General features: G+C 37.6%; 4 protein-coding genes across 5 annotated transcripts; 3 read left to right on the forward strand and 1 right to left on the reverse strand.

Moving 5' to 3' along the window:
• Positions 1-732: 732 nt before the first annotated feature.
• On the reverse strand, positions 733-13295 carry hs2st1a (heparan sulfate 2-O-sulfotransferase 1a). Its single transcript, XM_082172587.1, has 7 exons — positions 12879-13295; positions 6570-6802; positions 6153-6238; positions 4559-4697; positions 3014-3111; positions 2775-2932; positions 733-2692 (listed from the first exon to the last, which is right to left on the reverse strand). The coding sequence occupies exons 1-7, from the start codon at positions 13000-13002 to the stop codon at positions 2466-2468; spliced, it is 1065 nt and encodes a 354-aa protein (XP_082028713.1). The 5' UTR covers positions 13003-13295; the 3' UTR covers positions 733-2465.
• Positions 13296-13835: 540 nt separating this feature from the next.
• selenof (selenoprotein F) lies at positions 13836-19974 on the forward strand. 2 transcript variants are annotated; one of them, XM_082172588.1, is made up of 5 exons: positions 13836-13964; positions 15014-15181; positions 15867-15930; positions 16167-16330; positions 17594-17629. In XM_082172588.1, the coding sequence occupies exons 1-5, from the start codon at positions 13860-13862 to the stop codon at positions 17612-17614; spliced, it is 522 nt and encodes a 173-aa protein (XP_082028714.1). In that variant the 5' UTR covers positions 13836-13859; the 3' UTR covers positions 17615-17629. The 2 variants fall into 2 exon arrangements, with proteins under 2 accessions (XP_082028714.1, XP_082028715.1); XM_082172589.1 differs by lacking the exon at positions 17594-17629 and adding an exon at positions 19308-19974 and having other exon boundaries at positions 13837-13964; positions 16167-16216.
• An 8635-nt stretch (positions 19975-28609) lies between these two features.
• On the forward strand, positions 28610-72781 carry fam110b (family with sequence similarity 110 member B). The gene is made up of 3 exons (XM_082174383.1): positions 28610-28749; positions 58611-58701; positions 70258-72781. Exon 3 carries the CDS (start codon positions 70585-70587, stop codon positions 71776-71778), a length of 1194 nt encoding a protein of 397 aa, XP_082030509.1. The 5' UTR covers positions 28610-28749; positions 58611-58701; positions 70258-70584; the 3' UTR covers positions 71779-72781.
• A 19550-nt stretch (positions 72782-92331) lies between these two features.
• Positions 92332-95357, forward strand: cyp7a1 (cytochrome P450, family 7, subfamily A, polypeptide 1). The gene is made up of 6 exons (XM_082171851.1): positions 92332-92478; positions 92790-93030; positions 93337-93941; positions 94182-94312; positions 94413-94591; positions 94689-95357. Exons 1-6 carry the CDS (start codon positions 92333-92335, stop codon positions 94986-94988), a joined length of 1602 nt encoding a protein of 533 aa, XP_082027977.1. The 5' UTR covers position 92332; the 3' UTR covers positions 94989-95357.
• The last annotated feature ends 12508 nt before the right edge of the window (positions 95358-107865 follow it).

The raw sequence follows: 107865 nt of genomic DNA on the forward strand, positions 1-107865 counted from the left end.
GTGTTAAATAGCGCCACAATGTCATACGCCTTGAGCAGAATGATGGTTATGTCGAGCGCTACCAATCAAAAGTTTGGGGTCAGTAAGATGAGATTTTTTTTTTTTTTATATATTCAAGAGCGATGCATTGAATTGCATCAATAGTGACAGAAAAGACATTTATAATGTTCCAAAAGATTTCTATTTCAAATAAATGCTGTTCTTTTGAACGTTCTATTCATCAAAGAATCCTGCAAAAAAATTTAAGATGGTTTCCACAGAAATATTAAGCAACTGTTTTTAACATTGATAGTAATAAGAAATGTCTCTTCAGCAACAAATCAGCATTTCTGAAGGATCATGTGACACTGAAGACTGGAGTAATGATGCTGAAAATTCAGCTTTGCATCACAAGAATAAATTACATTTACAAATTGTAATATTTCACGATAGTACTTTCACCACATTTTTTATCACATAAATACATGAGACTTCTTAAAAAAAAAAATTTTTTTTAATGGTACCGATCCCAAACTTTTTAACAGTAGTATAGGTTTAATTTGTGTTTTTAGTTACAAAAAAGGCAAAGCATATTAAAAAATAAACAAATTAAGTCTAATATAATTTTCTCATATAATGAATGCACTACTTCTGATGGCCCTCCATATATTTTAGCTTCTCCTTTGTTTTTAATACAAACAGACTGTACCATTTTATCAAAATTATAATGATAACAGAGAAGAAGAAAAAAACTAAACAAATCAAGCTCTTTTTATTAGCTGACATATTCCAAAATCAATCTGTTTTTAAATCTACCTCAACAATGCCAGCAGAAAAGAGCAAAGCTCCTGAAGTCTCATTTATTTAAAATGAAAAAAAGAAAAAAAAAGAAAAAGAAAAAAGAATAGAGCAAATACAGGCTCACATGGTGGCACTGTGAAAGAAAGATAGTAAAACTGATAGCTATAGCTACTCTAATGTTTCATATACAGTACAGATTGGTTTTGATTACCTAAAAACATTCAAAAGATGCTGTAAAACCTTAAAATAAATTTTTTTTTTAAGTAGCAAGTGATCATTTGTCACAAAGACCATATTGTTCTACTCATATTTTGTCTTGGAGATTTTAGAGGGAAATGTGCAATGCAACACCCATTTCATGCACAAACGTGTGGATAGTAAAGATCATGTATATAGAAAAACTGAAATTGTATAATAAACCCGAGAGACAAATTTCCATTTTCAAAAAGACATCAGTTCCACTCTTGAAGTACTATTAACAACGCAAGCAATTTCATATGATGGTTGCCTATTTCCACATTGATGTTGATAATGGCAATCTATGCAACTGTACCAACATTTAACCTTCCAAAACAATTCCTCACCTTTTTACACGCTGATATGTCAAGTCATATTTACACTGGCTGTAATAACAGCTCTGTGTCATAGGGGAAAAAAGGCACAGTCTCAATCAGTTCAATTAACATATTTAAAGTCTATGATCTTTAAATCATAAAGCAGCAAACTAATGGTATTTTGCCATGAGAGGCTTGACAAGTCTTTGAAATAAAGTATGTTTGAACAATATGTATAAAAATAAAAACAAAAAAACAAACAAACAAACAAATTCAGTCATAAAATAATATGTCAAATCAAATCAAATTTAAAGACCCAAATTTGCTGCTTACCACGAACCAGTAACAGTACAATGATCCACACGCAGATCTAGTCATTTTTGTGTTTGTTTTTATCTTCAAATTCTTTATCCTTCCACATTTTAATTTTTGGTCCAACTGTAACTGTAATGACCAGTATTTACATACATATTAGATAAAAATATATTTTCTGAAATTGCTGAAAAACTGCAGGGATGAACCCCAGGCAGAAGGTTCTGATTTGAAAATGGCAAACAGCAATTGTGGATACATTTTGAAACAAAACAAATCTGATCTGCCATATTAAAGGCAAGATATATGCTAACAACGTAAAATACATACATCCACATCACATCGGTGTATTTCCAATACATTCCATAAAACCGTATTTTAAAAGTCCAAGAAAAAGTACTCATTTTACTATGCTGACAAAAATACTATACTTTCTCAGCTTGATAAAGAACTTCAAGAATGTTTAGTAGTCATCTGTACTCTTTTTACACTTTAAAATAAGATGTAAAAAGCACCAAAACAGCATCAATCGGTCAAAAAGTAAAAAACAAATCAAAACAAAACAATAACCATTAATGTATTAAATAAGGATCAAAGAAATGTGACAGCACCTGTATAAAACCCAAATGGCAGAAAGGTGGTGGTTGTCTTGAATAATGAGACGAACAAGACTCCCCAAGACTCTTTCCTGTGGCACATACTAGATTCAGCTGTTTGAAATGTACATATCCAGATGGAGAAGAGTCAGGTAGAATACACATATCAATGTAATGTGTCCTCCTCCAGTGTTTCCGACCACAGCATACAGCGTTTATGGTCTCAGGTAGTCTTTGGGTAGATTTTCTCGTAGAAAAAGTTCTGTGCCAGTAGGTAAAGCTCTCCATCTTTTTCTCTCACTGCGTGAGCCCGAACGTACTGGAATTGCTCTAGTGCAAACTCATAAAACTCATTCTCCATTTTCCAGATGTCTGACTGCTGCAGTCTGGCTATAGACTCTTTAGTGGGTGGCTTCTTCTCACTCGTTTTTCTTAGGTGCGATTTCTTCCCTTTAAAAATAGACAAATAAAAGTTGATCATTTTAGTTTTAATGTTTTACATATTCACTTAAGAACTTACAGTGCATCATACCTGTCCGAAAGAGCTCTGTGGCCCCTTTAAAAAAGCGAGGAAGTGCCGCCTCCAACATCATAACAAAGTCTTCCAACTCCTCTGTCACCCCAACTAGCATATATTCATTCACCAGGTTGTATTTGGCTTGCTCCAAAGCCCATTTGCTGCCAATGTTCCTGTAAAAAAATTATTAAGATGTAACAAGAGTCCTAAAAGTGACATTCCCGAAATACGCATAAAGACACTGAACGGCCTACCAGCACTCAGAGTAATGACCACAGAAGAAGGGAATCTGAAGCCACAGCTTCTCTGGAGCACAGTCAGATCCTCCAGCAGCAACACACTCATCAAACGTCTGAAACACACGCAGATCGTACTGTTTACAAATAGACTTTCTGGGTTCAATATTTGATAAGACCAAAAGTTAAGCTCAACTGACAGCTGTGACAAGCAGGAAGGGACCGAGAGCCGTGGGAACAGAGCGAGTGTTAAAAGGCACACTATGCAGTTTCCGTTTTTATCAAACAGCGACCCCTAGAGTCGCTGTAGAGTACTTGTATTTAACGTTACTGTCGTAAATACCACTCACGCAGAGCCGTCTCTGCACTCTTCCGACCGCGCTTTCTTCGTCGACTCTGCCATGATTCATGTCTGAAATGTGTGCTAGTGTCTTCCATAGAGGCTGCTTCATATGTTGTTGATGCATGTGACATCGTGCCGTAAAGCAAGTCGTGATTCTCGCGAGATTTGTCGGGGCGCCACCTCTCAAACTTGCATTGCTGGTTTTGCCAGCGCCGATGATTCGCCCTACTACGAGTTCGTTTACCATCGAAATGATTTCAAAGCTGTTATATTAAGGTACAAATCTTGCATAGTGTGCCTTTAATGAGTGTCACCTGTGCGCCACACCAGTCTCCAGTCCCACAGAGGAGCTCCAGAAATATAAAAGGAGGAGTGACGACAGTGAAGGATGAGAGAGGACCAGGCCTAGGACTTTTATGTTGTTCTATTGTGTTTATATGCGGCAGTCGTCCATGAGGGGCTGTCGCCTGACTTTCGCTTTGTTGTTTGTTTATTTTTGGGATTTAAGTTTATGTTGAACGTTCGCCGGTTCCCGCCGCCTCCTTTCCTGAACTTGAACATTGCTACACCAACAGCAAAAAAACGAAACAAAAAAACAATTGTGGTAAAAATCATGGTTACAGTAACGCACTTACTATGGTAAATACAAAAAACAGGGCCAGCGTTAAAGAAAGTTTAAAAGCACACATCTGAATATAATTACATTTTTTGTATTCAAAAAATATTTTATAACTTTATATTATTTTAAATGGTATTTATCAATCTTATATAATAATAGATAAATAGATAATACTTATGTAATAAATATAAAAAAGTATGTTTTAAAATATGATTTATTAATACATTAATATTAACTATATCTATTAATAATATATTAATATTATTGTTATTTTATCATATTCTTTAACACCATAGCTTTTGTAAAAAATATCATCATTTATAATAAACTAATTTTGTAATTCAATAATGTTTTAAATAAAATGTATTATTAATAATATTAATAATATCTAAAGGTTAGTAATATTTAATGTATTGATAATATTATTAATATAATTATATTTATAATAATATTACTATTATTTTATTTTTAAAAAATTACTAGCACCATAACACGTTCTGTGATCTTAAACTTCAGTACCTCATAGTCATGAAATTCAGAATAATTAAAAATAGACTAAACTTTAACACTTGAACTCCCAAACCAAAAACACCAGACTCACCTTTTTGTCTCCTTGCTTTCTGCGTCGTAGGCCGGGTCTGTAGTCATCACCAAAGCGCAAGAAATAGTAGTAAGACACTAGACGCTCAATGGGGTCCCGGATAACATTTATGTAAACAGGCTTTTTCTTCACTCCAAATCTGATGAAGGGATGGGAAAGGAACTGTCAAGCACTGTATTTCATGTATCATTCCTAGTAAATACATTGTATTAGTACAGTTGGATTAAAGGTAGGGTAGGTAATCCTGTTCAGAAACACTTTTTTTTATACTGGGTGAAATGGTCCTTCCATCCTGATAGTAGTCAATACATTATGTGTTTAGAAAAAGGAATGAAAAAAATCAGACCTCTGTAGCAGCTGCAGGACAGTAAAAACTCTGACCAATCACTGCCATTCGGTGCGAATGTAAAGAACCAATCAGATGCCTTCATGTCTCGTGCCCGCCCCGAGCCCCACTGCGCGCGCTGCCCTGCGTGCACTCATCACATGTCACCGTTCCCGGAAATATTCAGCTCAAAGCACCTGCATATGCAGTCAGCGAAGGCAAACAAGGCAAAAACTACTTCCTCGGACCCTGCCCGCGCTCTTGAACGACCTCCTCTGCTTCGCCCTCAACCCCGGACCTGTCCTCGAACCGACGATGCGGTACTTGTCTCCGGACTCGGAGTGTACGTTAGTCTTCATTAGAATCAACAATGTTTTCATCATGGAAACTCTTACATGCAAAACACCGTATATGTTATGAATCTTACACGAAATTCATCTTCATCACAGTGTAACTGATGGTAATGGAAAAACGTGTATCAATGCAACCTGTTTTTAGTTTTGCCTTATAAATATAGCTCGTTACCGAATGAAACTTTACCATTATCGATATGCTAGCTTGATAGTGAGTACTAAAAGAAATCTTATTTGTTTATATTCATAGTGAAAAAGTTAGGTATTTTATTACATGTGATTCTGACATGATGTCACTGTATGTACTGCGCTCCTTCCTCTCCACTCGTCTCAGGTAATAAATGCGTCTTGTTCCAGCCTGAGCGTTTGGCGTCGCGCGTTCATGTGTTTTGGGGGCGTGGCTTTGGAAGGAGCTCAGAAGGGAGGGGGTGGAGTGAATGGAAATAATGAGCTGTGTTTATTGCAGATTAAAAGGTCTACAGTCACTCGATTTTTATATTTTCTTTTTCAGAGTACTTACATTTTAATTATGTATTGGTATATAAAGACAGTTTAAACAAATTTGGAATGTTTTTTTTTTTTGAAAAATGATTACCTACCCTACCTTTAACAGATGTTTTTGGCATCAAGGCATGATTAAATATTTACTTTTATGCATGTAGGTGCATAGAAGTATGTGAATTTGAAAATATTTGTAAAAGATACAGGGAGACCTATAAAACAGGAAACTAGTAACAATATGATTGTTTTGTTCAAAACCAGATGCTAGAAGTGTGCTGCAATTCTTTTCAGAGCCACCAGGAGTCAGCAGGATACTTCTTTTTTTTTTTTTTTTCATTGATGTACAATGCAATACAATGACCCCAACAGACTGAGGGAATTTGCACAGGGAACGATGAGAGCACATAATACACACTTGGTGAAATCCAGGAAGGAAACATGTCCGTGGTAGAACGCAGGCTTCATCTCCTTCCATAATGTCACATTCTTTACAAATCGTACCTGGAACATTAATAAATAATGTTAAAAAAATAAAATAAATCACTTAAGAACATGCTCTGAAAAATAAAAATAAAAAGTCAAAAGGTCAACCTTCTTAGAAATTCATGATAGAAATGTACCCATTTTAAGTCCCCTCAAGCCTCATGATACCATAAAGGCACCATACCATAACATCTGCTGTATTGCTCTATTAAGGGAATGCTTTGTGTAATTTAGAAGCTGTTTGGGAGAATTTGAGTAAACATTTGGATCCTTCCAGCATTATAATCTGTTGTTTGGATGGCTGTAAGCGGGAGGCACTAACAGTGAACATGCATGATACAAAACTGACCTGATCCTGAAGGGACATGACAGGATTGTTTTTGGTGGTATTGATGTGCAGCACATGGTAGTGGTTCTTGTTGCACAGGTCATAGGCAATGTTGGTGAAGGAGGTACTGGCTGTTTTGGGCACTCGGTTGTAGATGACCACCAAATCATCCTCCTTTACCATGGCCTCCTTCGCCCCCTCTTGAATGTGCCGTTGCTCAATCTCTCGTACCTCATGTCTGGCAATGGCTCGTTCTGCAAAGTATGGGGAGAGATATTTAAACTAATGTGTTTAGCCTCCAAGATCAAAAGATTATTTTTTTTTTTTGTGGCATAATTCATTTAAAAAAAACTTTCCAACAAAATAATGCAAATAAACCTGCCATATACCAGATTCATACAGGAATACTCCAAGTACTGTATGTTGAGGGAACAGAACTGTAAAGAATACTAAATCAATAATTATATCCTAAAGGAAAATATGTCTTTCATTATATTTCTGCACAATGCATAATAATTATACAATTATATTATAATAATACATTTCTTTTTTTTTGACAAAGGTAAAAGAACACCTAATTTTCCAGAATGGTCTATTTATATACTGTATTATTTTTATATATATATTTTTTTTAATCTTTTTATATATTATACACAGCAACACTTAAAAATGTTAAGCAGCAACAACTGTTTTCAACATTGATAATAATAATCAGAAATGTTTCTTGAGCAGCAAATCAGCATTGAATGATTTCTGAAGGATCATGTGACACTGAAGACTGGAGTAATGAAGCTGAAAATGCAGCTTTGCATCACAGGAATAAAGTACATTTCTAAATATATTCAAATAGACAACATTTATTTTAAATTGTAATAATATTTCACAATATTACGGTTTTTACTGTATTTTTGATCAAATAAATGCAGCCTTGGTGCTATTAGAGTAATGCAAAGTACAGTGAATTCATGAACAAAATGTAGAGGTTGAAACAGAAAGGTCCTATGGCCTTGTAATCCTCGTGAGATCTTGAGATAGAACTTTTGACAGTATTCACGACGCGGTGACAGAAGTGTGTGAATGTGAGCTGGGGAACGGGCAGCTGCTACCCTGAGGTGATGATGTCAAGCCAACCACGGCACATTCCCGCTCCGCTCCGACTGCTCTCGAGTCTCTAACCATCACATGTGGACAACTGGCATCGCCCATGACAACAACTGTTGCTATGCCATATTATGATGTCAGACTCTCCCACGACAACAGAGAATATCTTGTCACTCATGCAAAAAGCATTTTGTTATTTTAAAATTGTGAGAGAAAAAACCTAGATAATAAGAAATTTGCCTCTGACCTACATTTTTTTTTATACTTGTTTTTGTGTGTGCTGAGCTGTAATGGAAAATGTTTGACTCTGAGGTAAAAGAGTCGTCAGGGTTCAAGCATTTATGGGTAGACGTGACTGTTTCACCATCTCATTACGGGTGCAATACCCAGCCTAATGTAATAATTTAATTGCACGTTAATGAGAAAAACACCCTGAACCATTGCCTATTTCATACAAGATGGACACACAACTGCTGCTTTATGCTGAATGAAAGCGCTCATTTAAAAACAGACAGGCGGCAAGAGGGCCCTCAGGCTGACTGTGTGTAACTGATGCTATGACTGTAGACATTCACTTCTATTGGCCTTCACACACCGCCTTCTCTAATAAGCACATCTTCACAAGTAACTTATTAAATCTTACTGTTTTTTCTTGTACCCTGAAAACATTACTTAAAATTCATTTTTGCAGTTGCTTTAGTGTTTTTCGAGCAATTTACATTTAAACTTTCCCTAAGAAAAGTAGCCTAATAAATATACTAACAAAATAAATAACAAACCAATAAATAGCCTAATAAATAACAAACCCAATACTCAAAAACACATGAAAAAAGAATGCAATTCATACATACAATGTCTTGAATACATCTCTACTTAGATGATTATGTTTATAAATTCTAAATGATTTATATTTGGTATTTTATTGGGGACATATTATTGATTCATGATATTTGTGGGGGGGAATTATTATTCATTAAAATGTAAACTTTTGTCAAAAGCTTTAAAAAAAAAATCATAAAAATATGACATGTGTAAGCAACGATATTTAAAACTTTTTTTAAATCAAAAATATTGTTTGCTTTTTTGTCACTGACCCACTTATACATTTAGAGACAATACAAAGATCTAATACAATTCATGATGTGAAATGACAGTGCAAAATCTGAGTGTCTTGTTCCAGTAAAGGTCAAAAATAATAAGATGAGCGAATGAAATTGAATATCTACAAGTGTCAAGCTGTTCAGGAGGGGAGGAGGATTTATGGCAGTCAGCTGCCAAACCTGACGAGTTATACTCTGACTGATGTCTTTTCAATAGGCTACTTCAAATCAGGTTACAGTCTTTCCTTAGATAGAACAAAATAAATCCAGTCAGATTTCCCTCTGAGAGTCTCTACAACATGGAGGTCACTGTGGGGTCATTTTTATGTTCAAGCTTGAAGAAAGTGACATTATCATGCCACAAAAACATTTACAGCCTTGATAGAGTAAAGGCTGATTGAGAGAAATGCAGTGCGTACCAATTCGCATCCTAAATAGTATTCGAAAATAGAATTAGTACATAACAAATCGTAGTATGTTGAACATAGTGTTCCAAAGATACCCGGATGGTCTACTATTTCCGGTCAGAATCCGAAGTGCAGATCGATGCACACTCTAACGGCTAATATTGCCCACATATTGTACCTATTTATGCAGATTCGGGGTACGGTTCATCCGGAATAGTACAGCAGCATTCACAATCACAATCACATCATGCAAATGTACCGAACTCTGACGTCAATCGAACCCGGGTGCATGCGCACTAAAAGTGCTAGTGTGAAAGCACTCTTAAGTACAAAAGAAAAACGGACATGAAGTATGTCCTGTGTACAAAGAGGCCATAAAAATCGACTAAGAAATGCAGGCAGATGTATGCCTCTGGTATTCAAGGGGGCTTTGAAGTTTTAATAAATAGTTAGTAAAGCATTAAGTTTATAATCTGCCCCAAGTTATGTACCATCTGGTTATACTTAGTGAGATTTGCCATGCATAAGTAAGATTAGTATAAAGTGTGAGCACATTACCACTCATTTTTCAGTTTGTTTGACCATAGGTTGAAATGATCATTATCACATGTAGACTAAACGGTATTGATTTGTCTTTCAGTTGACTCATAAAATTAATTTTTACAATTTACATCTAGAGGTATTAGAAAAATGTATGCAACAACTTGTAACCCTGACAAAACTCAATGTCACATATTTGGTTTAGGAAAGATTTTTGTATACTTTTATTCAGGAAGGATGCATTAAATTGATCAAAAGTGACACTAAAGACATGTATCAGAATACAAAAAAAATGTATCACGGTTTCCACAAAAACATTAAGCAGCACAACTGTTTTCAACATTAGTAATGAGAAGATATGTTTCCTGAGCACCAAATCAGAATGATTTCTGAACGATCATGTGACAATGAAGACTGGAGTAATGATGCTGAAAATTCAGCTTAGCATTTTAACATATATTCAAATAGAAAACACATTATTAGTCACATTATTACTGTTTTTACTTAATTTTTGATCAAATACAGAAACTTGATCAGCATAAGAGACTCATTTAAAAAAAAACATCTTACCAACCCCAAACTTTTGAACGGCAGTATATAATATTTATTAGTTTGATAAATAAATGAAACAATTATCATAAACACATACACTTTTAAATTTTACAAACATTTTTAGTATGTATAAAGACTACAATAAGTATTTGTTTAGTTTATGTCATCCACTGGATCTGAAACCTTTTCAACAACTAACGGTGCTTTCAAAGTCTTTAAGCTTCATAAACACATGGCTATTTTGGATCTAAAAATGTACAATAGTCAATGTGTTGGTGCCAAGCTATAAGACATGGGCTTATGTTCTTTCACAGCCTCATCAGGGCTAAAAACAAAACCAATTTGAAGCGTGTTTAAAGGGAATCCCAGAACTTCCATTAGCAAATGGCAAACTACTATCAGGTTAGATATCAAATAACTTTTCCGATGCTGATGAACCGTGAAAGTGTATGTCAGCTGCCATCATTAGAGAAAAACGGAAAGATAATAAATCAACATTTCAAATCGATGTGACACATGAAAAATAGTCCGAAAAGAAAACACTCCTGAAATTGAGGCACATAAAACAGTTTACACTTGATATGTACTAAAGACCCCATTTGTTCACAGTCAAACAAGATAGGATGACGGTTTCAAAAACATCAATTTATGCAGTGCAAAGACTGACAGCTTTCTCCAGGTCTAACCAGATGGAAAACCTTCCTCTCACCTTTCTGCCTGTTAACGGCTCTCTCATATAGCTATTCATACAGCAAAAACCTGTTGGTTGATGTAACTCAGCGTGGATGGTGGGAACCAGCTAACCTAAACAACAGCTTGCCAATTTTTAGTGGAAAGCATTAGCCTATAATAACTTGAGTATAGCACAGATATATCTCTGTGAAAGTGCTGTGAAACAGATATGATGATGCAGAAGTGATGTGTTACAGTCAAACTGGTGTAGCATTCAGAATAGCCTGTACAGGACATGAAATATAGCCCATATCTGATCGCTCTATAGGCATGTGCGTTTGACATGTCTCATTAGTTAGACATGTGACCTGTGTTTGGAATTACAGAAGCACTCAACCAAAATACAAAAGCCCAGTATTGACAAGTGTACTTCACAGATTTTTAAAATAACTGATCTTGTTCTTTTCAATCGATTAGTTGTAATGAGGAGAAAACATTGTAGATAATTACAACATCGTCAAATATTTATAAAAACATTTATTATATCATTTTTAATAAATCTGCCAAAATCAGTCTTCATCCTGAAGATCCTTGTCTATATTTCAAGTGCTTCACCATCTCACTCAGCTCTTGTGAGGTAAAAACGAAATTCTTCTTAAGCGCAAAGGTCTATATTTTCTGTGACACACACAGCCATGCTGCGCAAGCTCTGTCACATACACTACCCTTCAAATTTTTTACATTTATTTTATTTTACACACTTTAAGCATTATCGTATCGCATATCGCATTATTTAATGGGTTAACGCATATCGCATTTTTCTTCAATATCGTGCAGCCCTAGTTTTAATGTTTTTGAAAGAAGTCTCTAATGCTCACCAAGGCTGCATTTCTTTAAAGAATAATATTGTGAAATATGAATACAATTTAAAATATCTGTTTTCTATTTGAATATATTTTAAAATGTAATTTATTCCTGTGATGGCAAAGCTGAATTTTCAGCATCATTACTCCAGTCTTCAGTGTCACATGATCCTTCCAGAAATCATTCTATCTATTTGCAGCTCAAGAAACATTTCTTATTATTAATTTTTAAAAATAGCGGTGCTGTACATTTTTATAAATCTTTAGTAACACATTTTTACTGTCAATTTTGGTTAATTTAATTAATTCTTGTTTAATTAATGTCTTGTTAGAAAAAATATTACTTTTTTAAAATTATATATTTTTTTTTTTTGTTGGAAATTCCACTCATTTTACGTAGGTCCTGTTAATAACAAGACACATCAGAAAAACTAAAGGGCTATTGGATTTAATATGCATTTATGGTGATTTTATGTAATTTCTCCTGGCTTTTGTGACAAGAAGGTGAAATCAGTTTGAAAGCACCATGTAGTCTCAAATCTCAATTCATTAATTCATTGTCAATATTTATAATAATTAGTGCTGTCATGTTGTTATATTGGACAATGTTATATCTGACCCATATTGAGTGAGGGGAAAGGAAAAAACACACAGTAACTCTAGCAGGAGAATCCTGCCAAACATGTTGAATAGATGAATCCCAAAAAATGTTGCTTGTATTTTCTTCAGTTGATTAATAGCCTGTTTTGTCCCAGTCCTTATAATCTGTTCTGATACAATAGTTCGATAGTGCAAGTCAAGAGATACATGCTTAACACTGACGTAGGAAAATATCCATTGCACAACTAGGTGAGTCAAAACTGATATTGGATCTTGCTTGAATGAAAATGCAGCTGCTGCCTGAGACATGATGGACCATGTAGTCCAAACATACCCACGAATGCCCATTACCTCCCTCAAAACAGTACTGAGGACACAAATCACACATTTATAAAGTTGCTTAATGATCATGTTAACAAATTGGAGCAATACGACAGACTACGCTGATTTTTAGTCAAGAAATTATTTCAAAATACTTCATGGAAAGACTCTTACCCAGCTTCCCCCGTGACTCCTCAAGCTTCTGAATTTGGTTTTCCAAAAAGATCATCGCAATGGCGAAGGCCACCAGAGCCAGGAGCTGAAACTTCGGCGGCATCTTTAACCTTAAAAGCCCCATCAAAAAATCCAGCACAGGGAGGACATACCGTGACCGAGAACTTTATGACACAGTTCTATGGATGCAACGAGCAGTGCTGTTATTTTATGATCCCCATAATCAGTCCTCGAACATAAACACAGCGAATTGCACTACAATGGACGCTTACTATCCCAACAAAAACGGTTAGGCTTATATTGTATACTTTGCTGCATGAATCAGAACAGCTCAGACTCTACCGTACTTGAGTAGCAGCTGTAGTGTACGTTCAGTTGTTGTTAAATCCTGGGAAGTAAAGGCACGTGTTAGTGCGCATGCGCAATCGCCGGGTGCGTTTGACGTCAGGCGGTCAGCTGTCGCTCTGGAGAATCTCACTTCACTCCTCTACATTCACTGTCTTTACAACAATACGTTATTTTTACCTATAATATATTGGTATATTTACATATACCTGAACGTGTATACATGCAGATATTTTCAGTTAAATATTTTAATATTTATTGCATATAATTAAGCAAAAGCTCACCTATAAAATAAATCCCCATAAAGCTATATTTCATTAATCGTAATGTAAGTGTTATTTCATACACTTAAGTCTTGTGTGGAGAAACAAAATATGCATATAACACATCTTTCATGCCATAAGGGCTTGTTGAATAATGACAACGTTATGCCGGTGTATCTTATATAAAGAAATTCAGTCACGTTTGTCCAAAAAATGTTCAAGCCATTGTACTTTTAAAGTTCAAAAGTCAAATAAAAAAGAGGTTCTAATCTCCCTTTCTTCCTTAATTAAGGTAACACTTATGATTATTATTAATAAACTGATATTCTTTGGTTATGCTGATACTTTTATTAATAAGCTGTCGGTGTAGCAGATGTGTTTGACGCACTTCCTGTTCCTGCTGAACCCAGCGAGAGGAAAAGAAACACTCATGGCGGGGGAAGTGTTCCTGCTTTGGTTACTGCCGTTATTACAAACGGTAGGTTAATGAAACACATCTGTACACTTTCATCTTTGAAAGTAGATATTCAACAGTGACAAGGAATCCACATGTCTTTGTAAAATCTGGGCTATTTACGTTAAGTCGATGGTTAGCCGGCTCGCTAATGTTAGCTAATGACGTGGCCCAACTGGCCGAATCTGTAAATAATGTGAGGGAAATCTTCATAATATCGCAGATTACATTTCTACCCTTGACATTGACTAACTTGACATTGACAAAAAATGAGACAAAGTTTTTTTTTGCATAAGTTAATCTGTAATGATTCGATTTTAAAGCTGTTAACTAGTAACTTACCTGCAAAAAAAAAAAAAATGAACGAGTAACGTTACATTGCATACATTAGCATGGTTATTTAGCTTTCAAAATTAACATTACAGTAATGTAAAATATGTATTCCTTTATGTTTACACAATTCTTCCCTCTCTTGGGGATTTCCCGAGATCAGCTGGGCTTGCATTCGTAACTAGGAAGCAAGTTCACCAAGTGCTATTCTACATTTGTCCTATGTAGAGAAAAAATGCCTTACGGTCTTGTTGATTATATTAAGAAAGGACAATATTATGGGGTATACAAAATTCAATTCAATCACGTTCCAGGTTCAAGCTATTGTTAAGCCTTTGCAATTCAAATAAAAAGAATTTCAATCCTTGATTGGTTGTGCTTTTTCTTAATATAAACTTAAAGAAATACATTTTTATTTATTTATTGTTCATAACTAGGAAGCAAGTTCACCAAATGTAGAGGTGAGATGTGTCACTCACCAACTATTAACAGTACACTCTTGTTATCATAGCTGTAGTAGCCAAAGGTTGCAAATTCATGCACCTGTCCTTTACCCTCCATTTGCCTTTTTCTTTGCAAATTGCATTTGACGGTCATTAAAATCAAAGTGAACAGCTGAGAATTTCCAACAGGTTTAAGATGTTGACATAAAGGTCAACTGCTGTTAGTGCTTAGAGAATTACATCTACTGCTTGTTTTGAGTGTAAAGTGTCTAAGTTGTGGTGTCATTCCTCTCGGCTCAGCTGTCGTCTTATGGAGCGGAGCTGTCCTCCGAGGCGTGCAGGGAGTTGGGCTTCTCCAGCAATCTCCTGTGTAGCTCCTGTGACCTCCTGGGTCAGTTCAGCCTGAACCAGTTAGACCTTCCATGCGGCCAGTGCTGCCAAGAGGAGGCTCAGCTGGAGTCTAGGAAGGTGAGTTCTGCTTCTGTGCCAAATGACAAGGTCATTTCCAACAGTGAACACAGAGTGCTGGAGCTTGAAAAATGGGTGAAACTTTTTGTCACAGCACAAACATTTATGGCGCTTTTCCACTACACAGTACCAGCTCGGCTCGCCTCGACTCGACTCGCCTTTGTTTGGTTTTCCACTGTGTAAAAGTTGTACCTGTACCTGCTCCCAGGTACTTTTTTTTGTATCACCTCCGGCGAGGTTCTGAGCGAGCTGAGGCGATACTAAAATGTGACGTGAAAACACGGCAGACTACTGATTGGTCAGAGAGAATCATCACTATTCACTGCGTCATCATTGCACGCGCCAGACGGAGTATCCTGAATAAAAAACAGCACAAACAAAAACGGCATACACTCGATTTCCTCCATTGTCCTGTGTGTGTGGGTAGCGGGTGTGTGTCGCGTAGAAGATTAAGTCACAGCAGTTTCCTGCGGCGTCGCTATGACGACCAGGTACTATTGCGGAGGTACTATCTGCAATGGAAAACGGAGCGAAAAGCGAGTCGAATTGAGCTGGTACTGGTAGTGAAAAAGCGCCATTAGATGCAACGAGCTAAAGGCCATGGTTTGCTCTCATATCACTTGACTTTAAGTCATTATATATTCACCCATATTAATGTGCATTTGTCATTTGATTTCTTTGACAGCTCTACCCAGGAGCCATCCTTGAGGTCTGTGGATGAAAATTGGGGAGGTTCCCTCAAGTCCAAGGTAGATTGAGGATTTGGCCTCAAATATGAGTAACTGCTACTTCAAACTTAATATTTCTTGTTGATGATTGTTCAAAAATGGCACAGCGATATAGAAAAATAACCCATGTTTATTTGGGTGTTTTTTTGTAGCAGCTGTTACAACAATTCAGCTGTTGTGTAGCACAGACTTGCAGAGTGTTTGCTTTTGCACACTTGTTACAAAGCAGTGATTTTTGTGACCATATTTCCCTTCAGCTTTTGTCAGGAGTGACAAGCCAAAGATGTTCAGGGGGCTTCAAATCAAGGTAATTATTTTTTGCAAAATATTTAAGTTATTAAACATGGTCATGGACATTATATCTATTAAAAAAGTTATATGTTCAAAACGTTTGGGGTCAGTACGTTTTATTAAAGAAGTGAATGTCCGGGTTGGGGTTAGGAATGGGATTCGCCAGTCAATTGCGTCATATCCGCGTTACCCTCGGTTTCCGCTCGTACTGCGTGGAGTCCTGGACAAATGCGGAAGTTGTAGGCCTAGTTGTAGCGTCTATCAACCAACAAACTTTAGCTTGTTTCGTGCTGTCGTTATGGAACACAATTATTATTTACTGATTGCAGCTGGTTCTGTCGACAAAGCATGCTTAATTTTATATTTTCCAAATGTAGCATTCGGTAATAGTTATGTTTATGCAAGGAAAGTATTATTGCTTTAGGTTTGTGTTTAGTTTATTGACATTGTTTATCACGTCTGGTGTTTATGGCCATGTAAATAAACATAGCATGTGTTATACATAAGGATTAATCAGTATTTTGGCAAATGATGTGGGCATGTTCGAATGTACTTTTACAACAATTGTTTAGAACACGTAAAACTGCGCAGCGTTATCACAACAATGAATTCGACAAATACAGTAACATCTATGATAACCAATTTAGTATTAAACCTTACTTTTCTTGCTGTTAATTTATTTTAATGAAATAAAAGTGTGATGAGGTTCAAGAGTCAGGAAGAAGACGGGTCGGCGTGACTGGGACTCGTACTTTATTAAAACAAAACAAACAAAAGTCGCGTACAACGCGCATTCACCGTGGCGACGGCACAAAACAGTTCAAAAATGAGAGCTCGGATCCACCGGTTTTCTTTCTCTGCGTCCAATTTTCTCTCCAGTCTCTGATTCCAGCACGGTCTCTCCACGCCAATAATACTGCAAAAAGACACAGGTGTTCGTCATTTGCACTTGACCTACTTACGTCCCGCTCGTCTTGTTTCTATCTCTCCCGTTACAGACCGCGCTGAACCACGCCCCCCCTCGCCACAAAAAGCATGTCATTAAACGCAACATTTAAAAAATAGAACATCCATGAACATGATTTTTCGATTCCCGTCTGACTGATTTACATCCACGGTGGAGTTGAAAACAACAGTTCCCATCATTCTACGCTCCTTTACATCGTCATCAAGCTACGCCGTTGTTGTTGTTTGGAATGTAGCGCCCTCTAGCGGCAGAAAATGTTGCATAATATTGTACCTTTAAGTAGAGGGTTGGTTCTTTCTTTTTATACATTGCATGTTCAGATATTCATACAACAAAATATTCTGAGGGCCATGATATTTTTGTGAAAATGGTAAAAACAAAAAAAGGCTGTGGCTGGCAACTTAAATCCGCTGGCAGGAAAGAGTTAATGTATTTAAAAAGAAATGAGTTATTTTAATGTGTAATATTTCACAATATTACTGTTTACTGTATTATAATTTTTTAACAAGTAAATGCAGCCTTGGTGAACATTAGTGTTGTTTTTGGCGGCCTGTTTTACTTTTAGTTTTAGTCTAGTCTTTGTGTCAAGCTGTCGTTTTAGTTTTTATTAGTTTTAGTCACGTTCATACTCTTTTTAGTCTAGTCTAGTTTTAGTCGACGAAAACTGATGACATTTTAGTCTAGTTTTAGTCGACGAAAACTGATGACATTTTAGTCTAGTTTTAGTCAATGAAAATTGTATTTTATTTAGTAATGCAATTCTATTTAACCCAGTCAATATAGTATTTCAAACAAGGTTATCTTATTATATTTAGGGCTGTGTCGGTGGCAGTTTGTTGGTAATGGACCAACTACCAGCGGTGGTTGGGGGGGTTGTTTAAAAAAAAAAAAAAAAAAAACTCGTTTTATATTTCCACACAAAGACGCGTGATATAGCCTACCACAATGCGCTTTGAGAGGGATGTGGGACACGAGCAGGAAAGAGTCCATCGATCTCTTTTCTGATATCTTCATGTTTTCAACTTGATGTAAAATGGTCTGAAGAGCGAATTTTATCCTCCACAAGGGCGAGATATTTAAGCTATGTTTGAGATTGCGCTGCCAGAGAAAGTGAAACAAAAAATCGCCCGCGCGTGTGAAACGCGCTTTACAACTAAACTTGACGCGCCTTACCATGTCTATAACAAGCACAAACTGTAGAATTTGACATGCAAGTACAAATGTAGGCTATCTGTCCTACAGCATTTTCTACTTTACCACAGTAAAGAATACGAATATAATAGGCCTTATTAAAAGCGAACCAATGAAGAAACGTTTATAATCCCCTTAGAAAATGGGTGAGACGTGAGTGAAGATTTGGGAAAAGAAAGAGATTCCATGCAGGGATGAGTCACGTTTTTTGAATATTCGATTAGTTTATTTAATTATAGAATATCGAATAGGTTGTGCGATTATTCTTTAAAATAAACTCCATGTTTTCTGTGCTGATGCGGTGGTGACGCGTTCATGTAACCAGAGGGTGACGATTATGAATGTGTCAAATATATCAATGAGACATTTTAATGGAATAACTAATGGAATAATATTGTTAAATTTGCTGATAATCGGGTGACCAGATCGCAAACCAGAATTTAAAGCCGACAACGCTATGGGTTCACGCCATAGACAGTAGCTATATAAACGGGTTCACGCACAACTCTCTCATTCGTCGTGACGTTATAACATTTCGTCTAGTCTCGTTTTGGTCAACGAAAATGAAGAGACATTTTAGCATAGTTTTTATTTTGTTAAACCACATTTAGTCTCGTTTTTATTCGTCAACGATATTGCATTATACATTTATTTTAGTCATCGTCACATGACCAGCATTTACGTTGCGTCTCGTCTCGTTTTCGTCAGGTGATAAAGGTTCGTTGACGACAATATTTCGTCATAATTTTCGTTGACGAAAGCAACACTAGTGAACATGAGACTTCTTTCAGAAACATAAAAAAAAAATCTTACAGGCCCTAAACTTTTGAACAGTCGTGTGTATATTATTTGGTTTAAAAATAACAATATTTGTCAGAAAATTGTATTAATATTATACGTGGCTTAAACACTGGTTAATTCTAGATGGCTTTTTTTGCATTTCTTCCAGTATGTGAGAGGCTCGGACCCTGTACTAAAGCTGCTGGACGATAACGGGAACATTGCTGAAGAGCTCAGCATCCTCAAGTGGAACACAGACAGCGTTGAAGAATTTCTTAGTGAGAAGTTAGATCGAATTTAGAGTCCCCGTTTCATATTTAAATGCAGATTTTCTGATTTTTTTTATATAAATCTCAAACTGAATCAAAGGACCACTATTAATTTTTGTGCTCAATGATTGACGTTAAAAAACATACATTTGAATTGGTTTTGTTTTAAGTAAAAGCCGTAGCTTCTGGTTTGAGTTTAATTTATCAGGACATACTGTACTTATTTTGAGTTGATGTTTCTGAAACATTTTGTTTTTGAATTGGTTGACGTGCTGAGGCCTTTTATACATCTTGTGTCTGAGTGAAAAGAAGTGAAGCGTGTTGAATGTGCTGGTTTGGTAAAGCTTGTCTGACTCAACGTAGCTCATGCTTTTGTAGATTTGCACATTAGTGAAGGCCTGACAGTAAACCAGTCCCTGGGATGTGAGGCCTGAAGACCCTGTGTAACTCTCTTAGCATGCTGTTATGGTGGAAATCTCCAAGATCTACCCCAGTATGAGAAGGTGGAATCTGTTCATTTAAATGTTAAATTAGTGCACGCACAAATAAACCTGTTTTTCATATGAATGTTTTTGTTTGACTTTTTACATTTCATAAGTAAATGTGTGAATGGTTTAAGTGATATTGCTGTTCATGATAAACAACTAGATTTAATACTTAAATCACTTCAAGTGTTGTTTCAGGGCATTTTGGAGAGGTGTTTAGGTAGTTCTACTGTGCACTGATGAATGTCAAAATGTTAGTTAACTAGATTTTATTACAGTGTTAGTTAATTAGTATAATTCTTTGTCAAACCTTCCTCATATAGGGTGTTCCTCCAATATACAGACATTTGGAGCAGTAACATTTTGTCCTGTGACATTTGTATTTTCACCACTAGATGTCAGCAGACATTTTGGTTGTTTTCTCTTGTTGGACAAGTGTGGATGAGATTCCGATTTCACAGACTAGGCCCAGACTAAAACGTTTTAACTGAAAGCAATTTGCATTGACATATCTTATGCCAGTGCCTTTGCTTTGTCTCAAGATGCACACCAGTAATGTTTTTGTTTCTCTAAGGCACATTTAAAAAAGATACTTAAATGTCCTAATTTGAGAAAAGAACTGAGGCCTATGGCTTAATCTAAACTCTGTCTGTGAAACCAGGCCAAAACATCTAAACTAGTATCTAATTCTAATTTAATAGTAATTTCATTTCACATTCAATGTTACAGAAATGTCAGCCTAATCTAACTGCCAACAAAACACTAATTTAAGGACACAAAATATTAGAACCTGTTCACAGTGGATAAAGTTTCTTTTAGAAAGACTGAAAGGCAATACAATATACATTTTAAAAGATATAGGTCTGGTTTCACAGACAGGGTTTAGATTAAGCCAGGATTAGGACTTAGTTCCATTAGGACACTTAAGTAGCTTTTATAAATGTGCCCTAGAAAACAACAACAACAACTGGTGTGCTTTTTGAGCCAAATCAATGGTAGGCTACTTACATTTTTAAGATATGAGGTGCAAGTTGCTATTAAAACAGCTCCTACATGCATTTTAGTCTGGGACTAGTTTTAAGTCTTGTCCGTGAAACCGGGGGATATAGTTTATTTATAATAAATAGATACATACCCATAGTTCAAATTGAAGTGTTTTGATTTAATAACTTGAATACTTAATAAATCAATACTTATTTCTGACATGACATTCTCACAAATCCAGAAATTATATAATAAGATATCCAGTAGGCCCAGATTAGATGCATATACACTATTATTGGAGGTTGGAACTTTGAAAGCACTGTTGACTGTTGAAAAGGTTTCAGAGCCAGCAGATGACATATAAACGAACAAATCTTTTTTTTTTTCTTTTTTTTTTAAGCATTTCTACATAGTATAAATGTATTTGTAATTTTATAGTGTATGTGTTTATAATAATGGTTCATTCATTTATCAAACTAATAAATATATATACATTCCCATCATATACACTACCATTCAAGAGTTTGGGGTTGGTAAGATGATTTTGAAAGTAGTCTCTTGTGCTCACCAAGGCTGAATTTTTTTTAATAAAAAAATAAGTAAATATGAAATATTATTACACTTAAAATAAATGTTTTCTATTTTAATATGTTTAAAATATAATTTATTCCTGTGATGGCAAAGCTGAATTTTCAGCATCATTACTCCAGTCTTCAGTGTCACATGATCCTTCAGAAATCATTCTAATATACTGATTTGCTGCTGAAGAAAAATGTCATTATTATCAATATTGAAAACAGTTGTGCTTAATATTTTTTGTGGAAACCATGATAATCTTGATAACATTATGTTTTACTCTTACTTTTGCATCCTTGCTGAATAAAATAATTGATTTCTTTCAAAAAAATAAAATCTTACTGACCCTAAACTTTCTACCAGTAGTGTACATTTCTTGTAAATATTTAAAGTAAAATTGTATAGTCTGCAGATGTCAGCAAATGGAAAGCTCTGAATCACTGATTAATGCCGCATGTTTGGCACATCATGCTGCTCACAGATTTACACAATGTGCTTAGAGTCATTCTTTTTTAATGGGTCCTAACAGTGTTAGTCATCAGTTAGTCACCAGTTAGCAATGAAATTACAAGCACATTTTGATAGCCTGGTTTTGGACAATTTGCTGAGCCATTCATCTATTTCCAGAATGTGCCATCTTTGTTTTTCCAAATCTGAACTTTAAAAATGACTCAACATCACAGTTCCCAGTGTAACAGCACACTCTTGTGGAATTTACTGATAGCGAGTGCTTTCTTATCTACTTTTTCCTCATTCCCACTTGCGTTGCTTTGTCCATGCCAACTGTACACACATCTTACTGCACTATGTAAAATGATTAAAAATGTTAAGATAAACAGAGTTTGTTAAACCATCAGGAATCTCATACAAACGTCATTCTAAAACTAACTACTGTAAATGCACAGCATATCTGTAAGGATTAGCCTTTTTGGTACAATAAGGTTTCATTTGTTAACTACTTTAGTTAACAAGAACTAAGAATGAACAATACTTCTACATCATTTATTAATCTTAGTTAATGTTCATTTCAACATTTACTAATAGGCATTAAATCAAACGTTGTAGGTAGGCTATTTGTTAAAGCAGCAGTACTTCACTTTTGGCGCTCTAGCGGTTAATAAACAGAACTGCATGCCTCTTGCGGAAGAACGGAAGAACATTCTAGCCGGAGCTGCTTCTCTCTGTTAATGGTTATGACGAGTCACGCAGGTACTGGGCTACTCCGCAGCAGTACGACCCGAAACAGTCTAAAATAGTCTGAATATAAACATTTATTATAGGTGGACCGTAGTGATTCAGGATAAGACAAAACACGGTTTGGAAAATGGATTCATGATGTACTCGCTCATTTTAGAATTTTTGGCCCTGAGTTCAATATGGGCAACCCCCTTTTTCCTGTGCCAAGGCTTTCGGTCCCAGGCAAGAGCTTCTCATCTATTACAATCTTCTATAATACACAGATAGCATCATAAAGCCAGTTTTTTCCACAGACGATTGCTTTTTTAAAATATTTGGGGTTTAAACCATTTTGCCCAAATAGAAGAAGAAAAAAAACAGAAAAAAAAACAAAACAGGTACAGTAGGCTAACTTTAGGCTAGTTAATGCACCGTGAGGACACAATGAACGACTGTATTTTTATTAACTAACATTAGCAAAGATTAATAAATAGTACAGTAATAAATGTATTGCTCGCTGTTAGTTCATGTTAGTTAATATATTAAGCTAACAAATTAGACTGTATTGTAAACTTTACAATAGCCTATAGTCTAATTAGCTTAATATATTTATCATAGTTTTTAATTAGGGGTAGCTACAAGACTTCTTGTAGCTACCCCTAATTAAAAACATATGAGAAACTTTGGTGTTATCGAGTCCCACAAACAGGTAAGGCATATGTAAACACTGAACGTCATCGAGGGCAGGATGTTACTAAAGTTGCTACAAAAGCATGCACAAAAGCAATACGCTGTCTGTCACGAATTATCAGTGTGCGTGGGAAAATTGAACGTATTCTCACTTTTTTTTTCCCCTCTCAGGATGAGTAAAAACATACTAGCCCTCCCGGGGTCCAGAGGCAGTAGTTGTGGCAGATCAAGCAGCACAGCACTGCAGACTCTCCTCCTCATCTCTGATGAGTTCCATATGCGCTCCGCCTGCAGTTACTGCTTCTCAACATCATAGCATATTTCTTCCAGATTTCACCTCATTATCTACTATGCCCCTTTCATCCAAAATAATATCATATGCAAGCACACACACAAGATGTCGCTCTATCTGTAACCCTCCACAGAACGTTTCGTGGGGTAGGCTATTCCTGTATTTCAGTTATCGTGATCTATCTATAAAAATGTTTTGTTCCAAACTAAATTTTAATAATTTTAAGGATTTTAATGGCATTTCATGATTTTACTCCAAAAACATATTAATACATAGGGTATATTATCAGGTTACGTATATATTTGGCTTTAATATTTGTATTTTGTGTGTAGCCTAATCGTTTTATAAAAGCAATAAGAGAGGTGTGCAGTGGTGACCCTGGACCACAAAACCAGGGTTTGACCTCACATGGGTCAGTTTGTTGAGAATGATTATGCATCATCTGAAAGCTGAATAAATAAGCTTTTCATTGATGTAAGGTTGTTAGAATAGGACAATATTTGGCCGAGAACTATTTGAAAATCTGGAATCTGAGGATGCAAAACATTGAGAAAATCGCCTTTAAAGTTGTCCATTTATGTTTGCGATTTTGCTGCATTCACTCACAAAAAGAACTGTTTTATAGGCTATATGTATGGTAGGAAATTTACAAAATATCTTCATGGAACATGAGCTTTACTTAATATCCTAATGATTTTCGGCATAAAAGAAAAATCGATAGTTTTGACCCATACAATGCATTGTTGGCTATTGCCACAAATATACCCATGTGACTTGTGACTGGTTTTGTGATCCAGGGTCACATATTATTTCTTGTCCACTTTTTTTTATTATTTGGTGAGAATCATGTGCAGTCGATATAATTCTGTCATTATAAATTCTGCGATAATGTTAATGATATTCAGCAGCACTACTGTTTTCAACTGTGACAAGAAAAGTTTCTTGAGATGATTTCTGAAGGATCATGTGACACTGAAGACTGGAGTAATGAAGCTGAAAATTCAACTTTTGCCATCACAGGAATAAATTACATTTTTAAATAGAAAATAGTTATTTTAAATTGTAATAATTTTTCACAACAGGCTATTACTTTTTTTTATCAAATAAATGTAGCCTATAAGAGACTCCTTTCTAAAACATTTTACCAACCAGTTTTGAAATTGTGATACCTGGAAAATGTTTGTGCTTTATATGAACGCTGAATGGAACATTCATACAAGAAAGAGCTCTTCCACCCCCAGTTGCTCATTGCACTTTTGTCCAAAATGTGGAACACGCACATCACAGCCAATACTCGGAGAGGGTTTCTCTCAGAGGAACATATTTTTGGATTAAGCTACACAAAAACAGCAAGTCCCTCCAACTGATATTGGCAAAATATCAACACCCCTTTGACCTCTTTACACTGCGCTGTGAGCATAACCCGAAAACGACCTTTGTTCAAAACATCAAGTAGGGCTGACTATATTCACTGATTCAGATTTTTCCTGACAAAGCCTCGCCTGTCTTGGCCTAGTCCATCGAAGTGATGCAGATGCACAGGATAAAAGCTTTTTTGTGCTCAGTATCGCTGAATAAGAAATTCGGACTCTCTCATCCCTCACTTTTCCTGTTTCTCTATCCATCTCTGTATTTCATTGGGCTGTTTCAGTCTCCTGATGGGCTGTTGTTTCAGATAATGCTTCCTTCCTGCATGAAGGCTTGTCAGTGTTGTCTGATCAGTGCTGTTATGAGAAATGTGAAATGGAGCAAAGCATAAACAGTCAAAATGAGGCTTTCTGTCTCTAGAATGCTCTAGTTCTTCCCATTCCCCGTTTATGGTTCAGTTCAGGTCTTGGTTTCCTTTCCCTCCTGATCTTGACCTCATGCACATTTATTCCTTGTTATGTCCTCAGATTCAAGGTCTTATTTTTTTCATTCCAGTTGTGGGAACGGTTCGACATTGAGCTCTAGCTGCAATCCCTTTGTGTAATGAGAGCAAGAGATTTTGCGGATGTGCCAGTGCTCAACCATTCTTTATGGAGGGTGGTGGGAACTTGACCTACATAGTGTTTTGGATTGGTTGCAGATGCTGCCTGTTAAAAAGGGAACCTGCAATTGATTCAGCAAAATGCTGAAGATCCACCAAGCTTTGTCTGTCAGACCTTTAAATGAATCCCAGAAGTCATTATTGATATTGATTGTTCAACACTGAGGTAGCAAATTAATCCAAAATCATTTCATTGAAGACTGCATATAAACAATTAAGCTGTATCATATTTCATGAGGTTTGGTGGCTTTTCCAGACTAAAATGCATCATTTCACCAATATCATGTAAAGTATTCAGGAATGCAGAGGAGCAGACTGGTGTCAGTCTGCATAGCTCAGGGTCATTCTGTGGCCCAGAAGGTGGAACAAAAATTAAGCAAAGGAAAGCACGGCTCCTTATGGATGAAAACATTGTTCTTTTCTCCAAATGCATGACTCAGTGAGAAACTACACTTTTCCACTTTTGCGGTTTTCCAGCGGATTTGCCACTCAGTCCTTCTTGCATGAATACATTTTCCATGGATTGAAATCACATGAGTATGACTGTTGTTGTGGTATGCACTTAAAAGTAACTTAACTCATCTTAATAATCAGATAAATTGCCTTAAAAATAAGGTTTTATATATTGGACCATTCTTTTTATATATTTTTTTGTGTGCATTAAATCACCCTGATACATCTGATTTTTTAAAATGTTTTTTGTTCTGTTTTCATTTTTTTATTGTAGAAATAAATGTAAATTATTTTATAATTTTTCTCACTCTGTGTTATACGATGTTGATATACAGTATATATAGCAAACTGTTTGTTTTACCTTCATTTGTGGATATCACTCTTTTGTTTTAATTAATAAAATAACTGCTGCATTTAGATCCACTTCACCTGCCTCATCTTCTTCTTCAGCCTGAAACGTTGTAATATTTATTTATTTTGTAATTATATATATTTTGCATCATCATTCCATATCAGTTCTTTTTTATATGTGAAAGTGTTTCTATTTTAGAACATGCATTCAAAATTTCCTAACATTATTTCTGCAATTGTAATTTCTGCTCAAGTGCTTTTATGCCACATAATTGTATATCCTTTTCCTGGTATATTTGCCACTTCAGATGGAGTTTCATTGCCTTGCAGTGTGAAGATAAACTGCAATAAACTAATACTGTGTTAGACCAAATCAGCTTAATCTTAAAAAATCACTCTGATTTTCAGGAGCTTGGAGTCAAGATGTGTGATAGAACTGGCGGCTGGTTCAAGAGTGGGTCATCTAGGGCTTTGCCTCATGGGACTGGAGGCTGAATGTCACTTGTAATCTGCTCTCTCAGTGTCAACACAATGTCTGGCGGCTCCTTCAGCGCAGCGTGTACTTCTCTTGGAACAACAAACACACATACAGAGAGCATATGCTAATGCCTTCACTCAGCATTTCCAATGAGCGTATTGATGATTCAAAGCCTGATAAAGAAAACATTAAGTGAGTAAAATGAAGACACATATGCCATTATTCCATATCAGTTCTGATGTAAACTCATACAGTGGGACTTTTGAGATGAGGTTAATTTAGTTTTTTGTTTAATTAAGCATATGCATTATTTCTTAATAATTTCAGCAAAAGGATTTCACACTGTATATAATTTCAACAATTGTTGATAGGTCTAGTGATGTAAAATGATGTTGAGTCTGCCTCTGCCTGACAACAAGAATTCCAATTTTCAGCTCAGTTTAGCTGTTGCTTGGTAACAGGAAGGTCTGTGAAGTGAAACCCCTCAGAAGCCTGTGCTGCGAACAGTCCCCCTTTGAGAGGGAAATATCACTAATATCTCTTAATGTCAAATGTTTTTCCTCTTTGAACATGATAAGGGAAAGATAAACGATTAATTAGTTCAAGAGATTTGTTTAATGACAGTCATATGTATTGATGATTGAACTGAATGACGAATAACCACAATTTCAAGGACTTTATTGAGCAGTTCTTCAAATTAGCCAGTTAAAGCATGTGATTGGAACAACAGCAGCAAATGTTATATGACAACATTATAGATTCCTATACATTTTTCTTCTTAGTGAAATAGATTTTTTTAGTAGTAGGCTAGGCTATGAAGAGATACGAGATGAAAAAGATGCTCAATCCTCTAAACAAGTTTCATTATTCAGACAAGTGAACAGAAATGTTGCAGTACTTTATATAGTCATTCAAAAATCAAGCTTTACTTGAACTTTTCATATTAAAGAGTTTATCACATCTAAACCTATAGGTGGCGTCGTGAAATGTGTCTTATTAGCTTGATGCCAGACACATTACAGAAATTAATGTTGGCTCTATATAGACTCTATAGTAAAATAATAATAATAATAATAATAATAATAATAATGATAATAATACGTTTTTTTTTCTCCCCATTTGCAATTTCATGTTGAAATTGGCAATTAAACCAGGCGTAAGTTAATTAAAAAAAATGTTTTAATTAAATAAATAAAAGTAGCTATAGGTAACTATAGGTATAAGAATTAAGGAGTAGCCTAGTAGTAATAACTCTCATACAAGTTTTTTTTCTTTTCTTTTTCTTAAAAATATGAAAATACAGTAGACAGAAAACGTAAACACCTGTCCAAAACATTATTAGGTTTAACACGAATATTTTTACCCAGAGGTCAAGTTCATTATTTATGCTTGACATTTCATGTAACGGACCACAAACTGCGCTCATCAGCTGAATGTGGTAAACGTAGCGGTCCCTTTAAGAAAATTGGACAGCAGTATTTTGAAAACAGGGGTGAACTTTTATTTTAAGCCTGAAAAGTCACTGAACAAAGGGTACATTTATTGCATATGTAATCTACGTGTTATTGAATGGATTTATTTTCCCTTTACTGTAAAAATGAGGATCAGCTAATCATGTTAACGAAAAATTATATAGTTTGTTTGACCGCCCACCCCTCTTTCGCACAACGGTCTATTCTGGATCCAAGGCTCATGATGCAGTGGGATTCAATAGGCTGGTACGGTGCTGCCCAACGCAAGGTTTTCAGCTCCAGTCGACTGTGTATGAGCACGGAAATATACTGCAGCATCCTCATTCATTTTAAGTCTTCACGCGCAGATCATAAAGGTAAGTTCTTTGTAGTCAGTATCATTTTATTTCACGCTGTATTTAGGATGCGTCAGTCTCTGTTTAGACCTCAACAGCCCATTCAATAACAGTCTAGCATCCCTCACCTATTGTTCAACTCCAGTCCAGACATCCAAATTCCATGGACATGGACATGGACATGGACACTGCCAATGACATGTTGCATGTGGTTGTACTGAGCTGCGTATATCTTCAGGGAATTTAATATGCAGCATATCTGAATAACCATTCGCTCAATATTGCTAGTGTTTGCATTATAATCTTCCTCCTAACTGCATTTTGCAGTAAATCTCGCTGTTATCATGAGACCGCATGGATTACAGATCAGACAGACAAAACGCTTGAAGTAACAACAGGCTTTCCCCACCATGTATTACTTTATTTTCTCCATTGTAACTGTCTGATAATGTAGGCTATATGTATGAGTCTGGCTTCTTGTAATGTGTTGAGCGGGCTATTGATTATCTACCAGGACTGTTTCTAATGTAGTTCCACTCCAGCATGCCAAACACATAGACACATACATTCCTTGTTTTTTCATCCCCCTCCTTCTGCATCCCTCAAAATTTGTCCTATTTTAAGATGTTGCTTAAATGTCTTGGATCATTCTAAGCTTCTAATGGAGGTTTGAAGGGAATCAGACAAGCCGTAATGACAGTCATTCAGTCAGATATCCAAGTTTTGACAGGGTGCCTGTCGTTGCAGTCTAAAATGTGGCACTGGTGACCTGTTGTGTTTATAAGTATTTGTATAAAATACAGCTGCTCAAACCACCAGATTTAAAGGCTGTTTGACTGGAGTATGCTGTCTGTTTGGATTAGGATAGCCTAGCTGCTTAAGGGGTTGGTCATAAGGTTGGCTTACACTTGCATCTCAAAATTCTTGTTTTGAGCATTAGTTATTAGCCAAAAGCTCACTATTATGTCGTTCAGTTTGAGCAACCACAGACTAATGCTTGTTTTGAGCACAAGAAACTGCCTGTCACTTTTAAATACCATCTCTGTTGGTTCCCTCAGAAAAAATAGTCAGTTTAAACTTTAAACTCAACTGGTGGCGGGTCACAGGTCGTGGAAAGCAGGGAAACAATGCCGGCATAGTTAGGATGAAAACATAAATGCGTGAAATGGAAGTTCACCCTATCTGTTTTCTGAATGCATGTTATTGAGCTTATTATGAATGATTTATCAATATGTATGTTTCATAGAAAAAAACCCCTGGTAATTCTTAATCAAAATGTTGATCTTCTGTTGAAACGACTGACTTCTCTTATGCTAGACTTCTCCAATCATTTAGTTTGCTTAAACCCACCCCTTTCCTACAATCTACTCGAGCTCACATTCAGGTTTGCCTCCATCCAATAAATAACCAAGTCCCAAACCAAGTTTTTTCTTTTGCGACAAGCCGTTTCAATCGTATGTACCTCACAATATGGAAGACACAATCTGTCAATATTTCCATTACATCGCAACTTTAAAAGGGAAGAGAAAACGTTTTTGAATGTGTCTTATCTTAAAGAATGTGTGTCCAATCATCAGACTGTGGTATTTTTTCACAAATATGTCATATTAATATTTTTACATATTGTTGAGCTTATAAAGTTCCTGGTAATATTAAGACATTAGTTTAAGAATAGTTTTGTTATTTTATTTTATATGATAAACAATTTTGAAGTGAGTTGGGTCGCCAAAAGCTAGGCTTTGAAACAAAACCACTTGTTTAGGTAATGTGGGGAGTTTCTTGCACAATTCTTGATTAACTTTATGCTGGTAATTAGGCTATTTGCTCTTTTTACATTTTGATTACAAGCTAATGGCATCAAACCTACAGAATTCGGTAATAACACAACAGAAATGTAGTGCACTGTCCTTCGGCGGTGTAAAGATGGGATGTGGAATGAAAAGCTCAGAGCTGGAACAGTGTCATGGGATTGTAAAGCCATGATTATATGAGGAATGCCATGATGACTTCAGCAGAGATGCGGAAATGAACTGCGTTTAGAGGTAACAGATGAAAATGCAGTTAGAGTTTTTTTGTCTGCACTCCTCTCAGGGCTTGTGGAAATCAAGTTCTTTATTACAGTCTCCTCTTTGGCTGAGGAATTGTCTTAAAAACAGCAGAGCAGTCTATGAATAGCTGACAGATTTTGACATCATATTGGCATCTTGCATTACATGGTCGAGCCAGCTGCGATTGGATCATAATTTAAGCGGATGATCCAGTGGGTCATTCAGGGTGAGTTTTGTTGTTCACATGTGGAAAGTCTTGGGCTTTTTCAGTCTTCTCACAGTATGAACGGTGAGTCACAGGATAAATCATGAGAGTAATTAAATCCAGTAGGTATATCAGCTTTTCAAATGCCTTCCTCTTTTTTGCCATAGCAGAAGCAGAGAGTGAATTCATTCAACCATGTTTTCTTTAAGACTACTACCTTCATTCAGCCCAGTTCATTTGTGTCTGTGCAGTCCCTTTATACCTTTATGTAAGTAGGCCTATTTTGTTAATATAAAATCTAAATAACAGTTTACTATAAATCTGTAACAATCTAAAAAAACTTTTACAAAAGGAAAGCACTTTCAGCCAAAGCTGCTGAAACTCATAGTCAGTCCCTTATAAAGAGTCAAATCTTGCGCACTGAGCCACATCCATGAAGACCCCTGTTTTGATGTTGCGTCTGGTTGATCTGAAGAGCGGAAGATGGGAAGGAAGTGGACATACCCTTGTGGTCATGTCTCAAATCATAATGATGTGTCTCAGATTAGATTAATTTCATGTCATGGAAGAACTTAACAACACTGTGTTATGGATATGGTAAAAGCAGTCAAACTTTCAGCAAGATGTTATGAATTTCATAAGTTTTGAGAAAAATCTAATAATTAGGACTGTCGAGTGGTATTTTTAATAATACCATATTAATTACTTGATATGCCAATTAATTAATCACAATTAATCTGTTGATCGCATACCTTTGTATTAACATTTCCTATAAGAAAAGCAAAAAAATTAAGAAAATCCATTATTGCGGCCACAAAAGCACTGAAAAGACATTACAAAGAGCCAGTATATTGCTCTTTTTTTATTTTTTATTTACACATCATTGAAAATAACACATCAGCAATTAAAGTCAACATCAGTCCATTTTGAAAATGAGTTTCCAATCTGTCCGAGGTAGAATTTAAAACTGAGTAATTTTCAGCAAGTTTGTTTACAACTCTCATATGTTTGTTTATGTCTCAAGTCCTGCTGACCCATTTCCCAGATCTTGATTTCATAATTCTTGTTACCAATTTCAATACCACAAAAAACAAAAGCAAATACTAGCCTACTTTAAAATAAAAACTAATTACAAGCAATAGGACAACAAACTACAATAGAACAAAGCAATAGACCTATGAAACAGTTAAAGCACTAGAAATAAGAAATACTAGCCTACATAAATTGTATAAAGTAATCAAATGTATTAAAAACACTGCATATCTTCACTGTGTAAATTAAATATACATTTATTCTTATTAAAGTGAGACAAAAGTGATTCAGTCACGAGCATTGAGAGATTTTCTCTTTTTTGATTGTTTGATTAACATTGACACTGATGACAGCAGGTTTATTAGGCTGCTGTCACTTTAAGATCGAATGCACTCTTACATGCGTTCTCCTTCTCAACTGTTTATGTTCATTTAAGACATAAATGACTGTGTTTATGAAGTTTCTTGCAAAGACGGGCATTTTGACACATAAGTATTGTGTGAAACTGTTGAAGCCCAATTAGGCGGCAAAAAGAAGTCAGTTCAGTACTCACGTGCTCAATGAGCAGCGGCTTAATGTGCGCGAGTCTTTCAGACAGTGCTCAGAAACCATCTTTTTGTCAGAGCTCGCATATAGCGAAATTAGTTCTCTTTCCCTGCTTATTGCATTGCAATGATTTAGAAAACTTTAAACCGCAGTGCTTAAAAACGCATGCAATCGATAAGCTTTCATGACCACGCAGCACAGCAATGTCACGTGAGCATAACCACGATAGAGACGTTAATCATGTCTACCGGTATATCAACGAACATCCTCACACTTAAATGTGTTTTGATGAGATTTAAGACAAATCAAACATTTTTTTACATGGCCTGTAGCTTGACTGATTTCACAACAAAACTAACTGGTTTGGATGCCCCCTGACCGAGTAGTTATTAGTGGTGATGAAACACTTTTGTGCCCAGGTTGCGTTATTGTGGTTTCATGTTGCCTTTGTATTGTTTATTCTCCAGGGGTGGTTTAGGCCCATCTGTCTGATTCTTCACATCAATAGGAGCCGCAGATGCATAGCCTGACCCCCAGCAGGCCTTTGTAATGTGCCTAGGCGTGGCGTGTGCAAGAGGGTACATAGGCTCCATACTCGCTGTTTTGTTCAGGACATGCCACCGGTCTGTTTTAAAGGGTCCTCAGAGTAGGTTGCGTGTTAGTCACAACTGACAGGCGTCCTGTCAGCAGAACCACCGCTCTTTTGCGTGCATGCATTACTATCTACGCTCTGATTTTTCAGAGCTTGACTATAATATTATTTTTCTGCTGATCCAGGTAGATCAGTAGTTTAGATTAGTACTTGACTTGATGATATTTTCAGTAGCCTCACTGCAATAAATGATACGTTTTATTTTTAGCAAAATATATTTCATGTATTAGAAAGAAATTTATTTAGTTTTTTATTAAATATTAAGGTTTATTTATGAATCAAGTAGGGGTACACAATATATTTGTACTATATTGGTTATTGGCTTGTTTGAATTAAAGGAGTACTATTATGCTCATTTACAGGTTCATCATTTTGTTTATGGGGTCTTCAAGAATATGTTTACATAATTTAATGATAAAAAAACTCCAAATTTTTCTTATAATTTACATTGTTGCAGCATCTATTTTCTCCTTTTGTCTGAACACTGTTTTAGTTTCGATTTCTTTAAAACCCGCCTTCTGGAAATCGCAGTCTGCGCTGATTTGTCAGCCGGTTATGATTGTCTAGCACTTACAGCATGTATCCGAAATGTAACGCCTCTTACCATAAACGGCGAGTATCAGGTCCGTATGCATCCTGAGGTGCTGCAAACCCTACGTTAACTATGGTGTCAGTTTTGCCGTATCAATTCGAGCCTGAGCCCGATAATGACAGTCAAGAAAAACAAGTTGATCAAAATGAAACAACTTTCGCAACCACGACTTGTGCAGGACGTTTCACAGTGGTTGCCTAATTCTTTATTTTATACCTCTCTTATATTTCAGATGGGATATTATAATTGTCATCTGACCTTCAGGGGCACAGGAAGTAGGGGTGCTGTTTTCACAGGTTTATAAACGCACGCAGCACCATTTTTATAAAGAAATCAATACATTTTAAATCAGTAAACCTTCAGTAAGGAATTTAACTATGAATTGTTAGTGGGCTACAAACCTTTTCTCTTATTAAACTGTTTTAATCTTACATAGGCTAGTTGACTTTCTCAAAATGGGAGTAATCTATTATTTCATTCCACCTGGATCTTGATTGACGACCACCAGGGACTGAAATTAACGGCTGCTTGTGGCAAAAATGACATCAAAATGAACAAAAATGCCCCTCAAAATTAAGTTATGGTGGAAAATGCCCCAATAACGAGTTCTTGATTTTTATATTTTTTTAAAGAGAGAGGCTAGTTAAGCACTAAGCTGTCACATGAGCAAGAGTGCTGTTTTCCCCAAATAGCATATTGCAAATATTATATTGCATTTTAGACAGATACATATTGTCTGTTTTTTTGTGCTCCTTCAATGAAAGTATTTCCAAACAAAGCCACATCAGAACCATCTCTGAGCAACATGTTTCGTTCATGAAAGAATCAACGTTTCAGAACGAGTTCATTTGAATGAATGATTCAATGACTCACTCTTTAAAACAGTGACTTGCTGCCACCTACTGGCAGGTTTCCTCTTATTTATTCATTATTGTTTATTTCCTGTTGCTGCGCATTGCCTGCAAAAAAACCTCAATAGCCCTTTTTTGAAATGGCGGATTACAAATATGTTCCTTGATGCATATGAACGCAATCTTCCCGTGCCCCTGCCTGCATCGAACGGCATGATTCAGAATGCAGTCGTTATAAAAATCGTGAGACATGTTAAAAATATATTTTAACTACTGTAATTTCATCTGCCTTAGGAGGGCCGCAAAAAGGAGGTTTTGATTCGGGGTGGAAAAAACAGCATCTCTTGGACACGGTGACAACACACTACTAACGCAACTCAACCAGGCCTCGCGCAAGCTTGCAAAATTGGTTAATAGCAAAACTTGAAAATAACATGGCTACAACCCCAATTCCATTACTCCATTACTATGGTTTATTGCTTTTCTAATGTCCTGTTTTAGGCTGATGGATTTTGCGGCCCTATTCTTACATAACTACTGCAGACATTTTACAGGGCCTGTTACTAAATATTGCTTTGATACAGAATGCATCAACAAATAAAATCCTTTCGCAAGCACAGCAGATCAGGCCTTTATTGAATCTCTCAGCACTTATTCCAGCTCAGGCCTGGGCGGCCTATATCATAGAGAAACGTGATTGCATCTTGTCTACAGGCTCTTGAGAAATATTTTTGCAATTAAAGTGTCCCAACGCTGGGTCAGCTGAAGGAGGATTAAGGCCACACTGCTGCGAGTGTGAATAGCTCAACAGAAGGTGTTGATGAAAGCAGCCCTATGGAGGTGCTCCACAGCAGATGGCACACACACTGGGAACTGATGTTAGGTGCCAGGTCACATTCCTTCTCCCACTTCCGGAGAATTATTAGAAATCATTCAATATGTCTCTGCTGGGTGATTATCTTTATTTGAGTCAGAATTCTAATATCCTGCTTTTATTGGCTAAGAGGTGATGGATATGGAGCAGGGAATAATTGCCACTGTTGTAAAATGCTTCCCTCATAACTCATTTCACAGCAGTTGCTTACATATTGGCATTCTTTCTAATGTATGACAATCACATATAAGGATGTTTCTTCAACTATGGGCATTTTCGGCCTTTGTTGACTTTTAGAAACGACTTTTAGAAATGCTTCTCAAACTAAACTTATTTAAATGTCAACTAACAATGTCTAAAAATTCATTTTTTTTGTTCATTGCAATTCAGGAAAATATTTTTGAAAATGGATTTTCGGAATTAAATGGCTCGTCCTTTTGTCTTCCGAATGATAATTTCATAGCCGACATTTTATGTATCCTAAATACACACAATTAAATCCTATTTCCACACCTTTTGCATAATTTGACAAAAGTGAAGCTTGACTGGAAATGATATGCAATACAAATGTTCAGAGAAATGTAAATATTCAAGTGAAATATACCTTTTTTTTTTTTTTTTTTTTTTTTCATATTTCATTTTAGGCATACATTGTAGTTTCATTGGTGCAGAATTGTCTTTTTGGTACTGTGTTGAACCTTGGGTTAAAAAAATTGTAAATAATAGTTTGTTTAATTCACCCTTTGTTTAGGTTATCATAGTTTTAAAACTATGAATATTTTAATGATGTAAAGATTTAATGTCCAGGTCTGGAGAAAAATAAAATATAAAGCCATTTGAAAAGTAGCAATCAAAACAAAAGTTGTAATATAAATCAACCCCTGGGACCTTTAAGTGTCTGTATAAAAGAAGTGCTTATAAATGTTTAATCATCAGTGAAATATGAAATGTTTAATTTATCATTATACGTTTGAATGTGAATTATGTAAATAAGCAGAGTGCATTATGTTGAGTTAAAGTAATTAACTGCTAGACTCTGTAAGGTTTGTCTGACTGCGGGATTAAAATGTGACCCAAATCCTCTGGACAGGATGAAAAGCATGCATGAACCTGCGATTGTCTTTGTATTTAGGGAATGGGCTCTTAATTACACAGTTAAACATGCCATAGTGGTGTTCTGTTCACGGTATAACGTATAACATCCAAGCAATTTCTGAGATGAAGGAAAACATTTGGTATTGTGAGGATTTTTAACCTGTTATTTCCCATATTCTTTCATGTTTCAGTCTCCATTCAGACATTATCAACAGTAACAATAGGATTAGCCTTACATGTGTTAGAGAAGCACAGTCGCCCTCCATTTTAGGAATACTAAAATTCTCAAGGGTTCATCCTAAAATGAAAAATCTTCCCATCACTCAGTTATTAGTGCTGTATGTCTAGCAGAATGAATAAAATGTCTGCAGTCTACATCATCTGCCATCTTGCATTCACATGACTGCTTTGACAGAGATCAACAATAAAGGAATTTAAAAAAAGAGAAGAGGATAGGCGAATAGTTGGGAGCATTGGCAGAGGGCCAAGCACGACGCTCAAACGGTGACCTATTTCATGTCGTCCAGAGTGTGCTAGACTAGAGAAGAGATGAATTACTGTCTCTGTTGCCATCTCATTTCAGGTGCTTATTTATTTGTTACATTTTGGAATATTTCTCTTTCAGCAATGGTTACATCAACTAGTTGCTAACAGCTGCTGTACATTATGCATCGTACAGTATCCTTTTGATGACCCTCATGCTATGCTATGGGCTGTTATGTGATGGGGTGAGATGTTAAAGTGACTACTACTAGCTTGTCCGCTGGGCATCTAGTATGAAATACATGGTGGTGTGTACTGTGTACAGTTAATATACCCTGGAGTTTGTGTAGATGCTTAAATCATTTAGTTGGCTTGAGCCAATCCTGGCCAGGGTAAAATTGTGCCCAACCCCCAGGGTCGGTTCAAGTGGCAGTGCATTAGCACTCTATCCAAATGCCAATTCTCATGGTGGCACATCCAGTTCTCTCTGGTGGCACAGTATTGGCAGAAATGCATATGTTGCCTGTGAACAAACATCCATTTTTTCTTTCTTCTATAAATTTGGGAACTTGCCGTTTTATTTTGAAATTATTAAATATTCTATCCCCAATCCTTCGAAAAGAACTTGAATAGTTCCCCCCAAAACTAGGATGGTAATAATTTCCTTTCCCCTGATATTGTTTCAAACCAAGTTGCATAAACCTCTAAGAGTACAAAAAATTTATTTAAGACTTAAGATTTAAGCTTTTTTGTTAAATCAGTTATAGATTTTCATAGAGTTGGCCTAATTTGATACTGGAAAGTACTGACTGCCCCTGACTAACTGCTAGTGGGTCATACTAGAACTTAAGACACTGTCTTAACATAATGGCTTTGTTTATGCAACCGGCCCCTGTATGACTTTCTTTCGTGAGTAGAACTCAAAAGGAGATCATTTAAAGGTCATTTTGCGGAAGAACATTGTTTTAGTTGTGATTCGGCTCTGCGTGACTGTGCGGATTAATATGGTTACCCTACTGCTCAAAAAAACATCCACTACTAGGCATAAGATATATAACCAGTTTAGATGGTTTAGGTCTCAAGCTGACTAGCTGAAAACGTTACTGTAGCTATACCCATTAATAGACATGGTACTTCCTTGAAAATGAATTCCAGCACAGCACTACAACAACCCATTATGAAATGACACTTCACAAAAGATAATGCTTTACAATGAACTCCGTTAGAGAGCTACATATGGTAATTTATCTGTTCAAATTCATCAGTTCTTGTCTTCTTCGAAAAGCCAAGAGAATGTTGACTCTCGTTTTATTACGAGCTGTCGTATTCTCTTTTTGCAAGCAGACTCTCTTGTTCGCTGTTGTTTTTTTAAACGGGTGATTCCCCAAAGGGATTTAGCTGCTCCATGTCAACCCTTCTCGCTCGACTGCTCATAAGAAATATTTTTTCAAATATCCGACTTTCTTTTGTTGTTGAGAGTGTTTTGATATTTGCATCAATAAGGTGATCATCTGTAACCATGGGCAGAGTGGTGCACCTCAAGCCATCCGATTCATCTCTGCAGAATAATGGAGCCAAAGCACAACTTTTACTAAAACAGCACAAGCAACTTGTACACTGTAAACCTGAATAAGTTGGCAAAACTCAATCAGTTGCACACATTTTAAGGTAAAGAAGAAATTCAAAGTTTAAGTAAGGAGAACTGGCAGATGTTTAATTGCTCTTAACTTGAAATATTTGAGTAAGCTAACTCATACTTTTCACTTAAAATGATCATGTAATATCAACTAAATAATTTTTTAGTAGTAGAAACTTAGCTAGCTTTAACTATAGCTAATTCTGTAAATGCTAACTTGCTAATTAGTAACACAGGGTTTTGATAGCATTATCATAGTATAGCAATTGCTGAATGAGTACAGCAATAAAGAACATTTAACATACATGTTCTCAACTCATGCTCCACTCATGACCATAATGGTAACCTACATAACAGAAACTCTTAATTAGCATAGCTAAACATTAAACGCTACTAAATCTCTCACTTTACATTGATCTTGCACAAAAAAACATTATTTAACTCAAAATGTTTTGCATTTACTCTCCCTTTCGAGTATCATGACATAGAAGGCAATAGAAATCCCAGCCCAGTTTCAGTAAGTTCATAAAACTCAAAACAATGAAACAATTCAGATTGCTTAAAATGTGTCAGTTTTGTGAACCCAAAAGAAAGTTCTATAAGCTCATAAAAGTTAATTTGATTGAACTAATTTGTTTAATTTAAGTTTACCCTACTCAAACCAATTAATTATTTTGATCATTAGGGTTTACAGTTTTCTGCTTTAACTGCTAGAGGCCCAAAAATTACATAGTGTAGCTTTTAAGCAATTTTAATGATAAAATCATAGCAGATGCCGGTGCTTTCCTGTGCGCCATCATGTATACAGGTTTGAATTGGTGAGTAAATGATGTCAGAAGTTTCATTTTTGGTTGAACTATCCCTTTAAACAAACTATTTTGCATTTCATGCATTAATACATTATTTACAGTATAAGGGTGTGCAAAAAAAAAGTTAAATTAAAATCTGTTAGTCAGTGGCTTGCGCAAGACACTCTAACTTTATAACATGTTTGTTGGATGACTAGTACACCATCATCACCTATCCCTGATTATTTTGTATATTTATGAAGCCATTTTTTCTTGTTGGTTGGTCATTAAGATGTTTGTGATTTGTAGACTTTACTATTCTTGTGTAAACATTTGGCCGGATCTAAGGACATTACAAAGGCTCCAGGGAGTCAGGCTATGCTGAAAAATAAACTATACTGACAGATGTTAGGCTAGGTTTCACTCAATTTTGTTTCACAAACAAGACACTTTACAATATTTGGATTGGTTCACAAAATGGCCAAATTCTCACAGTTTTCAACACAGCTCCAAGTGACTCACTAGATGTTGTTAAACATTGCATGTGAATCACTGTCTTTGGGTGCGTTTACACTTGGCATTAAAGGAGAACTTGGTAACTTTTTTAACTTAATAAAACTGTCTAGAAATCATTTGGATGGTTAAACAACCTGTTCTGGTGATATTGGTGACTTTCCCCGCTCCCCCCAGCGTTCCCAGGCGGAAAACCAACCTTGCAACTTGCGCACTGCCGTCCCGGCAAAGTGAAATTGGAAGTCTCGTGAGAAGCGAGAACTAGAACGAGAACGAGCGCGAAACACAAATTGCTTTACGGCAATTCGACATAAACACACACGCATGTATGATGTATTACCAGATTACTCACCTCGGTAGACATAGCTCCACGCGATACAGTTGGCTTGCTCCGATCAAAACAAACGCACATGAGAAGCGGTAGAGAGGGGGAGGAGGCCGCCGCAAGTGAGTTTTTTACGACTGTGTTGTGAAATATACGCCCCCCCACAGCTGTAGGGGGAGCTCGTGGGGAAAACATGCGACAACAAAAGGGAAAATCAGCGAAGAAGTGACTAGAGTTCGCTAGAGTTACAGAGTTCTCCTTTAACATGCGATCCGTGATCCGATAAAGAAGCGCATTTACACTTGTCTTTTCAATGTCTATGTGGACAACATCCGGATACAGGTCGCATGTTAATGCCAAGTGTAAACGCAGCCTTTGATGCCAATTATTTTTTTTTTTACTCTTAACCAACTTACTCCTTTCAGTGCTTTACCTTATATAACATAATAAACCTAGAGATGAAATTGCTTAACGATTCATCTCAATCTGATGTTAGCGTATCTTTCCTCTCATTGGTCAGTCGTCGTTACCGTTTGTCCAAAGGTCATAAAAAAGTGTCCATGTAAATCTGTGTTTTTTTTTTTTTTTTTTTACTGAACTCTCTGTGGGCAGTGAGAGCGGTGATGACACTGTAATCCCATTGAAATCTGGCCTACAATCGCCACTGATGCGATTAAGATGTTTCTCAGCTCTGTGCGGTATAGGCGCTGCTTCAGAGCTACAAATAGATAATGTTTCTGTGGGTTTAAACATGACCTATACATGGTCCTGCAACAACATATTGCACTTTCATAAAGTCTTCGTTATGACTAGAATGTTTTTGTTTTTTTTAAGTGAAGATTAGGGTCTTCCCACTTAAGGAAAGAGGGTAAGCTGTTCAATGTTGGCCTGTGATTAAGGAAGGCAGTCAGATTGTATTAGACTAATAGCATTTGATTGAGAACTAACTGCCATTCTGGCTGGTCTATCCAGTCAGTTGTAAGATTTCATTAAGTTGGAAGGACAATATCATTCTGCTGCCACTTTTTCGGGACTAAACCCGGCAATGAAGTATGTCAAAAGATGTGTACTGTGATTCTGTGCTTCCTTGTACGCCAACTTTGGAAATGTGTCATCTCTGTGTGGATTTCAAAGGAAACTTCATCACGTGAGTACCTTATGGTAGTTTTTGACGATGGTACTTTAACATACTCAGTTCTATAATAGTATTATTACAAATGAACGCAGAGTTCCCAAAGGTGTATTTAATTTTTTTTTTAATTAAATGGCAAACAAGTGTCTGAGTGAGACTGCTTTCTCTTTGTCATTACCTACATTTGTAGTTCAGCCGTACTAAATATTAAAGACTTTGTGATTCAGGGGTGGGCAGCAGAGATGCCTGTATTATTGTCTGTCTGGATGGATGACTGCCAGAATGAATCTCTTTATAAATGACCATGAAAGGATTATTCAGATTCAGACCCGTTTCATATGGAGAGGAATAAATCACCTCAGCAAGCGATAGGAGTTTAGCATTTAACAGACCCAAATGATGAAATGCAAAGTCCCTTAATGATGTATAGGGGATTTCTTTGATCGAATTAACAGCTTCTGGTTGGGGGAATGAATATCTTTCCAGATTGCCTGATGTAAATTGTTGCTAGGGACAATGACGTTCATTTTTCTTTTGTCCAGATCTATTGTTCATTAAATACATTTTAAAGAATACATTAAAAATGTAATTGAGTGTAATGCAGTGACTTGAATGCACCTCTTGTTTATTGAGCATGTTTTAATCTCCAAAATAAAATTCATTTGGACTTTTTAAAATGATTTTTGTTTATTAATATTTGAAAGACTTTTGTCCCTTTTTTTGCACAAAATATTCTGAATTAATAATTTATATTAAAGTAAAAACTATTTTAAAAATATAATATTTAAAAACTTTTTTTTGAAAATGACAAATGTGTACAATTGTTCATGGTATAAGGAAAATATGTTTTATACACTACACTAAAAGTTTGTGGTCAGTACGATTTTTGAAAGAAGATTTCTTTGAAAGAAATGAATACTTTTATCCAGCAAGGACATGATAGAAAATGTCAGTAAAGACTTATATTTCAAAATATTTATATTTCAATAAATATAAATCTATTTCAAATAAATTTCAAATAAATGTTGTTCTTTATTTTCATCAAATAATCCTGAGGGAAAAAAAATCCATCACAATTTCTTAAAAAATAATAAGCAGCACAACTATTTTCAAAATGGATAAGAAAGAATGTTTCTTGAGCAGCAAATCAGCATATTAGAATGATTTCTGAAGGATCATGTGACTCTGAAGACTGGAGTAATGATGCTGAAAATTCAGCTTTAGGAATAACCATTTTAAATATAATAGAAAAAAATTTAAAAGTTATTTTAAATTGTAATAGATTTCAAAATATGACTGTTTTTACTGTATTTTTTATCAAATAAATGCAGCCATAAGATACTTTTCTCAAAAACAATAAAAAATCTTACTGACCCCAAACTTTTAAATGGTAGTGCATATTAGATTTTCCTTTATCTTGTGCAGTCTGATTTGTCATTGACCCACTATTTCAATGTCAAGCAGTCATACAGTCTTAATGCATTTATCTTGTGAACACACGAACATTTTGAATGAAATTCCAGCCTGATAGCACCGTTTTTCCATGTGCGTTTCAAAACCACACATGAGTACCGTTGAGTTTAGATCGTTTCTTTTAATGATGTAGGTCCTGTGATGTTGTGGAAACTTTGAAACGGCATCAAACACATCAGCAACAAGCTGCATGTTCTTTCTCTGTGGAAAATACATCCCCATGTACAAACGCTTTCTGTACTCTCAGCATGTTCACACAGTGTTCAAGAAACACGACTTGGGAAAAGGTGAAACTGCGCTTATGGAGGGATTAAGAGCTCTGACTCACAGTGGCCTTCCTCTGAGCCAACCTTCCCCCATACTGAGACGATGCGAGAAACTTCCACAGGCCCAGGCACTTTATATATGTTGTTCAGCTCTAGTGCTGGATCGTTTACATCTGAGTCACATTTAGTTTTATGTAGCCAAGTAAGCTACATATAGTAAGCTACAATAGTAATTGATAAACATGCCTTTATGATTTACAATTCACCATTATGAGCTGAAGTTGTAGCTTGAAATGTACTTTTTAGCATGTATGCAGGAGTAATGTCGCATAATGAATTCATGACTAAATTAGCACACACTATAATCCAGTCAACAGACTAATTTAAAGGAGCAATATTAACTATTTTGCTAACCCACACCAGACTTGGACAAAGAGTGGAGGTTTTGGCTGCCTAGCATGGTTGAGTTAGCCCACGCTGGTAGATGCTGTAGCTACACCATCTGGACCCAAAAAACTTTTGTTTTCCACCGACAGCTATTTAAAAGTTGCCATGTGCACTGACGGTTTTCCAAGCACCATCTAAATTGTAAATATTTCATTATATTATAGTAGATGTTTTGAGAGTGACCAAATTGCTACTATTCTTGTTACAGCTTGGGAAAGAAGTGATTCATTGAGATGAATGGCAATGCTAACGGATGGCTGCAAAGGTATTGCTTATACTAGTCGTCTTAGGGGAGCTAAGCTCTCTCATCCAAACACTCTCCTTTTCACTGAAATCACAAAATAAAATATCAAATATGCTACATCTTTTTGTAAGTCGAGCAAGATTTTGGCTCATGATCTCTTGCACTTAAGGCATGAAGTATACATTGGCTCATGCTTAGGTGGCGGGACTGAGTCCCCCTAAGACTGTAGCCTTAAAGTGACCCAAGGATACTTTTATCCAGGTATTACAGACCTCCTTGGACTTACCCACTGAATTAGACCCCCCTCTCTCCAAAATCCCTCCCCGTTAAGACATGTTAGCTAAACCATACAAAACCAAACTACAGCAGTCAGATTGTTTTTGATGTCAGTCTTTGATATGATGCTTTATGTACTGGTGCAATTTATTTATAACCTTTTTCTTTCCAGAATGTTTTTAGCAGCATAAAACATCAGTGTCAACATGGAATTATGTTACCAGGGCAACCAAGAATGCCTTATACCAGTGACTGTTGGTGACTTGCTTACAGGTGTTATGCGCGTCATGACAATAATTAAACCATTTTGAAGGGATAGTTTACCCACAAATGGAAATTCTGTCATTGTACTCACCCTCATGCCTTTCCAAACCTGAATAACTTTCTTTCTTTTTTTAGAAGGTATTTAACAGAAGGTATTTGAGAAATGTCATATTTTTTTGTCTCTCCCGATGCAATGCATATCAATTGTCCCCAATACTGTCTGGTTACCAACATTCTTTAAAACATATTCTTTTGTGCTCTGCAGAAGAAAGAAAGTCATACAGGTTTGTAACAACTTGAGGGTGAGTTTTTTGACAGAATTGTCTTTTTTTGGGCTGAACTGTGCCTTTAAATCATACTGTTGACAAAAATGTGACAAAAAAAAATAACACAGCTAGATTGTTAATAATTCATCATCAGTGTTTTTGAAAATGAATTTTTTTTAAGAAATATGATAGTTTCAAATAATCAAATCATAGTGAATAATGTCAGGCATTGCTGTTTGACGTTAAATAACTCACTCAAATGTACCTTATATGACATTAAACAGATATATGCACAACATAAACATAAACTTGCATCTGCACAAAAAGAAGCAAATGAACAAGTGCTAGTCAAAATGTGCAACTCTTGTCGTGAATGCGCTCCTCCGTTAGCCTGGAAATCCAGACCTAAATCTAAAAGATTAATGGTCTGGCGTCGACTAATGAAAATCGCCCAGCTCGAGGGGCGGCACCAAGCATGCATTTGAAAATCTCACTGCACACAATTGGATAACACTACGACCAATCACAACAATAAACCCCATACGCTTAGCTACCAGCTGAGCTAACTGGTAGATTATGCTCTTACCATATCCGGTCGGCAAAACAGCAAAAACGTCCTTCTTGCAAAGGAACGATTCGGACGGCATCTTCTGTTCCTGTTTTAGATAAAAAGCCAAGTCTAACTCGATCATTGTAGCGGCCAAAGCCGTTTCAAACAACTGGTATTCATCCATAGCCATCTTGCAATGTTTACTAATGACTTTGACGTCGCAGCGCTGTCGTCATCTGTTTAGCTCGCCTCTGGCCCGCCTATATCAGATAACCCGATGTGATTGGTGCAGCTCAGATCGAGGGGCATATTTAATGAGCATCATTACTCGACACCAGAGTAACTCGCTGAGCAAATTCAACTTGTGCTCTCGCGAGAACTCTGGGTTACCAGGGTGCTCCTCCGTTACAACATGGTAAAAGCATGGACAACTAAACAAAGAATTCAAAACAATCTATTACAATAGTGTTCTCGTTATAATGTTATGTATATGACAGATTTGTGCTGCACATTTTGCATTTAACTGTATATTCATTATCAAAGTGATTCCAGGGACAGTTTCACTTCAGTTCTTCGTTCTGGTCCGCATGCCAATGCTATGCGGACCTCAAGTTACAGCCCACAGTTGCGCCATAACCAATCAGAATTTTTTTTTTTAAGTCACACTAAAAAATCATTCATGAGTGCTCATGCCAATTCCTACCAGTGACTTGCGGCAACAAAGTTGGAGATGGTGTAACTGGGCTGAAGGAGTCAGTGCACTTGCTCCATGAGGTCATGGAAGAGGCTATATCTGACACCGCGGTTCATGTTTATTGTTCCTGCCATGGATTTTTAATTGGACAGAGCTGAGTATTCATTGTGTTTTCCATGACCGTGGTTTGCTCAACTGTGTTCCTCCACATTCAGGGAAGAGTGTGGTGTTGTGCTGAATGCTCTAGTTTTTGTGTAAGAAGGCATATTGAAGGTAAGGTTATGATGATGACTGTGGTTTTAGTGAATAGACTGGATGAGGTCTGAATCCACAGCGCCTTTATCCAGCCGGTCCACTTATTAAAAGAACAGCAGTATCAGGTTGTCTTCGAAAGATTTAGTTTATGAAAATTTAATATGGCTGATACACGGCACCGGCCTCAGTCCTGCCGCTGCTGTCTGCCGACACAAGCAGCTGGTTGAGGGACTGTAATTAGATTAGAGAGAGGAGTGGGTGGCAATGGTCAGACGAGTGTGTGTGTGTGTTTGTCTGCTGGTGTCACAATCACGCACACGGCTGATGTCACGACTGGCTGGCTGTAATCCGGCACCCTGAGTTGTGTGGCCCATACTGCTGATGCTTCGAAGGTGTGTGATACAATCCATTACTCTTGCCCTCTCCCTCTCTCCTTTATGAGTTTTTGTCTTTCATTCGATGCATATGGTTGTGTTTGGGAAATTGCTTTGCATTTATTATTTTCTATTAGCAAACACAAGCTGAGGAGAGATCATTTAATTCATGACCAGGGCCAAATGGAATCAGCAGACCTTTTTTTTTTCTTCTTTTTTTTTCACAGCCCCCCCCAATACTCCTTGATACTGAATAATTTTGTATGATATAATGTGAATTAGTGTTTGTATCATGTACTCTCACATTCTTGTTCTTTCTAACCTGTCATATGTTATATTTGCATTTACTTTTTCACTCTCGTCAGGGCTTAGCAAAAAATATTATTTTTATGATATTTATATGTATCATGGTGCTGTAGCAAGGAGCTGATGTGGATAACAAACAAAACAAACATTTTTTTGTAATTTAGATAAAAAGGTTTATTATAGCCATTTATTATTGTATACCAAAGGCATCATATTGAAATAAATAATTATAACATGCATGTCAATAAAAACGTTTGTTTCTATACTACAAAATTATTTGAAATAGCATAGCATAGTTTCTTGCACTTTAATGTTCATGGAATGCATTCATTTTCACACAGAATAAATAAAATAAACATTTAGGATTGATTTTATGAAAGGATTGACCAAAGACTGCCTAAATGTTGGATGTATTTCAAGATCGATCCGCTCATCCCTATTTCATGTCATCTGATCATTCATGTGTATATCAGTATATCAGATAATTTTCTCTTTTCTGAATTTTTTTTTTACCTGTCATATTGTTTTCATTTCAGTGGGTGTTTGTGTTTCTCTCTCTCTCCCTTTTGATGTGTTATGAGACATTTTGGGTAGCTGAGAGGGCGAAGCAGGGATCGGGAACACGCTGAAGAGTTATTTTTAAAACTGCCAGGCAAAAATTGCTCTGAGGACAATTTCAATGCACTTAATTCCCATTATTTTACCCAGCATTCCTCAGTAATGATGGCATAAAGCATGATGAAATACTGATTAGCTGGTTTATATGATGCATGACTTTTGTTTCTAGTAAACAGAGACCTAAGTGCCATTATTCATAAGAGGATGTTATCCATCACCCAAAATATCTTTCAGTGAGTTCTTGAAATCAGCCTGAATGGGCAAACACACTGAGGATTATACAGGCACACATGTGTCTCAGCGTGCACACGTCGCTGTTGCATCCGGATTGTTTTGTTTCCGTCGAGTCTCCAGCTGGTTTTCACGTGGCATGGCTATTTGATATTCCATCCATCATTGATTTATCACAGCTTTACATAATACCGGCACTGTGTATGCTAATACTTCATAAAAAATGAAAAACATTTTACAAGCTTAATGTTCTCTTTGAAATCCAGATTTTTTTTTTTTTTTACTGTTTTAGCTCTTTTTCACTTTGCACATGACTCAGCAAAAATGACAACTATTATTATTATGATTATTATAGCTCAGCAAAAAAGTATTATTATTGTTATTATTATATTTATCATGTTACTATAGCATATTAACTAATAAACATACTAAAACTAAAGTATTGTAACAAACATTTAATGAAAAATGTAATGTAATGTATTTTCTTCTGCCATTTTTAAAGGTACACTATGTAACTTTTCGCCCTCTAGTGGTTTAAAAACAAAACTACATGCATTTTGCGGAAGAACATTGTTTTGGTTGCACTTCAGCTCTGTGTGACTGTGTGGATGAATATGGTTCTTTCTTCATAACTAGCTGTACGTTCACACCGCCGCCCGCTCTCGCCGCCCTACCAATGACGCCGGAGAAAGATTCGGGGACGCTCTAATGCTCTGACGTAGATCGAAGGCGTGATCTTTTTAAACCAATGTTTGCAGGATTGCGTTCTCTGGAATCCTCTCAGGTGGAGGACTTCTACATTCTGATTGGTTGCCGCCGAACCGCGTCATAGCTTATTACCATATTATTACCTGACTTCAACTCTCCTCGCCGCTCTCACCGTCCAAGACGTGCCGCGCCGCCCTCGCCGGAGCTCGCCACCGGCTCTCATTGAAAATGAATGACTTCCGGCCACTCTGACGCTCTTGCCGGCGGCAGTGTGAACGCACAGTAAAAAAGAGAGAGAGATTAGCCTACTGCTCATAAAACATTCACTATCAGGCTTAAGAGATATAACCAGTTTAGATGGAAAGGATCTCAAGCTGAAACGTTACTGTAGCTATACCCATTAATAGACATGGTACTTCCTTGAAAATAAATTCCAGCACAATGAATGATGAAATGACCCTTCACAATAGATAATGCTTTACAACGAACTCCGTTAGAGAGCTACATATGGCAATTTATCTGTTTAATACAATACCTTACTCACCTGTTGAGTAATGAAGGATATTAAAGGTCCCATGACATGAAATTTTCACTTTCTGAGGTTTTTTAACATTAATATGAGTTCCCCTAGCCTGTATATGGTCCCCAAGTTTCTAGAAATTTTAATCGGTGTAAATCGTAAATCGTGTAAATCGAGCTTTTGCTATCTTTTGTCTGCCTTTGAGAAAATGGAAGCTCAACCGGGCTGATCTTGAATCTCCTCCTTATGACGTTATAAGGAGAAATGTTACCTCCCCTTTCTCTGCTTTGCCCGCCCAGAGAATATTTTCCGCCCATGAGGAAATGAGCTAGGAAGTAGGAACGCGCGCGCGCGCGCGCAATTTTTGTTTGTCCACGAGAGATATCATGGCTTTTGAGCGAGCGAAGCATAATAATTGCTCAATAATTGGATGTACAAATGAACACCGAAGGGTCAATACAGAGCTGGGCTTGCTGAACATCTGAAACTAAAGTCTGGATCAGTACCAACTCTCTTTGGCTCAGCTACACACCTCGGACAAGTAAGTCAACTAATGATATATAAGTGTGTTGCTTTACTGTTTATGGTTACCTAGCTTGTTCACACGTAGAATGTGGCTGTAACATTAGCTATGCAGTTACTTGCGCTAATGTAAAGGTAGACAGCATCAAGTATGTGTGTGAATACACACACTGTAACGCGAGTGTTGTACACTTTGTTATTTGGATAACCGTTTTCCTGTTGGTTATATGGGGCGCGCGATATCCGCATTTCAAGATCGCAGAGCTTGATGTAATTGTAATAAGATAAATTACAGACGTTACAGATCTCTCATGAAAAGGCAACAGTAGGTTCGCGTTAGCTACATGATAATAATTGTAAACCATCCGAATAAAGTACCGTATCCAGACATAATATTTTAAACTAACCATTCGGAAACGTCCTGCTGGAGCCGCTGAGTTGCAACTTCTTCATCCGTTGCTTTTCCATCTAGATCAGATTCTGGGTCAAACTGAAATGCTTGAACGACTGCGTGTCTTCGTGCCATTGCAATATATCCAACGTAAACATGCATGGTACCATTGCCGCAAGATGGTCAAGGCCACACCCACCCTCCACCTTGCGCCGCCTTTCTCCTCCTCATTAGCATTTAAAGCTACAGACACCGAAACGGCCCGTCTGAAGGAAGCTCTTTCTGGGACTGGCTTGTAGTGGCTATAATTCTGCACCGAGGCTGAATTTTTGGAAAGAGATTTCAGATACAGTACTAGGGACCACTAAGGCCTATATTAAAGCCTACAAAAAGTAGCATGTCATGACCAAAGACTGCATAAATGTCGAATGTATACATATTTTAAGATCAATTCGCTCATCCCTATTTCATGTCATCTGATAATTCATGTGTACAACAAGTATATCAAATAATTTAATGTGATGCAAAGTGCACTAGTGTTTACATCCGAAACTCAATTTCTTAGATTTTTTTTTAAAAATCTGTCATCTTGTGATTTCAGTGGGTGCTTGTGTTTCTCCCTTTTGATATGTTATGAGACATTTTGGGTAGCTGAGAGGGTGAAGGAGGGATCGGGAACACGCTGAAGAGTTGTTATTTAATTTTTTTTTACATGTAATTGCACTTAAACCGATTTGGCTTATCGCGATTATGAAATCGCAAAGGCTGGGATTTTTTTTTTTGTATTTGTATTTTTTTATTTTTTATTTTTTTATTTATTTTAATTTTTTATGCGCAGCTTGTCATTTGATGTACGGCTCTGTAAACGCTGCTCCATCTGAAAGCACTGTGAGTTTGAGTCACTTATAGCATGCATTTGAAAAAGCAACACGCGTCAAACAGCTTTCCAAACAACATTTAATAACATGCTTCTACTCCAGACTCACTTCATCACGACAGTTGAGCATCCCTCTGTGAGATGATGTGGCTTCTTACACAGTCGTGTGGTCATTAGTCATGTTTAATCAAAGCGTTTCAATCTTCTGTTTATTCAGCTACAGCGATGATGCCCGATAGGGATTTCCTGTAATGATGTACGTTATCGTACTTCTGCGGCGGGGCATATTTGGCGTGTGTGCGTGAGAGCGCCCTCTGGTGTTCAGATGGAGCAGCATTTACTACCCGATCAACCGTGCTGCACTGACAAGCTGCGCATAATATAATCGCAGCCTTTGCCAAATCGCGTGCGGTTTCATTGCGATTAATTGTGCAGCCCTATAAAATACCCTACTCACCTGTTGACGCCATCTCAGCGTATTTTAATATATTTTATTACGAGCTCTGTCGCGTTCTCTGTTTGCCGTTTTTTTTTTTTTTAAGTGGGTGATTCCCCAGATGTTAAAGATTTAGCTGCTCCATGTCAACCTTTCTCGCTCGCACACCATACGCGTCAAAACAGCCGGAGCAACTTGTCTCTATTTACGGATATGACTAGAAACGCACAGGCGAGTGATGCTTGTACGCAATTTCCTGTAACAACCATCCCATCAGGCCTAATACTATAAACACCTATAATAGGCGTATAGTAGTACCATAGTGAATCAGGTTAAGACAAAAACACATTTTGGAAGATTGATGATGAATTGACTCATTATTTGAATTGTGTTGATATTGAACAAAACGTGTTACATTGTGTACCTTTTAATATATATGGTACAAATATTTTTTACATTATTTAATGATTTAATTTATAATTGTTTTGTGTGTGTGTGGTGGGAATAGACTGGGCAAGCAGAATTTTTTTTTTGAGCCCTTCCTGGATTTACCTTTTAGTCTTCTGTCTTTTGACAAATCTGAAAAAGGTTATTTTTGCAGGGGTGACACGGATGGTGTTAGGTTATTTTTTCTGAGTTGAACAGCCCTTTAGCTGAGTTTACTATGGAAAAGCTTGTGCTGTAGTCTGTAGTCTTGTGCTGTAGAGATGAGTTGGGCCGGCTGAGCCTTGACGAAAACTTTAGAGATCGTGAGGCAGCAGACGGGCACTGCAGCGTTCCTTACTCAGCACAATGTCCTCTCTCTGTCTCTCCTCCCACCCTTACATTTCCAACGTCTGCTGCTGTTCTGTTCCTTCCTCACACTCCTGTGTCCAACCTAATAATGAGGAGACTGCACAACCTTGTTCTCTGTCTATTCGGACGGGACTAATTTAACATGGAGAGGTGGGGTAAAGTAATAATTACCAGAGCCTCTCTGTGATTTTAGTCCCGACCGAATGTGCCATCTCAGTAATCATTACGGACAATAGCCCTATTCGGACGGGACTAGTTTAACATGGAGAGGTGGGGTAAAGTAATTATTAGCAGAGCTTCTCTGTGATTTTAGTCCCGTCCGAATGTGCCATCTCAGTAATGATTACAGACAATGTCAGTAAAGATTACGGTGACTTTTACCTTCGGTAAAAAGGTCCGGAAAAATGACCTCAGGTAAAACTAATCCCGTGCGAATAGACCCGCTGTAAATATGTATGTAAATAATTCGTCATTTCCTGTTTAAAAGTAGTTTTCTGTGTTTTTTACAAGTATGGAGACGCTTGAAAAAGCATTCAGTTGCGTTCTAGACGCTGGGACAAGTCTGTGGCAAAACACGAATGTTTTCCATATTCCATTCAGATCAGAAAGAAGATCGAAAGCACTTGTTAGAGCCACGAAACATCTTTTAGCGTTGAGTAAGTGCCTTTTACCAACACAATCCAATCTGAAGTTAATTAATACATTGTTTGACCGGACATAACTGTTTTATATATATAAATATAGGTTGTTTGTGCACGTGACATCTCGAAATCAGGAAGCAACATGATACACACGACGACAGGAGGGTGACGGCGATGCACAAATCGAGTTACCCCTCCCACTTCTGCTAGTTTTACTGAGAAATCTTATCCCGTGCGAATTGGCCATTACTATTACAGACGTCCTGTGGTAAAATTACATTACTCCATCTACCCTTGTAAAGTTAATCCCGTCCGAATAGGGCTTAAAACAAACAGCGGGTTACCTCAAATTCCTTCACTGCTCTACTGACGTTCACATGTCAGTCGGATAGCGTTTTGTATTGATGCCATTCATGATTTTGATGGATAAGATAACGTTGTATCTTCACAATTTTACAGATGTGCAATGACACAAACACTGAAAAGGGCTCAACACATTTACACGCTACCATTCAAACATTTAAAGATTTAAAAAAAATGTTTTTGAGTAAAGTCTTTGATGCTCAAGGCTGCATTTATTTGGTCAACAATACACTAAAATGTGATATCGTGAAATATTAATACAATTCAGAATAACTGATTTTCCATTTTAATATATTTTAAAATGTAATTTATTCTTATGATGGCAAAGCTGAATTTTCAGCATCATTACTTCAGTCTTCAGAAATCATTCTAAAATGCCGATTTGGTGCTCAAGAAACATTTCTTATGTTGAAAGCAGTTGTGTTCTTCAATATTTTTTTGGAAACCAAAAAAATAATACAAAAATTCAGGATTCTTTACTAAATATAAAGTCCCTTTTCCATGGGAACAAAAATATATATTTTTAAATGAAAATGATGAAAATACAGTTTTTCCAAATTCTCCCGTCATTGGCGTAAAGGTATGTCAGAAAGTAAATTTTCGACCTTGTGTGCCAGAAGCGTGTGTGTTTGTATGTATGCCGTTGCCTCCCTCTCAGTATGAGCTCTCATTAAGCTGTTCTGGGTGCCGGCCCATAGCTTGGCCTCTTTCTCAAGGCGGACCTGCTATGGAAGGATGTTTTAATGAAGAAACGCTCCTTGTTTTCAGCTTTTAACATACTTACAACAATCTTATTCATCTCCCTCCTCAAAGGAGGCCAGCCTCTCTCACACTGGCCTTGTTGGTAAACAAAAGATCCTGTGCAAAAGCCACCACACCTCCAACCTGTTTGTCCCCATTGGGGCCTGTTTCCTCAAAATAAACCTCGGTGTGTGGCAATGCGTATGTTCTTTTAGTGGTTTGGGACTGTCCAGCTTTCCTGTAGGAGCGCTTGAATTAAAGAGAGTCTCTGTACTGTAAGTTTGTAGTATTCCTTTTTCCCAACCATCAGATGTCCCAAGCGAAGCAGGCATGGGTTCCATATGAATTGCTGAATTGTTCCTTTTATGTTTTCACTGTGCCACTGGATAGACCTTTTTGTTTCCTTGTTGAAGTTACAACAGCCTCTGCAAGGTGGAGCTTCTGATTGGCCCTCCAGCTCCATTCAAACCATAACTTCCTCTCCTTTTGTGAAAGATCTCGTCCGACGTTCTCTGTATCTGTCTCAGCTTCTAGATCTGTACACTGAAAAAAATTATATGATCAATAAGTTATGACAGCACATGTTTTTACATCACTTTAATGCAATTTGTTTAATTTTTGTTTTTGTTTTTTAAGTTTAATATAATTTAAGTTGACGACTTTAACATCTAAGTTGATTGTACTTAAAAATTGAAGGAAGCACCTTTTTTATGTCAGTGTAGATCAGTGGTTTTCAACTGGTATCACAACCTAAAAATGAGTTTCAGGTTCTGGTATGGACAACAGTGATAAAATAATGATAAATGCAAATAATATTTTTTTATAATTGTATTTTTATTAATATATATTTTTTAAGATAAGAATATAATATTTTTAAAAGAGAGGATAGTATCCAGAGGGGACAAAAGTAAAATGGTATTATTTACATTTAGAATTAAAAAAAATAAAATATATATAACTAACAATATTATAATTCATAATTATCTGATAGCGAATTAAACGGGTTTAAAAAGGAGAAACTGCTTCCCATTTTTTTTTTTTTTTGAAATTAAGCAAAAGTATGACATTTTATTATTATTATTATTATTATTGAAGCTCATGTCATTTATTAATTTTGTATTGTTAGGTCTATAGTTTTGTTCACTTTTACACGATAAACAATACTGTATTGGGTCGCCACATGATATCCAGAAGTAAAATCTGGGTTATGAAGCAAAACCATTTGCCAACCACTGATGTAGAGTCTCCCTGGTGTAGCATGTTTTCTCATTAAAACTGGATCTTTGAGAGAGACTGATTCTGCTGCTGCTGGTGGCAGAAAGGCATGATGGGAGTGCCATCAAAGACAAGCAGCATCCAAGGTGAAGAGTTTGTGTGTGCATGAAAGAGACACACTGAACATAAATAGCACTTGCATTCAACAGTATAATGTATTCTTGTGTCTGGCTGATGAGCGCTTCACGGAGCTGTTGTTTAATGTCTGGAGTTTTAGTTTCCACTGACGTCTACAGATCGTCTGTAGTTTCAGGGATGTTACCACCACGATCATTTGTTAGATCTTTGTTCTTGTTGCACAGCATTTCATTCTCTTTTGTTCTTTAGTTTCATGCTGAAGTGGAATAGTAAGTGAGTGTTGTAAGTTAAGTTGACACTGTTGGCTGTAGATTTGGGAACTGACTCACCCACATGCTGTTGTATGTGATTCATGGCTCGGGACTTGTTTGTAATGATAATGCAGGCTTTGGTGTTTGCTCACAGATAAATGAAGCTGTGAAAGTCGGCGGTTGGCTCTGTGAAGAGTGCCGTCTGCACGGAATGCCAAATGACCACGTGAAAAGCGAAGGCTGTCTCTGTGCTTGAGTAGTAAACCAGCTCTCAGCGGGATTTATGTTCTGCTAGAAGTTTCTAAACCATGGTCACCCTTGACCCTAGAATGCATGACTAGTAAAAACCTATATGAATGCATAAATAGGGTCAAAGTGACCCCTGTTAGATTTGCTGGTTTTCTTCAATTTAGAAGTGAAGGCATCCTGGTTTTTTTTCTTTATTTTCAGTGAAATGACCAAAGTCAGCAAAACAGTCATCTTTTCTTCCATTTTGTGACGTATATCCAAGTAAAACTTCTCGAATGAGGAAAAAATTTAGGGCAGGACTTGAATTTGTCCATTGGGAATTGATTGGAGTTGTTGGATCATTGGTGCTTGCTAATTTAAAAAAAATTAAATAATGATGTGTGCATGAATACATTAATTAGAATAAGCACTGCAATAAAATAAGGATTGTCCATTTGATTTCATGACTTTAAATGTTTCAGTAATGGTAATTTCTGGTTCCCATGTACATAAAAAAAACAAAAAAAAACGTATTTATTTATTTAAAAAAATATTATTAATAAGAATAATTATTAATGATTTTTATTATTATACATATCGAAATAAAATCAATAAATCAAATTTATAAAATATTATATTTTATTCAATTCTTTAATTAAACATTTTACTCATATTCATTTATTTCAATATCATTTGTTTTCTAGAGCTAAAAAAAACATCTGATAAAAAGAAATCTCATTCCGCCAAAGCAACCCATACGGATACGTTGGTTATGTCTGGACACACAAATATTATTTGATCACTTGCAATTAATAGTGTGGACAATCTGCCTAAAAAGATCTGATTTGAGAAAAAAATCGGATTTGCCTGCAGTCTGAACAGCCTTGTTTGTTTGTTTGTTTGTTTACCAACTTCTGACTTATTTCTACTGAGAAATGGGCATTGTAGTTGTAGTCGCTATTCTAAATATTAGCATGGTTATTATTATTATCACTGAAGTACCCTCATACAAAAACCAGGTGCACCTCCTCCCACAGTGCCAGTAGATGTCTTGCATCGTACATCCAGTGAGACACCCAGTCCTGTCATGCGTATGGATCTCGACCAGTGAATGTCTGATGTGAAAGGAAAGGCAAATCCACCAGCTTACTCCCAGGAAATTCCTAGACCCATTGGTTATAGGCCTACTCTTAATTGTTTTTGTACGCTTCTCAAAGTAGATGCCTTTGGGTTCAGTGGTATAGGCAAGGCAAGGCAAGCTTATTTATATAGCACATTTCATACTCTATGGCAATTCAAAGTGCTTTACAGAAAGGAATTAAAATAATCACAAAATAAAAGCAAGGAAAATTAAAACCGTTATAAAAGAAATTAAAAGAGATATATGATACAGTTATAAAATGAAATAAAAGAGTAAAAAGATGATGCATTTATAAACTTCTCATCTGGCAAAACACCGGTGTATCATATTTTTCACAACTCCCAGTTTTACACTTGAGATTTTCCCATGGTGATTACACTGTGACTGTGGCGTTCCTTCGGCAGTCTGCTATAGTATAGTTTGCTCAAAGTGCGTGCGATGTGAGGAGGATCCAGCTGACTAAATGGGTGTTTTGTTCCTTCATATCATTAATCACATGAATTGCGTTGAATTCTCTTGGGAGGGATGACATAATGAATATGCCGGTTTGACATCTCATCTGTGTATCTTGATTAGTATGAGGAAAGACAATTTTTTTTTTTTTTATGTCAACAAAATGGATCAATAATGAGGTGATTCTGTATTTCTAGTTTTGCTGTCAGGTTGTGTTCTCTGACTGAGGTGATAATGTGGTTACTGCTTCATTAAAGTGCTAAGCCCCGAGCAGCGAGTTTGTACCAGGATTTTCTCATTACTTAGATGTCCATGTCTGGAGGAACTTCCCCATAAAATGATAAACTGTAGCCATGCAAGCCTGCGAAGCTCCAACATCTGCTGCTTTCTGTAGTGTCATGATGATGCATTAACACAGTAAAAGGGAAGGAACACTGTGAGCTCAACATGCAAACACTCATCATCCACTCTCTGTATTTATGCGGCTCACTTATGTCCTTACAATCGCAGTCTTAGCTGTCTCGAAATAAGAGATCGGAATCCAGGCTGCGCTGCTCAACATCGCCAGGTTTAAAATGGTCTTTAACCCCTTATAACACTCATTTGGTCGTCTTTGAAAAGCGATGCCATGCTAGATATTGGCAACTTTCCATGAATCAAATCAAATCAAATTTTATTTATAGAGCATTTTTATAAATAGTGTTGTACATGAAAGTAAAACTAAAAATAAGAGCAAGAAATACGTAAAAGTTACAGAAGATTAAAAGCACAAGAAAAAAGATGAGTTTTTAACATGGATTTAAATGGGCCCTTATGATAGGGCCCTTAATCTAATATATTAAAAAGTAATATTTAATATGATTAAATATTAGGCTACTTGTAAATATTATTATTTAATAACATATGATATATAAATATATTGCATATATATAATATGATTTGATATTAAAAAAAATATATATTATAATTTATTCATATTATTTAGTGCTAATTAATATTGTATATTATTAATAAAAAAAAAATATTATTTTAAATAATACTAATTTGGGTAACAAGGTTAGAATGAAGACACTGTCAACAGTAATATTTGTCAAAATTCAGAAAATGTAATTAACTGATTGACTTTTTTCCCCCCGCCATGCTATAGACATTGTTCTAACTTCTAATGTAACTTTCTTTACTTTTTATTATATATAGTTTGGTTTCTACACAATTTCTTACACAACTCCTAGTCCTCATTCCTTAGAATTCCTATTTGTATAAAAGCTTTATTTAAGGTGTACATGTCACACAAAAAATCCATTGTTATTATACAACAATTTTCTCATTGCTAGTGCTTTGGTAATAAAGCTATCAGAAAAACATTGAGTTAACTGTTCACTGATTTGTGATGGCAGCATCTTACCTGCTGTTTTCTCTTGCCTAGACGTCACCCCCACTGATAACCTGCAGCATCTGGAGGACAAGAGCGGCCCGGACAGCAGCTCGGAGCCTGTTAAAACCTGAGCCACACAGAGGTTGGTTACTTCATCTTTCATATTCTTAAATGCTCTTCCATCCAGTATAACTTATAGACTACTAGTTAGTTGTAAAAACTATACTTTGAACAACTCTAGCCAACCAATTGTCTATACACCAACAAACATTTCATATGATATCTGCAGTGCTGGGGGCAGAGAGTCTGTTTGCATTCCCAGGTCCTGCTAATGTGTTGTGTTTGTTGTTGTGTGCGTTAGCAGATGTTCCTTCACAGAAACACAAGAGGTACCTGAGGGAGCAGCTTTTAGTGCAGGAAAAGTTTTTCCCATGTCATTTCCTCTTAAGCGAATGGGTTGTACAAGCTGACACATTCCCTTTGATCATTTCCAACCCTTCAGAAGTGCGTAACTCAGTATGTTCATCTGGGTAAAGGCAATGATGAAATCAATGTGTTCCAGAATCCAGACTCACTAACAAGCCGTTAAAATGTAATCGCGTGATGTTTGGAATGCCATTTTTTTTCATTGTCCACAATCTGTTAACACAATTGATGAAAAAGAGAATGAGAATTTGGGTGCTCGAGTCAAGTCATCTGTGGTGTGTCTAATTCTCAGCAGTTTGTTATTATAATTAACCTGAGAAGATTATCTTTTCAGACCGACTGCCTTACAAAACATGCCTGAAACGGTCTCCACCTACAGTCATGTTAGGAACAGCTTTCCAAGACTGCTAAACCATCACATTCAGTCACACTGGACCTTTGTGAAACAATATGTTACTTACTTAATTACTTAGTTACTTTTGTGTTTTGATTAAATTATGTGCAATTGCAGGCTGATGTAGTTTGAAAAATATGGAAGCAGATCAGTCTCATTATTAATTCACGCAAAAAACTTGATTCACACATGCGTAGACAATTTCACATGCATGAAACAAAATTCACGTGCTCAAAAAAACAATTCACGTACGTGAAAAAAAAAAAAAATTCACAAAAAGCAATTCACATGCACAAAATAAAATTATATATTCATAAAATACATTTCACAAATGCAAAACACAATTCGTAGATATACAACTGTGCACAAAAACCTTCGAATGTTTAAAATGTACGAGTTTATCCTTGAATGTGAATGTGCAAATCGTCATTCACGTGTGAATTACCTTGGATGTGTGTGTGTATTTTTTAGACTTTCCTGGCAGCGCACTCCTCCTTCACAGATCAGTCGCACTCTTTAGCCAATTAGATTTAAGCTTATCAATCGACCAATCATAATCACGTGAGGGCGTGCCTACCTTCATGTTACGTCATCAGCTTTCGACCACAGTTCATGGCTAAGCACAGGTATGTGCAGTTGATCGGTTCATTTCTGTGTGTTTACTGAAGTTAGAGATCAGTTGAAGCAATAGTTTATGAACTATTAACTGATGTAAGCAAGTGCTGTGGTAATCAGATGTCCCATATTCTGTCAAAAATGAAGAAGAAATTATGCTTCTTTGGTTGTATTTTAGCTGCAGGTACAGAATACAGACAGAGCCCCTAAGACAGCTCTCTCTCTCTCTCTGTTACAATCACGCAAATGATTGCAAAACAATCATCTGGATGGCCAATACCCACCCTAGCACTCTTAGCACTGGCCTCATCGAGATTGTTCTTTAAATGGTGAATAGACCTATTTTTATGAGCACCCATTGTTAATTTGCCATTTGTGCAATTTGTGTATGTTGTTAAATTATTACACTTGTTGTTTCTCTGCATTATTCAGGATTACTCGCCTTTGGCGTGACATCTGGATAACAGTCACAAACATCTTAATGCATAGATTTATGACTTAATTTATGTATTAATGTCTTAATATATTGGTAACACTTTACAATAAGGTTTCATTAGTTAACATGAACTAATAATGAACTGCACGTGTACAGCATTTATTAATTTTTGTTAATGTTAATTTCAACATTTACTAATCATTTATTAATATCTTGTTAACATTAGTTAATGCACTGTGAACTCCGGCTGATTTCTCTAAATAAGCTCTAACTTTAATAATGTTCAACCAAGGGAAAAAAGGCTTCTGGGGGGGTGTTTGGCTCGAGGTCATGGTGCAAAGTACCCTAGGTTGATTTTACTCCGATTCAGAAACTTTCAAATTAATAAAACGTATACATCAAATGTAACTATGTCTTTGAATCTTTTAATTCTGACATAAAACAAGAACATTTAATAATGCATGCATAACAGGGCTTTATTCCTAGAGCGTGTACATAAAGTCAGCAGGAGACAAATGAATACAGTAACAATGCATCACTTTCCACAACTTGAAACAACTGTCAAAATGGATGGCTTGCAACATGACTGTTTTGAAAGAATTACAGTAGGAATGGTAAGATCACAGAACTGGTTGTCTGCAACTTCATACATCATCTGTCTCGGAAATCTGAAACGATAAAACTACATAATATATGCAGCTTAAAATAAAACATAGATGTATCCTGTGTATGCACGTCATTACATTATCATCATCAACAGTTGAATGTGTGGTGGAGAGGACATGAAAATCCATCAGTACTAAAAATAAATGTTTATGTTCACACGTGGACTAAACGGCAGTTCATAAACTATTGCTTCAACTGATCTCTAACTTCAGTAAACACACAGAAATGAACCGATCAACTGCACATACCTGTGCTTAGCCATGAACTGTGGTCGAAAGCTGAAGATGTAACATGAAGGTAGGCACGCCCTCATGTGATTATGATTGGTCGATTGATAAGCTTAAATCTAATTGGCTGAAGAGTACGACTGATCTGTGAAGGAGGAGTGCGCTGCCAGGAAAGTCTAAAAACACAAATCCAAGGTGATTCACACGTGAATGGCGATTTGCACGTTCACATTCAAGGATAAACTTGTACATTTTAAACATTCGAAGGTTTTTGTGCACAGTTGTATATCTATGAATTGTGTTTTGCATTTGTGAAATGTATTTTATGAATATATTATTTTATTTTGCGCTTGTGAATTGCTTTTTGTGAATTTTTTTTTTGTGCACGTGAATTTTATTTAATGCATGTGAAATTGTCTACGCATGTGTGAATCAAGTTTTTTGTGTGAATTCATGAGTCTGATCTGCTTTCATAGAAAAATGTCAAGAGATCCTTCTTTTCTTTTCTAATCCGTTACTATCAATCTTTTTTATTTTTGAACGCAAGAACATGTCCCGTGTGAACAACTTCTCACTTATTTCTGCTTGTTCTCGGTAAGTGAGGCTTGGTGCGTCGAGTTTCCTGTTGTTACAGATGGTACTCGCATTGTTAATTTTTTTTAAAGCGTTATTTTTTATTTTTCGATTATTTAATTAACCGCCCTTATAATTATCTTTAGAATATAATGCAATATCATGATGAACCAGGTTAACACATACGCTGAGACCGTAAAGTGATCCAATCCACAGCATCAGGATCACCAAGCCAACTGAGGCCATCCTCAGTTCTCCGTCACTGCTGTCCTCTCGCTGCTCCTTGAGTAGCACTAACGGGATTATTTTTTCTGGGTCCGGAACAGATAAAGCATTAAGTGCACGAGAGCTTAGGGTCTTCGCTGAGGACACCATTTACTTTTTAATGGATGAGTCTGCTGTGGGTTCCTGATAGTTAGTGTACAGTATAACTGCATACATATACGCTCATCATTCATTCACTATTATACGGGTGATCAAAGCCCGTAAGCTTTGGGTTGATGAGGCATGAGTAAAGTCATGAGTGGTGAGATTTGTCCCATGAGCTTTAGTTCAGGATAATCTGTGTCATGGCTTTGCTCTTAACGAACCTCAGTCTGGGTTAATGTCCCTTGCATCCGTTTAAATCAACTAGATTAACTTTGTTCTCATTAACTCAAAGAGCTGGTTAGGTAGTTATTGCTGCAAGAAACACACACAACAAAGCTGTGCTAGAACATTTATATTCTCCCAGGGCATGTTACTCCAAGCGCTTGAACTACTTCAGATACGTAGAACAAATAGATTTGCAACGGTCGCTTTTTCGCATCCAGTGTGGACAGCTTCTAGCTTTTACGGCGCAATGCGGCGGTGTTGCTTTTATTCTTGTGAACTTATGTAACCAAGGTCCAAAATTAACACTCACGGAGTGTCAAACGCTTCTCTGTTAGCATGGCCTTTGAAAGTAGTTTAAAGGCCATTCCTAGAGTGTGTCCCAGAGCGAAGGGAGCATATTTAAATGTGCTTAAAGTCGAAGTTGCTCTCTTAAGAATATAGACAAATGTGCTTGTGCTTTGAAAGGCTCACCTGCAGTCTTTCATGAGCCATAGAAGGTCATATTCTGGTTATGTGCACTTGTAATTTAGTGTTTTGTAGACCTTCTCAAAATAGATGCGCTGTTGCTACCTGTGCCTGCCAGGTAGCCCTCGACAAAGCACAGCACGTCCTGTGTTTGGTCTGGATGTCAGAATGATGCCTTTTAATAGGTTTGCTATTTACCTTAGGCTTTATTTTCAGAGCCTTTCCTCTATCACAGAGCACCTTTGATTTACTGCAGCGGCATTGAGAACACAAAATATCCTTGAAATTGCTGTGGGCCTTCCAGTGCCAGTATCACAAATAAAATTAAAGTGTCTAAGACAAATATGTCTTCTGTCTGTGAAGACATGTGGAAGAAAAAGTGGAAGAAAAGAAATGCACTCCACACAATGTTGTGCTTCATACTTAAGATTGTCAGTTCATGATCTTCATATGTAACAGGAACATTAATCATTCATGACCAAGTCATTTATATATATATATATATATATTATTCCCAAAGGATTCAGAAACTTTAATTAATTAATAAAACATATACATCAAATGTAACTATGTCTTTGAATCTTTTAATTCTGACATAAAACAAGAACATTTAATAATGCATGCATAACAGGGCTTTATTCCTAGAGCGTGTACATAAAGTCAGCAGGAGACAAATGAATACAGTAACAATGCATCACTTTCCACAACTTGAAACAACTGTCAAAATGGATGGCTTGCAACATGACTGTTTTGAAAGAATTACAGTAGGAATGGTAAGATCACAGAACTGGTTGTCTGCAACTTCATACATCATCTGTCTCGGAAATCTGAAACAATAAAACTACATAATATATGCAGCTTAAAACAAAACATAGATGTATCCTGTGTATGCACGTCATTACATTATCATCATCATCAGTTGAATGTGTGGTGGAGAGGACATGAAAATCCATCAGTACTAAAAATAAATGTTTATGTTCACACGTGGACTAAACGGCAGTTCATAAACTATTGCTTCAACTGATCTCTAACTTCAGTAAACACACAGAAATGAACCGATCAACTGCACATACCTGTGCTTAGCCATGAACTGTGGTCAAAAGCTGAAGATGTAACATGAAGGTAGGCACGCCCTCACGTGATTATGATTGGTCGATTGATGAGCTTAAATCTAATTGGCTAAAGAGTGCGACTGATCTGGGAAGGATCCAAATCCACACACAATTTGTACACACACAAATCCAAGGATAAGCTCGTAAATTTTAAAACTTCGAAGGTTTTTGTGCACAGTTGTACATCTACGAATTGTGTTTTGCATTTGTGAAATGTATTTTATGAATATATAATTTTATTTTGCACATGTGAATTGCTTTTTGACAGTGCATTCACTGTCTGTGAAGACATGTGGAAGAAAAAGTGGAAGAAAAGACATGCACTCCGCACTGCCACTTGAACTGAGGCTCAACAGCAATCTGTCACGTCCCGTTTAAGAGCGTCAAAACAAAATTTATTGGAATTTTTTTGATAAAATTTGAAAACGTGATTTTGTGATAAAAGTTGACAGAATTTGAAAGCTGAGACTTTTTAATATAAGTATTGTCTTTATTGTATGAGTATGCGTTATTGTTGCGTATGACCTAAATTCAACATGAGACATTTTCTTCACACAGTATGAGTCCTAGTCTGACACGTTTTTCCGCCCCCCCCCTTTTATTGACAGGATATAATCGGACCTGATCATTGGCTGTTTTTTAAACAACCGGTTGATGGCCGATTTTGAAAATAATCTCCTACTTCCAATAACAGGACAAATGGATTTAGATCATTTGCTATCATGTGTCCATTGTAGACAAGCTTCTACACAGTCGAATAGACACTGTGTGACACTCCGACTGGTTTGGTGGCTTCTATATATGATATAATTATGTAACAAGAGCTCTGGCACATTCAGACACACACACACACACACACATGACACCTGCTGTGACGATGTGCCCATGTCTGGATGAGTGACAGGAGGGGAGAGCCAATGAGCTGCTCTCCCCTGAGGGCCGGGGCTCATCTGCTGGCTCCATGAGTCTTTAGTCCAGCACACTGCTCACAGCACACAACCAGCTCTAATGTCACAGCCCGTGCTGCTGCTATTGCTGCTGGTGTGAGCGGATAACATATGGAAACCAGAATCAACAGTACAGCTGCGGTGTAATCTTATGAAACTATTGCGAACATATGAATATTTATGAATGTTTCCATTAAAGCTCAAAATGCTTTTAAGATAATCTCAAATCAACCTTCTCTGCATGTGCTTTTATGACACTGATATATATTTTTATATATAAAAAAATTCTTTATAAATTAGTGTTTTTTATGTAAAAATTGGATTTATTAGGCTATTTATAAAAAATATTTATTGGTTCTAAATAATGGTAACAAATAATTTTGTACGTATGCTTTTTATATATATGAAATATTTAGTAAGAAAATGTTTTGACGCCAAAACCAAAGCAGGTTAATAATGCAGTTTTGCTGTGAAGCAGGATCATACTGTTGTTCTTCTCACCCTGAGAAATGTAACTAGAGGACGAGCCTTTAGGCAAATGTGATAAAAGGATTTTTGCTGAAATCCAATCTTCTCTTTGTTTTATACATGATTTTGTAACCCAATACTCCCAGCGGGACATTGATGCTTAATATCATCTCAGAGTTGATAAACGCAACAGACTCGTGAATCTAGTAGTAACGTAACGCACATCTACGAGCAGGATGTTTTATATTGTTGTTTGAAGTAGTCAGGGGGTTAAAGCAGCAGTTTTCTTTTCTTTTTTTTGTGTCAGTTTTGGTTTTAAACTGCCTGAGTAAAAAATTGTTCGCGTGATCATCATGTGTTTGGGATTAAAAGAAAAAAGTTTGGCCTCTCAGACAACAAGATGGTTTTAATGGTGGTGTTGCTACATTGCCAAACGGCTCAGCTGATGTGGCGTATTTTCTGCGCTTTTCTGTGATTTTTATGACCCGAGGCGCTCTGGAATGTGGCTTACGTGGTCATAGAGTATAACACTGGTTCAGCTGAGAGAACATTCCTAACATGGGAAATGCACTCGTTGATACAGATGTGCTTTGTGATCTGCTAGCTGTACGTAAGAAACCATAAAGACCTCATGAAATAACAGGCAGTTTTCTGTCCTTTTGCTGAGTGCTGACATATCCTTGCCCTGTGCTGACTTGTTTCCTAAACCGTAAGTTTGTATAGGTTATTAGGTTGTATCGGTATATGGATTTTTTTTATTAGCTTTTAATTTATCTTTTAGTTTGCCACAGCTGTGAACCATGATTAGCAGTTTGCTAGCCAGAAACGCTGATATTTGGGAGAGGGACTTTCTGATTCTAGAGTTTTTTGATCAGTACAAGATCAATATTTTACACTATCAGAATTTATCACTAGACCTTGCACTTTCTTTAGTTCCACTGACCTGCGTCTCACAATTTTAACTCACAGCATACTAACAGTATATTGTATCCATGCATTCGTTTTAAAGTGACAGCAGCATAATAAACTACTGTTAGACCTACCTGGAAAGCACTGTAAATTTCATTTGTATGTTTGTTCTATTGTATTTATTTATTTGTGTTATTGATTGTAGTTTGATTATTTGTTCTTTTTTTTATTAATGGCCATTTACTTGCCTTTTATAATGTTCAATATTTATATTAGTTAGTAGTTTTAGCTGTGGTATCAAAATTGGAATCGAGAATTGTATTGTAATAAGGTGAAATTTCACAAGGATACATGTCAAAAACAACAAAAATAATAATCTAAAGTATATATAGTAATATTAGTATATATTAATATATAGTATAGTGTATATATATTATACGTAATAATAGTTGAATCGAAAATCGAGAATCAAATTAAGATCAAATTAAGAATCAAATTGGGATGTCTGTTTCAATACCAAGCCCTAGTGTGTATTTATATTTATATGTAATGTATATTTATATATATATATATATATATATATATATATATATATATATATATATATATATATATATATATATATATATATATATATATATATATATATATATATATATATACTCTCACACTATATCAATTCACACTAAACTGGATTAATAAATGCTGTAACATATTGCTTATTTGTTAGTTAATAATGCCTAATGCATTAAAGGACAAGTTCGGTATTTTACACATAAAGCCCTGTTTACAGATCGTATCTGATGAAATAGAACGGTTAAGATTAAAATTTGGACACATGCTGCTGTCCCGAGAATTTTAGGTTTATTTCGCTTTTGTGGACCTATTTTGCCAAACGCGTCACACCCGTGATTCTTCCGTTGAGAGCTTGAATAATAGACACTCCAGCCCAGTTGGTGGCGATAATGCACCTTTGCCAATTGCAAGCAAACCACGGGCATTTCATTGAATACACAGAAGAAGCAGAAGAAGAAGCGGCGGAGTAATACCGTAAAGGTGCTGCGGTCTCACAGCACGTCCTATTAAGTCAATGGAGTTGGACAAAAACTACGATAAAACCTGTTGGAATGCATCTTTTTCAGCGATTTTTGAGGGAACATATCAGTGAACACCCCCTGACCACTCGGTGAGTTTCACGTCTTTGTAAACGAAAGTTTAATGTGTTTTTAGGTCGGAATCTTCCAGTGCATATAGACAACCATTGTGGGGGTGGGGGGGGGAAGCGAAATAAACCTAAAATTCTCGGGACAGCAGCATGTGTCCAAATTTTTATCTTAACCGTTCTATTTCATCAGATACGATCTGTAAACAGGGCTTTAAGTGTAAAATACCGAACTTGTCCTTTAACTGATGTTTACAAATAGAATCTTATTGCAAAGTGTTTACCACTAAAGCCACAGAGTTCATTGTGGTCTTTTAAGACCAGAAAGGAATATTTACTGTAGTACACACATGACAGGTATGTTTCTGATAAAGGCATAGGATCACATATGCAGGGAGGCCTGCATGTATTACTGATCGTGTAGGAAGTTGTTCTAATATCCGTTTTACAAATCACTGTTTCATTTCAGCAGGCCAACTCACAGGGATGGTGCGGTGAGGTAAAGGGTTATTCTTACATGGGCGATAAGGGTGAGCGGGTGCGTTGAGAAAGCCGTGGGGATTGTCTTTGGCTCCGATAATTCAGAAGGGCTTTGGAGGGAGATGAAATGATGTGAGATGGCTCTTGGCTGGAGTCCCACAGCTGGGCTTACTCTGTTTTGGGGGAGGGGGCTACAGCACTCAACACAGAGGATTAAAGGCGACTGGGGGTTTTTTTTCTTTGTGGGGGTGTTTGGGGAGATCGTTACAATTATTACTCTCTACATGACCCGTGTTTTAGTATCGTCTGTGTTCTGTAATTATGTTTGAAGAGAAAGGCCCGTTCCCCATATGCGGTTTAGGTTTATAATCATTGACCCCTTCCTGAAACATATAAACAGTCATTGTTGATGGCGTTATTAAAGAACACAGTTTTCATCACAGTCTGCTCATATTATGTCTAGCTAAATCATCAATAAAGTGACTGCAAAGTTGTTTGCTGTATATGTTTGTTTTTGTCCCGCAAATGGCAAAATAGGTTAGTTTAAATAGTATTACTCAAGGTTACTCCAGACCAGTGCTTTTATGTTTTGATTCTCTGGCTGGTACATAATTCACTTCCAATTACTAGTAGAAGTTGTTTTGTATATGTGTGTGTTTTTGACCAGAAATATTTTGATAAGCTTTATTAAGAACATCTGTGACGTTGTCAATTGCCACTGAAAATAAATTGCGACTTATAAACGCTTATAAAAAGCACAATATACGTAGAACTTTTTGCCTCATAGACTTCCATTACAAGTACATAACCTTAAGTGTGTTGACAGCATGCCACAGATGAAAGAGTTTAAATTGTCCTTTTAAAAGGCCATCTTATGTTGTTTTCTCCAATACTACCTCTGACTTTTCTAAGACTTTGCAAAGTCTCTATCTAACCCAAAATTGACCCTGGGGACATTTTAAGTGCTTGGGCGGAAAAAATGTGCTTTTGGGTCCAATGAGGTTCACTTGCTAATGGGAGTTTTTGTAATTAAATGATATGATATTTCTGCAAAGCTGATTGCTATACAACAATAAAATCCCTTGTGAGCTTGTAATCAGTGGATTTGTATGCCTGAGGTCGGGATGCACAGAAATGAAGAACTGTGTGTAATAACTCTGATATGGGTGCCATTGTAAGACACTGTTTTACACAGGTTTGAAGTTACCTAGACCTTGTAATGATCAACATACATTGACTGCATAACAAAACATTATTTGAAATAACAGACCATTTTCTACACTACAAAGTGGTACAGATATGCTATTTAAATAAGTGTGAAGCTTATAAGCGAGACAGCATAAACCTATTGAGCTAAAGACCCTAGGCATGTGAAGGCTTAACATAAAACAGGCCTGAGCTCAAAAAAGAAACTCACTTGCCGTCTCAGTAATGGCTATGCTGATGTTTATTTTTTTTAATAATCTCTGCAGCCCTTAGATTGAATCAGAAGATTGTCACAGACTGTTGTGCCATAAACTGCTTTGTCATAGCAGTTTCCAGAACTACTATGGCCACCACACACACTGTTGTCGAAGAACCTCTGTAATTACTTTTATTTATGAGACCAGGAAAGTTTTCCACCATTTTGTGTTTCTTCCTCTCTTCAATGTATTTTTTTCTTGTCCCCCTGCAAACAGCCTCAGGGTTTTGGCAGGAACATGAATCCTGATCATACGTCTATATTTCTCTGTCTGCAAAAAGAAAACATGCACACTCACACTTAAATTGCTGAATCATTGTTTCTTTGCAGTTTTCTGAGAATAATTTGCCTCTTTTGACTTATCAGAATATATTCATATAATTTTGTTATGAAATAATTATAAGCAATATATAAGAAAGATGGCTTATCAAATTCTCTTGCTTTATTGGTTGATTACACAGATGAACAATGGTAACATATATAAATGTATCATATAAGAATAAACATTGCAGTTATACATAAGGAACCATGGTGCACTAGTGCATATAAATATTTCTATATTTAAAAACTTTCTCATACACACCCACCACCACCCAAATGTGTTAATTCCACTGATATTTAGGTGTACATGTGTTTCTGTTAGTTGTTTTCTCGTGCTTACATCATCAGCCAACAGCATGCCAGAGTCGCAGCTCTTCCTGTTGTTGCTAGGAATGTGATGTCACCTGCTCCTTTAACATGGTTGGTCCTTGTGTCTTTCAGGTCCTCAGCCTTGGCCAGGAACAAATGAGCAGCGACAAGGCTTTTCCCCACAATCCTCTGGTGCTCCCTCCCAGCTGGCTGAGCCTGACAGGTTGTGCTGACACTGACTGGAGCTGAGTGCTCTCTTTTTCCGTTGTGCGGGGCCTGGCTGCGTGGAGGAAGCGGGGGCTAATTAATGAGCTGTGAGTATGAGGCCTCACTGCTGACAGCCAGTGGAGACGGGATTAATAGTCCGGTCATCTGGCTTGATGTGTGTGCCTCCAGGCTGCCCCTTGACGAGAGTCCACTGCGGAATCCACCACGGCGGCCGCCGAGAGACCAGCAGAGATGCCCACCGAGACGCTGCAGGCAGATAGCAAGCCCGCCGTCCAGGGTGGGGCCTTTGCCTCTGCTGTCCCACTCCGCATCCTCAACAAGGGGCCCGACTACTTCCGACGCCAGACTGAGCAAAACCCGAAGCGGTTGAGTGCCGTGGAGCGTCTCGAGGCCGACAAGGCCAAGTACGTAAAGAGCCAGGAGGTCATAAACGCTAAGCAGGAACCCATCAAGCCACAGGTATTGGCCAAGCCCCCTGTCTGCCCAGTTCCTGTCAAGAGGAATGGCGGTGTGGGATCTGGCTTGAAGGCCTCCAACAACAATGCCAAGTCGGACACCTGCGCAACCACCACCAAACGGGAGAATCTCAACCTGGAGATCCTGAAGAACATCTTGAACAGCTCCTCCTCATCCGAGGGGCCTGCCAAGGGGACATCTTACAAAGTCGGGGCACGCAGCTGGGCGCCGCATCGCTCATCCGAGCTGACGGACCCTGGATGTCGTTCTTTTACCGACTCGCTCAAGGTACCATCTTCCACGCAAGGTCGACACAGTCCACAGGGAGGCAACTTGAACCTGAGTCGCAGGCTGCTGGAGGAAAGGTCGTGCGAGGCCGTTGGTGAGCGCTCAACGCTGCATGCCTCCCACAGCTCCTCAGACATTCGCCGCATGTGCAATGGCAAGCCACTGAGAGCGGCTCGTAGCAGCAGCTCTTCCGCACCACCACTGCCGCCCAAGCCTAGCGCTAAGGCCTTGGCTGCTTGTGACAATGCACACCGCTCCCCTGAAAGAGAGACACTGGCCAGCACTGCTACAGAGTTAGAGTTGGGCAATTCTGTGGCCCGCAGGCCCTCTCTGCACCGCTCCAAATCAGACCTGAGCGACCGCTATGCTCGGGCCGGCGCAGACGTGGAGCGCTTCTTCAACTATTGTGGGCTGGATCCCGAGGAGCTGGAGAGCGTAGGTGTGGAAAGCTTTGCCCGAGCGAACTCTGACATTGTGTCGCTCAACTTCCGTAGTGCCAGCATGATCAGCTCGGACTGTGAGCAGTCACGGCATAGCAACGACGACCTGACCGATGAAGAAGACGATGCCGGGGAGCGTGTTCCCTATGGAATTTCTGCCGTTGAACGGAACGCCCGGGTCATTAAGTGGCTCTACAGCATCAAGCAGGCGCGGGAGTCTCAGAAAGTCTCCCATGTCTGAAAGAGGGTGCAGACCTCCCCAACCTAATCTGGACTTGGTACCTGCTTATTTTTGCAATCCATGCACTGTCTTTGAAATCTCTAAAGATTACATGGCAAAGCCTTTTGAGTTGACGGCTCTTTTTAGTCGCTTTTTTGCATTCAGTGTTCGCTGTCTTCTGAATCTGCATGACTCCTTAGACACTCAGCCTCTTTGTGGCCTCAAGGTAATGCAGCTCATGTAGGAACCTCTTTAAAGATGGTTGCGTCAATGCCATCTCTGTGCTGAGAACAACTCATATTTCCTTTTTTCTTTCTGCTTCTGTCTATCAAACGTCTTGATGCCAGCACTTTTCAGGTGCTTCTTATTTCACTTGGGCGCACTGAGCCAGGAAGCCATATTGGTATGAATGCAGAGCTGCAGTGTGTTTAGACTTCTTTTGATCCTCTCTCTGTCACTTTTTTTTTATTTTATTTTTTTTCTTCTTATGATGGATATGAGCTGTATGTATATAAACCTCTGTGAATAGGCGCAGCAGAAGCATGTTTTAGTCTATTCTCGACATCTCCCCTGCCCGCCTTGTCTTGGTCAGCCATGCACTGGTCATATTGTTCCAGCAGTATCACGACACCATTCAGCTTCATGTGGTTTGTTTTCACTCTGTCTGTCGTCCATAAATTTCCAGTTTTATTTTTGTGGTACTATTGTTTCGAAAGGTGTAAATGCTGTAAGAATATGTATATCATTTTCAGAGTTGTCTGAAAAGCATTGTGTGATGACGAGTCTGCTATTTTCCTCCGTAGCTCCTGGTCTGTTTGTTCCCCCTTTGGGCTTGCATTGCGAGGCTGTGTGAGACTTTGTCCATGAACAAATCTGTACAACACTGTTGTTGCAATGACATATATGTTCGGTATATTGAAGTTTGAGCTGTTACTTAAAGATTTCATCAAATGTTTGTTCACATTTAGTTCTTTTTCATTTCAATAAATGGCTGATTTTGCCAACTTTTGTCATCAAACTCAAATGTTTGAATGTATTTTTCTGTCATGTATATATTTGATGCATGTATATGATATTTTACTTGAAGTGAAGCAGAAACATTCTTCAAAATATTTAAATGTGTGTTCCACTGGGGGAAAAAAACTCATACAGGTTCAGAACAACATCAAGGTGAATGAATGATGACAAAATCTTTTTTTCTTTCTTTTTTTAAAACTATCTATCCCTTTAAGCAGTCATAGAATGCTTTTTGAACCAGCTCACACATTGGCTAGATAGTGAAAAAATAACAAAGGCCAGTCATGTGATCCTCTCATTGCTGACCCTGAGAAAACAGCTGTCAAGTCTTGTATTCTCACAGCCCTATTTTTGCTCTCTCATTGTAGCCCTTGTCTCTTTGCAGAGCATGGCTGTCTGCAGGAGGGTAGGTGCCTTTAATTTAGTCATTTGTGCTGCTTGCTTTCTCAGGGCAAGAGGAAATGATCTAATTCATCACAAATGTTTAGAAAGTCCAGACCGCTGCACTAGAGGCCCCCTCGGTCCCTGGAGCACCTAACTCATAAACAAGCTCAAGGGATCCATGGGTCACAAGCTGAAACACTTACGTGAAACCTAATGTTTTCACCCACTTTTCTCTGCAGTTTACAGAAAAGACTCGATGTAATCGAAAGCACTGAACTGGTCTTTGTGGTAATTGCTAAGGCAAGTCTCAGTATAACTTTTTCTCATACTTATTCAACTTTGGTGCACATGTAAAGTGCAGACATGAATGATACCTTTCATAACTGTGTGCCTTATAAAGGAAAGGTGTTTTTGCTACTTTATTCTTGAACACATACCTGAGCCACTTGTAATGACCTGAATACACACTCAAAGTGAAAGGTTATTTATTGGTATCTATGGACCTTTAACATCCATTAACCTTTCCAATGCACAAAAGATTCATTTTACTGGAAAGGGTTATTTAGATTATTAATATGTTGACAATGAAAAAAAAAAAAAAAGATAATATAAGAACTGATCACTGAAAGGTTATCATTTTCCACAAAACAACAACAACAACAACAACAACACCATAGCAACACCCTTGCAACCACATCACTGCATTAAAATACACATAAAGTGACATTTCTTAGGTTATGCTGTTATCTTGAACAGCTTTTATAAGTGGCTGTTGATTTTAGTAGCCAGAATAAGGCGTGTCTGTTATTTAAGCCACAAAATGGCTGCCAACTCTTGCTGTTCTGAAATTGAATGTGTTTTTAGGGTAATTATAAATTATTTGTGATAGCATTTGAGTGCCTGTTAAACAATATTTACACAATGCACACCCCCTCCCCTACTCCCCTTACCCCAATAAATGTAGGATTAACGAATCCTCCCTCCGTCTTTGCATGACATGAAGATAATTTCTCAGTTGATCTAATGACTAATGGGAGGGTTTAACTGTTCATGTGAGGAAAGCACAAGACTGTCGAACCGTGGCGGTAAAAAAAAAGCATTGCTTTTTCCTATGAGGACCTGGATTGAAACAAAATGGCACCCCAGGCAACAATAAGGAGGTGAATTTAATTTTCCATTTTGTTTCCTGAAGTTACACTAATAACATCAGACCCTTCATTAATTTCCATCTTGCATGCCTGACAAAAGAGGCATTGATGAATGCCCTTTCTATAGCGCCTCTCTCTCTCTTTCCCTGGCAGGAGTGGAGCAGAACATTAGGCTATGAAAGCAAGCCATGTTTGAGCTCTGTCTCTCTCGCTAGAGGGATGCTGCGACATGGTTGTGGGGTTCATTGGCTGTAATCATTCCCCCTGCACGCCTCCCTCCACAACACAAAGGCAGCAAGTTTCTTCATCCCTTTGACTCATGCTTTTCTAATGCAGCGGTTTAAGCCTAGCGCTTTGCTACAGCTGTGAACTAGCATGACATTTACCACCGATTGCCACCTCTCTCTAAGGCCAGAGGCTCACAGTCATCATGTGGTGTCATAACAGGCTGAATGTGGCCTCGTTGTCCCTCTTTTGTTTGTTTTGCTATTGTTTGGTCTGTGGCGCTGCAGCATGAATAACCAGAGATTTCATCAGCACTATATCTCCTTACAGCAGTATTGAAATAGAGGATTTTCTACATGGCACTCTTGGTCAATTTTTACTTTTGTATTTATTTAGAAGTGTCATGTTCATTAAAAGTGAAGGGCACTCATTTTTAAATCAAGTGGATTGTGAATGCAACTTAAAAAATATATATATTTATATATATATATTTTTTTTTTTATGAAGTTGTACGATTATTGTAGAAAAAAAAACTATGGAAATGCATGCTGATCTGTTAAGTTCAGTTGCAATTTAGCTTGGTTAAAAATAACCAAGTAAATTGCAAGTAAATAACATATTTTATTATAAAACAGATAATAGCCTACTGGACTTTTGCTTTTATGTGTTACACTGTCCTTAATGTGTGTATGACCTCTCTTGTCTGGGGCAATTGTGGTAACAATCATTATAATTTGTTAGTTTGTTTAATTTGTTTATTAAGTAGTGCACATTTTTTTCAACACTGATTATATATACACTCACCTAAAGGATTATTAGCAACACCTGTTCAATTTCTCATTAATGCAATTATCTAATCAACCAATCACATGGCAGTTGCTTCAATCAGGGTTCCCGCGGGGTCTTAAAAAGTCTAAAATTCTGAACTTTAAATTTAAGGCCTTAAAATGTCTTAAAAACGGCCAGATTTTCATCCGTGGTCTTAAATTTCATTTAGTCAGGTCTAAAAAAGGTCTCGCCAACAGGCCGTTCACATATCGCATCTTATGCGCGCTCAAGTTCGTTCAAATGTAGGCGCGCGCGCTCATAACTGAAGCGACGCACTCGTTTTTTCCAGGCGCAGCGAGATAAAAAAAATCTCAACTCTTCAGAATGCCGCAAACGCCCCGCAGGTCATGTGACAAGAACCAACCAATCAGCTTCGCCCCTTTCCGTAACAACATTGAAAGCTCACTCAACTGGAAGGATGCGGGTGCACCCAAACACTACGGGTGTTTTTCTCTTCTCCGTAAATGAATCTTGAAGCAGAGCTACAGCAAGCGTTTCTCGCCGGTGGAAATCCATTAGCCACTAAAACTTCTTTGTCATTGTGGAGAGCGCAGTGCACGGTTGCATAGCAACGACAGACGCCACGGGAAAATCCGACCGAATTTTACTATTAATAATAAAAGATAAGCTAAAGTGCATTGTAAATGTCAGTAATTTATCTTTTTATAAAAAATGATTTAAAGTCTGAAATATGTGAGGTTTATCTTTTTATTAAAAAAAACTTTTTTGTCTAAACTTTATTTGAACTTGTACATGTTAGTAACATGTACAAGTTAGTATATAACATGTTGCAAGACACTTAAAATCTGGCTATCATTTTTAATGGTATTATTTTAATGTTTATGTAAACAAAAAGTGCATATTGATGCTAATTTTATTTGTTATTTGCTGGTTTTCGACATTGTGTAGTATTAGTACTTTTTGAACAGGATTCTGTGATAACCGTGGTCATTTTTGTCACAATAATCATTGAAATGAAATGTTCATGCCATTTCATCTCTAGTTATGATCAACTAAAATCAACTAATTAGGCCTATGTGTTTTTTACAGTATAATATGCATAGTACAATTTATCTGATTCTGATTCTGACACACGTTGTTGGGTGTGGAAGGTTACTAATGTGATTGTTTTATCTGTAAATTAAATTAATGTTTTTTCAATTACTTAATTCATTGAAATAAAATGAATTCTTTGATTTGAAATTTTTTTTTTGGGTAGGTCTTAAATTTCAAACTTTATGGTCTTAAAATGTCTTAAAAAGGTCTTAAATTTGACTTGCTGAAACCTGCAAGAACCCTGTTCAATGCATTTAGGGGTGTGGTCCTGGTCAAGACAATCTCCTGAGCTCCAAACTGAATGTCAGAATGGGAAAGAAAAGTGATTTAAGCAATTTTGAGCGTGGCATGGTTGTTGGTGCCAGACGGGCCGGTCTGAGTATTTCACAATCTGCTCAGTTACTGGGATTTTCACGCATAACCATTTCTAGGGTTTACAAAGAATGGTGTGAAAAGGGAAAAACATCCAGTATGCGGCAGTCCTGTGGGCGAAAATGCCTTGTTGATGCTAGAGGTCAGAGGAGAATGGGCCGACTGATTCAAGCTGATAGAAGAGCAACTTTGACTGAAATAACCACTCGTTACAACCGAGGTATGGAGCAATGCATTTGTGAAGCCACAACATGCACAACCTTGAGGCGGATGGGCTACAACAGCAGAAGACCCCACCAGGTAACACTCATCTCCACTACAAATAGGAAAAAGAGGCTACAATTTGCACGAGCTCACCAAAATTGGAAAGTTGAAGACTGGAAAAATGTTTCCTGGTCTGATGAGTCTCGATTTCTGTTGAGACATTCAAATGGTAGAGTCAGAATTTGGCGTAAACAGAATGAGAACATGGATCCATCATGCCTTGTTACCACTGTGCAGGCTGGTGGTGGTGGTGTAATGGTGTGGGGGATGTTTTCTTGGCACACTTTAGGCCCCTTAGTGCCAATTGGGCATCGTTTAAATGTCACGGCCTACCTGAGCATTGTTTCTGACCATGTCCAACCCTTTATGACCACCATGTACCCATCCTCTGATGGCTACTTCCAGCAGGATAATGCACCATGTCACAAAGCTCGAATCATTTCAAATTGGTTTCTTGAACATGACAATGAGTTCACTGTACTAAAATGGCCCCCACAGTCACCAGATCTCAACCCAATAGAGCATCTTTGGGATGTAGTGGAACGGGAGCTTCGTGCCCTGGATGTGCATCCCACAAATCTCCATCAACTGCAAGATGCTATCCTATCAATATGGGCCAACATTTCTAAAGAATGCTTTCAGCACCTTGTTGAATCAATGCCACGTAGAATTAAGGCAGTTCTGAAGGCGAAAGGGGGTCAAACACAGTATTAGTATGGTGTTCCTAATAATCCTTTATGTGAGTGTATATATATATATAAACATAATACTGCACTTTTGCTAAGAAGCCTGATCTTTTTGCAGTCTCTATGCATTGTTTTAGGCTATCATATAAATCAAGGAAAAACTGGGCCAAAACCTAAAATTGAATAAGAATGCTGAAATTGAATGTGATAAGACATTGTAATAATTTATTTTTATTTATTTTTTTATAAATATCTTTAACTTACTTTAATGGGTAAAGTGTAAAATTACTATTTCTTACAGCAATCCCTTGTATTTTAATTTAGATTTCTAAAATCAAATCTCAACTTATCTGTTTCAACAAAAATGTTTTATGTTTATTTAAATGTCACATCATGGTGGTTTAGGGCTTACTTTTGTAGGACTTTAGGTTTCTCCTATACTTTTGTCAATAGTTGTTAATCAGGTTTTACCTTGTCAAGTATTTGAACAATACGAACAACCCGTCAGAGCAAAATATCATTAGAAAGCATGTGGCGACCCATCGTTAAAATTCCAGTAGCTTGGTAAAAGCTTTGTCAACAACCTACATTCACTTGTGTTCAGTCAGGAGAGTAAGAGGGCTCTGTGTGCAATGAATGCTCCTGAAATTGAAATTCAAATGGCAGCCCGCAGCTAACCATTATCAGCTGCTCTAAGATTAATCTAGCCGAAAATAACTGAAGATGCTTAAAAGAGGGGGAATCTGAATTATAAAACATAAATTGTGCTTATATATTTAAACAGTGTAGTTTCTCGTGTCTTTTAAATCGGTCTGTTAAAAGTGTTTTTTGCATATTCCATTCACAGAAGCATGATTTCTAACATATCTATAGCAGATTGTCCTAACATCCTCCCCTTAACTGAGGGGCAACATGTATTACCAACAACCATAATCATCTGATTGAAGGGCTTTTTCATTCTGATGAGAAATGCATAAGCCATCCATTTCTGAATACCTTTAATGGACATAATACTGAGATGGCATGCAGATGTGGTCATTAGTGTGATGCATGTAGTGCCTGCATACAGTATGAAATGGAGATTAAGTAAAGCTTACTTGGGCCGTGTGTTAAGTGTGTGTAACCCTTCTTATCTTGGGCGACTGTGGTAACTAACATCATTTGTTCAGTTGTTCAATTTGTTCAATGTTAAGCAGCACAACTGTTTTCAACATTGATATTAAGAAATGTTTCTTGAGCAGCAAATCAGCATATAATGATTTCTGACAGCTCATGTGACACTGAAGACTGGCGTAATGATACTGAAAATTCAGCTTTGCCATCACAGGAATAAATTACGTTTTAAAATACAGGCTATTCAAAAAGGACATGTTTAAAATGTTGTAAAAATGTCAAAATATTACAGTTTTTACAGTATTTTTGGTCAAAAGCAGCCATAAAAGACTTCCAAAAGACTTTCAAAAACATTAAATTACTGACCTCAAACTCTTGAATGTTAGTGTATATGTAGTATTTTGAATAATGATAATCCATTTGCATTTTACACATTGATGCTTGATGTTTTGACAGTTCCATTATAAATATACTTTTTCTTGCTGTTTCTTCCCAGTTTCTCCCAGTTCAGAACTGGGAACTTTCTTTCTTCAGTTCCCAGTTCTGCATCAAACTCTTGGCACACAAAGAAGGAACACAAACCATCTCTGGATCCTTAGATTGTTATGATAAACACTGTATGTGTGTTGTAAAGTCGTATTTTAATTATATGCCCCCCCCCCCAGCAAACAAACACATAAACAAACAAGCTGTTGACTGGTTCATTCTAGGTGTCTGATGGATGCCATTCGTGCAATCATCATGCAATACCTGCATCATGATGAACACAGACTGTCCCCTAGTGGTGCTTTCTGTTTCCTACATGGGTGAAAATATAAATAGAAAAGCCTTTTATAAATGTAATTTCAACTTACTAAACTCCAATGTTTTTATCCTGTGTTTAATGTTTTTAAATGTGTTCCCTTATGAGAACAAAATGCAAAAACAGTTCCACAGTTTGATTAGTTCATTCAAAACATTACACACAGGGCCTAAAGGGGGCAGCATACACACAGAGATGATCCTCAACATGCAAGAAAGACACATGCTGTATGTTTTGGCTATGTTCACTAAGGAATATTAGCTTACTGAAAACTGTGCAGCATACAGTTCATAAAGTATGTGTGAATTATGCAAATAATAAATGTATTAAACAGTAGTATGCAACATTGTTGTCACATGACCTCATCAAGTGGCATGACTGCAAGAATTGTTTATCCAAGAAAAATCTCAGCTGATTTTATTTTTGGTCTGATCAGCCCAGTTTTGTTGTCTCTGTCATTGTCTTGGTTCTCATGGTTTGTTTTGACAGCTCCGCTGACATCATGGCATCATCCCCACCCTCTTGTTATTCCATTAAACATAATTGCTCACCTGTCATCAATTGACTTACTCATTTATTCCCCTATTTATCCCTCTCTTGTTCGCTGTCTTGTGCCAGAATGTTTGTGTATGTTACTAGTGCTCCGGCCAGCTGTAATACCTTGTCTTGTCTAGTTAAATCGTGTTTGTGTCCTGTTTCGAGGCTCCAGTGCCTGTTTTGTTTCTTTTAGTTTTGTTTTTTCTCTTTTCTCATGCCGTCTACACTGCATTCCCCTGCTCCTTGAAATTGACTTCACTCACCCAAGCCTCTCATTCCTCACCCACCAGCGATCTCTCCATCGGACGCCGGGTGCCGTGGTCTATTGTGTTATGTGTTCCTTCCGTTCTCCTGAAGTCTGCCTGGGAATTGAGCTGTCCAACGCCCTCTGCTGGATTTAATTATTATTTTTCTGTTGACTGCTTTTGGCCTTGTGTGCTATTATTCTAGAAATAAACTGAGTTTTGTTGTGCCCACAACTGAATCTCATCCTGATTCCTGACAGAACAGTCTGGATGGACCAGGTTCGGACAGCACTCATCCAGCAGACGCTCTCTTGGGCCAGCATGCCACCCAGCTTACCATCACTTCACAGGAGGTTGAATTCCCGTCAGCTCAGGAGGCCGAACTCAACGCCCGTATTGAGGAGCTCCAGTGAGATGCCCTGGGAACCAGACCAGTCATTCCTCCTGCCCAATCTCCTCTCCACCACGAGCCTGAACCTCATGCCAACAGCCCACAACCTTACGAAGGGGACCCAAACTGAATGAGGGGGCCCTGCATTCCAGGTTTCTTGAGGAGCTGAATGATGACATCCAGGATGAGAACTATTAGCTGCCCCGCGACCTGGATTCCTTGGTAGACCTGGCTCTTCATGTGGAGAGTCGGATCCTTTGCCAGCGCCAGCATCGGTCTGGAGGCTTCTTCCCGTCCCTTCATCGCCTCTTCCAATGGACCCCGAGCCCATGCAGCTCAGTCTCACGCCTCAGGAGAAACAAGATCGCCTGGCACAAGGTTTATGTCTGTACTGTGGGAAGCCTGGGCACTTCGTCATCAAGTGCCCTTTAAAAGCCAGAGGAACCAGGGAATCCTGGTGGGTGCCTCTTCCTGTGTGAATTCCCCTTCTTCTCGCACCCTGATACCTTTCTCCTTCCAGCACAAGGGGGCGCCTCCAACTCCTGCTTGGCCTAGTGGACTCTGGGACTGAGGGCAATTTCATGGACAGTTCAGTTGCCAAGGACCTCGCCCATCTCTGTATGGTCATTAGCTGGCCAGCTCTTCTCCACCACTACCCACAGTACCTCTCGTGTAAGTCTTGTTGTCTCTGGCAATGACCGTGAGGATATTGAGCTGTACCTGCTGAATTCCCGGGTGCCCTGGTCATCCTGGGGAATCCATTGCTAGTGCAGCACAACCCTCCCGTGGATTGGTCTAGGAACTCTGTGTTAGCCTGGAGTCAGTTTTGTTTAGCGTCTTGTCTTGGTGCTGCCTCTTCTCCTGGCTCTGTGTGTCCTGTTTTGTAGGTGGAGGTAGTAGATCACCGGAGTCCCGGCAGAGTACCATGATCTTCCTCTGGTCTTCAGCAAGTCTCAAGCCATGTCCTTACCTCCTCACCAGCCATATGACTGTGCCATTGACATCCAGGCACTTCTCCGCCCAAGGGTTGATTATATTCCCTTTCCGTACCTCATCACCACCCGCTAGGGTGGGGTTCTTCTTCGTCGAGAAGAAGCACGGCTCCCTGCGCACCTGCATTGACTATAGGGGACTATAGTTATTGTTATTGCACAGAGCACAGGTCTTCACCAAGTTGGACCTCCGCAACGCTTACCACCTTGTGTGAATTCACGAGGGGGATAAGCGGAAGACAGCATTCAATACCCCTACGAGACATTTTGAATATTTGGTCTTACCTTTTGGTCTGACTAACACTCCAGCTGTCTTCCAGGCCTTGGTCAATGACGTGCTGAGGGACATGGTAAACAAGTTTGTCTTTGTGTACCTTGATGACATTCTCATCTTTTCTCCTTCTCCACAGGTGCACACTCAGCACATATGAATTTAGCGGTTTAGTCCAAATTTTCTGAAAAGACATGATTGCTTTATATGATGAACTGATTTAATTTAAGCTTTTATTCACATATAAAAATTGACTCTTCAGTTGTGGTAAACGGAAGCTTAAGCATGTACGCTTGATGTGGGAGAACCAATGAGATTGTTTTTCGCGTGTCAAGCAGGTTCGGTTGAGCAGCTGTTATGTCCGCTGATATAAAAGCAGTCTCTTCAGAAAATTTGGACTAAACCACTCAATACATATGGATTAGTTTTACGATCTCTTTATGAACTTTTTGAAGCGTCAAAGCGTTCTGTGGAGAGTACAGAAAGCTCTCAGATTTCATCAAAAAGACCTTCATTTGTGTTCTGAAGATGAAGCTTTACGGGTTTGGAATGACATGCAGGTGAGTAATTAATGACAGAATTTTCATTTTTGGGTGAACTATCCCTTTAATATGGACTAAGCCATCGAACTATCGCTGTAGCTAAATAAAATGCATATAGAGACATTTTGACTGATTAAACATGAAGATAATTAACACACCATATGGTTTATCTGTGTTCTTCAAGTCATCTCTGGTATTCTCATAAGGATAATGTATATTTATAATGCAATCCCAAGAACAAGAAGCAGCATTATTATGATAGCATTATTTGTTTTTGTTTACGACTCGACAGAGTCTTTTTTTTTTTTTTTACTGCATCCGTTTTGAAAGCCTCATCACATAGGGCCTACGTGTTTACACCTACATCATTACCAAAGCAAGTAAGCAACTATGTTCAATGCGGATATGTTGGTTTTGTGTGGACACACAAATCTTATTTGATCACATGTAATTAATAATGTGGACAGTCTGCCTAAAAAGATCTGATTTGAGAGAAAAATCTGATTTGTCTGCAGTCTAAACATAGCCTTTGAGCTTTCTACATCCACCAAAGTTAGAACAGACCTACAGGCTGTTCTGCTTAGTGTGCAACATTACTTGGACTTGGGGTTCAAAACCCTCAGGTTGTGTTCAGGTCATTTTGAAGCATTTTGACCAGGAGCACAAAAGGTGTTACAGGGTTTTCAACACTGCATAAAGGGTTAACTAATTACCTAGAGCTTTCAAACTTGAGCTTTCAAACAAACTAGACCAAAGACCAATCCAATCCAAACAACTGCAACCACTCAGAGCACCTTAGCACCCTTATAGCAAAGTATAAATCTCTTCAAACTTTGTATATCACTTTAAATGGCCAGAGTATTTACAATACCCAGGACTTATAATCTTTAAACTTCAAATCTCTCTGCAATCTTCCAAAGTATTAGAAGTACACAGAGCCTAAATAACCTTCAGATTTCAAACTAACTTTCATACGAGGCTTTGTCCAGCCACAATTCAAAGTTGGCCTTGACAGACTATCTTTTTCTTGTTTATCTTGAAGATTGTTCTGCTTGGAACTTACAGATAAAATGACACAATGTTCCTACATTAGGCAAATCTGCTCCTACAACAGCACATACTGACATATCTCCCATTTAGCATCAAGGGCTCATCGAGTGCTAGAGCAGACATTGTGTTCTCCTGAGGGACTTAACTTTCATGAAAGGCAGAGGATTGAAAATATATGAGGGACCAGTGGATGACAGTCAGCAAACTGTGTAGACAGATTGAAGAGAGACTGAAAAGTAATCACACTGAAAAGGGAGTAATTCAGAACCTCTGTACCATGAAACCAGGTGAGTTCAGGATAAGACTCATCGGTAATGATGATATGAAAGTAGTCGTGCTGAATAAGAAAAGCAGGAGTACATGCATGCAACACTCAAACAATAACTTTATATAGATCATCAACAAGACTGAAACGTAGTGCTATAAAAGGACTTATAGGCCACTGATTGTATATTGTGCTGGGATGGTCAATTTTTTATGTTAAGTTCAGACAGGGATCCGGTTCATGCTCTAGTTCAGTGGTTCCCAACCTTGGTCCTGGAGTACCCTCAACTCTACACATTTTGTTTGTCTCTCTAATCAAACCTGATTCATCTCATCTGCTTGCTAGAGACTTCAAGACCTGAAATGGTTGTGTCAGATTAGAGAGACATCCAAAATGTGTACTGTTACTTCAGGACCAGGGTTGGGAACCACTGTTTTGGTTTTTGTGTGCGGGTGACGTGAGATCAAATCAAGCCTATATTTCCTGGACCCCATTGACTTTCACTGTATGAAAAAAAAAAAAAAAAAAAAAGGTCATACTGGTTTGGAATGACAGGAGGATGAATAAATGATGATACAATTTATTTATTTTTGGTGAACAATCCCTTTAATTTTGATTTATTTAATTTAGTTAAATTTGTAATGTATTCAGCATGTTGCGTTTATAATGAGTTTAATGAATGTGTAGTTTAATTTATTAATTTTTTTGCCATTATAGCTGGCTAAATGCAGTCATAAATAGGTATTTTTTCATCTTACATTCATTCCTTTTTCCTGACCTGTGTTTTTCCTGAACTTCTGTTGTAATATAAGATGTGTGAAGTAAACAGACAAGTACAATGGGAGAAAAGGGGAACAAGGCTGAGACATGACCCAAAACTCAATCCCAGGTCTTCTTAAATCAGGAGCAGCATGCAACCCAGTGTGACACAGCTCTGACAAACTCAACTGCTTCTGGCCTCCTTCACCTTCCTCTCTTTTGCATCAGATAGAGTTCCATCTGGTGATTAATTATGTGTGACATAACCATAAACATTGAATTAATTATACTGGATCCTACAGCAAACATATTGGTATCGTTGTGGATCATTTCTATCCTTCCCACTGTTATAGTGACAGTCCTGCTGAAATGTCCTGCAGAATATGTAGATACTGTATGCACAATTTATTAGGGTCTAGCCTTGACCTAAAGTGACAGATGCACTTAACTCTGTTGACTGATAATACTGTTGCTATAGGCAGCAATAAAAATAATACATAACAGAGCAACTATGAGCAGATTTTTAAACGGTTTTAAAAATTGTAATCGCCACTGTGAAGGATGACACAGGATAAAAATTAAATTAAATTTCAAATAAATCAAATAATTTTGCTTTAATATTCCTCTATTCAGTGCCTGATAAATGCATTCATGATCTTCTTGCCAAAGTTGGATTGTAAAATCTGAGACACTGTCATGAGTGTCTAATAAAATAGTGTGGTATTCTAACTGTCAGAATAGGACAATAAACTGGAATCTCTGAGTTCTAGAGATTTAGCCCTGAGTATTTTTGAAGAGGTCAGGGTTTACCTTTACCTATCTGCCTCATTTCATAGTTCAAACAGATAACAGTATACTGACGTATTTACTGGATCATGAATTCAACATACAACATGGCCAGGAAAAATCAATGCTTGTGCAGAAATTCTCCAAATGTCTCTCTACTGTATACATGTCACAGAGTGCACTGAAATAAAAAGCAAACTGACCTTTAACAGATACGGTCTGTTTTGGTAAAGAGAGATGTTTTTGAGCCGATACGTTTGAATTGATTGAACATTTGGAGCACAATCAAATATAACTGATGTAACTGTTTTGATGTTGAAAATTGATTTAGCAAAATTGTGATTTGCCAAAAATGTTCGTTATGTGTGATATGAATTATGAACGCTTATGTTGGAAGCAGGTCTTTTGGCTGATTTCAGCTGAGTATTTTAGGTTACAGGTGACAAACGTCCTTTTATCTACCATTCCAACTTCAAGGTTAGTTATAGTTTTGCTTTAATGATGTTTTCCTTTTATGGCTCTGTGAGAGTCAAAGTGCAGATATGAGCTCAGTCACAGACATGAGCGCCGTGGTACGTTTACGTTTTTTTCATCCAGCAGATGCTGTTATCCAAAGTAACATACAAGTGAGGAACAGCAGAAGCAGTTTATCATAAGAGTCGATACAATGCAAGTTTCAAGTATAAGGTCGATTAGATCAGAAATTAAATGCGGAAAAAGAGAAAGAGAGAGAGAATTTTTTTTTGTTACAGTTTTTCTCAGTCGCTTTGGTGCATTTCTCACATCACTATTTACATTTGCACAACAGTTAGTTCAACCTCCACAACATTTAGTCATTTGTGCACATCATAGTAGCAGTTTCTCATTCCTTCTAACAAATTGCAAATGCTTTTGGACATGCATCAATTGCTTTCATACAACTCTCTGCTGTTTTATAACATTATCATTTGCTTATGTCATGTCAGTCAAAATTAACTATACTTGTGAATGCTGAATAGTCATTCCATATAAAACTAATAGTCCTCATATCATTGCTTGAGTCATTACATACAAAAATGTTGAACTAGTTGTCAAAATCTGTCAAGCTAAATTGAATAATTTATCTCGGGTGAATTTCAGCTTTCAGACAGAGAGGAACGTCTGGATGTGCATGAATGATTACAGTACTATGTATGTTGTATGTTCAGTTCCAATATGTACTGCAATATTGTTTCCAGTTGTGCACAGCTCTACCCAAAGGGAGTTTATGTTTGTTGTAAATAAGGGTGTATTTTTTCTTTTGCACAATGCTGTGAACAAATTAGAATTGCAAAGAGCATATGCAGTAAAAATGTGAAACATACATATTCAGTGTCTTGTACTCAGTTACCTCACTAAATACAGTAATGTGTAACTTTACTGTATTTTGCAAATGGCTGTGCAAATAGTATATAGTGCTGTCTTGAGCATTTTCCGGTAGTGTCACCAAGATCTGACTTTTTTGCATTGGAAAACACTTACAGAGTAAACTGTCATAATGAAAACATGACAAAGCCATTTGACTATCTTGTTCATAAACAGTGGTGTCAGGACTTTTCATCTTGATGACACTGACACTTTCATTGACATGAAAACTTGCTATTGAGGAATGAGTTATCCATTTTGAGCAAGTGACACGGTTTTGCAGGTTATCAACTAGGTTTTTGCAGTTTGTACTAATTGTTTTGAGAACTGCATTAACTGTTGTGCAAATGTAAATAGTGATGTGAGAAATGCACCAAAGCGACTGAGAAAAACTGTAAATATATTTACATTTATAGTTATTATTTTGTAGTTATTAAAGTGTCTTTGTTTATGGTTGTGGGTTAGTTATGTTCTTGCATTACAGAGACTTCCTGTAGCTCAAACAGTAGAGCATGGCACTAGCAACGCTAAGGTCATGGGTTTGATTCCCTGGGAATTCATTGAAAAAATGTATAGCTTAAACGCAATGTTAAGTCACTTTGGATAAAAGTGCATATGCATATATGCAAAGTTGGACCTATAAGACATTGTAAATAATGCTCAGCTTATGGGTTTAAATGAGTTCAGTGATGTATAAATATCTGATCAAATATAATTAAAGTTAGCAAAAGCTTAAACAACAAATATTTTGATAAAATGTCTTTCCTGTTCAGTTGTTTCTGAGCAACAACTGCTCTTTTTTCTTATTTTCACTCTATTCTATTGTAGTTTGTATTTGGTGGTGTAAGAAATGCTAATGATTACAACTTTTTCATGTGGATAATAAGCTGCATTTCTGAAAATATCATAAGCCAAGAATTTCTTCAAAACAGGCTCCCTTTCATTTCACAACATTCCTTGGCAGTCATCCGTTCAAAGTGACTGTTGAACGCAATGCAGAGTTTGTCTGGCTATCTCATCAAACAACAGACACGTGCTCATGACCATTTGACAGGCAGGCTTATATACAAGTTGGAGTACCAACTGCAGGACAAAACTATTGGTGCTAGGAAGTATGATGCTTCATACTACAGAGATTTTGTTCTTTAAATCATTATGTCTTGCCCCCGAGAGCCATACATTCCACACAGAAGTTCATATTCTGGAGTACATGTAACTTCATGTAGATGTGGTAGATTTTTCCCTAAACCTAACTATCTGGGTCTCGTCTACAAATCGACGTCCCCTATCGAATCACTATCACTTGGTAGTAAGGTCTCTAGTGTTCTTAACGCGATCCACAATATCACTTGGAAGTAAGGTCTCTAGTGTTTCGCTAAATAACTTGTTTCTCTAAACTACAGCTTACTTCCTGCGCAGGAATAATCGACAAACAGACTTAAGCAAATGTCCTTAACCAAAATGCTTTAATCATGGCCAGGAGATCTTCCCGAGCAGTTCTCAGGGAATCTCTCCCAAGAAGCAAGGCCGGAGGATCTCAGACAAATTCCAATGAGAATCCCACCAGATAACACGGATACAACAGATTTTATAGAATCGAGACAACAAATAAGATTGTAGTGACTAACATGTCACCTTCAATATGATTGGTTCAATTGGTTCAAAAGCCCTAACCTTTCCCTCACTGGCACAAGCAAACTTTTGTTTTTGTGATTACTTATCACAAGGTTTGAGAACTAGTCATCTGTCTAGTTTCAATTCCCCTACTTGTTATTTATACACACAAGTCACAAGTTTTCCCCAAAGAGTTTGGAAATATTTAAAAGCATATGAATGTTGTTCCTGTAAGAAAAACAAAGTTGATTAATTAAAAAATCCATCACATATAACATAAAAGTAATTATTTGAGCAAGCCTACTGTATATGTGTGATATTAAGTAGCAGTCTTTTCCTGTACTTGCTTGTATGAAATGCAGTAACCACCGACAATGTCGTTGCCAACTAAAGTTGGGATAAAGTCCAGTGGAATGTGCTTCTCTTCACAGTCTCTGACGTATTATTTTCACTGATGTGATCCCAGCGCTAGAGTTTCAAGTCAGTTGTGGGTAGAGATAGTATTCAAGCTAATACAATTGAATAAATGTTTAATTCCAGGGAAAGGCTTTCCTCAGCCTTTGGGGTAAATCCTATTTATTTTCAAACAAAGTCTTACAACTGGATTTCACCACAGTAGCTAATTTCTTATTAGTTAAAATTATGTTACAACTCACCCCGTGTTACAACATGCATTACCCCATCTCCACTACATTGTCCTGTGTTGTATAATCTTTTTGCAGTCCAAGTGCTTTGGAAAGTTATGTTACGACCCTCACCGTCTGATCAGCAATGATAAGTCTTTTTTTTATATGTAGGTGAAAAGCTTTTAGATGTTATATAACAAATTAAACAAAAGGTGTCCTGCTGATTCAGATTATATACAAAACCAGACATGAACTTTTACTTTCTTACATCAAAATAGCTTTTGTTTGTTTGTTTATGTTCTATTCTTTTAATTTCCTTTTTATTTTATACTTTTATTTAGAATCTTATTTAGAATACTGTCACCTAATTTCGCTAAACCAGGGGTTTTCAAACATTCCCTTAAAAGGTTCAGGCCTGGAGTCTTTGCTCAGCATCACAAGCAAGAGTTTTCTTTTCAAACAAATTTACCCTGCACATAAAGTTTGTGTAAATAGCCAAAAGCCAAGTTGGATGGGCACTATATTAAACATATTATTCTTTCTCTTCCCTGTATCTTACCTGTATTTTACCATTATTGGCCCTTATAATCAGTGATGGGAAGTAACTGATTACATGTAAACGGGATTACGTAATAATATTTCAAAAATTGTAATTAGATTATATTACATTTTAAAATACTTGTAATCAGACTACAGTTACTTTTCTATTGATTACATGATTAAATGTTATTCTCCCAAAAGCAGTAAATTATTCATAATTCATTTATTCTATTTGTTTGTTATATTTTACATTTTTCTTTCTTCAAAAGTCTACTGCTTCAGAAGGTCTTCTAGGTTTATGGAATCACACACAGACCACTAGTCATGTGCTGATCACTGAAAACTGAGACCCACACAGCATTTCATCCCTGCATTTAGAGAAATCATTTCACATGTAAGAAGAGTTTTCTCAAAATTGCATAGTCAGCTTCTGATGAACATTAATTATTATTTGAATGATCACTCAGTGAGTCATATCAATTACTGTCTCTGGAAGGCTTTTGTCTTTCAAACACATTGAAATGTACAAATTATGGGTAGGGATGGGCAGGGATTTGTTTAGGGGTAATTTTCAGACAGTAATGTTGTTCTATAGGATCAACAAAATATGTCCATGTGTTACCTGACAAAATCACAGTGGCCCAATAATATGGAGAATTTATCTAAAAAAAATAAAATAATGCATGTACTTTTACTGTTACTGTTTCAGCAACACAAACTTGAACAAATATGGTATTTCCAAGACTTTACATTTGGAGTAATGGCTAATGTTTAATAAAAACCTATTTTCAGTTCAATTCAATCTTTAAATGCACGTGAGAATAACAGCAGCCATAAAGCTTTATGAATGCATTCATGCTATATAACTAAGCCCCCTCACACTTTTTATTGGTATGTACATAATTATGATGCTACATTTCACTTTTCAAACATTTTGTAACGGTTTGTGAGCTGAACAAACTATGGGGAAAGAGGCTCTCTGAGGATACAGTATATAGTGATTTGATTGCAGCAGGTTGTTTGGTTTATCTGCAGTTTCAAGGTCAAATGAATGCCTGGCCATCACAGTGTTAATTATTAAAGTTGATGAACATGGCCTTCATCGGGACCTTATCAATGAAGTTAACTAATTTCAGTGAGACACGTCACACATATTAAGATTCAAACGGTGCTTTTGATAAGATCAGCAATACATTGGCACTTAAAGCTTATTATTGATCTTTTGGTAACATTTTTAAATAAGGTCTCATTAGCTGCAGGTCCATTAAATAATATCAACAAATATTGATTTGATTTTAATAATGCATAAGTGAATGTTGAAATTAACATGAACTAGGAGCTTTTTTTTATTTTACTTCATGTTAACTAATGTAGCTAATAATATTAACAAATTAAACCTTATTGTAAAGTGTTACTGATCCATTAAGTTGCCAATAATATCTGAGAAGAATGTTGAATTAATTTTAATCTTAATTCTCAGACTGCTGCATGCAGGTGTAATAGATTAAATGCCCAAAGGTAACAAAACAAGGTGTGTTAGTAATTATCCATTCCTAAAATCATGTCTATGCTCATTCACTATGATTATTTGTCTGATGCGTGTAATCATATTAAACCAGCCTGAACAAGGCTGTTATGAAAATGTAACTTACTAGCTCATGTCAGTGAGTTTTTTAACAGTATGTCTGACTCTAAACAGACTGAACTCACTAATGCTTTTAGGTTTTTGGGCAGAGCACCAGTTACCAACGATCTGTGACCGTTTATCCAGAAGTGACCTGTCACATTTAGGTTACAATAGTGTAAACTTCTAGTTCTTGCTTAACAAATAAACACTTTGCCAATTCATACAGCTTTTTGACCTCTCCTCATCACCAGGACAGGGAAATACTCAGAAGACCACTGCTGAAAATATGACTAATCATTCGCTACACTTGCTCATCTGACACAATCAAGCTGCAAAACAGAATATAAATTATTTTAGACACAACTGGTGTAGCATAAGAGCGATATCATTTTTGTTTAAATATATTAAATGTAATGATGGATGAGATTGTTAGTTTTAATTTGTGACACTGATGCAACCTCAACCTTTTAGTCATCAATAGATTTTGTGTCGCAATCAAAACATTGACTTAAAAAAAATTGTATGTAGGCGTACGCATTCGTTGTTAAAAACTAGTTTTGTTGTCTTCAGTTGACGTTGTCTGAAAGAACTGTGGTTGTGAAATATGGGTTTCTATAGCAATATATACACAGAAATGAATTTGCATATTTACATAGCATGGCTTTAGCATTTCTACAGAGAATGGTTGGGCCATTGCTTTTTAAAAAACTGACACTTAAAAAGCATGACTTAATCGACATGTTTAAATTTTTTAAATGAGTTTCAGAGAGTAAAAAAGAAAAAGAAAAAAGGAAACACACATCAAAGACCTTGAAGCTGTTTCCCAACTTTGCAGTACTATCAAAGTACAGTCTACTGGCCCTCAGGTGGAGGTGTCCATGGACTCCGTTCAAGGACAAGCACACAAACACATATACACCTATCCAGGGTTTTTTTTTCCCTAAAGGCATCTGGCACGTTTTCAGAAAAAAGTGTTGGAGGCAGTCATTAGTTGAGGTTACGTCAGGGGCTGTGGCTTGTGGTGAATCGTATAAAAACAGGGCTAAGAGTGTATGAGTGCATCTTCAAGGATTACAGCCACTCTAGTTCCTCCAGTTTTTGTCTCCCCAGCAGTTATGATCCTAAGCATTGCCCTCATATGGGCCATAGTGGTGGGGCTCTGTTGCTGTCTTTGGCTTATCACAGGAATACGCAGAAGGTAAATACCCACAGATCTGTGACTAAAAGCTTCACTGATCTTAGAAACATCATGGGGATGGTGGGATTCACATCTGTTTGACAACTGATGTTATGTAATGCTTAATGACTTAAACTCGCAGGGTACTTCCTAAATTAAAGATGTAAGATATTCACACACACAAAAAAATCTTTGTATGATATTGCATAGAATCAAGAGTAAGTTCTTTTAAGTTCTCTAAAACCTAAACTACATGGCAGAACTTGATTATTGTTCTTAAACACTATATTTATGAGCTGTTTTGTAATTGTTTGACATTGTGGGTGTTTCAGACAGCCTGGGGAGCCTCCAGTAGAAAATGGCTGGATCCCTTACCTTGGCTGTGCTCTTCAGTTTGGGGCAAACCCTTTGGAGTTTCTTCGCAGCAGACAGAAGAAATATGGTCACATTTTTACATGCAAGATCGCTGGGCAGTATGTCCATTTCCTTTGTGATCCATTCTCCTACCACTCCGTCATCCGCCAAGGAAGGCATCTGGACTGGAAGAAATTTCACTTTGATGCCTCTGCAAAGGTACTGGAAATAACTTTTTGATTATTTCAGCAATCTAACTACAAAATTAACTACTTAAGTTGACATATGGTGACTATGGTATCGATGCTCACAGCAATATTTTGTTTTCTTGGAAAGTTTAATTTAATATTTTTGCTTGAAAGTAAACGGGAGATTATGTTCAATAAATCGCGGCTTTTGTTATGACTGCATCTCCGTGCGTGCTTTGTGAACATGTGAATCAGGAGAGACTCCTCCGCTAACCTCAAAAGGGCTAAAGAAAGTTTTAACAAGATAGCCTCTACAGACATGCATTTGTTCTTGCAGGCATTTGGTCATGAGAGCATGGATCCAAGCCACGGTTACACCACCGAAAATCTGCATCAGACCTTCCTAAAGACCCTGCAAGGAGACGCCTTGTCTTCTCTAATTGAGACCATGATGGAAAACCTTCAGAGCACCATGTTGCAGTCAGGCATGCTGAAGGCCGAAACTTCCAAGTGGCAGAGCGATGGTATTTTTGCCTTCTGCTACAAGACCATGTTTGAAGCTGGCTACCTGACCCTCTTTGGAAAGGAATTGGATGGGGACCAAAGCATTGCACGTCAGCAAGCCCAAAAAGCTCTGGTGCTCAATGCTCTGGAGAACTTTAAAGAATTTGATAAGATCTTTCCTGCTCTGATCGCTGGCCTCCCCATTCACGTTTTCAAGAGTGCCCACAGTGCTCGCGAGAACCTCGCCAAGACTATGCTTCACGAGAACCTCAGCAAGCGTACCAATATGTCTGACCTCGTATCCTTGCGCATGCTCTTGAATGACACATTATCTACCTTCAATGAGCTGAGTAAAGCCAGGACCCATGTGGCCATACTGTGGGCTTCACAAGCCAACACTTTACCTGCAACCTTCTGGACCTTGTTCTATATGATCAGGTACAACTCATACTCAGCCTGCATAAAACTGCACAGTAGTCACTCCCCAGAGTTGTAAACCAGCATAGATAAATACAGTAATTGTAGTATGGAGATAAGCATTAGAGTGTTCTTGGAAAAGACATTTACTGTACCCATATGGAAGTGTTAAACTGTGAAACTGATCTATATTATTGTATACAAAGAACAGTTCAATAATGTACTTGTTAGGATGATGACAAAACTTCTGCTTGTTTTCAGGTGCCCTGCCGCCATGAAAGCTGCTAGCGAGGAGGTGAGGCGAACGTTTGAAAGTTCTCATCAGAAAGTCGATCCCCCAAATTCTCGACTTGTACTAACAAGGGAACAGTTGGACAACATGCCAGTTCTAGGTGGGAAACAATTTGAAAATATTTCAACATTTATGTATTCAACATTCTTAACGTAGCCAACCAAAAGGTCATGTGGAGTAAAGCTTCCCTGCAATTTCAGACAGTGTCATTAAAGAGGCGATGAGACTGTCCAGTGCGTCCCTGAATGTGAGAATGGCCAAGAGTGATTTCCTTCTTCACCTGGACAACAATGAGTCTTACCACATCCGTAAAGATGATGTAATAGCTCTATACCCCCCGATGATTCACTTTGATCCTGAGGTCTATGACAATCCTCTGGTGAGTATTATGTTCTTTGCTGGTGTTTAATAACCTGTACATTTTATCTTGAAATGTTATTCTCATCATGAATGTTTTTTGTTTTTGCCACAAACAGACATACAAGTATGATAGATATCTTGACGAGAATGGGCAGGAGAAGACCAGCTTTTACCGAAACGGACGCAAACTTCGATACTACTACATGCCCTTCGGCTCTGGGGTGACCAAGTGTCCGGGACGTTTCTTTGCGGTGCACGAGATTAAGCAGTTCCTGTCTCTGTTGCTAGCGTACTTTGAGATGGAACTTTTGGACTCTGATGTGAAAGAACCACCGTTGGACCAGTCTCGGGCCGGACTGGGTGTTTTGCAGCCCACCTATGATGTTGACTTTCGATATAGACTCAAATTTCACTAAGGATCTCACACTTATTTATTGACTGTTGACTTAAACTGTAAATAATGTACATTTTGCATCATGTCCAAGTAGACAAATGTGAATAGGCTTCAATTGTGTTTTCTTTCTATTCAACTTGATTAGAGAGAGATTTTAGGAAGTTTGAAAGGAACTTCAGAGCTCTCCTTTTAAAATTTTCAGTAACATTTACTGCACTTGTGCTGTGTATTCTTAAACTAGTTCTTAAACTATCTGGCATTATTAAAAAATATATATTGTACATTGCATAGAAAATGTAATCACCCACATCCTCTTTCACTGGCTGTTCACCATTTTTGTAAAGTTATGTGCTTTGTGAATTTTATTTTGAATGTACAGAGCAATTTTTTTTTAACCAAATACCTGTGTGTGTCTTTTTCACCCGCCGTTTAAAGGTACTGTAAGCGATTTTAGATGGAATTATATGCAGATGATCCTACCCCTTGAAATATATCAATGAAATAACTGTCCTGATCTGATGTATCACAATGATCTCTGTAACAGCCTCTGTAAACAGTAAAAAAAAACAAAAAAAACAGTCAGAATCTAGACTACCCAGTCAGAGGTTTTTTGAGAAGCTTTCTCGCGTTTTGAAAAATAAAATGACATTTAAATATGAAACTTAAACTGCCAGTAGGTGGCAGCAAGTCACTGTTAAAAAGTGAGTTATTAGCCGCATAACCGACTTTGGGCCGAATGGATCTTAGAATGTTAAGGAATGATTCCAGTTATATTTCCACTAGAGCCTGATACAACACAGCACGATTACAAACCGTTCTCGGCCTGGGATTCTCAGCACGGTTGGCAGGTAGAACACATGTAGTGACGTTGCATGGTTACTTGTCTGACTGCCAGTTTCTCTGTAGCTGGTTAAGTGCGCTATTTGAGCAACGTAAACACAAATTAATAATAACATTTAAATAAATATCTGATCATCTTCCATAACGCGGTCGCTATTTACAGATTACAGTTTAACGAAGGGAAAAATGGTCGGCGGTCTAAAAGGGTTGTCCCTATTCTCTTAATGAGTAATGGGTGTGTTTTGGGCTTTACGTGCAATAAAGTAATCGGATTTGCTATTACATTTTTTTGGCGGATTTGCTATTTACATGGCGGAATTTGATAGTGGAAAGACCGAACGTGTCTCCAGACCGCAAACAGATCTGCTCATACGCGAGGTTAAAGCGCGCGAGCAGACCATCTACGGGACAAGCCGGATTCCACCATATCTTTATGTACACAATAATAATCTTTTACATTGTAATCCTTTTGTTTTTAATATATGGCATGTTTGTGTGCTGCCGCGCGTCCTTGTGTGTTTAAAGGTGAACTAAGTAACTTTTTTAACCTTAACTGAACAGCTTCGGAGTCATTGGAATGGTTATATTACTTATTTCGGGTTGAATGGTGGTCGTTTCGCACCCCCCTGGTGCCCGTGAGCGGAAAATACGCACTTGCAACTTTGAGCCGGCGGGCCGCCGGCCGCTGCGTCAGGAAGTCTCGCGTGATATCAGGTCTCGCGATGTAAACAATTGCTTTACGGCCAAAAGAAATCTGCTAAAATGCTGTCATTATTGCGCTCCCTCACGCTGTCCGAACCCGAATGAAGAAGACGTTTTAAAGAATGTCCCATCTGCTTTGATGTCGTTGATCTATAGCCTCTGGTGTCTGAGAATCACCAACGAGTTTTTACAACAGTGTTGTCAAATATCTATTCCGAAGCTGTGGGGGGAGCTCTAGAGAGAAACCTGCGAGCAAAAAGCGAGAATACAGCGAAGAAATCCCGAAGCTACTGAGTGCTGCTTTAATAAGCAGAGTGTACGCACGTTGTGGACCCGCCTATAGGCGCATATTACTAATGCGCTCTTTAAATAACCAAACAAATATTGCACAGTCTATTTCAGTTGCCTCAAAATAGCAACGCGCCAACAATGTGCCTGAACACACCTCATTTTCAGACCAGCACGCCCATAGCCACACAAATGGTCGCAAATGCATTTGCTATTTAAACAACGTACAGTGCAGGACGTGAAAATGATAACTGCGTCAGGCTGAAAACAGCAAAAAAACCTTGCCTGGGTGTATGATAGGGCCCAATGACTGTGAGAATACCAGTTACAAGTAATATCCTACTTGTTCATGAAATATACATGCTAAATAAGTTACTGTACATATCGCATGTGGTATGATAACTGTGGATTTGAACTGATATAGGATTTCAAGGGCTCAAGTACTATAGGCCTAGTTGATGTGATTTTTTGTTTTGTATAAATTTTTTTTAATAAACTCTACATTTTACTGTAGACTGTATAAACAATGACTGTGCTGGTTTTAGTTGGTGTCAAAACTTGGTCAGGCTGGTCTGTTAGCTGGTTTTTGAATTTTTTGTTGCGTTTCAGCCTGGGAGACCAGCATAAATTAGCTAAGACCAAAGCAGCATAGGCTGGTTTTAAAAGGACATTAGTGCTGTCAAATCGATTAATCGCATCTAACATAAAAGTTTTTGTTTACATAATATATGTGTGTGTGTGTGTATATATTATTATATTTATACATTATATGTCTGTGTTAGTGTATGTACTGTATATATGTGTGTGTGTATACAGACACGCATACAAACACACACAGACATTATATATATATATATATATATATATATATATATATATATATATATATATATATATATATATACACGTGCATATATTATGTAAACAAATTTTTTTATGTTAGATGTGAATAATCGATTTGACAGCGCTAATTAATAAAACATATAATACTAATAATGTAATCTAGCCAATTGATTATACACAATCCCAATGAATGTTTAAAAGCACACAATTTTTTAAGCAAGTCGATGTTTCTTAACCTGTTTACCTTTTCCTTAGCATTTGTTAGGTCTAAGAATGCCAAATAGTCAAAAGTAATCCTAACATAGACCTAAATTTAGTTGATAAACACATGGATTGTGTTAGAGAGATTGTGTCAAGGACGATTTGCAACCACGAGGCACAAGGTATGCAAATATTAAAGTGACTCTAAGTAAACCCGGGCCGACGATGCATCAGCTGTCTTCATGGAACAACGTGAAAGAGTGTACTCGTGCGCACTGCCGTACGCTTTGACCTTGAGCTGATTATGTAACAAATACGCCAACACGAACTACAAAAGATCAATTTGATAAAGGATAGGAAGTTTAGATTAAACTCAGCATATGATGTCTTCAGTTTTTAATTCATTATGATTGACATAAAGATCAGTGTCTTGTGATAACATTGTGTGTCATAATTCAGATTGGTTTCACCATTGGTCTCGTAGGTGATGTGCAATAGCTGAATACGTGTTTTATTACATTTCTAAAGAAGCAGGATACTGATGTCAGAGAAGATATCCAATTCAGTACGGAATAGATGAGAGTGGTTCATTTTTGCCTTTTTTAGTGAACCTGATGACAGTCAGCAGACAGATGCTGTTTGCCAGTGTAAATAAAACATCTGAATTAGTTGTTTGCCTGTGATCTGGATAGCCTTATCTTGCAGGGCTGGAGTTGTTTGTGCAAGACAATAAAGGGGAAATGTCTGTCACGATATTACAGGTTATCAATCATGCTGAAACTTATATTACATGTCAACTTAAGACTTTTAGGCTATAGGCATTTGGATGGAGTATCATTAATTGATAGAAAAAGCATATATATGGTGTAATTGAAAAGTGAAGGACTTCATTGTTTTATATTATCTTAACTGCTTCATAAAGATTATCTCAAGGTCACTGCAATTTAGGCTAATGCTTTAGATTATATGGAGTTCCGATATGGAAATGAACCATCTAGAAGCAACGTTTCTGCTGTAGCTGAAGGCTGACCATTTTTACAGAGTGTTTAATGGATTTGCTCGCCTCACTTTTTCAATACCTGAAGAGACAGATAAATCATTTAACATGCAAATGAGACTGAAGCGTTCTGTGTGAAGTAGAATGCGGCTGCAAAAAGGGATTTAAATGTTTGAGGGGGAAAATCAGTCTCATCTGGCACAGGCTATATTGTTCTTTTGTTTTCGCATACCATAGTCATGTACTGTAACAATGAAACAGAAACAAGTGTATAAATTAGAATGAAAATAGTCAAAGGTTTAATGACAATGGTGGGTTATAAAATGGCAAAGAATATTAATCATTTGGTTAATATTATGCTGATTATTGCAGTTCATATAGTCTGTTATTACAGAAATGTTAAACAAAAGGAAACCCTTTACCTTGTTTTTTATCTTGTAACATCTGGAACTTGACTGAAAAGCTTGGGATTGGGACAGTACTTTATGGGTCTAAACTAGAAGTTGGTTCGAGATGGAGATGGATTTTAACCCTAAAATGTGTATGTGCATCTACACTAAGTTTAGGGTTGGTAAGATAAAAAAAAAAAAAAAAGGAAATATTACAGTTTTAAATAACTGTTTTCTATAGTTTAATATATTTTAAAATGTACTTTATTCCTGTGAAAGCTGAATTTTCAGCATCATTACTCAGTCATCATTCAGTGTCACATGATCCTTCAGAAATCATTCTGAAATGCTGATTTTGTGCTCAAGAAAGGTTTCTTATTATCAGTTGATTTGTGATACATTATACATATTTAAAGAAGGTTCAAGAACATATTAATTTAATTTATAATTTAATAAATTGAAATCTTTTTGTAAAATTATAGGCTAAATATATTTTCAGCAATTTAATGCATCCTTGATGAATAAAAGTATTGTTTCTTTAAGAATGTCCAAATTGGTGTATATTTTCCACATGGAGTGGTTTCTCATCTAATCTTACAGTGTTTTTGGTCATGCTAATTTTTTATATTAAACGAGAGTTTGCATCAATGAGCTGCACTGCTGCACGATTAATCGGTAAAACATCTGCGTTCACGCTGCCGCTGACCCAAAGAGAGCATGTATAGGTTACACCAGTAGGTGGCAAGAAGTGCTGTTAAAAAATGTATGTCATTGAATCATTCAGTTCAGAGATGTTCAAAAAAGCTGATTCATCCAGTGATTAATCAAGTTAATTCTTTATGAGCGAGTCATTGAATCATTCATTCAAAAAATAAAAAAATTATTCAGATTAATTAAATATTTTTTAAATATATATTTATTGATTTTTTTTTACATTTTTGTCAGAACATCTTGTAAATCACGTTATTTTGTTTAGTTGGCTTTTGAGAATATTGAGAAAATAGTGATCTCTATTTATCCAGAATTGTGCAGCTCTAATGAATGAATGAATGAATGAGGTATTTATATAGCGCTTCACAATCATATAGGGGGAATCTCCTCAACCACCACCAGTGTTCAGCCAGTACCGGTGTACACCGGCCCAAGTGCGCTCACCACATGCAAGCTATAGGTGGAGACGAGAGAGAATGATGGAGCCAATTCAGTGGGGATTATTAGGCCATGATTGATAAGGGCCAATAGAGGGAATTTGGCGAGGACACCAGGGTTACACCCCTACTCTTTACGAGAAGTGCCATAGGACTTTTAATGACAACAGAAAGTCAGGACCTCGGTTTAACATCTCATCTGAAGGACAGTGCTTGTCATAGTGTCCCCATCACTATTCTGGTGCACCCCCTGCTGGCCTCACTAACACCTCTTCCAGCAGTTTTCCTAGGAGGTCTCCCATCCAGGTACTGACCAGGCTCAACACTGCTTAGCTTCAGTGGGCAACCAGTCTTGGACTATTATGGCTATGGCCATTCTCTAGGTTTCCATATGCAGGCATTTTCCTTCCATTTTTCCATCTGTTTAAAAAAAATGATTGATAGGCAATGTTAAAAAAACATATTCACGTTCAGATTTATATTTAGTATGAAAATAAATAGCAAGCTGTCATTTTGCAGATGCTTTCATCTAAAGTGATTTGCAGTACACCAATTACAGTGGCAGGCCCCCTGGAGCAATCTGAGGTCACACACACACACACACACACACACACACACACACACACACACACACACACACACACACACACACACACACACACACACACACACACACACACACACACACACACACACACACAGTACATTACATATAAACATTGACAAGTAAAACAAGTAGTTTCATATAGAATATGCATCTAATTGTATCTCACTTAATATGCAGTCCAGACTCCAGGAGGAAAGTTACCATTTGAGTGTACAGAATGTGGCTATTGTAATGCACGTGGAGAAGTTTTCGCAGAGTGTTTTATCTCTAATACAGGAAGTTGTTGCACATGCTCTGATGAAACAAGACATAAATAACTTAACATGCTGCTGCAAGCTGATTCAATATTCAGTGAAGTGGCAACATTGGTGAAGAAAACAGGATTACACAATATAGGCGAGCTCAAACAGGTTACTATAATAATGAAAAACAGTCACCTCTTGCAAAGCCAGTCAAATAAAGGTCAGAACATTGGCTTTATGTCTGTTTCTTTAAACATCAGAATTTGTATTTTTTAATAAGTTTAAGATGGACCTTAGTTGAATTGGTATCTTTTATGTCTGTTTCTTCCACCAGCACTTCCAGAAGCAATGCTGGCTCATTCTCAGAACATGTTACCATTTGTGCTTAAAGCTTGGTGACAGTTGTTTTATTATAATTAACGCTAACCCTAAAGCACTACAGTAAAGTGCAGTAGTATCAGGGTTTTGCCATGTCTAGATGGAAATAAGTTCGTTAAAGGTACAATATGTAAGATTTTTTAATAAAATATAAAAAAATCACTTGCACATGAGTCAGGTTACCTTCTCCCGTTCTCTATCTTTTCACTCTCACACACACGCGCACACACACGCACACGCACATGCACATGCACACGCACACGCACGCGCACACACACACACACACACACACACACACACACACACACACACACACACACACACACGCATCTCTCTCTCTCTCCCTCTCTCCCGCACCTGTTAGTCATCGCAATCAGCGCTCGCGCTGCTTTGCGATGACACCTGTTCTCACTTTCTCCCTAATGCTCTCCCTTTATCTAGTGTTGGTTCAAGCAGTCACTTGTCGGATTATTGTTCCCTGTCATGTGTTTAAACAGTACTCTGATCCGTATAGCACTTGGTGAGTGGCGACACTGGCTTGAAGGAGCCAGTGTACCATTCATTGTCTGGACGGATCATCGCAATTTAGAGTACATCCGCTCTGCGAAACGTCTTAACGCCCGTCAGGCCCGCTGGACCTTGTTTTTTGATCGCTTTGACTTCTCTATTTCGTTTAGACCCGGTTCCAAGAACCTCAAACCCGACGCTCTGTCTCGGCAGTTCGACTCCTCAGAAGGTGCCTCGACCGATGAGACAATCTTACCTCAGCACTGTGTGGTCGGGGCCGCCGTCTGGGGGGTGGAACAAGCTGTTAAACGAGCACTCGCGCACACCATTAGACCTCCCCGTTCACCTGAGGGAACCTTATTCGTTCCCGTTACCGCTCGTTCGACGGTTCTTCGCTGGGGTCATTCTTCCAAATTAGTTGCACATCCCGGGGTAAGAGGAACACTAGCGACTATCCGTCAGAGATTTTGGTGGCCCACTCGAGAACGCGACGTTCGTCGTTTTGTTGCAGCCTGTTCTGTCTGCGCCCAGACCAAATCTAGTAATAACCCTCCGGCAGGTCTTCTTAGACCTCTTCCTATTCCTTCACGCCCCTGGTCGCATATCGCTTTGGATTTTGTGACTGGGTTACCTTCTTCGTCTGGGAATACGGTTATTCTCACCGTTGTTGACCGTTTTTCTAAAGCTGCACATTTTATTCCTCTCCCTAAGTTACCGTCTGCTCTCGAGACCACGCAGATTATGGTGAATCACGTGTTCAAGATCCATGGTCTTCCTTCGGACATTGTGTCTGACAGAGGTCCCCAATTTACCTCTCAGTGCTGGAGGGAATTCTGTCGACAGATAGGGGCCTCCCCCAGTCTGTCGTCAGGATTCCATCCTCAGACCAATGGGCAAGCCGAAAGGACCAACCAAATTCTTGGCCGCATGTTACGCAGTCTTACCTCACAGAATCCCGCGTCATGGTGCGATCAGCTTCCCTGGGCCGAATATGCCCACAATTCCCTTCCATCGTCTGCTACTGGGTCATCTCCCTTTGAAGCTTGTCTTGGTTACCAACCTCCTATATTTTCCGCGCAAGAGTCACAGATTTCGGTTCCGTCTGTCAAAGTTTTCATTCAGAGGTGTAAGCGTACCTGGAGGAGAGTGAGATCTGCTTTATGTCAGTCTAGGGAATGTACACGTCGGGCCGCCAATCGCCACCGAGTTAGATCTCCCAGATATGTCTGTGGACAGAAGGTGTGGCTGTCCACCCGCAATTTGCCTATTCAAGAGATGTCACGCAAACTCATGTCTCGTTTTATCGGACCTTTTCCCATTGTTAAGGTTATCAGTCCTGCCGCTGTAAGACTTAAACTGTCCCGTCAGATGCGCCGTGTCCATCCGGTTTTTCATGTATCCTGCATTAAACCCGTCATTCGTGCGCCCACCTGTCCCTCCCCTCCTCCTCCTCCTCCTATTGATGAGGAGACCTCTATTTACAGAGTCCGTAAGCTCCTCGACGTCCGTCCTCGGGGGGCGTGGCCACCAGTTTTTGGTGGACTGGGAGGGGTACGGTCCTGAGGAGAGGCGGTGGATTCCGGCCCGGGACGTCCTGGATCGCTCGTTGATTGATGACTTCTACCGGTCTCGCCAGGCCCCTTCCTCGGGAGCGCCTCGTGGCGCTCCTTGAGTGGGGGGGTACTGTCATGAGTCAGGTTACCTTCTCCTATTCTCTATCCTTTCACTCTCACACACACGCTCACGCACATGCACGCACGCACACACACACACACGCATCTCTCTCTCTCCCTCTCTCCCGCACCTGTTAGTCATCGCAATCAGCGCCCTTTATCTAGTGTTGGTTCAAGCAGTCACTTGTCGGATTATTGTTCCCTGTCATGTGTTTAAACAGTACTCTTCTCGTTTGCAAGATATTTGGAAATACTCACCTTGTCCTGTCTGTCCGGTACGTCTGTGTCAACCTGTCCTGTCTAGTACAGCCTGCATCAACGTGCTCTCTGAGCCCTGTTTCCGCCGCTTGAGTTTCTCTGCATTCCCTGGCTGAGATACCGACTAGCCTGTGTTCTCCAGCTCTTCGGGTGACCAGATAAGAGTCCTCATTGAGACAGAAGTTTTTGACTGTTTGCTTTACTCCAGCTCTGTGTGCTTCAACGACAGACTGCCTTGTTTCCCTTTTTTCATTAAAGACTGTTAAAGCCTGTGAACTCTGATTTTGGATCCTTATTCCTTTTAAGTTGTGACATGCACAGTGTGATATATTTCTTAATTCGCAAAGATTTTTAATTTCAGAGAAATTCCAATTTTAAATAATGGCTCGTCCCTGGTCATTGTCGCCTGCCAATGACGTAATATCCGTGTTATCCCTGGTTTCCGCTTGTACTGCCATAGTAACCATGGCGACAGACGTGGACAACTGTGTTACGTCTAGCGGAACGCTCACGCTGTTGTTGTTTCGTTCAAACATTATGGACCATGGCAAGCAGACCTAAGTTGGGACAAAAGGAGAAATAAAACGAGGATCAATGTCGACGTGGCGTTTTCGAGATGCCGAGAGCTCCACGTCCGCGACTAACTTCGACTTGACTTGAGCTTCACGAGTCACGACTAGACAGGGATGCCCCTTTGCATGTACTTTATTAGATAGGTGAGCAAATGTATATAGAACGAATCAATGTTATATAGATCAACATGATGAAATGTTAGAATATGATCAGTATGTTATTCTAATGTTGATCTAGTCTCATACAGCCAACAAACTAACACAGAGAATACCATTACAACTTTCAACACACTCAAATGCAGTTTAGTGTGATAGTGTAGACCAAGTGAAACAGCGCTGCGTTACCTCACAAGTTTCATTCGTCTAATAAACTAACCTGTGTGAGTAGTAATTCTGCACTTGCGGGTAGTTCGGTAGAATTAAAATTATTATATCTGTGGGACTCGCGTGTGGTGCTGATTTCTGTCTCTCATTAGCAATCGCGCCCTGCTTCATACCACAGTCATGTTAAAAAACATCAATGTATCACTCATCCTTAAACATTATTAGATCCATCGGCATGACGACAAGTTCCATAATTCCGCTCATGCGTCATTAACCTACGCCTTTGTTATTGTAAGGGGTTAGATATTGTATTGTATAAAAATGATATATTGTAGCTTTAAGTTAAGACGTGAAGGTAATGGCTGTTTAATGACTTTTAAGGCTAAACATGTAAGATTTTTGGATTAAAATATCCAAAAACCACTAGAATAATGTTATATGTTTTGTTGATTTGTGGATTATCCCAAATGTTTCAAACAATGTTTAAATCCAGAGAATTCCGCTATTTTAACCAGTGGCCTGTGTCATTCCGTCGCCTGTCATTGACGTCATATCAGTGCTACCCTTGATTTAGCAGAAACCATGGAAACAAAACACTTTAATATATTTTGTGTTTTATAAGACAGGTGAGCAACTGTTTGGATACCTTTATCGACAGAAAACGAATCATTGTTATATAGCTCAACACAGTTAGTCTTATTGTTGAATCTCTTGTTTTCTTGATTTACCGCGAGTAACAAGTTTGTACCATACCTCAGAGACAACACTATTGTCAAATACCTAACAGTATAATCAGAAAGAGCTTTATTTGTAGTAACAGTAATACAGCATTTTCACCACCTTACAATATATTTTAAAATGAATTGCTTGCCACATACCAGCACAGTCATCCAGCTTTTATTAATATGATAATCTAATATCGATCTAGATTACTGCAGTGTGCAACAAGTGTATCATAGCAGCCACCAAGCGAACACACAGAGTAACATTATAACAACTTTCAACACACTCAAATGTATTTTTTGGTATGATTGTTTTGACCAAGTAACAGGGCTATCCCACAATTTTAATTAATCAAATAAAGTGACCTGTATGAGTAGTAATTCAGCATGTATGGCTGTTTTATTAGAATAAAATAAAATAATGTGAATTTAAGAGATCCAACATTATGAAAATTAACCATGGTTTTATTTAAAGTGTAGAAATCATGTTTCTTTGGGGATATTTTGAGGATATTTAATTTTATTTTATCAATCAATCAAATTCCACTAGAAACAAACCTTGTTGTATTATTTTAATTTAATACTGTGAAGCTGCTTTGATACAATCTGTATTGTGAAAAGCGCTATACAAATATACTTGACTTGACTTGACTTCTTTGGTGGATTGATTACCATTTGTATAACCACAGTTTTACTAGAAATACCATGGTTAGTGTAGCAAAACAATGATTAATTTGAGGTTACCATGGTTTAACTACAATAACCATGTTTTTATTTTATTTATGTAATGGATCATTTAAGTAACAAGTTTCAAGATCAGGGACGTGTAAATGAAGTGTAAATTTAATCATATAAGGCTGGTTTCCCAGACAGGGCTTAGATTAAGCCAGGATTAGGCCTTAGTTCAATTAGCACATTTAAGAAGTTTTTATAAACATGCCTTAGAAAAAATAATAATAATTACTGGTGTGCATCTTGAGACAAAACAATGACACTGACATATTTTATGATATGTCAGTGTGCTAGTTGCTTTCAATTAAAACAGCTCAAACATACATTTTAGTCTGGGACTAGACGTGGCAAAGTGTGAAACCGGGGGGAAATGTGCATAAACAACAAAGCAAAAGGAGCATTAGCGACAGACTGCAGCATAAACATAATAAAAACAGCAACGTAAAATGTCCAAGTCTCTCGGCCTCACCCTATTTTTTTTATTTATTTATTTTACCACAGTAACGTTAATAAAACTTCAATACATTAGCTCACACGTGAACATGATTTCTGCCTGAGTCCAGCGTCCGCCTGTCCGTCGGATGGTTTTCCATCGGCTGTGGAGGTAAAGATGATTCAATCTCCCATGATGGAATCCACGCTCATTCACGGATTCATCAAGCTATGCCTTTGTTATTGTTTTGAATAAGCGACCTCTAGCGGCGAAACTTACATACTGCCTTTGAGCACATTTCAGTATACAGCTTTTTGTAATTAGTGGAAAAGTATGTGACTCAAGATTCAGTTCTTCTAATTTTTAAGCGTGGAAGGTTTGGCTTTCATTTACATGAAGCGCCAGGAAACCATGAGTCAGCATTTTCAGATCTCCAGTTAACAGTTAATGCATTAATATTTGTGTGTAGATTGTGAGACTTTTCAGAGAGAAGCAAAGTCTAGTCTTGATATTTTACATTATAGCAGTGATCAAGGGAATACAAGATAATTGTGGTTTAAAATGAAAGGCAAAAGCATAGATTTGTCCTTGGACACTTTATTACCAACTGGGTGTGGTTTCAGGGGGGTTTCTGTTTTTCTTTCTTTGATTCTTTGTTTTGGATGAAGTGATCCGTACAGGGTAACATTAGTCACCTATTGCACGATCTGGTAGTCCCACATAGTAAATCAAATTGTTGCTCACAGAGACAAATTACCCGTCAAAAAACAGTTTTACCTGGAAAATGAATCATTTAATGGAAATCAAAAAAATAGCCTATATGAATAATATCAGCATTTATCTGTTATAACAACCAGTCAGGTTCTTTGTACTCGCACCATAGATCACATTGTCCCGCTGCTATTCTGCCTTTGGCCACGAGGTGGCAATATTTCGCCATCACTAAAAATGAACTACAACAGGTTTCAAAAACAGCGAGGTGTTCAGAATACAGATTGTCTATTAATCCGTCTTTAGCTTCTAGTGAGGCTGCTGGACATTGT

This window comes from Leuciscus leuciscus, assembly GCF_965113295.1.
Source record: "Leuciscus leuciscus genome assembly, chromosome: 6".
Classification (NCBI taxonomy): domain Eukaryota; kingdom Metazoa; phylum Chordata; class Actinopteri; order Cypriniformes; family Leuciscidae; genus Leuciscus; species Leuciscus leuciscus.

What these genes read in the sequence shown, in the direction of transcription:
- hs2st1a (XM_082172587.1), bottom strand. Translation starts at nt 13,002, where the DNA reads ATGGGGCTTTTAAGGTTAAAGATGCCGCCGAAGTTTCAGCTCCTGGCT. An exon ending in GGAGTCACGGGGGAAGCTGG is followed by an intron (nt 6,803 to 12,878) that starts GTAAGAGTCTTT and finishes CATACTTTGCAG; the next exon opens with AACGAGCCATTGCCAGACAT. An exon ending in TCATGTCCCTTCAGGATCAG is followed by an intron (nt 6,239 to 6,569) that starts GTCAGTTTTGTA and finishes TTAATGTTCCAG; the next exon opens with GTACGATTTGTAAAGAATGT.
- fam110b (XM_082174383.1), top strand. Translation starts at nt 70,585, where the DNA reads ATGCCCACCGAGACGCTGCAGGCAGATAGCAAGCCCGCCGTCCAGGGT.
- cyp7a1 (XM_082171851.1), top strand. Translation starts at nt 92,333, where the DNA reads ATGAGTGCATCTTCAAGGATTACAGCCACTCTAGTTCCTCCAGTTTTT. An exon ending in ACCTTGTTCTATATGATCAG is followed by an intron (nt 93,942 to 94,181) that starts GTACAACTCATA and finishes GCTTGTTTTCAG; the next exon opens with GTGCCCTGCCGCCATGAAAG. An exon ending in AGGTCTATGACAATCCTCTG is followed by an intron (nt 94,592 to 94,688) that starts GTGAGTATTATG and finishes TGCCACAAACAG; the next exon opens with ACATACAAGTATGATAGATA.